The following is a 144,179-nucleotide window of genomic DNA, read 5'->3' as shown; positions in this document are numbered from 1 at the left end:
GGCAGAGAAAATAGTGTTCACCCAATATTCCATATGCTTCCCTATATTTGTCGGCTTCCTTTGTTGTCACATTAGGGCTATGTAACTAGTCCTTCCCAGGAGACTGTGAACAGAAGTGCAATGTCAGAGAAGAAGCGCTTCTCTGACATTGGATGTAGTGGGGATGGAATCACGTATTGAGATGGTGGTGTCACAAGAGATGGACCCTAGATTCCTGAATCACCAAATAAAAGAGAGCTTCACCAACCTTTGGACTTTGAGTGAGTAAAAGATAAACTATTGCTGTGTTAAGTTACTGTATTATTTTCCTAGGGCTGCCATAACAAAATACCACAGACTGAGTGGCTTAAACTATAGAAATTTATTTTTTCACAGTTCTGGAGGCTAGAAGTCTAAGCTAAAGTATCTGGCAGGTTTGGTTTTTTCTGAGGCCTCTCTCTTTGGCTTGCAGATGGCCACCTTCCTGCTGTGTCCTCATATGACCTTTTCTCTGTGGGGGCACATCTCTCTTCTTATGAAAACATCAGTTGGATTAGGGCCCCATCCTAACAGCCTCTTTTAACTTAATCACCTCTTTAAAGACTTTATCTCCAAAACGGTACACACTGAGGTACTGGGGGTTGGGACTTCAATATATGAATTTTGAGGGGACACAATTCAGCCTCTAACAGTCACTGAGATTTTGAGATTTATTTTGTCATCACAGCATAGCATAGCTTATCCTGACCAATACAGTTTTCCTGGGAACAGAAATGAAGATGTGTTTTTTTGTTTGTTTTTGGTGAGGAAGATTGGCTCTGAGCTAACATCTGTTGCCAATCCTCCTCTTTTTGCTGAGGAAGATTAGCCCTGAGCTAACATCTGTGCCCGTCTTCCTCTATTTTTTGTATGTGGGACGCCACCACTCATGGCTTGATGAGTGGTGCATATGTCTGAGCCCAGGATTCCAACTTGCGAACCCCGGGCCACCAAAGTAGAGAGTGAAAGCTTAACCACTACGCCACCGGGCCGGCCCCAGGATGTGTTTGTTTTGAACATACAAATTTATGTTTATATATGAGGATGCGTGTGTGGGTGTGTATGTGTGAGTGTGATGTGCTGAGTGTTACAGCCTGTGAATGAGTTAAAAGATACTAAGATATTGTTCCCCTCCTCCTTGGGGTAGCTGAGTAGGTCCTGGGGGGTGGGAGCCTCTAGACTGTTCAACTTAGGTCATGAGCAGCCCCCTCTGTTCACCCAGTGTACCATACCAATATTATCTTCTATATATGCAGTGGTTTTAAAAAGATTCAAAAGTACTTTTATTCACCGTGAATAATTATATATCATTTTAACATATGTATTTTATGAATTTCCCCATTTTATGGAACATAGGGAAAATTTATTGATAACTTAAGTGCCAAGCACTGTTCTAATATATAAAACTCTAAATGAGTTATATCTATTACTCATTATATTCTCAAAATAGCCCTACAAAATAGATACTATTAATATCTCATTTTACAGATGAGGAGACTGAGGCACAGATGGATTAAAGACTTGCCCAAGGTTACACAGATGGTAAGTAGTGGAGCCAGAATTCGAGCTTAGGTAGCCTGACTCTAGTCTTTCTGGAGCAGCACTTAGAGCCATTGCCAATTTGAAGCAAAAAAATGTTTAATGAATGAATTTCATGGTTGGGTTTTGTGATTTGCTTTTTTCCCCTTATGTCTGGCATGCAGTGGTTGAATCAAGTTTCCTCTTGGATGCCTCTAAAGAGTGATTGCTTTGGTTTGGAACAAAATAAAATCCTTGCCCCGAAAAATGATGTATTCCAAAACATGAGTAAACACAGTGTGAGCTGAGGATCAATTCCATAATGCCAGTCAATTCAATTCAGCAAAGTTTTTGTTGAATAACTGCTATGTGCTAGGCTCTGTGTTTTATGCTGGGAATACAGCAGAGGCTAAGATGATGCTATTCCTTGCCTAATAGGACCGAGCCACCATTACAGAAGGGTTTATGGTATTTTCCTTAAGTGTGTTAGTGAAGAAAAAATGTTAAGAACCATGGTGGATTAGATCTATACTGAGTTACTAAGGAGAAACTTAGAAATTAAAACTGAGAATTTAAAAATATTTATTCATTCACTTAATAATAAACCCATTATATGTTAACAAAAATAATATATGTTTATGAAGAATAATTATTTCAAAAAAAAATTGGTGAGAAGAGTGGTATTGGTTTACTTTTTTTTTGTTTTTGGCTTATCTCCATACTGTCATGCTTAAAAGAAAACAGATTCTCATATTTGCTTCTGCATTTAGTCTGTTGCAATATGTTGTTTGGGTTGAAACACACAAGGAAAATCTGGCCTTACAGAGGTAGTTGGAAAAGGAGGAGAATTTTAATAGTCTTTTCAGATGATTATGGATATTCTTCTTTGATATTACACCAAAACTTGACAAGGTGTAGTCTCTTAAAGGTTAGTTGCAATCTGAGAGGTGACTTTTTCATACTCTGTTATATTAAAATAAATTTATCTATCTCGCATTTTGAATGGATTTTTTACCCATATGGGATTTTATAACGTCATGCATTGCTCACTGAGATATGCAGATCTTCCAAATGTTGACATGTATCATTATACAAAACCAAAAAAATCACATTCATTAATATCACCACCCATCTCACTGGAAAGGTGTTTAAATACTGGGAAGCTGTCAAGTTCACAGTGGCAGATACAAGGTTCCTAAAATTCCAATTTTCATGTGAAAGCTCAAATTTTATCACTGGTAATAAATACTTTCAATGGTTTTCCTTGAACTGACAGGCCCACTTTGTTCATTTTTGAGAAAATGTGTCCCAAATACCCAAGTCTGAGTCACTATAATTTGTCTACCAGGCATTCTTTTAAGTCAAAATGGGGTTCCGTGAAAAAAGCAGTTAGTTCAGCTTGCAACTCAAAGAACAAGTGCTGTTCCTCAGCATAGCCCCTTATTTCAGTATGCAGCACAAAGGCTTTATGTATATTTCCCATTTCATCACACAGATTTTAAAAAGACATGAATTCAAGGGTCAAGATTGAACAAAATAAAGAATTTTTATTGTTTCACCAAGAACATTCTTAAGTGAAACTGGTATGTGAAATTTTACTTATTTATTTACTAATAGAGTTGGCAGGGAACAATATTATGGCTATTATTACAGTTTGGAGCAACTGCTTCATTTATGCTGAGGCCCCAGCAATTTTACCCATCATTGCTTCTGTAGCATCAGTGCAAATGTCAACATAATGAAAAAGGCAAATAATGTCTTAGTATTATCAGGAAAATAGTTTTGACCTCATGGACTTCCTGAAATGGTTTGAGCGACCCCCAGGGAGAAGGAGACCACACTTTGAGAAGCACTATCATAGAAAATAGCCATATTTCCTCACAAAGAATCTTTGATATCTGAAACAGAATGCTGGAGTAGATCACTGGTTATGATATATGCCCTTTTAATAAGGTAACTACTATAAAAATCACAGAATGAGAAAAACAACAGGATGTAGTACTAATTAAGCTTTTCTAATATATGTGCTTAAAAATAAACTTAGGGTCAAAAGTTTAGAGACTTTAAAGTTAGATTAGTTATTTATATTTTTGTTTTCAAGCATTAGAAGATCTATTAGTGAGATAGCTTTCTCTCTCTTGTTACTTATCATCTAAAAAATAATTACATTAATGGGAAAGGATCTGAATAGATATTTCTCCAAAGAAGATATACAAATGGCCAATAAGAATATTTTGTTTATATTAACATCATTAGTCATCAGGGATATGCAAATCAAAACCACATTGAGATACACTTTACATCCACTAGGATGGCTAGAAATCAAAAAGTCAGATAACAGGTATTGCTGAGGAGAAATCAGAACCCTCTTACAGTGCTGGTGGGAATGTAAAAACGTCCAGCTACTTTGGAAAACAGTTCCTCGTCCAAACTACTTTAGCAGTTCCTCAAACAGTTAAACAGAGTTAACATATGATCTAGCAATTCCACCCAAGAGAAATGAAAACATATGTCTACACAGAAACTTGTATATGAATGTTCATGGCAGCATTATTTCTAATAGCCAAAAGGTGAAAACAACCCAAATGTCCATCAACAGACAAAGGGAGGAAAAAATGTGGTATATCTATACAATGGAATGTTATTTGGCTGTAAAAAAGGAATGAAGTACAGATACATTCAACAACATGGAGGAACTTGAAAACATTACCTAACTGAAAGAAGCCAATCACAAAAACCCCAGAAATTATATGACTCCACTCATATGAAAGTCCAGAATAGGGAAATCTATAGAGACAGAATGTTGATTAGTGGTTACTTGGGGTGGGGGGACAGTGGGGGACTGGTGAGAAGGATGCGGTGGTAGGGGAGTAATAGCTAAAGGATAAGGAGTTTGTTCTTGAGATGATGAAAATGTTCTAAAATGACTGTGGTGATGGTTGCACATATCTGTGAATATAGTAAAAACCATTGAATTGTACACTTTAAATGGGAGAGAGAGATGTAGATTAGAGATTAGAGAGAGAATTTCAAGATGGGGAGACTGAAGCCCCAGAGAGAGAGAGATGATTGACTTAAAGTAACACAAAAGCTGGGACAAGAACCCGGGTTTCTGGTTCCTGCGGTAGAATGCATTTCATCCCCCAGAGCAGTATTACAATACCCGTTTCACTTCTGAGAAGAAAATTCCAATGATCATACCAAATGCATTCAAACTGGAGTCAGCCTAAGAGGTAAAAAGAAAGTATCTACAAGAAAAGTACTCTATCTACAATTCTTCTCTGAACAATGTCACCCTTTGTGGAAAGAAATGGGAAACTGAACAGAGTAAGAGAGGAGAAATAGAATTCACCTTCTTGCTTTAAACACTAAACCATTTATGGGCGGGCTGATAAGTAGTCACACCAGTTGCATAGGCTTTTGCCAACTCTTAAAAATAGCTATTCATAAAAATGTTAAACATGATGTAGCACATTTTGGTAGGTCCCCTGGGCTAGTAAATATCATGCCCATTCATGGTCATACCTGTTCTAGTGAACAGCTTGGTGCTTTTCTCACAAATGCTTTGCTTCCAGTGCTAGTCAGTGCTGGGCAGAACTATGGTGATACCTCTGATTTGTGTAACACTTTGAGTTTCAACCTGCTTTTACATAGTATCACTTCTGATGCTCAGAACAACCCTATGAAATCAATAGGGTAGGTATTATTAGCCCCATTTTGTGGATACGAAACTATTTTTAGTTAAGTAGGACAAGGTATTATCATTCTCATTTTATGAATGAGGAGTCTTATTTTACACAAGCAGTATGATATAAATAGGTGCAAGAGAGAACTTAAACTTGTAGCTGGTACATGAAATTTTGGGAACTATTTAGAAATGGAGAACAAGGAAACAGAGTGTGTGGTTGGAATACCCATGGAAATAATGGATTTATTGCTGCTTTATATTTATTACACTTCCATAAACTGCTTTGGAACAGATCAGACCCTGGACCTGCAAGCCCTGGTATGCTTTAGAATGATTGACAGTGCTGCCTCCTGGCACAGCTCCAGGGGATACCATTCACATGGCGGTGACACCATCCCCATAGCGTTATATATGAGTGGTGGGTGTTCTTTTGGAATTCACAAAGCAGATTCTTGGCCCTAAATTAGAGATGCTATGTAGATATCACAGACATGAATGGGGCAAATCTAAGGCCTATCACAAATCCCATCTCCTCCATGAAATCTTCCTGAATAACTTCTGTCCTAACAGTCTATTTTATGTATCGTATATTTTGGTATTTTTTTATATTCCATTTTAACTGCAATTTATCTTTTTATATTGATAATCTATGCTTCATCCTTAAGTATTTGACTCATATAAGTTTTACCTCCTTCAAAGGATTGTAACTCCTTTCCATTATTTTCCACTTCTTTATGCTCCAAATTTTCTTATGCAGTGTTAAGCATAGTAGTCAATAATTCAGTTGAATCAGTCAATTTGCCTTCAATAATTTGAGTCATTTGGTATGATAAGTGCAGTAAATCTAGAAATATATCAGTTATTCCATGAATAATAGTTCCCTTTAAATTTACTAACTATATTTCACGTATGTAGTTTTTTGATGTTGGGATTATTGTTTTTAATCTTTGTGCCTCTATTTGATGAATCATATGGACAAACAAATTTGAATTCTATTTAATAATCCTATTAAGTTTCGAGAGCCAACTGCTGGTAGAACAAATACCCAATCATTCGAACTGTTAAAAGATAAACTGACAGGGCTGGCCTGGTGGCATGGTGGTTAAGATCTCGCGCTCCGCTTAGGCGGCCTGGGGTTTCAGGTTCAGATCCCAGGTGCGGACTTACGCACTGCTCATCAAGCCATGCTGTGGTGACGTCCACATATAAAGTGGAGGAAGATGGGCACAGATGTTAGCTCAGGGCCAATCTTCCTCAGCAAAAAGAGGATGATTGGCAACGGATGTTAGCTCATGGACAATCTCCCTCACCAAAAAAATAAAAATAAAAAAATAAACTGAGGCATATCAAAAATTTTAGGAGTTTATTTGAGCAAAAATCCATTTAAATGGTAGAGGGCCAAACTGAAAAGTGTTCCACCAACAGGAGCTGGGGAGAGATTTTATAGAGAAGAGGCAGAAGCAAAGCAAGGAAATTATTTGATTGGCTGTGGTTTAAGCAGTTGCCTTATTTCAGAAAGCCTAGTTGGCTGTTTGTGATTGGTTGTCCTTAGGTTTTGATTTCTTTTTTTCAAAGATTTTTTTTATAATTAACTTGCTTAACTGCAATTTTTATTTATTTTTTTCCCTTTTTCTCCCCAAAGCCCCAGTAGATAGTTGTATGTCACAGTTGCACATCCTTCTAGTTGCTGTATGTGAGACGTGGCCTCAGCATGGCCAGACAAGGGGTGCGTCGGTGCGCGCCCGGGATCTGAACCCGGCCGCCAGTAGCAGAGCGCGTGCACTTAACTGCTAAGCCACGGGGCCGGCCCCCTTGATTTCTTAACTTTGAGGCCTTTACAGGCCTGGGTTTTGATTTGCTTACATAATGCCCCACCAAGGCATTAGAACCATCTCAGTCTAATGACCTCCTTGTTTCATTAATTTAACAATTACTGTACCTGGATTGTATTTTCTGAGAAAGAAGACATTATGTAGCTCATAATTCCAAATAATTAATCTAAAAGTCAGGGCTTTAAAGGAAAGCCTAAATTAATTTAAAACAACTATTTTTTAAAAGTGTATCAGTGGGGTTGACTCCAGCTGCTTATAATAGAAACTTGACTACAGTAGTAGCTTAAGCAAACAGGATTTTAATGTTTTCGAATAGCAAGAAGTGTAGAAGCAGGTAGGGTTGCCAGCTTTAGCAAATAGAAATACCGGGCATCCCATTAAATTTGAATTTCAGATAAACAATTTTTTACTATAAGTCTGTCCCACGCACAAATTTAACTAGGTAACCCGTATTTTATTTGGCAATCATAGAATCAGGCTGTCCAGGGCTGGCACAGCTGTTCAAGGATGTCATCAAGCTCCTTCTAGCATCCTATCCTACAATTCTTTCTTTGTGGCTTTTGTCCTTATGGTTGCAAAATGGATGCTCTACTTCGAGGCATCAAATCCATGTTCTAGGCAGGAGAAATGGGGGAAAGAAAAATGAGGAAGATGGTAGTCCTAAGCCAGCTGAATTTGACCCTTGGACTCAGGAAAGCAATAGCATCTGTGGAACTTCCATCTAATAGGCTTCACTTAGATTTTATCTGCCAGAACTGGGTTGCCTGGCCGTCCCTAGCTGCAAAGATGGCCAAGCTAGTGAATATTTTTAATTTGGCATCCTGCAACTCTAAGCAAATTGGATTTCCATTAGGAAGGAGAAAGAGCAAACTTGGGATAGGCAGCTTGCAATATCTGCAATGAAAGATAAAAGTAAGTTCCAATGTTTTTATTTTTATCATACACATATGCATTGTGAATTTGGAAGGTGAAAGAAACAAAAGATAGAATTTCCCATTGTTAGTTTTAACCATCCTTAGGGTCCTCTACCTTCCTGAGAAATTATCGCCCATAGTTTTAAGGATAGCCTTAACTCTAGAAAATCAGTGGGGAAAGCTCAAGATACTGCTGATATGTATGATCTCAAAATGGAAATGGGGGTCCCTAGAACCATACCCCAAAAGCTATCACCAAGAAAGGGTCTATCAGCCAGAAGATGCATAATGATTTTGCTAATGTACTGAAGTCTATTAAAAGAAATTCATCTAAGATATCAGTAGTGAATCCTATCTACATAGGCCAAAAATTCTTAGACCTGATAAAACTAATGTCCTCTCATCCAATACAATTTTACAGTGAGGTTTTTTCCCTGATTTGAGAGTATTATGTGCATGATTTTTTTACCAAGAGATAATTAAGTATCATCGACACTGACACCTCTCTCAACTTCTTCAAATAATTAGCATCAAATTATTTCTTTTCTTGTGGAAATTGAAAAGGAAATTACTAACAAATGGTACCCAAGTAGAAGATTTTTTTCTCTTTAGTAGTGGTTTTACAAACACTATTGGTTCTTTTTTTCTGGTTAAGCCAGCAAGAGTTTCACGATTTTGATGGGACGTTTTCAGTCAATAACAAAACCAGTTGTTCATCTAATTTGAGATTATTAAAAGCAGGATCACGTGGTGACCTTAGCCAAATTCACTTTTTCTGTACCAGTAGAGAAGTATATGTAAAATAAGAAGATAATTTTCACCATGACTAATGCATTTCCAATAATTATTACTGTAGAGATAAATTCTCAAAGAAAAATAGAAATTGCATTTTACTAAGATTTCTTTCATTTTATATTGTTTTTACAACTTGGCCGCCTGTCTGTCTTTATTAAGGTAATACTTATTTGATTTCTAGTTAAAATAAAAGATTTATGTCCAACTGAATAAGCAGCATAATTATTTTGTCAGGGAGTAATGAAAATGAACATTTCCTCAATTTTTTTGGAGTAGTATAGTTTACACAAGCTCTACAGAAGATATCATTCAGATAAGGTCACACCAAATAGAAGTTTTGCTCATTGGATTAAAAATAGATCAGCTCAGTGACTCAGCAGGTAGCTTACTGCAGTTGCCTACTGAGAACATCCTAATTCTTCCTTGTACTACATCACAGTGAGGTACTCATGTGGCTTTATGGGGATTAGCTTATTCAGCTATTAGAAATAAGATCACAGTATATCTAGGACATTCTGTGAGATACAACAGCACTGAGAGTATTATGGGTCAAATTCTGGTTAAGTATATGTAAGCACATATTCAACATAACTATTTAAATTCCTTTTACTGAAAGTATCATGGGTCAAATTCCGGTTAAGTATAAGTAAGCACACATTTGAAGATTTAAGCTCCTTTTAGTAAATTTACAGTAATGTGGTTAAATTGAAAGTGAATGGTGGAATCAGGTTACAGAGAGTACTTGACTGTGCTCTGATTTCTAGAGCAATGCCTGCTTCATTATTCCAAGAGCCTTCCTACCTGACTTTCCCTCCCCCTGCCATATGGGAAACCTCAGGGTGGCCTTTAACATGTTTCCCCCCTTTTTTTTTGTTTGAGGAAGATCGGTCCTGCGCTAACAATCTTCCTCTTTTTCTTTTTTTTTTCTTCCCCAAAGCTCTGGTAGATAGTTGTATATCATAGTTGTAGAGTTGTAGCTCTTCTATGTGGGACGCTGCAGCAGCATGGCTTGACGAGCAGTGAGTAGGTCTGCACCCAGGATCCTAACTCGAGAACCCCGGGGCTGCTGCAGTGGAACATGCAAACTTAACCACTTTGCCATGGGGCAGCCCCCTATGTGTTTCCCTCTTTTGTTATTTACATTCAGGCAGTGGCCAAATCACCTCCAGCCCCAGAACAATCAGGAATGGTCTTTCAAATGGAGATGGTAGTTCTCCTGAAGGAGACATGAGGAATACAAGGCCTACCTTCCCCCAAAATAGCTCCCTCCAAATTATTGGCTATTGATAGGAAACACTTTAAGCTAGTATCTTCCATTAATATATATTAATATATCCAGCATCTACCTGAAAGTCATCTTTGTACAGCCTCCATGTATTAGCTGCTGGAGAAACAAAGATGAATAAAACTAGATCTTGATCCTCTAAGAGCTGCATTTATCTCCTGGTTTATCAGATCCCTAAATACATAAATAGACAAGTAAGTTATGATGTGAGGAAAAAGGAAAGTAGGAAGGTGGGAAGGCGGGAGAATCGGGTCTTGCACGGCCCTGTACTGGAGAGTCAGCCAGGGTGGTAGGCCCAGGAGAAGGAGCAGCTTGAGGGCTCTTGAAGGGAGGGAAAAATCAGTGCAGAGGCTCTGAGAGCTGCAGAAAACATTTCATTCTAGTAGAAATTTGGCCTAGAGCTAACCCTGGGAACACTGCTACAGAGGTAGTTGCAATTTGTCTATTTTCCCGTACAGTGGCTATTTTTCCCTCCAGAATTGCTAGATTTACCACAGCCTCTCCACACTCCCAGTCATGCGGGGGCCTTTCTTCCCTTCTAAAGTTATTAAGTGCGCGTGCTCTGCTGCTGGCGGCCCGGGGTTCGGATCCCAGCCGCGCACCGACGCACCGCTTCTCCGGCCATGCTGAGGCCGGTGTCCCACATACAGCAACTAGAAGGATGTGCAGCTATGACACACAACTATCTACTGGGGCTTTGGGGGAAAAATAAATAAATAAATAAAATTATAAAGTTATTAATTGATAGTGAAAAGTTAAGGAAGTCTTCATAGATAAAGGCCTAACATGACATCCCTGTTCGTAATAGCTGCATTTTAACCCAGGAGTCTGGGAAGCTCTTAACATTGTGCAAATCAGACAACTAAACTCCAATCTAATGCCAACCTCTAAGGTTAACTTAAAAGGTGTTACATTAATTAAACAAGGAGGCCAGATAAGCAAACCAAAATCTAAGCCTGTAAATGCCTCAAGGTTACAAAATTGAAACCTAAGAACAACCAATCACAAACAGCCATCTAGGCTTTAAGCTAGAGCTAGAGTCAATCAATAATTTCCTTACTTTGCTTCTGCCTTTTCTCTATAAGAGTCTCTCCCCGAGCTCCTGTGGGTGGACTGCTCCTAACTACTTTCCAGTTTGGTGCTGCCCAATTCCAGTTGATTTTTCCTCAAATAAACTCTTAAAAATTTTTTAATATGCCTTAGTTTCTCTTTTAACAAAGGTGAATCTTATACACTATCTCTGTCCTAGACCTTATAGTTTTACTTATTTCATTATGTGTTAGTTACTCTTGTAAATGGCTTTCCATTCACTTGTTCAGAATGATGCTAATATTTTTTTTTGGTCAATTATAAATCCCAATCAGAGCATTAAAAAAATATTTGTACTTCCCTTAAGAGCAGAGCTGACTGTAAAAAAAAAAGTGGATTGATAATTTTCTAAGCATTATTTCAAGGTTTATCTAGCTAGCTTGCTTGGGAGCCAGTATTAAGGTAGATTTGAATATATCCTCTACTCACATATTCCTTGGAACATGATTTTTTCTGCCAAGAGGAAGAGACTCATCTACTATCTTTGGGCCCTAGCACGTGACTCAATAGCTTAACAGTTGCTCCCAAGTTCTTGAAACTGAAAGCTGTCAATCATTTCACAATATTTACTGAATCCCTTTTCTTGGCAAAGGGATTGTGAGTTTATATAAAGAGAGTTTATATCAGTTCAAGAAAAGGACTTGAAAAAATTTACAAAGCAACATACATATAAATAAATGGAGCAAAAATATAGTGTAGAAAGTCAGTCTGAGAATATTGAGAGATCTTCTTAAACTGGAACAAGTGTGAGGGCAAATAAAAAATTTTCTCCCCACTGAAAATGAGCCAAGAGACTTTCCCCTTCTTTTTCTTCCTGAATTTCTTCCTCTGTCCTTTTCAAAAGTATGTAAATCTTTTTAAGGACTAAATAAGCCTCTGTCCAGCCTCACAACTCTTGGAATGTTTCCTCAAGGGCCTGGGAGCCATCTCTTTGAAGTGTAATCATCGAGGAAGATAAAGCCCAATCTCCCAGTTTCCTGGGATGAGATGGGTCTAACTTGTCACCTGACTCCAAATTGCAAAACCTACCTAATGTATTGAAGAGGTCATATCCACTTAGCTATATAAAAGAGGGAGATTCCTTCCTGTCTTTGCAATCCCTGTAGCAGGATACTTGTGTTGCACATCACATTCTGGTTTAATGCTTATTCAGATTTCTCTTTTTTCCCTACCTTTGTGGAGAGCTTTTCTCGGTTGAGAGGAGATTTGTTTTTAATTGTATTTCTGCAACACAAGCACGGGCGGAGCTTTCTGGCTGCTAAGATATTGATGCCTGGTGGGTTTCAGTCATGACATTACTCCTCTGTTTTCTGTAAGTAATGGAGAATCAGCGCGGCATAGTGGTCAAGAATGTCGACTCTGGAGTTAAAATGCTTACCTTCAGATCCTGGCTCTGTGATTCACCAGCAGTGTGACCTTGTCCCGGTCAATTGGAAATTACACTGAACTTCCCCCAAGTCTAAATTTCCTCATCAACTTTTCTAAGCCACAGTTTCCTCATCTCTAAAATGGTGAATGATGAATCAGCCCTACCTGAACCTCATGGAAAGGGTCTCCCACAACAAAGAAAGGCTCTGTTGCTGGAACAAGTAGAGAATAATCCTAGGCAGCCCATAACAACTGATGTCCAGACCATTGTTAATCACCACTTGATGCTAAACTCCTTGAGGGATGGGGCTGTGTCTCACTTTACAGCTTCAGTGCCCAACATCATACCGAATACTTCATAGTTGCTCAATAAATCTTTGTTGAATGAGTAAACAATGAATGAATAAATCTCATAAGCAAAGTTTCAGAGGTCACAGAGCTGAAACAAGGAATATAGAGAGTAACAGTGGGAAATACAATTGAGATGGAGGGTAGGGCCCAATCGTAGGGAGGCTTAACTGCTAAATTTAGGAATTTGTGCATTACTCTGTAGGCAGTAGGGAACCACTAAAAGTTTATGGGCAGGGAAATAATATGATCAGAGCTAAACCTTAAAAAGAGTAAACCAGTAACTATGTCTAGAATGAATTGGTGGTGGGACTCCTAGTTGACGGGAAGATGTTTCTAATAGACGGCTATGGCAATCATTTAGGTTAGAGCAGTGGTTCTCAACTGGAGATGGTTTTGCCCCTCAGGGGACATTTGACAATGTCTGGAGACATATTTGATTTTCATAACTAAGGGGGTGTTACTGGCATCTAGTGGGTAGAGGCCAAGGATGCTACTAAACATCCTACGATGCACAGGACAGCCCCCACAACAAAGAATTATCCTGTCAAAATGTCCATAGTATCCTGCTTGAGAAACTCTGAGTTAGAGGTGATTAGAATAGATAACAAGAAAGGAAAGGATGGGGCAGACATGAGGGGCACTGTGGAAGCAGAATACATAAAATTTTGAAAACGACTGAATCCATAACGCAGAGGAGAAGGTGGGATTTTAAAAAAACATTCCAAGGTGTAAAGCAGATAACTGGGAAGATGACGATGTCAGGAACAGAGAAGTCAGAAGGAGGGCCAAATTTTAAGGGAGAATAATAAATTTATTTTGAGTTCGAGATGTTAACAGCACAATTTTAGAGGCCGTTGAAAATGTACTTTTGGGGCCGGCCCCGTGGCGAGGCGGTTAAGTGCGCGTGCTCCGCTGCTGGCGGCCCGGGTTCGGATCCCGGGCGTGCACCGACGCACCGCTTCTCCGGCCATGCTGAGGCCACGTCCCACATACAGCAACTAGAAGGATGTGCAGCTATGACATACAACTATCTACTGGGGCTTTGGGGGAAAAAATAAAATAAAAAAGAAAGTCTGCATCTTCAAAAAAAAAAAAAAAGAAAATGTACTTTTGCAGCCTAGCAAGAGGCTAAGACCAGAGACACGGATTTTAGGAGATATTTGCATTGAGTCATTGGTTAATGGAAGGAGAGCAGAGAAGAGTGCTGAAAAAGAGCAAAGAGAAGAGGTCTGAGAACAGAATTCTGAAAGTCTAGGAGAAAAATGCAAAGGTCTATTACCGTAAGATTCAGTGACTTGTAGAAAATCGTATTCTTTTTCAGAATATTTCTCCACTTTAACAATTAATTTTTCCCCACAAATCCCACACATTAATTAGACTACCTGGAAGTGAGTCTTGCCTAACCGTTCCTAAACTCTTGTTAAAACCATATCAAAGAGCCTCTTGTTCTCTTGTTTTTAAATAACTGTTTCATTAAATTCCTCAAATCCTCTTATAAATCCCAAACCTACTCTAAGCTTGGCTTAACAGAACAGTATTTTTCAAACATTCTTTTCCTTTCATTCTGTAACTATCTTTAGCATTTAAGAATTATTTAGAAATTATTTTCAAGATCGGCCTTCTGCAAAATTAAGTAGGTTATTTGATCTCAGAGCATAGCAAGGCTCTGGCTTTTTTGCTGTCCATAGAGAAAAAAAGCGTGAGCATGAGTTCATATCCCAGCTCTGCTACTAGCAAGCTATGTGACCTTTGGTAATTTCTTTTTCTCATTCATTTTTAAAACTTTTTATTGAAATACTACTATACCTACAAAAAGCTACATGAGATTTTGTCAGAGACTAACGTAAACATTGAAGGTGGTGGTTCCCCACAGACCCATCCCACTATAATTTATTGCCCATTCCTTCAGTGTAAATTCCTAGGCACGATTCAGAAGCATTACAGATTTTTTAAAGCTTTCCAAAGTTTTTATTTTGAAAAATGTCAAACTTACAAAAAGTTGAAAAAATTGTACAAAGAGCACCCATGTACCCTTCACCTAGAGTTACCTATCATTACCTTTTATGATATTTGCTTGCTCTGTTTGTCTGTCTGTGTCTATCTACCTACCTAACCACCTATCTTTATTTTTTGCTAAATCACTTGAAAGTAAGTTACAGACACCATGAAACTTTACCCCTAAATACTTAGCATATATCTCCTAAGAACAAGGACACTCCACTATATAACCACAATACTATTACCTCACTCCAGAAATTTAACATTGATAGGGTGTATTATCTAAGACATATTCAAAGTTTTAAAATTGTTCCCCAAATGCCCTTTAAAGCAATTTTTTTAAAGCTAGGACTTAATTAAGGTTCATGTTTTTCTAGTCTACTTTGATTTAGAAAAGTCCTTTGCATTCTTTGGCCTTTTATGACACTAATAATTTTGAAGATTACAAGTAAGTTGTCTTGTAGAATGTCCCACAGTCTGGAATTGTCTGATTGTTTCCCCGTGATTATCTTCAGGTTAAATCTTTTCACAATATATTACACAGATGATGCCGTATCCTCCATTGTATCACTTCAGGAGACATGTAACATCAATTTGTCCCATTATTAGTGATATTAAGTTAGATCACTTAGTTAAGGTGGTGTCTGCCAGATCCCTCCTTTGTAAAGTAGCTTTCCCTCTTTTTAGTTAATAAGTAATCCATGGGGTGATATTTTCGGACATGTAACTAGCTTGTGTTGTCGTCTTGGAGTGCTTGTCTGGCCTAGCTTTCTGCAGTTCTTGCCAGTTTATTGAGTATCATTCTTCAGACTTTGTTTTTTTTTTTTTTTGAGTATGCAAGCTATCCTTTATAATTTAGTTTTTTTTGTTGAGTTAGCCAGAATTGGCTTCTGTTATTTTCTACCAAGTACTCTGACCCCTACAATGTGAGAAAACATTGTGTAAAATTCCTGCTTTACTAGGGCAAAGATCAACATTATCTTCAGGGTTTCTAGAGTCAAAGTGTTGTTTTTTGAACGTGATTATGATACATCACACAAAGGCCCATCCATATGGGATCTCCAGAGTTAGTTATTGAGGTTATACGTAGAAACACATTTTTATCAGTATGTGTTAACTGGTGGGCCCTGGCCAGGCTTGCTCAGCTCAGTCCCTCCTAGGCTTCATAGATAAATGATACACACCCCCGTGGACTGATCATTGTTACCTTGTTGCAGTGAGACTATGTGTTAATAACCCTGTGGACAATGAGGCAAGGTGGAATTGGTGACAGAGTAAAGCATTATATCTAAATTCTAGTTGCTAGATCTAGATGACCTGAGTTGCTAAATGCACATTTCACAACCACATTAAATAAGTTCGCTGGAATTGCAGAGTGACTTGGGTTGTATTTATTAATATAATAGCTGTAGTAACAGAAAACTGTAAAATCCCAATGGCTTCGTACAATAGAAATTTAACTTCTCTCTCAGTCGAATTCCAATTGGTGTTTGGCAAGTGGCCTTTCATATAGCAACTCAGGCTCTCGTATTTCTTCCATTTCATGATCTGCCATCTTCTGGAGCCTTGGAGTCCTTTGCTTCCAGTGGCAGAAGAGAAAGACCACGCAGGTTTTTGGTTTTAGTTTTGGTTTTAGAATTATATGGTTTATTGAATCAATTTTAAAGACACAGAAAGAGGAAAGAAAATGAGATAGATAACCAGAGTTAGGAGAAGGTACCAGCTGAGCAGATGAACCACTTGAATTCTGTGTTATGCAATATTCATAAGTTCGCAAGTATCTCTCTTCCACATCACTCTTCCCTGCTGATGATCTGGTTGAGCGAAGAGGCTCAGCAGATGGAAAGAGGTGACACAAGCTACCTCCATCAGAGAAGCAGGGGCAAGTATGCCCGGCCAATAGCTGTAGCTCACCCATAACTATGCAGGAGGGTTCTATGGGCCAAGCTGACAGGGCTGCATGTCACTTCTGCCCGCATTCCATTGGCCAAAACACTGACCACGCCTATCTGTCAGGGAGGCTAGGACAGATGGTCTTGGAACAAAGTGATACAGCTTTGGTGAGCAGCCAATCATTCTCTCCTACAGAGGCTGTAAGAGGTTTGGTAAACCCCGACTTGGGGTTTTACCTGGAATGAATTATTGAAAAAAATATTTAAAATGTGTTGCTGACTGGCTTGTTACAAGGAAACCTACCAGGGCCTAAAATGAAGTGAAAGCAGGGATTCTAAGAGGTAACGTGAGCGCCAAAGCTGGCTTAGCCCTCAGATTTCTGAAGAACTCTGGTGACCTTGAGCTTCCACTTTGAGGGTCTGCACAGGAGATAATGCTAATGCCTAGGGCACACCCAAGTACAGAGTCTACTAGAAGATCTGCACAAAGCTAGGATCCCAAAGATCTGAAAGAGAAATAAACTCATGACTCGGAAGTAGACAGCAAGAAAACTTGCCTGTCTTGAACTTGACCCCTGTTGAGGACAATAAGATAGAAAAATCTCCCCTGAGCATTTATAACACAAGCTGGCCTCCAAGTAGATTTTCAGTCCAAAAGCATGCTCCCTGTGAGGTTTGAAAACCTCAAATGATCATGGAACTTGAAGTGGTCTCAGGTTGGTAGTTCCCCTAGGCAACAGGCAGGAGGACTGCAATTTCAACCTGGACCTCAAAGAAATTCCACAGATAAAATGCAGATGATTCAGCTCACAGTAAAAAATAAAAATCTAACAACATGGGGAAATCAGGCGCTCAAAGCAAGAACTCGCAGAAACAAAACAGAAGCGTCGGATCTGCAAAGACTTCAGAGTCTTTGCCATTGTCAGACCCAACATAAAAGTACTATGTTTAAAATATTTAAAGAAATAAAAGAGTGGCTTGAAAATAGGAGCAAGGAACAAAAGACTATAAAAATGGGTAAGCAGATATGATAAAGAGCCAAACAATTTCTGGAGGTGGAAATTTTAATCATTGAAGCTGAAAACTCAAGAGATGAATTAAGCATCAAAATAGAAACAGCTGAGGAGAGAATTTGTAGAAAAGTCCAGTCCAGGCTTATAATCACATAGCTCCAGGCTGGTCGAGGGCAATTTCAAAATTCCAAACTTGTTCAAAGCCAAACCATCCCCACTTCCCCAGCTCAGGCCTGCTTCAGGCCTCAGAGCCTGAGGTGAGGGAGTCGCCCTGTCAGCTGTTTCTCTCTTCCCCCTATGCCTCCCCCACTTCTAAGGGCTGTTTCGGATCTCTGCCCTGTGCCAAGGGAAAAGAGGATTAGGGGGAAAGGGAAACAGTCTTGTATGCCTGGTACTGTGTCATCTGGCCTCAGTGCCCTCTGGGTATGGAGACTGTCCAAAGCTGACTCTCTCCAGATTTTTTCTCAGAAGCGCCCCTTCTCCCTCCACATACCCTGACTGCAGCTCCTTGTTGCAGACAACTGCAGCTCTCTGGCTGTCAGCTTTTGATAACTCCCTCAAACCTGGGCTTCTGGTGGTTCCTTCCTCCACTGGGGAGCAAGGAGGGAAGATTCCTTTTCAGATGATCCCAGGCCGATGTTTTTCGTGGATTCCACTTTGTTCCCTGGGACATACTCCCCTCTGCTCAAGTAAGTGAAAGTCCGGTTCACACCCAACGAGGCCCTACAAGCAGGTGAAGCTTCAGCCACACCCTTCAGTCTTCACACCCAAGGCCTTCTTCCCGAAACTCCAGGGGACAAATTCTGCGAGGTCTCCTTGAGGCACCTCCCATTTGGCTTGAGGTGAAGGGGGAACACACTCCTCCCTGACCCCATGTGAAGATGAGGGGAGGAAAATGCGCTTTCTAAAGAAATGCTCATCTCCTGTTTTTTCTACCTCAATCTCCTTGTACTTTCAAGGTCAATGGTGAGTTCATGAAAGCCAGAGTGTTTACACACTCTTAGCAGGTTCAGAGTGACTGTGGTAGTACTAGTCACCCATTGTATTAGTTCCAATTTTGGGAGCCTGGCCAAAACCGAGAGAGAAGTGTCATTTGAGCATCTTTTTTCATTGGATTTTATCCAAAATAATTGAAATCATTACATTTTTAAATGAAACAGAAAAATGCAAATAAGATGCTATAATTTTTTTTTAAGAAAGTCAAATTTTTTTTAAAATTTTATTTATTTATTTTTTCCCCCAAAGCCCCAGTAGATAGTTGTATGTCATAGATGCACATCCTTCTAGCTGCTGTACGTGGGACGTGGCCTCAGCATGGCCGGAGAAGCGGTGCGTCCGTGCGGGCCTGGGATCCGAACCCGGGCCGCCAGCAGCGGAGCGCACGCACTTAACCGCTAAGCCACGGGGCTGGCCCTATGATGCTATAATTTCTTTGATGTCAAAAATTCAAGGCCGAAAATGCAAACCACTGAGAGGAGAGCTGTGGGAGAAGATATTTGCAATGCATATTACAAAAGGTAATGCATATTACTAAGAATACATAAAGAATTCTTACAAATCAGTAGAAAAATGGGAAAGGACTTGAACAAGTCCCTCACAAAAGAGGATATCCAAATGACCAGTAAACATAAAAATGTGCTTAGGCTCATTAGTTATCAGGGAAAAGCAAATTAAAACCACAATGATATATACCATTATACACTCACCAGCATGGTTAATATTAAAACAAAAAATACCAAGTGTTGATGAGAATACGGAAAAGCCAAAATTTTCCTATACCAGTGGGGTGTAAATTGATACACCCACATCGGAAAACCGCCTTGTAGTAGCTATTAAAGATTTTATTTATTTATTTTTTCCCCCCAAAGCCCCAGTAGATAGTTGTATGTCACAGCTGCACATCCTTCTAGTTGCTGTATGTGGGATGTGGCCTCAGCATAGCCGGAGAAGTGGCACGTCGGTGCGCGCCCGGGATCCGAACCCGGGCCGCCAGCAGCAGAGCGCGAGCACTTAACCGCTAAGCCACGGGGCCGGCCCTGTAGTAGCTATTAAATCTGAACTTTTGACCCAGCAATTTCATTCTTAGGTATTTACTCAATAGGACATACATGGGGTACACTAAAAGACATGCTCATGAGTGCTCGTAGCAGCATCCTTCATTGTAGCCCCAAACTGAAAACAATCCAAATATCTACAGATAATAGAATGGATACATAAATTGTGGTACATTCATAAAATGGAATACTATGCAGGAATAGAAATGAATGAACTACTGTTACACACAACAAAGTGGATGAATCGCCCATGAGTAAAAGAAGTTGAACACAAAAGTATCCATACTGCACGATTTCATTTATATAAAGTGTGAAACCAGGCACATCTATGGTGCTAAAAGTCAAGAAAGTGATTTCCTTTTGGGAAGAGGAAGGGAATAGTCATTGGGAGGGTGCAGAAAAGGGGCTCTGGGATGCTGCTCATATCCAATTGCATGCCCCATTGGTGATTACATGGTATGTTCACTTTGTGATAATTCATTGAGCTATATGCTTACGATTTGTGCACTTTTCTGTACCCATTTTATCCTTCAATAGAAAAAGGAGTTTTTAAGGGGAAAGCAAAACAAAACAAAACAATTTTTTAACCCTGCTACAAGATGACAAAGCCAAACGTGTGTCAGAAATATATGAAAAACACTGGTTTTGAGTCTGTGTTGTACCTTCTTCCTAGATTAATGACACTGAACAAATCTCTTGATCTCTTTGAGCCTCTGTTTTTTCATTTAGGAAATAGGAATGATATAATAATACTTCCTCAGAAGCTTGTTTTGAATGTCAAATGAGAGAATGTGTGTAAATGTGCTTTAAGAACTGTAACAAGCATCAGTTATAATAACAGACATATACTAAATGATAAAAAATTTCAAGGCCAATTTTCCTTCACAAATTGTTCTCTTTCAAGAAATCATATAACACCCAACTGAGAGTCAGGTAACGCAGGCCTCCCATACTATTTAATCCTCATGAGTCACCAACAGATGTACTGTATAGCCACACCGATATGTGAGTCTACAGGATAAATTTAGAAGCTTTTCAGGGCAACAAAATATTGGCATCTTAACATGACTGACTTGTCTCAATGTATAAGTGCAGGAAAGACTCTTACTTGTTAGCTGGATGCCTCAGTCACTACTATTTTGGTTGCAAATAAAAGAAACCAACTCAAGCTAATTTAAGCAAAAAAGAATGTGGAGATGTCTCACAGAACTCAAGGGCAGTAAAGTAGTTGGGCTTCTGGAATCAGAAACTGTTCAGCCTTGAAGAACCAGGCAGAGCTTGCTCCCTTGTCTCAGCCCTGCCTCTTTAAGGATGTGTGCTTCACTCTTCCCTCACAACAGACTGACTCTCTTTCCTTCCCTGGGCACAGAATGGGGAAGGATGTTCCTGAAACAGTTCTGAGTTGACAGCTTTTCCTCTCAAAAGACCAGCCTAGCCTGATGGGCAGTTTCTTGGCCTCAAATCAAATTTCCCAGGAGAAAACCAGTGTGACCTGGCTTGGGAAGGGTGATCACTCTGGTTTGGCCAGCTGGCCAGAGGTTCAGTGTCATTTAGTCCCAATGTGTCTGCTGGGGGCCTACACCACTGGGCAAGGGGTAAAATTCTCAGAGGAAAAGGGTTATGAGCTGGGAAGACACCCATAAAGCTTTTGTTGCAATTTCCTTTTGATTTTATCTGTAGTAGTTGCATCAGTCAAGTTGCCTGCCTTCTATCTTTCCCCTTCTTTGAAAGGTGTTCCCATAACCCTGCTGAGAATGGATATCAAAACATATGACCTTTGCTGTTCAGGTGACAGCTTATTTGGCCAGGGATTAATATCTGATCCGTTACAGGCCAATCATATTTTTTCTGTCAAAAATTTGGAAATGGAATGTGAAGGCTGGGTCAGTTACTCATGGGTCCTGGACTTGTGAAATTATGGAAGGTTGATGCTGGAGTAGCTTTTCTAAGACATGTACACACAAAGGAAACTGGCCTCACCTACACAGCAAGATAGAAAGAGCTGGCTGGAGAAATGGAAAAAAGAGAGACCATGCTGGCTTTTAGAAAAAGACACTGACTGATTTCTGACCTTCCACTTCCCAGGTTCAGTTCACCAATCTGCAGTTGGGTTGCATGAAATCATCCTGTCTGCTTATTATAGATACTGATCTAGCTAAGTCAACTTGAGTAGATTTATGTTCACTGTAACCAGAGGATCTGAATGAATTTGAAAACATCAGTGCCCAGTGAGTGTCCTCTCTACCTCATACAGACGCGAAGTTTTTTTGCTTTGAGCTCTGGCCACAGTTATACAAAACCAATGGTTATTTTTAGATTTTCCAACAAGGCATTACTTATTCCTACCATGTTTAGCATAAAAAGCGTTAAAGAAATATGACACATGGTCTTAGCCTCAGGGACTACAATCTAGCTGAGAAGAGAATATATATATAACACACCTAAAACAATTAGAGAGTAGCACAAAACGGTATATAATTAAGTATTAAATTGCATGGCACAAAAACATTACTACCATACAGGAAAGAGTGAGAGACAGATCTTTGAGGCTGGAAGGGGCAGAGATGAGAGAGGAGGGGGAGGGGTTCCACATTGAGCAAACCAGCAGGACTGGATAAGAGGGTTCACATTGCTAATTGGTAGGAAATTTGCTTAAAAGTAGTTCTCTTATTTCTGATTACTAGCTTCTAGTTGGTGGTGAGTTCTCTTGTGATGTTGGGAAATTATAAAAGCACACTGCTTTAATTGAAGTTGTTCTTCTCTATAATCTTACAGTATTTTCAGCGCACAGTCTACTTTCACTCATTTCAGCTTGATATAAGGAGATTAGATTTCCTGGGGCCAATCAGCTATCTGTCCTACTAGAAGTATTTTGCAACAAACATTCACAATCATGTCTAACACCTTAAGTTGGTTATTCTATGTTGTCCTGTGTAATGGTGATTAATAGCAAAGAAACCCTAATACAATCATCTAAATATGAACAAACACGTGCATATTCATGTAGCAATTGAAATTCACAAAGTGCTTTACTTTATAGTATAATCACCCTACAGTAGCAAATAGAAGTGATGCTAGGAAGTTACAGTGAAAGAAAATTGTTACAGTAGTTGTATATAATCTTCTAAAACAGAAAAAAATATAGCCTGGAGAAAGAAACAAAAATATACATACATTCTTTTATGACTTATTATTATGAAATTATTATAATTCTAGAACTGACCTATATAATTAATGAACAAGGACCATTATTTGGTGTTACTTTGTCATAGATTGCATGAACTTTGTGTTAACAAAACCACCAAAATAGTTGTCCTATGTGGGTAGATGACTAGTATGATATAGTTTAAAGATTATATTTAATTTATTGTTGATGACCAATTGTGTTCCAAAATAATACAATGAAAACTATGCTTTAAAAAGGTGGCTCATTTTTTTCCTCTATAGCTACTTACTGTGTCAAATTTAACCTTAAAGTATAGTGATGAATACAAGAAAAATTTAAGTAGAGAATTTTTCATAATCCATTCTATCCATTCTGTATCTTTTTAAAAATGGATAATTTTCTTTTAATCTTTAGTGAATTCTTTGATCTTCCCACTTCCAAGATAATTAATTAGCTTTTATTTTAATTATTTTTTTAGAAAATTATAATTTTACGTTCTATGTATCTCTTTACTATTTTTAGAATGAACACATATCAAAGATTTATTGATTTAGTAATAAGAGAACCAGCAAGATGGTAAAGCTTGTCCAAAATGTATCTGTTTAATTTTTAAAAGTAGTTCTATTGGAACTGTGTCCATAACTTCATGCAAGTTATTTGAAATTGTATTCTATTATTATTATTATTATTATTATTATTATTTTTGGTGAGGAAGATTGGCCCTGAGCTAACATCTGTTGCCAATCTTCCTCTTTTTGCTTGAGGAAGATTGTCGCTGAGATAACATCTGTGCCAGTCTTCCTCTATTTTGCATGTGGGACGCCACCACAGCACGGCTTGATGAGTGGTGTGTAGGTCCACGCCTAGGATCCGAACCCGTGAACCCTGGGCTGCCGAAGTGGAGCGTGTAAACTTAACCACTACGCCACCGGGCTGGCCCCTCTATTATTTTTTAAATGCCGTATTTTAAAGACATAATGCTGGCAGAAATATAATTTAAAGAAAACTAAAAACATATTTAGATTAAAATGTTAACTTAAAATAGTAATGATTTTGTCTTAAATTATTTTTAGAAGTACTTTTTAGAAGTCATTTTATATAATAAATTCAAAATGAAAGAGGACGGCTATTACTTTCAAAATACAACCCCAAAGCAAAGCAAGGTAAAATCTGGTATAAAACTTCAGTTTGGACTTTATGTTTTGCAATTGACTTGGCAATAAAATGTTCAAAGAAAGAAGCATACTTGGGAAGTTTATCAATCTGGAAATGCTCTATTCTTAGACAAAACATAGGGATTTAGGGGAAAGAAATCAGCATTTATTAAGCTTCTATGCTATGCTAGGCATTCACCTAATTCTCTCATAGTAATCCTTACTCTACAAAGTAGGTATAATCTCCCTCTTATGTAGCAGAAAACGAACCTCAGAGCAGCTGAACAACTTGCTCAAGGAGGCCTAGCTAATGATTGCTGGAACCCACTTATTGTCTTGTAACTTAACAGTTTTCTCTTCTCTCTTCAGTGGCTATTTTCTTTGGAACCATATCAACTGATGATTAGGTTAAATCTCAGAATCTCAAAATAGGAATTTCTTTTTTTGTAAACAAGGGAAACTGAAAAATCATTTTCCTATAGACTTATTTAACATTATTAAACTGTTTCTACAACTACCTATCTCTTTAAAAAGTCAATGTCATAAAAAAAGAAGGGGGACTGTTTTAGAGTAAAAGCGTGTAAAGAGATTGATGGGGTCTGGGACACACTACACCAAAATATGGAAAACCTTTCCTTCCCTGCAAGATATAACAACCAAACACAATGCATAAACCTTTATTGGATCTTGTTAGGGAAAAAAAAAAAGATATAAGAGGTATTCTTGGGACGATGGGGGGAAATTGAATAAGAATTAGATGACATTATTGAATTAATTATTAATTTTATTGGGTATAATGATATTATTATAGTTATATAGGAGAAGCTTCCTTTTCTTATGGATGCATACTGAAGTAGTTAAGGGTTAAGTGTTATATCTGCAACTTATTTTTAAATGATTCAACAACAATATAAAATATGTATAGATCATTGGAGAGAGATGAAATAAATATGGTAAAATGATAAGAGTTGTTGGATTTAGGTGGAGAGTATTCAGGTATTTATTGTAATTTTCTTTCAATTTCTCTCCATGTATGAATATGTACATAATAAAAAGTTTAGGGAGATAGAAATCTAGTCTGTGAACCTCTGCTTAACCTCAGTTTTGTTTTTTTTTTTAATTTTTATTTATTTATTTTTCCCCCAAAGCCCCAGTAGATAGTTGTATGTCACAGTTGCACATCCTTCCAGTTGCTGCATGTGGGACACGGCCTCAGCACGGCCGGAGAAGCGGTACATCGGTGCGCGCCCGGGATCTGAACCCGGGCCGCCGGCAGCGGAGCGCGCGCACTCAACCGCTAAGCCACAGGGCCGGCCAACCTCAGTTTTTTTTAAGGACCTTACAAATTATGTAAATTAAATAGATGAACTTCAATCAACTGTCCTACAAATTCAAATCAGTTTGATTCAAAAAGTGAGTTTCATTCATTTGTTGAGTATCTACCCAACTGAGAACATTCTATTTGTGCAATGTTGATTCAAAAGTGATGTAGAAGACAAAAATCCAGCATTTGGGATTATGATTAGCACATGTTAAGAAATTAGGATAATAAAATAATCAACAAGTGCTGGAGAATTTAAGAGTAATGGAAGATCTCTGAGGACTGTAGTAGTGGGATCTTGAGCCTATCCTTTGAAAATGGGGAGGATTTGAATAGGAAGAGGGAAAAAATTACAGTTGAATGGATCAAAATGAGCGAAGACATGGAAGTGAGGACAACTTTAGCATGTTTTATAAATCAAAGATATAAAACTGTCATTCTAAACCTCAGATCACTGGGACATAATGGGTACTTCTTCACTGAGTTGGTATAATTCCAGACTGAAAGTAACAAACGTGCCCAATGCAATCGTATTGCAAGTAAATGCATGAATTTCTTTAGGTTTTTTGAAATACTGAAAATAGCACTTAATGTTCTTTTGATTACTTTTGAGCACCATTAGAGATGCTAGCTATTAATATAGCAGCTGATAACTTTTATTGCTAGTAGGTACTAAGTTCTTTAGGTGTGAGGAGATGATGGTCTGGACTGATATGGTAGACAGTAACTAGGGACAGCTAATAAAATAGGCCTGATATAAAGGCTAATCTGGGCCCTCCATGAGAGGCTCCAACATATAAGGGAGATGAACAGATGATCTCTTTGGACATTGTACAAATTTAGGCAGGCCATGACCTCTTGGAAGTCATTCTCAAAAAAAGTGTGGTCCCTGGTTCTTATAAGCCTTATCTAAGGCAGTTCCAATAACTTTCATTTTCATATAAAACTAAGGCCTACTTCAAACGTACTGAGTTATTAAGGGTTATGAACTTCTGGTATTTGTAAACTAAAAGCAGTGATTTATTAGTGAGGACTAATTCAGTGTTCTTGGAAGACAGGATGCATGCAAAGCTGCTATAGCACATGTACATATATAGTTGGTAGAAATTCCCACAATTTTCAGGAAGGACATTTTTGTTATCAGAGCTTTACTAGTATTGTTTTAAGTTGGTTATGGTTTTTATTTTTTTTTTATTTATTTATTTTTTTTAAAGATTTTATTTATTTTATTTTTTCCCCCCAAAGCCCCAGTGGATAGCCGTGTGTCGTAGCTGCACATCCTTCTAGTTGCTGCATGTGGGACTCGGCCTCAGGATGAACGGAGAAGTGGTGCCTCGATGCGCACCCGGGATCTGAACCCAGGCCGCCAGCATCGCAGCGCGCGCACTTAACCACCAAGCCACAGGGCCGGCCCGGTTATGGTTTTTAAAAGTTGCTATTCTTACATTCCATGCTCAGTTAAGCTTCATCATTATCAGTTTACTCTGGGATTTTGATTAATTTACAACATGCAGTAGTATATATTTGCATCAATAGTGTTTTAGCATGGAATTTTCCAATATTTAGACTTTAGACATATTGAACATATTGTTCAAATAATAAATAAGCCATTCTAGTATAGCATAGGGAATATAGTCAACAATATCGCAATAACTTTGTATGATGACAAATGGTTACTGGTCTTATCAGGTTACTTGATCATTTTGTAATGTAAATAAATGTGGAATCACTATTTTGTATACCTGAAATGAATACAATATTGTATGTCAACTATACTTCAATAAAAATAACTAAATAACCAAATAACTAAATAACTAAATAACTAAATAACTAAATAGGGGCCGGCCTGTGGCGTAGTGATTAAGTTTGGCACATTCTGCTTCAGTGGCCCGGGTTTGCGGGTTTGGATCCTGGACACGGACCTACACCACTCATCAGCCATGCTGTGGTGGCAACCCACATATAAAGTAGAGGAAGATTGGCACAGATGTTAGCTCAGGGCTGATCTTCCTCAGCAATAAATAAATAAATAAATAAATAAATAAAATTCATCTCTTGGAAAATATAAATAAATAAATAATACTAGAATTGCAAAAATAGATGCATACATAATCTCCCCAAATTTTCCCATAGAGAGACACTTCATTGTTATCCCCAATTCTTTTCCCATTGGAAAATGAGAATGAGTAGATAGGAAAGCAAGTATAGGTTGTAGATTGTTCTAGAGTTTTCTCTCCTGCCTAAAGCTGTCATTGACAAAAATATTTTGAGACCAACTGCTCTATTCCAATTACCTACTATTAATAAACGCCTGAGTCTTTTCTTTTTTTGGACAAAATAGTGGTCTGAATTATACAGAGTAAATATGTCAAATACTATGATCTATTAAAATACTCATCTGTTTACATTTCTTCAGTGGAGTATAAAATTGTTTATCTGAGAAGCAAGACACTGATGGCATCCAGACAACAGAATTTTTCTAAAAGGATTATTTTAATGATCAACCATTTAAAAATATCAACCCACTGAAGTAATGTAAGAATTATTTGCTGTAGTCGTGGTTAGAAATGACAGTATGATTTACTTAGGATGCAAATGATTGCTTAATTTTTCTGAGTAACAGCTGTTTAAAGCGTTAAATTGCAATTTTATATCTGCACATATATGTTACATGAATATATAAAATATATATGAATATTAAGTATTTAATATATGCTTATCATGGATAAAATGTCTTTTTTTCTTTCATTATGCATTTTAAGATACCTAAACTCCAGAATATTCTTTGCTCTGGAACAGGTTAGGCCACAAAAATTCAGGGTGAGTGATTGCTCACTGTTCTATGTAATCTGAGTTTACAACTATTTATACAGTTATGAGGATAGACCTTAAAAGATGCTGTTGATAGGCTGATTGGTCTAAAGCTGGCAGCCTAGGGCTGTGTTTGGCCCATGCAATTTTTAAAAATTAATTGAATTAATTCTTAATATTGAAAAGCTGGGAAATTTACATAAAAATCCAGATACATTTGTCTTGAAAAAAAGAAGAAATACTTTTTGGCACACTGGGTCTGTATTCACTACTCAGCCATAGTGGTGAATCAGCTGGCACTTTAGCTGGGTACTTGTTATTCCCTGACACTGACACTGAGGATCAATTGCCATTTAATATCTTGCTAGTGCTGTATGTTTTTCATTTGTTTGTTTTTTGCTGAGGAAGATTGGCCCTGACCTAACACCTGTTGCCAATCTTCCTCTTTTTGCTTGAGGAAGATTGTCCTTGAGTTAACATCTGTGCCAGTCTTCCTCTATTTTATATGTGGGACACCTGCACAGCATGGCTTGATGTACAGTGTGTAGGTCTGCACCTGGAATCCAAAATCGCGAATCCTGGGCCGTCGAAGCAGAGCATGAGAACTTAACCACTACGCCACCGGGCGAGCTCCCTGTATGTTTTTTTATACTCACCTGCTCCATTCATTTACTTGCTGGCCTCTGTAGGCATTTGAGTGTATGACATCTGAGTTAACTTACAGAGGCCTTGGAATATTTACGGAATTTCACCTACTGTATTACCGTGAAGGCTCAGTCCCACATAAAAGTGGGAGGGGGTTCCAATGTCAGAATGCTGTCCTTATATTTTTAAGAAAATCCAACTAAGCTTGATTTCTATTCAAGTATAATTTTATTTGTTAGCTAATGCTACTGTGCTCATTAAAAAATATATTGCCTTAGCATTTCTCCAGCTATGTTCTATGGAACTCCAGAAAATTGTGATTGGAGAACAAAGGCCTCTCTGCTCAATTAAGCTAGAGTAGCACTGAATAGTAGAGTCCCCTCTTGGTTCTTTTAAAAAAATTTTTTTAATTATTTCTTTTATTGAGGTGACTGGTTTATAACATTATATAAATTTCAGGTGTACATCATTATATTTCAGCTTCTGTATAGACTAAGTCACGTTCACCACCAAAAGTCTAGTTGCCATCCATCACTGTACACATGTCCCCCTTTACCCTTTTTGCCCTCCCCCCACTCTTGATTCTTGATGCAGAGAAGCATATTGAAGGCTCTGAGGTGTCCTTTGTTTAATGGTTAATCAAATAAATAAACTTATTTGGCAGAGGAAGGTTCTTTTCTCTGAAAATTATTCTCTGAAAAATCTTCACTTGGAAAATGCTTCATCCATCCATCCCTCCATCCATTCATGCAATAAATATATTGAATGCCTACTACGTGCTACACTCTGTGAACGAGACAGAGATTGCCATGACCAATATTTTCACTTTATACGAACCCTTCACTTCTCATGAGGGCTATTGCAGGGCATTAGCTGCACTATTTTTTGTTTTGCCACTAAAGTAACTTTGTTAATGGAGAGAAAGAAAAAGTTGGAAGGAAACATTGACAAAACTGGTCAGAGATGGAGAATTATAAAGAAGACTGAATGAGGAAATTGTATTGCCTTGGCAGGGGCAATAAACTTGAGCAAGCTTTGGGGAAAAGAAATATGATTTGAGGGGCTGGCCCTGTGGCATAGTGGTTAAGTGCGCGCGCTCCACTGCCGGTGGCCTGGGTTCGGATCCCGGGCGTGCACCGATGCACACTTGTCAGGCCATGCTGTGGCGGTGTCCCATATAAAGTGGAGGAAGATGGGCACGGATGTGAGCCCAGGGCCAGTCTTCCTCAGCAAAAAGAGGAGGATTGGCATGGATGTTAGCTCAGGGCTGATCTTCCTTACAAAAAAAGAAATATGATTTGAGGCATATATATCAATTAGGATGCTTTTGGCTGCAAGTAATAGAAAATTCAACCAAAGAGACATGCATCATAAGAAAAATTACTATCTCACTTAATGAGAAATTCAGGGATAGAGTGGTTCCAAGGTTGTTTAATTCAGTAGCTTGACATCATCAAGGATTAAGATCTTTTCCACATTTCCTCTCTTTCATGCATAGTGAGTTGGTCTTTGCCCTCAAGCTTGCCCCTTCATGGTCACAAGATGGCTGCCATAGCTCCAAGCATCACATCCTCAAAAAATAATAATAGCTAAAATTTACATAGCACTTTTGATAGATGAAACACTGTTCTAAGTACTTTAGATATATTAATTCCTTTGCTCCTTAAAACCACCCTATGAGATAGTTCTATCATGCCCATTTTACAGATAAGAAAGCTGAGGTACAGGGAAGTTAAATAACTTGCCCAGCATCACCTAGCTAATCAGTGGCATCACTGAGATACAACTGCAGGCAGTCTGGCTCCAAGAAAGGAAGAGAGTACCTTTCTCATGTTCCTTTATAAAGTAAGGAAAACTCTTTAGAATCCCCTATTTGCTGCATATTTCCTCTCAGGTGTCCTTAGCCTGATTTATATCACATGTACATTTAAACCAATCACCCAAAAGGGGGATGAAATTATCATGGATAGTTTAGACTAATCAATATTAATCTCTGGGGCTGGAGAGTAGCTAAGCCTCCCTCCATACACCAACTAAGTGAGGTTCTATAGCAAGACACAAGATCGAGGTGGGGAGGCTGCTGGGAAGGAATCAACAGTGTCTGCCACAGACTGAAGAAGGGCCATGGGACATTGAAATGGACGAATCCAGGAGGTAGCTGAGTATACACCAATGGATGGGGTGGTGCTCGCCACTTCAGTCTCAGATGAATTGAGGCAGTAGTTGGAGTCATGAGAATGGGGCACCTTTCTGAGGAAGATGGTATATAGATCAGAGGGCTACGAACTGAACACTGAAAAAATTGATGAGCAGGATGGTTGAAGCAATATAGTCAAAAAGTTGAGAATTATTTAAGCTGTGTGATAGGTACATGAGGTTCATTATATAATATTACTGTTTCCATTATTGCATGTATCTGAAAATTTCCCTAATAAAAATTTTTGAAAAAAACAAACAATGAAAACCAACCACAGAGCCTTGGAAGCTCTCTCTCACTATGAAGTAGCTTCCTGTCCTTGCCTCCCAACCCTGCTGTAGCCTTGTTCCTTAACTCTTGTCTAAGGTTTAAACTCATTCCCATACTTTGAGATGAGTTCTGGTCCCAGGCAGGGAGAATTTAAGAAGCCTAGTTTGGCCCCCCACTGATGCAGTTTCCAGCCATTTCTGCTGCTAGTCTGCTCTGGCTGTTTTGCTAGGAGTCTCTGGCTTCTTCCCCCATCGCTATTTCTACTTGGCCCCAGAGCCTGAATTTCTCAACCCTGATCTCCAATCTTTCTGTGGCTAGGTCCTGATAAGGTACTTGCCTCCAGACCAGTTATCTAACTGCTGGGTCTCTGCTATTTGCCAGAAACATAAGGCCTTTATCTAAAGGACATTAAATGTGAGCCTTATTATGAAACTTTTTAAACTAATAGCACTCAAGTCCTCTATGTCTCTTTCACTATAAATTTTTCATTTGAGAGTTTTCTTACAACTATATCCCTGCATGCTGCTTCTTAGAATAATCAACCTGTGGCTTTACTCCTATGTTCATCTCCTTACTGTCTCCTTCATCCTCAAAGTCTGCTTAGATTCTTAAGGTCAGCACTCATGCGCAGCTTTAATAGCAGGAGAAAAAGAGCTTTCAGACAAGTAAACAGGAACGGAGTTGTTGCAGATGTGGAAGAAAAATAAAAGAAAAGGAGCACAGTGTTTCCTTTAGGTTTTTGAAGCATGAGCAAACCACCATATTGCATAAGCAAATGGCTATTCTACTAAGAAGCAAAAGATGAACAGTTGGCAGAAATGTATAGTTTATTGTAAAAAGAAAACAAAACATAACAAAGCGAATGAATAATATAAATGAATTTGGGCATAAATGCCAAAAGCGCTTACATAAATAGCTGATATTAGAGTTTTCCACAGCCAAGTATATTTAAACATTTTGTAGATTTGCAGCATTTATATAGTTGGGCTTCAAGTGAGAAGTGTTTCTGATACCCCACCCACTGTGTTGTAACCATAATCTCAATCATCTCATGTGCACAACACTCACTTTAAAGCACAAAGGAGCATCTGGCTCTGAGGCAGCCAGCTCTGGCCTCCATGGCTTCGGGGATTGCATGCAGGATGACGATAGCTTGATCAACTTCCTGTCTTAGGAGGAAGTGGGGTGGCGGCTGGTCCAGCCTTGGCGAAAGGGCACCGAGGAAAGGGAAAACATTCAGTGAACTACTTGAGATCCCCCAAATTCAATTCAATAAATACTTATTGAGCATCTACTGTGTTCAGTGCACAACTAGAGAAATAATGCTCTTGTTGAACTGGAGATTCCTGTCTCAGCCGGGGTTATTATTCTTATACCTCTTTTTCTTTTTTTTTTCCCAAAGGAATCCTGTGGATTCCTTCTCAGAATAATGTTTTTAAATACATAGAAAAGTTCATAAGATTTCAAAGGAAACCAATTATATGGAAATAGTCATCAAACTATTGAAAAAAACAAGCAAATTTCTGAGACAGTGATATATGTGCCTCTTTATGAGTGCTTTAAATAACAAAGTCTAGTGGTGAGTCCAATAATTCCTGTAATTTCAAAATAGTGATGAATGTAAATGGTTTCGAGAGATTGGCAACAACTCCAATGTGATGTAAAAATATCAATAATTTCTGTTGGTGATAAAGTCATGGGTACTGCTAGTGCCACTGTGGTTTGCTGTCTACATGCATAAGGAAGAAATGCTAAATTTCAGTTAAAGATTAGTAAAAATAAATGTGTAATTTTTTTCCTGTCCAAGTTCATAAACTTGTGAATTCAGTCCCCTTGGACTCTGTGGACACCAAGTTAAGAACTTCTTATCCTGTGTTGTGCACATGTATGTGCTTGTGTGTGCACACATGTGCTCAAACATACGTCCTTCAGAGACGGCAGAATGTTGGAACAATAACTTACCTAAATAATTAAAATATGAGGTAGACTAGGATACGTGCTCTAGGATTGGAGCAGCAAAGCACTATAAGGATTCAATAGGGAGAGGAAATCAGAAAAGGCTTAAAAAGAGGTAAAAGGGAAGAAAAGAGAGTGGAGATAAGAGAAGCAGGTGTTTTACCTTCTGGGTCATCCTTTTCTTCCCATCCTCCTCCCCAGCTCATTAAACTGACTAATGCTGGCCTACCTTTGGAGCCAGCCTTAGGTGGAGTATGATTTAAAGCAGTTCTCAAGAGGTTTGGTCTCAGGATCCCTTTGCACTCTTACAAATTATTGAGTACCCAAGTAACTTCTATTTGTGTGGGTTATATCTATAAACACTTATTGTACAAGAAATTAAAATTGAGAAATTGAAAAATATTTATTAATTTGTAAAAAAAAAACAGATCCCTTATGTGTTCACATAAATAGCATTTTTATATAACTATATACAGCCTTTTTTATTTATGTAGCATTTTATATAACTATAAAATAATAAATAAACATAACTATATTTTCTAAAACAACTACAAAAATATTAACGAGGAAAGAGACATTGTTTTATATTTTTTCAAATCTCTTTAATCTCTGGCTTAATAGAAGACAGTTGGAATCTGTATCTACTTTTGCATTCAGTATGTTGCAATAGCACATATTATATAACCTCTGGAACGCTCCACTGTATTCTTGTGAAAGAATGAGAGTGAAATAGGCAAACAACCTCTTAGTATCATTGTGAAAATAGTTTTGACCTTGTGGACCCTCAGGGGTCCTCAGACCATACTTTGAGAACTGGTGATTTAGGGATGTCTTCTAATATTTCTCTTTGTTTTGTGATTTGAATTTTCTCTAACTCCAGGAAAAGACTAATTTTGTAACTAGAAATAAATGGTATAAAAATTCAAATATGATAGATATGCTGGATATCTCTTGTTGTCCCTCCAAATGTCTAGCTGTCCCTCTACCTTTCTCCATCTTGTTCTGTGACCTGTGTGGATAATATCAACAGGCTCCAGTTGGGTTTGGCCAAAGGGTAGCACCAGATGGAGATCAAAAGGGGGGGAGTGTGAGATTGGGGTATTCATTCCTTAGTTGAAAGGGCTCTCTTTGTCCTTGACCAATGGTCAAAAGTTCTTGTCTCGAGACCCTCTGCACACAACCCTCTCTATCTACAGGCTTCTGTAAGCCCTTGCCACCCTCATCCCTTTAGGCATAGGGGTGATAAGGTGCCTCCCTATTACTGGCTCAAGGGGATTAGACCACATGATTTATCTCTACCCTGCCTGCACTTTTGGAAATAGTCCCTTTATTATACTCTCCTCATAATTCCTAATTTGAGTGCACCATCCGTTTCTTGGACTCTGGCTAACGTAAGCTGTGAGAGTTATGTGACCTTAAGGATAAACTTCAGTTAAAGTACTATTCATGGCATCAAATCCACTTGATTTTAATGGAAGTTAGAAAGCTGTAAAGCCCTGGTGTCTCAGAGCCCAAGGTCTTTAATAGCTTGGGAAAGAGAGGGCTGGGTGCATCGAAGACCTACTGGTGTCTGCAAAGACGTCTTGGTTTTGCCTCTGCTTGAGTTTATTTTCATCTATGCATAGATAAAACAGAAATATAGCTGTAAAAGTATTTACAAATGCTAATGGGCATTCTGGGCAGCAGTATGCCAAGGCCGGTAATGGATCATGATTAGCCTAAGTCAGTGGCTCTCAAAGTGTGGTCCCTGGACCAGCAGCAGCAGCATCACCTGGGAACTTGTTAGAAATGCAAATTCTCAGGCCCCACCTGAGACCTACTGCATCACAAACTCTGGAGGTGGGGCCTGGCAATCCATGTTTTAACAAGCCCTCCAGGGGGTTCTGATGCTTGGTAAAGTTTGAGAATCTGTACTCTAAGCAACTCATGACATCACAGTTCCCTAATTTCCTGCCCTCCCTTGCTGCTGGGGTGGTCATGTGATTTTCCTCCCACCTTACTGCCTTCAACAGGGACATCTTATCTGAAGCTGTAGTAACTATCCTGCAATCTTGGGGCAACAAGATAATTGTAGAAGCTCTGACCATGACATCACTGCTTGCCTCCAGACTTCTTGTTAGGTGAAAAAATGCCACCCCACACCCTCCAGTTATCTAAGCCAATGTTTAGATTTTCTGTTAGTCGTAGCCAAACATATTTCTAACTAATAGGATACAGTTTTTTAAAAAAGACTTTTTCCCTCATGATGATAAGAATTTTAAACAATATTTTAATATTGAAATAAGTACTAAATGTGGGGCAGAGGGCAATTCTTACGGATTTTTAAGATAATTTTTAGCATGTGTGGCCCAATTCTCGCTAAATCCCCAGACACCTTGGGATAAAAGGGCCTCAGTCCTCCTCTGGAACTATTTGAAAAAGACATTTAGGAGAAACTATATTGTGACTTCATGAAAGTAAGGGTTGAACATTTCTAAGCAAGTAGTTATGGTTAATAAAAGGGAAAAACTGTTTCCTACTCTATTCACAACATTTCTGACACCAAATGTGTGGGTTGTTTTTCTCACATTAAACAATTCTGACACTAATTACATGGAGTTAGCACAGCTCCCTCAGATTTAAGGGCTCAGTCCCAAGTCTGCCCCCCCACCACGTCAGAGGCCAATCACAAGTCCCAGGTTGTGACATGTACTCCTGACCAACCAGCTATAAATCAGGGGTTCCCACAACCCCCTCCTCAGGTTTGATAATTTGCTAGAAGAGCTCACAGAACTCAGGAAAGCACTTTGCTTGCTATTACCAGTTTATTATAAAGGATAACTCAGGAACAGCAGAATGAAAGAGATACCCGGGGCAAGCTATGGAGAGGTGTGGAGCTTCCTGTCTTCTCCAGGCTCATCACACTTCCAGCACCTCAATGTGTTCACAAACCAGGAGCTCTCCTAACCCAGTCGTTTAGGGTTCTTATGGAGGCTTCATTACGCAGGCATGATTGATTAAATCATTAGCCATTGGTGATTAAGTCCATTTCCAGCCCCTCTCCCTTCCCCAGAGGTTGCGGCTGAGGCTGAAAGTTCTAACTCTCTCATACATGGTTGACTCCTCTGGCAACCAGCCCCCGTACCTCATTAGCATAAATTCAGGTATGGCTCAAAGGGGCTTATTATGAATAACAAAAAATGCTCCTCTTACCCCTTCACTAAAGAAACCACCAAGTTTTTAGGAGGTCTGTGCCAGGAACCAGGGATGAAGACCAAATATATATTTCCTTTTTTTTTTTTTTTTTTGCGAAGAAGATCAGCCCTGAGCTAACATCCATGCTAATCCTCCTCTTTTTGCTGAGGAAGACTGGCTCTGAGCTAACATCCATTGCCAATCCTCCTCCTTCTTTTTTTTCCCCCAAAGCCCTGGTAGATAGTTGTATGTCATAGTTGCACATCCTTCTAGTTGCTGGATGTGGGACGCTGCCTCAGCATGGCCGGAGAAGTGGTGTGTCGGTGCACGCTGGGGATCCAAACCCGGGGCTGCCAGTAGCGGAGGGGCGCGCACTTAACAGCTAAGCCACGGGGCTGACCCCTATATTTCTTATTATATCATAAATCACAGTTAATTAATTTCAAAGGCAGCAATGCCTATCATCTCTCATAGTACCTGATTCACAGTAAATGCTTAATAAATATTTGTAGAGTGAAATTGGTGAATTTTTTTTTAAATGAAGAAAACAGGTTTATTAGTGGGACATTTCCAATGATTAAGTAGAGAGTAGATCAACCTACTCAAACCAAACTACTTGAAGTTTGACACTGAAGCTCTTTGTCAGAGAAAGCACAGTCATCTGCATATAACAGGCACATAAATATGCTGAATGAATAAATGAAATTTCTTCTATGTGACATGTAAAGATTCTGATTCAACTGTGACAGGCATTGTATTAGGTGCTATTATATACCGTATCCCATTTAATCCTTTGAAATAATTGTGTGAAGTAGGCAGCACTGAATTACCAGTGACCAAGTGTGGGCTTAGCGCACCAGCAAAATTGGAGCATCCAAATTTGTTTGAAGAAAATTGATATCTGATGTCTATTTAAAAAAGAACATCAGAATATTGTAGCCAACAGTGGAAAAATCAGAACTTTTTTCTGCATCACATTTAGTACTGTTTCCATTTTAAATTATATATTGGGGAGTGCTTTGCAACACTAAAAGCATCTAAAGCTCTTTATCCGGCTCTGGAAGAAGATGTTATGATTCCTATTTTACAGAAGAACAAACCAAGGCTCAGAGAGCTTACTTACTAGCTCAAGTCACACAGCTAGTTAGTAGCAGAGCCCAGTGTGATGGTACTCATTGTTTATGATAATTATATGTTTATGATGGTACACATCAATTTTCCTTTTAAAGTTGTGAATCTTGTTGGGCCTTTTAAAATGGTTTAGTGTTTTAATCGAATAAAGCATACAACAAAGTTAATCTAAATATCTGTTTTGATTCCTGTTGTATTCTCAGCACTTAGAACAGTATTTAATATATCTTTATTTTTAGTGACTGAAAGAATGAATGACGTGCAATCATCAGCCCACCTAAACGACTGTGCTTTGTGTTAGTTTTGGGGTCAACCAAGGGAAAATGAGAAGGAAATCAAGTAAACCAAGACACTTCTCAGATGCCCTTCTGAGGTTGCTTGGATTCTCAAGACAAGGGTCCCCAGATGTCTCCACTTTTATGATCTTTAGCTTCCTATTTTGGAACCTGGGGTTCCAGACTCCCTTCCTCCTATATACAGTGTCAGGCAAAGGAGTATGATTTAAGGAAATGTATTCTATAAGTCATTTAAGAAGTATTTCCTGAGAACTGTATGATCCCATACTGATAATAAAGGGGACAAGGGCAAGACAAAATCTAAATGGGCTTACTTTTTCTTCTTTATTATTTTTCCTCACAACATGCAGAAGTGAGGAAACTGAATTTTAGTTTATAGTGCTTCCATTACCTACACTAGAGGGTCTCAATCATTGGTGAGCATAAAAACCACCTGGGAAATTACTTTAAAATTCACCTAAGTCTTGTCCCCAGATTCTCTGATGTTATAGGTGTGAGTGGACCCAGGAATCTGCACCCCAAGTGATTCTGATGCTGGTGGTCTAGCCACCATGCTGTAAGAAACACTATTACTTATGAAAACTTGAGGAGTGGATGAAAAAAATCTGAATTGCAATCAAGTCTTTGTCTCTGCCATTTTCGCTATGGCCTGGGCAATTGTCCTATTACTGAATTTGCCCTTCTCCCCAAAACACCCATAGCCCCTAAGCTAAATAGCACTCTGTTGGGTTGTAGTTTAAACCGTCTGCCTTCATTACACATTAGTTGTGTTTCTTTTTTGGGGAATTAACCGGGCAGTACCTTTTAGTCTAAATCGATTGCTGAAGGAATCCTGTCCACTTCCCTCATCTGCTTATTCATTCATTCATTCTAGACTCATCCTGTGTCTTTGTGAAGCCTTCCTCCGTAAACCTATCCACACGGACGATCCTTAATATCACCATCATCCTTTGCACGTTTCAATCATAGCACCTACCGTCTTGTCCTGGGATTGCCTAATTTATTTTTTATCTCGAGCTCTATGTACAGTGCCTGGCAAAGAGCAGGCGCTGAATAACTATGAACAAACGAGTGAATGTCAAAGACTAGGCCGAGACTTTTTAAAATCAATGTTGACTGAGAAACGAAACACAGAAATGTCAAGGGCTGAATGCCAGGCAGTGAGGATCTAGAAGAAATAAAAATAACCTCTAACAGCACACAATCCTTCTGAAGGGATCACCTGTCCCGTTTTCTCGCTTTTTTGCCTCTCCTGACACCCCAATTTCCCGCTAACTCACTCATTCTCTTCCCTTCTGGGGACAGGTCAGGCAGGTATCCCAGCTCAGCAGCTCTGATTGGTCGGCGATGATTTCATTGTTAGGGAACATCCGGGCTTTTCCCCTCCCCACAACACCTCCCCCAGAGCCCTGCCTGCCGAGTTTCCCTCTCCCCCGTGCGCCCCACCCTCAGGCTGAAGCAAAACAACCGCCTCTGCCCAGACCGCTTCTTGTCCTCGCTTGCGCCATCCTTTCCTATCTCTACGCCTAAGAGAGGCGTTTATATCCTCCAATGAGGGCCTAGAAGGACTTTGTTAGCCATTCAGCAGCCAACCCCCTGCAATTCCGGGTGGGACTAGGCGTCCACACCTACAACTGGACGGCCCGTTGCCTCCTTTATGGCGCTTGTTTTACGCAAGGCTTAAAGGTCAAAAATAAAGGGTCACGGTCCTCGCAGAAAGGGAAAGATCAGCACAGACGCTCTGGGTTTGACCGTTTTCGAAGACTAGCCAATCGCTTTTCGGATACAAACTTCCCCGCCTTTTGCGCGTTCATTTAAAAAAAGCCGGTGTGACGGACTTGGAAATTGGTTCAGTGACGGACAGGTAGAGGACGCCAATGACTGAGGGTTCGGGCCACCCTTTTGACCAATAAGAAAAGAGAATCGCCAGGGTTCGGGCTTCGCGGGGCGGAGCGCAGGTGGGCGTTATTTGATTGACGGCGGTCTCTACTTATGGCTAGTACGGTGGGTTGGTCCTTGACGTCCGGGAGGTATGGCGCAGGCGGGGCTGAATGAAGTAAAGGGTAATGAAGGGTTGCGTCTTACTCAGTGGGCGGTGTTTGATGGATAGTTGACCTTGCCAATTGAAGGTGGTCACTGATGCCCAATGGGAAATTAGGAACTCAGAGGCGGGGCATTGTGGGCGGGGAAAACTACGTACGGAGGTACAGGGCCGCCGAAGTGGGCGGGAGGACGGTGATTGACGGGCTGCTCAGCAAACCGGGTACAGCGAGAGGCCGCGCGGCGTCCCAATGGGTGGGAGCTGGGGGAGGGGCTCGTCGAGGGGCGGGGAAGGACGGGGTGCGGGGAGGGGGTTGCAGAAGCCGCCGGAGCCACTGCTGCTCAATGGCGGAAAAGCCGCCGGTGCTCTGACCGCCTTGTCCCCCTAGCAGTTGCGGGGGAGTTTCCTGCCGGCGCGGCTGGAGTCTCTGTTTCTCAGGGTTCGGTGGCTGGAAGATGCTCCAGAGAGACGAGGCTGCGGCGGAGGAGGTGGCGGCGGCCGAATCGGCAGCGGCGCTAGGGTGGAGAGAAGGCGGCAGCGGCGGCGGCGGCGGCGTGCGGGGCCCGACGGTGTAAACAGCCCCGGCGGCGGCGGAGGCGGTGGCCGAGACCCCAAGGGGGAAGCGGCGGCTGAGGCAGGGTCGCGCCTCCGTTGGAAGCCTGGGCTGAGTGCAGCGGGGGGCTCTGCGGCGGGCGCGAGTGGACGCCCTAGACCTCGCCTCCCTCCCTCGCCCCAGGTAAGGCCGCTCGGCGCCCCGCCGCGGGGGAAACGGCTCGCGGGCACCGCCGAGGCCCCGGACCGCTTTGGGGTGCCGCCGAGCTGCGGCCGGGGCCTCTGCCTGCCTTATCCTCGCCTCTCCTCCTGCCGCGGAGCCCGGGGGAGCGGGACGCCGGGCCTGGCTCCTGGGTAGGCCCCTACCCCAGCCGCCGCCTGTGCGCTCGTCCGAGCCTCGGGGCAGGAATTGTAGTTGGCTCCAACGCCTGGAAGTCAACTACTTGCCTCTATTCTCTTCTTCAGTCTGCGAGCATCTCTTTCACACGAAGGCGCTGGGGTTACCCCAGGCCTTAACTCATCCCTTCCTGAACCATGCCTATTTGAAAACACTACCTTTTCCCATTTGTTTCCTCATCTGCTTCTGCCCTGTTCTGCGCTCCACTTCACTTCCTTGTTAAATCTTCTTTCTCGTTCTTCTCTCTCTGCGTCTCACCACCTCCTTCCTCCTTAGTGCCTTTAAATCGTTTCTCTTTTCTCAGCAGACTCCAGGCTTCTCTTCCCTGCTTTCCCCAGCAGTCCTTTTCAGATGTCATCGTTTTTAGCAGTGAAGTTCTTAAATGAAACTCCTATCGTCAGAACCCCAAATCTACCGGAGACCCATTAAGAGTAGACTCACCAGCTTTATGTGGCAGATGAGTTTTTTATAATTTAACCGAGCCTAACATCCTTTAAAAAGATAGATTGTATTATTAAATTTAGAGTGTGAAAGTAACTCTGAAGTAATTTTTCAATGTGTTGGAAATAGTTATTTTATTTTTTGAGTTGCATGACCTCTAATGTCAGATTTATTAGATCGAGAACATTTGTCCATCTTATTTGGCAAAGGCACTTCCTAAGCATTTGATAGCGGCCCACATTCATCAGTATTCAAGTTGGCTTAAAAACAGCTCAAAAACTTTAAAAAGAAGACATAAGAACAACTAGGAAGCTGTTTTGATGAAATCACAGTTAAAGACCTTTTAAAATAGGCTCCACATGTTTAATGTATCAAAATAAAGTTGGCAGGAGTCTTGTAAAAGGATTATTTAGGAATTTGAGTAGTCTTAGTGTTATGTAGCTATTTTGGGAAAAACATTCTTTTTCTGTTAAACGTTTACAACTCCTGTGATGTGAGAATTACTGAGGTTTATTGTGAGATTAACACAGGAACTCATTTGAGCTACTGCATGGATGTAGAAGTGGTAAATTGTTCAGGGTAGACAGTGTAAGTTGGTATGTTCTAGGAGATGGAGAAACATGCCATCGACACTGAATGTTAATAGACATTATTTCATTTACTTTCTCTGTTGTGCAATGGCAAACTTCTTATTGTTGGCCTACTTTTAAATAGAGCATTTCTAAATGAATAGTGAGGCAAGTTATTTTAATTATTATAATGGTCTTTTCCAAGTATACAGGCCTTTAAAAAAATATATTTGAAGTTATAGTATTAAAATTGTAATTTTTTAAAGAAATAATTTTTGTAGGCCTCCTGAATGGGCAATGTGTCATTTCAATAGAGCTTTTAAAATTTAGTATTTAGAACAGATTTTTTTAGTCAACAGATTTTATTTCAGGGATAATCTTGATTTTTACTGTGCTTCTTAACTTCTCTCAATGTCGTCTTTGTCTTTTTTTTTTTTTAATGGTGGTGGTTTGTGTTTTCCCCTCTTCGTTTATTTTTGCTCTCGTAAAGTCTTATTGCAGTGTCTGAGCACTGCAATATGTTATCAGCATAAAGCAGTATTTTTATTTGCTCTTTCATATGTGTTAGTTAAGATTTCCCCAGTTTCTTGTACATTATCCTTTGGATTTGTTCATGCAGTGAGTATTCCCTTAGAAGTGACCAGCAGAGCTTTCAACACCTGTTTTCTTGTACTGGGTGTCTGATTTTTATGAAGACTCCAGGAATAGGTGAAAGCCTTTTCAGTTTGTCTGATGGTCCAGTCATTAAATACTATTTTATGTCAGTAATTACATCATCTGAAGGAATGGTGGTGTGTCTAAATAGTTGTGCTTCTAAGAACACCTGATTCACAAGTTGACAAGGTCTAAAAAAGTGACTCTTGTTGAAAGTTTATTTTCCTGTAACATACGTTTTTTATGGAGTCTTTTGAATTAAAATGTGATGCTGATAGACTGTCTCTTGGCACTCTTGGAAGAGTAGAATTTGCCATGGTATAGCTTAGTGATGGTGGAGATTTATTAAAAACTGGCTGAGCCAATAGTGGAAGGATTGCAAACATGTCCTTGTAAATGGGTTGGTAAACATTTCTTTTATTGTACATGATACTGAGAGTGAATTTTTTTTTTTCCCCACACTCGTTGGTGTTAGTTACACATATTATCTACATTATATGAGTATTTGTATATGTAACTATTTTAAAGTATTTTGTGACATTACCTAGCATAGAAAGTAGTAAAATAGTATGATTGTAACTTTACAGTGATCCTTCATAAGATATTAATAAAGTGAATAAAATTAACTTATTAAAACATAACACCTTATTTTACTTTTTCTGTGAAATATGCGTGTCACTGATTTTAAGCAAAAATTATTTGGGAAACAACTGATAGTATCAGAAATATAATAGTTAAAAATTTTTTAATTCCAAAATTCCGATAGCAAAATATATTCAAGTAATACTTAGAATAAAATGTAAAATTATGATTAGTGGTAAGAGTATTTTGGGGAATATGGTTATTTCTGGATTTTCAATGATTTTTCACATGGTAATTCAATCTTCTTAATTTTTCCTTAGTGAACTAATTTCAGAATTTGCATTGAAACTGAATACTGCTATTTATATTAGCAACTTTAAAGTTTTATTGTAGAAAGTATCTTACATATTACATCAGCAGAATTGTGGATTAACAGGACTGATTAATTGGGGATATGAGATAAGATTCCTAGAAACTGGGTGAATCCGGGAAGTGTAATCTGGATTACTTCCCATCTCACTATCCTGTACTCAAACTAAATAGTGAAGGTAAAATAGGATAGATTTGGGGAATATTGGTTTTTGTAGTTTTTGCTTGACTGTCATAAAATTTATAAAATGACAGAGCTTGTCATCAGCTTGTAGCAGCTGATCTATCAAGTAGAGGTGAAGAAAAAGGTACATGGATGGGCCTCATGATCTGTCCTTATTTTATCCTTGTTTTTGTTGGTGATACTTGTTTACTTCAAAATATTGATTTAAAGTCAAATCACTTTTGGTCTTTTAGACTAATTTAAGTATTCTAATATTCGATTAGCCGTTTTGGAATCTTTTTTTCAAATGAAACATTTCTAATGTGATTTAACCTCTTTGTGTAGATTTGACTTGCATTACACTTTTCAACATTCCATCTATATTCCCCCTCTTTCCCCTAAAGAACACTGCCATTTATTTTTTATTTTTATTTTTTCTAAATGTTGCTGCTCCCCAAATTTTATTCTTTTTTTTAAGATTTTTTTTTTTTAATTTTTATTTATTTTTTTCCCCCAAAGCCCCAGTTGATAGTTGTATGTCATAGTTGCACAGCCTTCTAGTTGCTGTATGTGGGACGCGGCCTCAGCATGGCCGGAGAAGCAGTGTGTCGGTGCGCGCCCGGATCCGAACCCGGGCTGCCAGCAGTGGAGTGTGCGCACTTAACCGCTAAGCCACGGGGCCGGCCCCCCAAATTTTATTCTTAATCTATTACTTTTCTTACTTTCCACAGTTTCAATTTTATTTATTTATTTATTTATTTATTTACCCCAAAGCCCCAGTAGATAGTTGTATGTATGTCATAGCTGCACATCCTTCTAGTTGCTGTATGTGGGACGTGGCCTCAGCATGGCCAGAGAAACAGTGCGTTGGTGCGCACCTGGGATCCGAACCCGGGTCACCAGCAGCGGAGCACGCGCACTTAACCGCTAAGCCACAGGGCTGGCCCAAGACTGCCATTTAGACTAACATTTTTTTTGATCAGGTAGTTGGATCAGTGTTATGATAAAAAGAAGTCTTTACTAAATTCTTGATAGTTATGAAGTTTTCCAAAAATGTAGTCTTATATACTGTAGTTTCACTTCTCAGACTTGATAAAGATTTTGAGATTTACTTTTTAGTATAATCTAGCAACCTAGGAAACAAATACCATATGGTAGCTCATGCCTTTTTTTTAAGTTTTCATTCGAATTTCAGAGTGTTTTATTTCTCCACTTCAATTTAATGTTAATAACAGAGATAAACATTTTGCTCTGGATTATGGTAAGTCATGATACAGAGGAGTTGAGTTCTTCAAGGAAATTTTTTTCTTTTTCTTTTCCTACAGCTAACTTGTAACCACATCTACAATATCTTATTATTTCTTGGCATAACATATACCTTTTATAATGATACCCTTTGTAATAACTTATTTAACTTTAAGAATCCAGTAACTTAACAATCAATTGTAGTATTTTAACTTGTTCGTGTATTTAGACGTTTAACATGGTTTGTAACATTTAAAGCACAGTTTACTAATTTAAAGCTTTTATGACTTACTAAATAGTTTAATATTAACTTGCTAAAAATAAGTTGGATTCAGTTTTCTTTTGGAGTATGTTGCAATGTCAAGATTATATTTATTGGCTATAAATTGATTTGTTTCTTGAAAATTAACGATCTTAAGGTTTAGAAACATAAAATCCTTTTAAACAAAAGAAGATCTGCTAAACGTGTTGTGATACTTAGAGGAGAGAGAGACAGACGTTGGAAGACTCCTGTTGAATGTAAGGAACTTGTCTTACTTTCTGAGATGGGACAGATTACTGGCAGTGATACAGGGAGGATAAGACCTGGCTCTAGTATTGCTGTGCTTTTTTGTCCACATAGAATGTCCTCCACTTCAAAACAGGTTGTGAATGAAAAGTGCATTTGTATGATAAAAACGTGAAAAACCTTTACCTACATGGAAAACTGTTTTAAAACGTGGTTATGTCATCAGGGATAAACAAATTTGTAATATAAGAAAAAACCCAAGTGAATAGATTTTGTTTGTTAGGTAGTACATACCTGAGAAGCAGATTTGAAAAAGGTTATATGGAGTAATTTGTGAAGTTATGAAGGATTTCAAAGCACTTTAAAGCTTGAGAGTAATGTCACTGATTCTTAAATCTAATTGCATTTTATTTTCTTTCTGTGGATATGTATAAGTGCACTCCTAATATTGAAAAGAGATAGTTAATAGATGTTCTTATGAGTAGGAGAATCTAGGAGTGTTCATATTACTCATGAGTACTTTTTTTTTTTTAATTATTTTTATTTTTTTTGGTGAGGAAGATTGACCCTTAGCTGGCATCTGTTGCCAATCTTCCTCTTTTTGCTGAGGAAGATTGGCTCTGAGCTAACATCCGTGCCCATCTTCCTCTGTTTTGTATGTGGGACGCTGCCACAGCGTGGCTTGATGAGCGGTGCGTTGGTCTGTGCCCGGGATTCGAACCAGTGAACCCCAGGCTCCCGAAGCATAGGCCCTGAACTTAATCACCATGCCATGGCGCTGGCCCTCATGGGTGCTTAACCCCTTGTTGGCAAAGAGTTTTTCTGTTCCCCCCTTCTGATTAAAGCAGTCAACTCTGAGTTAATGAACTGGTATTATCTATTGAATACAAACAGCCCTTCTTTTTTTTTTTTTAGATTTATTTTTTATTTTATTTTTTACTGAAGTAACATTGGTTTATAATATTATATAAATTTCAGGTGTACATCATTATATTTCGATTTATGTCGGCCCTTCTTCTTAGTCCCTTACAAAGAGGAAATAATTAACTCAAAGCAACTCTAAATGATAGAATGTATGGGAGATCAAGTTTAGATATGAGAGGCTTCCTGTTACTTATACTTACTCTAGGTTACCAACCTACTGAGAAGTAAAAGAATTCAATAGAGTTTAATAGTATTTAGTTTGAAGCCCCCACGCCCCCACCCCCCATTATTGCATTCACTGAGTGCCTTCTGATATGCAAGGCACCATACCAGGCTGGAGACAGAACAAAACAGACAAAATCCCTGCCCTCATCGATCTTAGATTCTGGTAACAAACACTCTTCCTCAGTTTACATTACAACTGTGCTCCCTTTGTGGATGGCTTAAATTATGAGTGGAAAATTTGGGATGTATGGTGTTTTCTACAGTATGGTTAGAAGCTGTGATTACAGCTTTACTATTTTTAACAAGAGAGGAAAGAAACATCTTCCTGTAACTGGACAAACACTGGAATATGAAAAGAGGAAGTAGGAAGAGGGGAATATTGTTGTATCTAAGATTAAAAGGTGAGCCAAAGATAGAAAAGAGATCCCTACATTAGGTATAGGGGAAGCTAGGGGTTTCAAGTGTTTCCATTTACTGTCCCACCTTGGATAGATGAGTTCCTGGACTGGAGAATGGGAGAAAAGGTGACATAATGGGAGCAGAGTGAACAGGACTTTTTAACAAGTCTGGTTTAAATAACTTGGGATGTACCTATAAAATATATGTTGTCGTTTGTGTGTGGAAAAGACCCTGTTGCTGTTCTGGTCTTTTATGAGTACAGCTGAAAGACTAGTGATTGGCCAGTAGTGTCTGGATACGCTGTCACTGATTTGTGACTGCTACTTCTTTTCTCTGGATATTTGACAGTTCTGTTGAAGATAGCTGATGGAGCCAATCTATCTCTTGGTTTATTGTGCTCAGATTGGTGTGTGTTTGTCACTGCTTCCCTTAATTCCATAGCTGTGGTGTGTTACTTCAAGTTGTGCCTTTGTTTCCTGCATTGTAAATTTCTGCACGAGGATGTCCTATTGCTCTTAGATATGAAGCAGGTGCTGAGTTTTCTGCTTTCTGTTCTAGAGCTTTCCTAGTGATGATCCAGTTTGGTAAAGATGTCTCTTCCTAAGTTTACACAAACATTGCACACTTAAGATAAGCATGAGAGATCTTTGATCTTTGTTTTTATTTTAATGCATAATGTCTTTCGCTTTCATTTGTGAGTCATTGAGTCAGTCTCATGTGATCTTGCTTGCTGCAGTGAAATGACATTGATTTGTTTTTTATTTTAAAGCAAATGAACTTTGTTTGTTTCAGTGCCTCAGTATAAAAATGAACACTAGTGCCATTCATGACCTAAGAGACCTCATTTATAGCACCCAAATAAGCCTTCGCATGACTAGTTTCACTTTCAATATATTTTTCTAACTGTATTTATCACTTTTATCAAAATGCTGATGTGCAAAAGAGCTTGAACTTTTTGTTTTTTTTGTTTTTTGTTTTTTTTAAAGATTTTATTTATTTTATTTTTCCCCCCAAAGCCCCAGTGGATAGTTGTGTGTCGTAGCTGCACATCCTTCTAGTTGCTGTATGTGGGACTCGGCCTCAGGATGAACGGAGAAGTGGTGCCTCGATGCGCACCCGGGATCCGAACCCGGGCCACCAGCATCGCAGCGCGCGCACTTAACCACCAAGCCACAGGGCCGGCCCTGAGCTTGAACTTTTTGAATATACTAAATTTACTACTGTAATTCAGACCAGGTTCATTAAGCTGTTCATTTGGATATCTTTGAGTGCCTGTATTTTAGATTTAAAAACAAAATAAAAACAACTCTACTTAATTTCTTAAACTATCTCTTATAGTTGGTTTTGTTTATATAATTCAGAATTTTATTAAAGCTTTGGTGGTTATAGGTCCTAAATATAAGGAAACCGAGTCTAATTTCTTTCTATTCAGTTGTTCTGGGGTGTTTTGAATAAAAATGTGAAAGTGCAATGATAACTTCAGCTTCATACACAATAGTTTTCAGTTATACTTTCCTTTTTTTGGTTTTTGTTTTATAAAATCTAGCTCTGGTTTGTAGGAGAAGTACACGTTTGGAAGGGTTAGTGATGATTTAGTTTCCATTATTGCTCTTATCCTACGTCTTGAGTCTTTTTCTCAGTGATAGGTTTATATTTTAGTTCACATTATTGGCTGTTCTCTTGTGCTTTTGGTTTGTGTTGCTTTTTCTGCCTCTGTCTTTGCTTACTTGATTTTTATTTAAATATAGGGTGGCCACCAGGTCTGGAAACACAGATGCGTACACAATAAATGGTTTATTGATGTTATAGTAGAGAAATGTTAAAATAATATCTATGTTTTCAGACTTTATGACCACCCTACAGAGTAGAATTCATGTAGGTGGGTCTTTTGTTTTTGTTTGGATGTGTGTTGCATGGCCAAATCATGGAGTCAAGTATAAGGTGTATTTTAAATATAAAGGAGTAGAGATACAGAGTTAATTATAGAGAGCTGGCTGGAATAACATTGACCCTGCAGTTTTAAGAGGACTGAAAACAATCTAACAAGGTAAAAATAAGTGTGATATTTAATTGTCGTCAGATATTTTGGCTAACAAAGTTTGGGAGATGCTAGATAGCAGTCGCTTCAGGATTAGACATGAAAGATGGTCAGAGGGGTTGGCCAAATGGTGATGACTTTAAAAGAGTGTGTTTTGGGGCTTTAACTGTATTGTTTGAGAGTAATGCCTTGATAATGTTAAAATTCTTCTTAGTCACGGAAGAATGAAAACTGTTCTATGTCCACAGACTGAGGTTACTTTTTCACAAATGTGCATGAGGCATCTACTCAGCAGATTTAGATACATATTTCTGAATTTTTTCTACTCTGTGTTTTTAGGTAAAGCTATAGGTTGCTTAGCACTGTTTACTTGTGTATGTTTGTAAGTGTCTATTAAGTATAAGAAGGCTTTATACTTGCAGTGGGTAATGTTTCTGGAAAAAGTTCCAGAAGGAGGATGGTGATTGGGAATATGCACTCAAAAGTCAGACTACTTGGATTTGAACCCCTGTTCCACCACTCCATCGGTGGATAACTTAAAGCAGTTACTTAATGTTTCTAAACCTCAGTTTTCTCATTTGTAAAGTGAGGATGATAATATATTTCATAAAATTGTTGGATTGAGATAATCCATGTAAAGCCGTTACCATACATTGTAACCACTAACATTTGAGTGCTTTCTATTCTTGTTTTAACTATTATTAATACTCTTACTGCTGCTGCTACTAAGTGGTATACCATAAGTGGAAAGAGTACCTAAACTAGGAGGCAGAAGACCCTGTTTGAGGTTCCCATTGAACCTTTTTTTTTTTTTTTTGTGAGAGAGATCAGCCCCGAGCTAACATCCATGCTAATCCTCCTCTTTTTGCTGAGGACGACTTTCAAAAATTTTGGGTCCTAATAGATTTGGAAGACTGAGGCAAAGCCTAAAGAAAGTTTAGGCCCGTATAAAGAACATATCACCTGCTATCTGCACACGTCCATTAAAAGTTTAATATTATAAGGTAAAAGAGCTTTTTCCCTTGACCACAACACTAAATTTTTCAGCTAATGTCACTGAAATCAGAGGGAGTTCATGTCCTATCTGTATTTGACAACCTGGATGATGAAACAAGGGCTTGGACTTCATGATTTTATGCTTGATCGTTTTATTATAAGATTGATTTCAGACATATTGACAGAGATCACCTTTTTAACTTCAGCAAAGAAGCCCAGGAATAAAATAACAGCTCTTCCTAATCCCAATAGTTTTTCAATTAGCAGTGACATTAAAATAAGTTCAGGGCTACATGATTTTACTTCTAATTGTTCTTTGTTCTCTCTTCCCTCCCAAATAAATGGCTGCAGATTACAAAAACCAATTTAAGAAAAAAATCAGACAGTAAAGGTTTCACGAGGCTTTCAGAGGAAATTTTATTTATAGGTTTGATTGTCTAATTATTTTAGTGCTATGTTTATGAGTAGTCAGTGAAGTGGAACAGAACATGACTCTAATGTACAGTCATAGTCCTAACGCTCACAAAAGTGAATTTACTTTACCCTGGAGCATGGTCATAGTATGACCAACATATTTAGACTGTTTCATATAGACACTGTTTCTCATGATAGAATGTATATACCATATCAGTACAAAAATCACCAATATTTCTGGCAAAACAGCTCAAACGCTGATGTTTTCCTTAGTAAAATTAGCTCCTGCTTGATAGAATTAGCACACACAACAGTCTTGTCCTAAAAAAGGAGGTTTCTCAAGATAAGGTACTTTGTGGCACTTCACACTACTGATAACTCCTCCCTACCTGAAACTCTTTACCCTTCTGCCAACTTTCAAAACAGTTGCAATCAAAACACTCACAATCATTAATGTTTATTCTTTTCCTTCAGTCTCCTAAATTCAAGAGGAAAATGGGACCCCCAAAACAGTATTTAGCCTTCAACCCAAAACATATGCCCTCAGCTATCACTTTTATATTGACTTCTGAGAAGAATTTTAGTCTAGATTTTAATCAAGCTTGGCTGTTCTACATATCTTCAAACATAACATAACCAAAATCTTCATCTCTGCACCCAAACCACCTGCACATCCCAATCTAACTATTTGCATTAACTGCCTATTAATTTACATATTCATAATCCGTCTTCTAGTAACTTGGGCTAGAAACCATACATTTTTTATATAAATCCAACCACTATACACCAAGTCACTATGTTCCATCAAATTTTAAGTATCTCTCTTATCCTCCACCCTAATCTGGAGCATCACCACCTATTATCTGGATTGTCTCATTGCCTCTTAGTTGGTCCCCCTAAATTCAATCTCCCTCGATTCCTTCGATCTACCCTGTGGATTATCAACAGCTTCATTTTTCTAAAATACACCTTAACTGTCTGAAAAATATGTAGTGACTTCCCACTTCCCAACTGACATTAAGTACAAAATACCCAGTCTGGAACCTTCCTCTCTAACCTGCCCTGCCTAGGCCTTACACAGGCCAAGTACATCATGCTCATTCCGACGTCATAGTCAATTTGTTCCATTTTCTTTTAGTGAGCTAACCAAATCAAGGTGCCTATAAAATACCTCCTCTTTGACACCATCCCTAACCCTTCATCCTACCACCCTCTCACCACTCCTATACAATCATCCACATTCCTTTTAACATTTTTGCCTTTCTTATCCCCTCCTACCCTAACTTGTGACCTTGGCACCTAGCAGGTACTAAGTAAAATACACATTACATTAAAAGATACTTCTTCAAGAAAGGATATCCTATGGGGCCGGCCCAGTGGCGCAAGTGGTTAAGTGCACGTGCTCCACTGTGGCGGCCCGGGGTTCGCAGGTTCGGATCCCGGGCGCGCACCAACGCACTGCTTGACAAGCCAAGCTGTGGCAGCGTCCCATATAAAGTGGAGGAAGATGGGCACAGATGTTAGCCCAGGGCCAGTCTTCCTCAGCAAAAAAAGAGGAGGATTGGCAGATGTTGGCACAGGGCTGATCTTCCTCACCAAAAAAAAAAAAAGAAAGGATATCCTAGTTAGCATTACAAGGCGGGCCTCTGTAATTATTTTTAAAACTGCCTTTAAGTTAAAATGTTTAATGTGTCATTTTATAGACACATCATCTAATTAATCCCTAAAAACTCTTAAACACAATTAACAAAAACACCAGCATCCTAATGGCAAAGTAAATCCATATTTCTGCCTATAAGATTTTGTCATTAAGAAAAACACAAATAGGAAAATAGAAAATAGGGCAAATGAAAATAGAAAATACACAAAAGAGGAAATTCAAATGGCCAATAAACATATGAGAATGTTCACTCTCACTAGTAATAGGAAAATGCAAAATTAAAGTCACAATGAAACAGCATTTCTCTCTCATCAGATTGAAGGAAGAACAAGATTCTCAATACCAAATATAGACAGGGATATAGGGCTATGCTGTATGATACAGTAGCTGCTAGCCATGTGTGACTAGTAAGAATTTGAAATGTGGCTAATCGAAATTGAGATTTGCTGTTGAGTATAAAATACCATATTTTAAAGATTTAATAGAAAAAAAGAAAATGCAAAAAAATCTCATTTTTATTGTTTACATATTGAAATATTTTTGATATACTAGATTAAATAAAATATATCGTTAAAATTAACTTCACCTGGGGGCCGGCCCGGTGGCGCAAGCGGTTAAGTGCGCGCGCTCCGCTGCGGCGGCCCGGGGTTCGCTGGTTCGGATCCCGGGCGCGCACCGATGCATTGCTTGGCAAGCCATGCTGTGCCGGCGTCCCATATAAAGTGGAGGAAGATGGGCACAGATGTTAGCCCAGGGTCGTCTTCCTCAGCAAAAAAAAGAGGAGGATTGGCGGATGTTAGCTCAGGGCTGATCTCCTCACAAAAAAAAAAAAAAAAAAATTAACTTCACCTGTTCCTTTTTTGTTAATGTGACTAATAGAAAATTTTAAGTTACATGTATCGCCGACATTATATTTATATAGGACAGCACTGATACTGATACACAGCAACAGAAACTTCTATATAGCACTGGTGGGAGTATAAATTGGTACAACCACTTTGGAGGAATTTTGGAAGTATCTAGGTAGGTTGTAAGATGAGAACAGCCTACAATTCAGCAATTATGAACACTCCTAAGTATGTGCGAGAAACTCTCACCTATACATTACACAAAAGACGTGTATATTATGTTTTAGCACCACTTTTTACAATTACAAAAATAATCCAAATGTTCATCCAAAAAGATCAGACAAAATGTGTTATAATCATAAAATGGAATACTATGCAATACATATTCAATACTACAAAAAAAAAGAGCAACAAGGAATAACTTTGCAAAAATGTTAAGTGAAAAAAATATTGTATAAAAAGAATTCCATATATGATCATGTACTAAAACTATAAAATCTCTTAAAACAGTACTATATGGTATTTAGACATAGATACATAGAGATCATATATGTGAGGGTAGGCACAAAATTCAGGATAGTGGGAAAGAAAGGATGGAATCCGAGAAGATTACAGAAGGGCTTCAGCTATATTGGCAATGTTCTATATCCTAAACTAAGCTGGGTAGTGAATACTGTGGTGTTCATTATTCTCTAAAACTCTTTTTACATCTGAAATATTTCCATGTTTTTAACATATGATTTTGTATACCATGTATAGCATTCATTGGGTATAATTTATGGTTTTGGAGACATAAGCAAAACCTCACAATTTTAACCATGTTAAAAGCAGTTATATCTTGAATAACATCAGGGTGCAGAAGCTACATCTAAACACCACTTATGTAAACACCAATTTTATACCACTACCACTACTACAATGAAAAAAAGGGAACAATACATCCTAGATCAGGGGTCAGCAAACTCTTTCTTTAAAGAACCAAAGAATAACTATTTGGGACTTTGCAGGGCCATATGGTTTCTGTCACCACTACTCTACCCCGCCATAGTAGTGGGAAAGCAGTCACAGACAATATGTAAACAAAGGAGCATGTCTGTGTTCCAATAAAACTTTATTCACAAAAACAGGCAGCAGACCAAATTCGGCCTAGGAGCCATAGTTTGGTGACCCCTGCTTACATCCATCCTTAAAAAAGCAATCAGCAAATCCATTAAGTGAAAATCTGAAGGAGAAATGGATTTGCATAGTAACAAAATATATGCCATGAATTACTTGGTAATCACAAAAGAGAAAACGTTCCTTGTCCACGGAGACCTCTACCAACCACCACCTTAACCCAGTGATCAAACTTAGCACCAATAATAGTGTGACAATCAGGCATTTTGTGCCTGCTGGTGTGATGTAATATGAAGCAGCATCACCTATGCAGTATCCTGACCAAAATGTTTCACCTGTTTAACGCAGTCTTTAGCTCTAACTTAGCTTACAGAAGACAAAGGAGGAAATTTTAAACAAGACCTCAAAGAAACAATCAGATGAATTCTGAATGTGGGATATTTTACAAGATAATTGGTCTCTTAAAAAGAGAGTCATTGGGCTAGCCCTGTGGCTTAGTGGTTAAGTGCGCGCCCCTCCGATACTGGCGGCCCCGGTTCAGATCGGGGCGCGCACTGAAGCACGGCTTCTCCGGCCATGCTGAGGCCGCGTCCCACATACAGCAACTAGAAGGATGTTCAACTATGACATACAACTATCTACTGGGGCTTTGGGGGAAAAAATAAAATAAAATAAAATAAAAACCAGAGAGCAAAATAAAGATACTTCCCACAAAGGCTCTGAATATTTTTAAAAAAAGTCATTTTCTTAAGTGAGTGTTTAAATTTAAAAGAGAATCGAGACACAATAGCAAATGCAGTGTAATGCACAATCCTTCACTGGATGCTGGTGTGGAAGGGGAAAAGCTATACAAGACATTGTTGACCCAACTGGGAAAATATGCATATGGACTGGGGATTAGATGATTTCTGGAGATTAGATCATTGTGTTATGTATGATAACAACATTGTAGGCATAGAAGAAAAGGTCCTTTATTGGAGATTCATACTTAAGTATTTCGGTGTGAAGTGACATGATGTCTAAAACTTATTTTTAAATGGTTCAGCAAATATGGCAAAAATACAAAACACTGTTGCATTTAGGTGGTGGGTATATAGGTACTCACATACTGCTACAATGTTCTGTAGGATTAAAAATTTTCATAATACAAAGGCAAAAATGCAATATGAGATTATTTATTTAAATTTATTAAAATTTATTATTAAATTTTATTCATCACTCTCCTCCACAAATATTAAATTAGTCCTAAGTCTCCCCAAAAGCTCTCAAGGTTACTTATCAAAATGAACCCAAAAGAAACTCTCCTCAAGTCCACGATGACCCTGATATTTTTCCTAAGCATCTGATTTCTACAAGTGGGAACAAGGCAAAAATTACAAGTATACTGCCATTTGATTTTTATACATTTTAGAAAGATTCTTAACATATAAAATATACCTATAATTCGTTTACAGCATTTTTACTTTTTACCTTGTATAATTATTCATATAGATGTTTTACTCCCTTCCTCACCTCCCAACTGGCAGACTCAAATAATCTTTGTTCCCCAAATTGCCTAATGCTAGCAGACAATATTATTTACTAAATAAAAATTGAACAGCAGGAAATTTGTGTTCATATCTTTAACAAGTTCAGCATTAAGTCTTTTTTTTTTTAATTTTATTTATTTGTTTTTCCCCCAAAGCCCCAGTAGATAGTTGTGTGTCATAGTTGCACAGCCTTCTAGTTGCTGTATGTGGGACGCGGCCTCAGCATGGCTGGAGAAGCAGTGCGTCGGTGCGCGCCCGGGATCCGAACCCGGGCTGCCAGCAGCGGAGCGCGCACACTTAACCGCCAAGCCACGGGGCCGGCCCAGCATTAAGTCTTTCAGAAGGAATGTAAAGCTCTCTCTCTCCCCTCTTCCTACCCCCTACTGTCCTCTCCCTAAAAGATAGTGTTTCTATGGAAAAATTTATTCAGCAAATATTTATAGCATACAATACAGATGCATGGATAAACTAGCATACAAAACTAACACAGCTGTTGCCCTTATGTAGCTTACACTCTGGTAGAAAATGAGAAACTTAGAAGAGAACTCTTGATTTTAGAGTCAAAAGGACCTCAAGATAGCATTTGGTCCAGCCCTCTGCCTTAACTCAGGCAAAAAATATTACATTACAGATTAAGGCGACTAAATCCTAGAAAGAACAAGTAACTCACAAAGTCACAGAATCATTAAAAGGTTCAATGGGGGGCCGGCCGTTGGCTTAGCAGTTAAGTGCGCGCGCTCTGCTACTGGTGGCCCGGGTTCGGATCCGGGTGCACACCCACGCACCGCTTCTTGGGCCATGCTGAGGCCGCGTTCTACGTACAGCAACTAGAAGGATGTGCAACTATGACATACAACTATCTACTGGGGATTTGGGGAAGAAAAAAAGGAGGAGGATTTGCAATAGATGTTAGCTCAGGGCCGGTCTTCCTCAGCAAAAAGAGGAGGATTGGCATGGATATTAGCTCAGGGCTGATCTTCCTCACACACACAAAAAAGGAGTAAAATCAGAATTTGGGTCTTTTTTCCTACAAAATGAATAAGTTATTTTACGTACAGATCATTTTTGTGAGCGTTAGGACTATGACTGTACATTAGAGTCATGTTCTGTTCCACTTCACTGACTACTCATAGACATAGCACTAAAATAATTAGACAATCAAGGCTTAGCACTAAAATAATTAGACAATCAAACCTATAAATAAAATTTCCTCTGAAGATTTTATTTATTTATTTATTTATTTTCCCCCCAAAGCCCCAATAGATTGTTGTATGTCATAGCTGCACATCCTTCTAGTTGCTGTATGTGGGACGCAGCCTCAGCATGGCCGGAGAAGCGGTCTGTTGGTGCGCGCCCGGGATCCGAACCCGGGCCACCAGCAGCGGAGTGTGCGCACTTAACCGCTAAGCCACGGGGCCGGCCCTAAAATTTCCTCTGAAAGCCTCGTGAAACCTTTACTGTCTGATTTTTTTCTTAAATTGGTTTTTATAATCTGCAGCCATTTATTTGGGAGGGAAGAGAGAACAAAGAACAATTAGAAGTAAAATCATGTAGCCCTGAACTTATTTTAATGTCACTGCTAATTGAAAAACTATTGGGATTAGGAAGAGCTGTTATTTTATTCCTGGGCTTCTTTGCTGAAGTTAAAAAGGTGATCTCTGTCAATATGTCTGAAATCAATCTTATAATAAAACGATCAAGCATAAAATCATGAAGTCCAAGCCCTTGTTTCATCATCCAGGTTGTCAAATACAGATAGGACATGAACTCCCTCTGATTTCAGTGACATTGGCTGAAAAATTTAGTGTTGTGGTCAAGGGAAAAAGCTCTTTTACCTTATAATATTAAACTTTTAATGGAAGTGTGCAGATAGCAGGTGATATGTTCTTTGTACGGGCCTAAACTTTCTTTAGGCTTTGCCTCAGTCTTCCAAATCTATTAGGACCCAAAATTTTTGAAAGTCATAGAAACAATGAAAAGGAACAAACTGATGATAAACACAACATGGATGGATCTCAGAAACATGCTGAGTAAAAGAAGCCAGACACAAAGGAGTACATGTACTGTATGATTCCATTTTCATGAAATTCTAGAAGAGGCAGAACTGCTCTACTGACACCACATTAGTGGTTGCCTAAGTCTGGAGGGGATGGGGAATTGACTTCAGAGGGGCGTGAAGGAACTTTTCGGAGTGATAGAAATGTTCTATATCTTTTGTTGTGGTGGTGGATACACAAGTGTACACATTTCTCAGAACTCGTAAAACTGTACACATAAAATGGGCACATTTTATTATATGTAAAACAACAACAACAACCAGGGGTCTTCAACAGAACAAGTTGGACCATGGAATGAAACTTTATGGATTGGATGCAAATCGGAGGTTTTTATGCTGAATTGACCTTTTTTGACAGTAAAGCTGTCTGACGCTGGTAATACCCCTTGATGTGTCTGACACGCAGTTATATATAAGAGAAGGTAATTCAGATAAATGCAGTGATTTTACTACATTTGAAATATGACCAAATGTATATAATCAACTAAAATGTTCTGATAATATCTGGTTAAATAAGTTTTTTTTTCCTGGTTTGCTGGTTTCAGAAGTCATTGAAAGGATTTCAGAAGTAAAAATCTTTTAAAAAATATAAACCTAGTTGGAAAAACTTGAGAGTTCAAAGTATTATCTGTAGGATAATCATTCTCTAAACATCACATATTTTCTTTTTTTTTTTTTTTTTTTTTAAAGATTTTATTTATTTTATTTTTTGCCCCCAAAGCCCCAGTAGATAGTTGTATGTCATAGCTGCACACCCTTCTAGTTGCTGTATGTGGGACTCGGCCTCAGGATGGACAGAGAAGTGGTGCCTCGAGGCGCACCCGGGATCCGAACCCGGGCCGCCAGCATCGCAGCGCGCGCACTTAACCACCAAGCCACAGGGCCGGCCACCATCACATATTTTCTTGTCTGTCAGTTTGTATATTGATAGTTGATCTGGGACATAGACTATAGTTGTTTTTTTTTTTTTTTTTGACATGAATATGTCTGGTTTTATTTATGTATTAGGTTGGTTATGATAGACTAAGGTTTGATTTATGGATTATAATGGTAATGATAGCTAATACTTCGAAAGCACTTAGTTTAAGCCAGGCACTGACCTATGCAGTTAACCTGCTCTATCTCATTCAGTTACTACAAGAACTCTGTGATGTAGGTGCTTTTATTACTCTTATCTTTTAGATGAATACATCCTGGCTTTGAGAAATTAAATAATTAGGTTAAGGTCACACAATAAGTGGTTGAGCTGGCATTTGAATGAATGGCACATTGAAATGGCAAATTGAATGGCACAATGGCAATTGAAATATGCTAAAGCTTGGGCCGGCCCCGTGGCTTAGTGGTTAAGTGCACGCACTTGGCTGCTGGCGGCCCGGGTTCGGATCCCGGGCGTGCACCGACGCACCGCTTCTCCGGCCATGCTGAGGCCGCATCCCACATACAGCAACTAGAAGGATGTGCAACTGTGACATACAACTGTCTACTGGGGCTTTGGGGGAAAAATAAATAAATAAATAAAATTATAAAAAAAAAATATCCTAAAGCCCATACCTTTTTTTTTTTTTTAATGTAAAAAAGAAGTCTTGAGAGGGAGAGTGGTGATTGAAAGAGGACATGATTTGGGATTTCTGCAGATCCTGTAACCCATAGTAAGTGGATCTTTGTTAGTAAAGACTCTGGTATTTCTAGCTTTTTTTTTTTTTTTTTTGCAGGGGAAGATTTGCCCCATGCTAATGTCTGTTGCCAATCTTCCTCTTGTTTCTTCCTTTCCCCGCCCCCAGAGCCCCAGTACATAGTTGTGTATAGTTCTGAGTTCTTCTGGTTCTTCTATGTGAGCCGCTGCCACAGCATGGCTACTGACAGATGAGTGGTTTGGTTCCACATCTGGGAACTGAACCCGGGCTGCCAAAGGGGAGCGTGCAGAACTTTAACTGCTAGACCATCAGGACTGGCTCTGGCATTTCTAGCTTTTGGCAGCCTGTGATGGCAGGCAGTGCTTCACGAATCTGAGCTAATGGCCATGACGACCATTGGAAATGAGGTTTCTGCCATTCCCAAGGTCGTTCATCCAACAGTCTGGCTCTTTGCCGTCAGGAGACTCTTTCTCTTCCTCATCCTAACTCCCAACATCCTTATGTCATTGTCTCAAGTCAGGTTCCTCTGGAAGATCTCATGGGATCATTTTCTCTGAGTTCTTGCATGTTCATAAGAGTTTGTTTACACTCTTTTATACTTGAAAATCAGTTTTGCTGGATGTAAAATATGTGACAAATATTTTCTTCCCTGCATATCTTAAATAACATTGTTTTCTGGCATAGAGTATTGTTGTCAAAGTTTGATGACAATCTGATATAGCCTGAATGCATGTTCTTCACAGTTCAGATATGCATGTAGTCTAATTTTTAGAACACACTTTACATATCCAAACAGTAATTGGTTTTTACTTTCTCATTGAATTTGCAGCTTAAGCAGAATACCACTATCATCAAAGCTATTTATGACCAACCTTTTCCTTATCGAAGGGCTAGAGGAGGGATTAAGAAGTGGTACTATTGCCCCAAATTTGAAATTTATACTATGCTTTTGAGTTAGAACAAGAAAATCTAAATTATTCTCCTATCTGGTGAACCTCAGTTGTCATAAATTAGTTTCACAAAATCTATGACTTACTGAATTGATTTGTTTTCATAATCTAATCTAGAGCTGTAGTTTCCAATCTTTGAGGGATTCTTAAAACTGCCCAGTATATTCCCATCAGTAACATCTCTTTTTTACTGGAGCTGGGTATGGTGAGTGCCTGGTTATCCAACTGTTATAATAAAAACTGTCGAAAGTATCAATTCAATGATTTTTCATACCTTTTTGAACTTATTCCATATCTATTACTATTTCAAAAACCTTAAGTAAATACCACTGATAGTGCAATTCACCAGAGTTGATTTGGAAGAAGAGAGAACTTTTCATTTAATTCTGAAAGCATTAAGACTTGGAAGGAAGGATGAGAGCCAAATGTTCTGTTTTTGTGAGTTTAGTGAAGGGGGAAAGTATTCTTCCTTTGCTTCTCAGTCAAGCAGAGACTAGTGTTTAGGATTTGATGCAGATATTTGTGAAAGAATATGCTCTTTAAGGCTCTGGACTGGTATTAGAAATATGTGACTTTTCAAGTATCATTTCAAGTATGAGCTAATTATGAATCCTATTACTAGTATCATTAATTTTAGCCATGTATCATACTAGTAAAAGCTGTTAATCTGGGCCTCGCGTCTAGCAACAGGCTGGTACTGAAGAGTACTTGGCTATATCATAGGAACATTTTTTGATAACCCTTTGGAGAATATGTGGCCTCAGGTGAAAGTTGAAAATAGAAAGAGGCACTGTTCTAAGCATTTCATGTGTATTAGCTTTTTAAATTCTCATAATTCTTCTCTGAGGGTAAGTATTATTCCTGTCATTTTATAGAAACTGAGTCCCAGGAAAGGTTAAGTAACTTGACCAAGATCACCTCACATGTAGGAAATAAATGTAAATCCAGACAGCTTGACTCTAGAGTCCTTGCTTTTAACTGCAAGTAGACAGAATAGAGTGCATTGCGGAAATACATTATATTAAGAGATAATAGCTGAGAATTTTCCAGACTTGATGAAACCTGGATTATCTGACTCAGAAAGGTCAGTGATTCTCAACCTCAAGGTAAAGTGTTGAAAAGTTTAGGGTACTCAGCCAGGGATCTAGGGCTACAGTCCACAACATAAAATTAATCAAAATGTATGCTGTTTTTGCTAATTTTTTTCCGGCTATTATAAATTTTTAGTATTCTGGCTAGTTTGAACGTAACATAGCAGTACTGCTATTACGAATGCTGATAATTACTATTTATTATCAGCAAGTAGGTTCGCTTTAAATTTGATTTGCTTTAGATTTCTTCATTCTAAATGACGTTTTATTACCTTTACAACTGACTTCTTTTAAATTCAGAGAAACATGCTTCATATTTTATCATGGAAAACAAGGTTAATTTAACTTTATTTTGGTGATCTATTGAGTGAGTAGTCTGTACAGCTCAGTAAAGATACTTTTATATTTAACAGTTTAAGCAAATCATGTGCAAAGTTTAAAATAAAAACCAAGTTGTGTAGAAGGCTTATAATGCGGCAAATAAATATTGCTCATCAGAAACAACGGTTTTTGATAATATCTGTGGGCTCTTCTGGTAATTATTTCCATTATCTTTAACTAAAATATTTATACAACTATTTAATGATTTTTTAGTTAGACATTATCATTTGATTTTCTGCTGAGGAACTTCATAGGAATTTTCTGTCATCTAGTTTTGCTTGTGAGAAATCCCATGCCATTTCGATTCTTGTTTTTGTGCAGATGACTTTCCAGCCCTGTTCTTACCCCTAAAAGCCTGTTTTATTAAAAAAAAATTTAATTGTGTTTAAAAAACACAAAAAATTTACCATCTTAACCATTTTTAAATGTACAGTATTGTTAAGTATATTCACATTGTTGTGCAACAGATCTGCAGAACTTTTTCATATTGCAAAACTGAAATTCTGTACTTATTAAACAACTCCCCTTTATCTCCTCCCCACAGCCCCTGGGAACCACCATTCTACTTTCTATGAATTTGACTACTTTAGATATCTCATATAAGTGGAACCATGTAGTATTTGTCTTTTTGTGATTACTTATTTCACTTAGCTTAATATCCTCAAGGTTCATTGATGAATTTCCTTTCTTTTTAAAGCTGAATAATAATTCATTGTATGTATATGCCACATTTTGTTTATCCATTCATCCATCATTGGACACTTGGGTTGCTTCCTCTTCTTGGCTATTGTGAATAATACTGCTATGAACATGGGTGTGCCAATATCTCTTTGAGATTCTGCTTTCAATTCTTTTGGATGTGTACTCAGAACTGGGATTATTGGATCATATGGTAGTTCTATTTTTAATTTTTTGAGGAACCACCATATTGTCCCCAAAAGCTTTTAAGAGATTCTCTTCATTTTTGGTCATCTGAAAGTTCACAGTGATCTGTCTAAACATGGGTCTCTCCCCTATTCCACTTCTTCCCCAAGCAGTGGGCTTTGAGTTTGAGTATTTGTATCTTCCTTCAGCTCTGAGAAATTGTTTTTCTTCTGTTATTTCTTTGATAACTAATTCTCTTGTTCTCTGTTTCTGGAATACTTATTTGATCCATTGGTGCACTCCCTAGATTGAACCTCTATGATGTTCACCTTTTTTTTGTATTTATTATACAATCTAGGAGATTGCTTTGACTTATTTAAACTTCCAAAAACCATCTAGCAAGGTTTTTGGGGGGAGGAGGGAAAAGGGAGTGGTAGGGAGTCATATATTTAAATCTGAAGAGCTGTTTCTCATCTTGTGTTCCATTTTCATAGCATCCTATTCTTGTTTTATGGAGGCAAGATTCGGTATCTTTTCGAATCTCTGAGGATTCAGATTTCTGATTTTTTTAAAAAAAATTCTCTTTCATTGTTGAAATTCCCTTTACAGTGTTATCTTTGCCCCCCACTGTTTGCCTTTCATGCTGCTGGGTTTCCTTACATGTCTGATTATCCTTGGCTGTCTGTTCATACTTACTCTTAAATATGAGTAGAAAATTCATCTTAAATTTCTCAAGAAAAGAACACTTCTGTGTTTTGTTTGGGGGTAAAAGTCTGGCACAAGCTTTTCTGGATATGGACTAGGTAAGAGAAGAGAGTGGGGTTGATGGTTCTCTGTAACTTTCAGTAGCTCCCCATATTTTCATTTGCTTGTGCTCTGCCATTTTACTGTGTCCAAGCACATGCTGTGTCTGAGTTCTGAACTGTTTAGGAGTCTCTCCCCACTTCTGATTTGCTACTTGCATATTCTAAACTGCTGATCCTTCCACTCTGTTTTGTTAATCAAATCACCGTGTTTCATCTGCTTTACACTTTCCAAAGATTTTTGATTATCTCTACCCCCTGATGGTGTACCTCTTACTTCCCTCTTCTCCCTCCTGTTTTCATTGTTTGTTTTATACTTAAAAAAAAAAAATTCCTTTACCAACATTTTGATGGTGTATTGGGAAGGATTAGAGATAAATGGCTGTGTTCTATCTGTCTGGAACTGGAAAATCCTCTATCACATGGGTTAATATATCAATGGGAATGATTATTTTCATTATAAAAATATTTCATTAAAGATTAAGCTGCTATAGGGCATTGGTTTGTGTACCGGTTGTTACTTGATAAAATATTGAAACTTTGTTTCATGTCTTGTTTCTTGTAGCACTTTTGAAGCTTTTCTCCCCTTTGCTTGTTTCCAGTTTTTAAAGCTTGTCTTTTCTTTTGAAAATAATTTTAAAGTCTCAAAATTAGTAGGCAGATAAATTTAAATGAGTTGATCTTTTATTTCTAAGTGTTAGACCAGGCGTCTGTTAAAACAGAAGTGACATTTATTTTGGCTAAACAGTTTCTCTTCTACATATGTGTTTACATAGCATTTTCACGCTCCATAAATTGAACAGAGCAAGTACTCATATTTTTGGGTTGACTAAATTTTACTATAATATTTGCCAAGGAAATGGGTATTAATGACCGTTTAATAGTAGGAGAAATTGGTGCAGAATTATTGTGTTGAAATTAAATTTTCCTGAGACATGAATTTTTATATCAGAGCATGTTGCTTTTGAAACAGCATGAAAATTTTTTTGCAGCATGAAAATTTAACTTGGTGCTTGACATAAGGATCCATGTGCCTATGGTCAAGGTTTAACGGACGTTAATGTTTTGCTGTGTTTGTTTCAACCTCTCTCAAAAAGAAAGAAAATGTTATCAACTTTACCAAATATTATCACTCCATCTCTTCTGTCTCTGCTTCCCTAGAAGTAACTGTTATCAAGTGGGTCTTGAGAGTAGTTTTAATACACTCAAGCATGTTTTTAATACTTTTGCTACATATTGACGCATCTAAACTAATCTGTTTATTGTTTTGTAAATTTTATAATTTTACATAAATAGCATGGCACTGTTTGTATCCTTTCCCAGCTAGCTTTGTTTTTGAGATTTATTTGTGGTGCTACATGTAGATGTAACCCATACTTTTAACTTCTGTAGAGTGTTAAATTGCATCAGCATCATTGTGTGTGCTACTTGTGTATAGATGAGAATTTCTGTAGGGTGGATACTCTCTGTTAACCCAGCAGTTCACAGGAAGTTCTGAGCATCTTTTCTTTACCAGATACTACTCTGAGATTTCTGATGACGTTCTGGTTGCTGATTCTCTCTGTGTGACTTGTTTTTTTCCCTCTGGGAATTTTCAGGGTTTTTATCTTACCAGTGTTTTGAAATTTCAGTTACCTTTTTGTTGTTGTTGTGGTTCAACTTGCATCAGTTTTGCTAGGCACTTTCAGTCTTGACACTTAGCCTGTTTAATGCTGGGAAACTTTTCTGAATCATTTCTGTGATAAATTTTTTCTCTTTGCTCTCTTGTTCTTTCTGAAATATCTGTTAGTTGGATGTTGGACCCTGGTCTGATCCTGAAACTTTCTTAGTTTTATTCTGTCCTATTTTGAGTCTCCTTATTTGTTTTTTGGGGGGAGTGGGGGAAGGAGTTGGGGATAATCCTACTTTTTGGGGTTTTTTCCAACTTGGATTTGTAACCTTTTATTGAAAAACATCTGTCCTCAGTTTACTTCCTAAGAGCACTTTCTTTTTCTCTGAATATTCTTTTTTTATAACATCTCATTCTTGTTTCATGAATATAATACTCTTTATTTCTCTTGGATTTTTTTTCCCTACTCTCTGCACTGGTTTTTTTTCTTTTCTGATTCCTTTTTGTTTCTTTCCTTGATTTAGTCTGTTTTTCATGTTGTTATGTTTTCCTTCAGTGCCTGGTAATCTTTGGACGTCTATTCGTGTTTAAGTTTGGAAGCTTTGTGTGAATGGACAGGGACTGTTATCTGGACAGGGTGACCTGACCATTTTCTTGAGTGTTCCTGTGTGTAAGTAATCTCTAAGTACTTTCTCTGAGACTACTAAATTTCCTCAGGAAGCAGTGGAACTGTTGCCTGCCTGAAGTTTATGAGATTTCTGGGAGTTGAGTTGGGAAAGAAGGCTAAAGGTTTCAGGCATTCATTATGCAAATTTATAGCTTCAATCTGTGTTTTCAGTAAGGCTTTTTACACTGGCTCTCGAACTAAATCTTCTGTCTTTAAATCCAGAGCCTTTGTAGTTCAACCTTTTAAAAATAAACCTCCAGTCTTTTGCCATGTGTGGTAGTTTTAATACACATCTGCGAATTCTTTTTTAATCTTCCTCTGTGAGAGGTGGAGTCTGTGTCCCCTCCCCTTGAATCTGAACTGGCCTTAGTGACTTGCATGTAACCAACAGAATGCAGCACTGGTGGTACTTTGTGACTTCTGAGGCTAGGTCAGAAAAGGCCGTGTAGCTTCTGCCTGGTTCTCTTGGGACATTCCCTCTGGGGAAAGCCAGGAGCCATGTATGAAGTCTGACTACTCTGAGATAGTCAAACTGGAGAGCCCACATTAAGGTGCTCCTGGGGACAGTCCCAGATGAATTCCTAGCCAACAACTCCCATCAACTGCCAGTCATTCATTGAGTTTTCCAGTGACTGTCTCCACAGCCAAAATCTGTGTGAAATAATATGAGAAACCCCAAGTGGGAACTGCCCAGTTGAGCTCTTACAATTAATGAGCCAATATTGATACCTTATTATTAACTTTACTTATAAAGCCCTTACTTACTCAGATTTCCTTAGTTTTTACGTAATGTCTTTTTTCTGTTCCAGGATCCCATTTAGGGATATACTACATTTAATCATCATGTCTCTTTAGGCCCCTCTTGGCTGTAGGAGTTGCTCAGACTTTCCTTGTGTTTTATGACCTTGACAATTTTGAGGAGTACTGGTCAAGTATTTTGTATAATGTCTCTATTGGGATTTGTCTAATGCTTTTCTCATGATTAGACTGGAGTTATGGGGTTTTGAGAAGACCACAGAGATAAAGTGCTCTTTTCATCACATTATATCGAGAGTACATACCGTCAACATGATTTATGACTGTTGATGTTGACCTTGATTAGCTGGCTGAGATAGTGTGTGTCAGGTTTCTTCCCTCTTTTCGTTTTGTGCTCTTTGAAAAGGAAGTCACTTTGTCTAGTCCACATTTAAGGGGTGGGAAGTTATGGTTCACCTATTTGAGTGTGGAGTATCTGCATAAATTATTTGGAATTCTTCTACATTGGAGATTTGTCTGTTCTCTCCCATTTATTCATTTAGTCAACTATTTTTATCTGTATGGACTTGTGGGTATTTATTTTATGCTTTGGGTTATAAGCCGGTATTACTTTATTTATTATGTTGTTCAGATTATTCCAGTTGTGTTCATAAAAAAAAAAAAAGTTTGATCTACCAGAACAAGAGTGACAAATTAATTCTACTATTCTGTTGTTTCTGGTTCTTTCTCCTTGTATTACCTGTAGTTTTTACATATGTATTGTGGTATTGTGTTTGGTTTATCACTACAGTTGAATTTTCTTTGTGGACTATATTTGTTATCTTTTAAACTGGATTTTTTTTTTTTTTTTGCCTGAATTTGATCTAAATTGCTGTTAATTTCTTGGCCATGCTTTCTCTTTGATTGCTTTTGTTACCCTTGTCTTTTGATCTTTTATGTTCAACCTTTTTGGGTCTCTTTCTTGGGGGTGTTTTTTTTTTTTTTTTTTTTGGTGGGGAAGATCAGCCCTGAGCTAACATCCATGCCAATCTTCCTCGTTTTGCTGAGGAAGACCGGCTCTGAGCTAACATCTATTGCCAATCCTCCTCCTTTTTTTTTCCCTCTTTTTCTCCCCGAAGCCCCAGTAGACAGTTGCATGTCATAGTTGCACATCCCTCTAGTTGCTGTATGTGGGACGCTGCCTCAGCATGGCCGGAGAAGCGGAGTGTTGGTGCACGACCGGGATCCGAACCCCGGGCCGCCAGTAGCAGAGCGCACGCACTTAATGCTAAGCCACGAGGCCAGCCCCAGGGTGGGTTTTTTAAATGTAGCATGTAGGTAGATGGGTTTTGTTTTGTGTTCCAGTTTGAGAATTCTTTTTTTAAATGGGTGAGTGTATATTTATAATAGGACAGTGTCTTTGTTCTAAGTTGTCTTATTTTGTTTGCTTTCTGTTTTTAATGTTTGAAAATTTTAAATATTTTACTTCTTTCTTTTGGCATGTTTTTCTTTCTATGAGTTAGACATTTTGTAATCTCTGTATTTTGTCTATCTTAATGATATCTGAAAGATGTGGAAATTAGTTTACTTCTAATAGTTCCTATTTATCTTCTACCACCTGCTTTTGGTTATTTAATTACTTCTCTTTAGTTAATTTACCTCTGTCACTTTTATTAATAGCTCTAAACAAATGTGACCCTCTTCTCCCTTGAAAGAAGAAATTCACACGTATATGCTACCTTTTACTTTCTCTTCTTTCCTGTACCTTCCAGCAGTGTTATTTATTTTATTATTTCTCCTTGATTATGATATGTTTATCACCAGTCCTCTAGTCATTTCTTGTTTGCTAAATTTGCTCTCTTAATATTTTTTTCAAGAAAGGGCTAGGAGAATGGAATTGCATTCTTTGTTTTGTTTTGTTTTGTTTTGTGAGGAAGATCAGCCCTGAGCTAACATCCATGCTAATCCTCCTCTTTTTGCTGAGGAAGACCGGCTCTGAGCTAACATCTGTTGCCAATCCTCCTCCTTTTTTTTCCCCCAAAGCCCCAGTAGATAGTTGTATGTCATAGTTGCACATCCTTCTAGTTGCTGTATGTGGGACACGGCCTCAGCATGGCCAGAGAAGCGGTGCGTCGGTGCACGCCCGGGATCTGAACCTGGGCCGCCAGTAGCAGAGTGGGCACACTTAACCACTAAGCCACAGGGCCGGCCCCGGAATTGCATTCTTGCATGCATGGAGAGGAAGACTTTTTATGTTCAAGAGTTAGAGGCTTGTGAATTAAACTGACAAAATACAGAGTAATTAGAGGAAAGACAAAGTTTATTTGTGTATGTATGGGGGAGCTCAAACAAGTGGTTAGAATTTAGAGTTGATATAGCATCCTAATAGGGGAAGGGAAAAGGACACTTTTGGAAAATGCATCCCTTCACATGTTTGAAAGAACAGCAGTTTAGTTAGAGATGAAGCACTTATGTCATGCTTTGCTTCCTTGAAGTCTTTGACACTGTGCTCCACTTTCCTCTGCATTGCACTTTGGAAGACTAAAACTAGCCTGATTTATCCACTCCTCTCCTGCTTTAAGTGGCTGTATTTAGAAGAGTGTGAGATTGAATTCCCATGGGATTCTTTATTTGCCTTTAAAATCGAATAGCTTGAATATATTGTGCTACTTTTTCCTTAAATTGTAAATCTATTTCCTTCAAACTCTTAGTAGATGTGGCTGTATAATATTTCATTGTGTAGATGAAGGTTTATTAGCCTCAGCTCTGTTGACATTTGAACAATTAATTCTTTACTGCAGGGCTGTCTGTGCATTGTAGGATATTTTACAGCCTTCCTGGCCTCTACTAACTAAAAGCCAGTAGTACTCCCTCCCCACGCCAGATGTGACAATCAAAAATGTCTCTAGACATTGCCAAATGTCCTCTGGGGACCAGAATCTCTCCTGGTTGAGAACCACTGCTATGGATTTACTCCATTCCTCTATTGTTAGAAATGCAAGTTATTTTTATTTTTAGTATAAATAACACTGTAATGAGCATCATTATACACAAAGATTTTTCTCTTTTGATCTGTTATTATGGTGAATTACATTACTGATTTCCTAATATATAACTATTTTTCTATTGTTATGGAGGGTTATTTTTAATATGCTAATAGATTCTATTTAGTAGTATTTTTTAATCTTTTAAAATAATAATACAATATTTATGTATAATTTGGGTTATTTCTTTACAATACCTTCTCAGAAATAGAATCACTGGGTCAGAGTTTCCAATTATTATATAATCTTGGTATTTTTAGGATACATTTCTAAGCCACCCTAGCATGATTGGCAGAATCACAGGTGGAGAGATTTTCCATAGCCAGTTTATAATCCTTGATTTATCCAACACTTTGGTTTGTATGAGGTGTTCTGCTTAAGTGAGGTTTACCTATTACTCTAATTTTTTTTTTTTTCTTTTTGGTGAGGAAGATCAGCCCTGAGCTAACATCCAATGCCGATCCTCCTCTTTTTTGCTAAGGCAGACTGGTCCTGGGCTAACATCTGTGCCCATCTTCCTCCACTTTACATGGGACGCCGCCACAGCATGGCTTGACAAGCGGTTCATCGGTGCGCACCCGGGATCCGAACCTGCGAACCCAGGGCTGCTGCAGTGGAGCGCCTGCACTTAACTGCTGTGCCACCAGACTGGCCCCCACTTTAATTTTTTTAATTAAACTTTTAATTTTGAAATAATTTTAGATTTACAGAAAAGTTACAAAGATAGTGTAGGAGTTCCCATGTACCCTTAACCGGTTTCCTCTAATGGTGACTTCTTACATTACTATGGAGCATTTGTCTAAACTAAGAAATCAGCATTGGTACTCTTCTATTAACTAAACTCCAGACTTTATTTGGATTTCACCAATTTTTCTAGTAATTCTCTTTTTCTGTGCCGGGATCCAATCTGGGTACCGCCTTACATTTAGTACCCTAGCCTTTTGAGTCTCCAAACATTTATATAACTATTTTCAATTTTTAAAAATGAAGAAAAAAGTTTTTAATGCATTACCTACTTAAGCCTCAAGTTTAAGAATGCTAGTCTGCTTTGGTTTGAATCCTGACTTGCCACTTAAGTTGTGTTGTCTGGGTGCACTAGGTATCTCAGTTTTCTCAATTGTAAATAAAGTAAGAATATTAATAGGACTAACTTCACTAAATTGTTATTTGATTTAAGTGAGATAGTGCACGCCAATCTCAATATAAAGTGTGGCATATAGAACTCACAAAAAAGTTTTAAGCATTATTATTATTGTTATTTATATTACTTTTTTAGTCAAAAGAACAACACGCTAGTCTTCAGGAACCCTTGGGAAAAACCTTGGGAAAAATCAGGGCCTGAGGCGTCCTTGATACCACCTCATCCTTTTGATAGGAACCAGATGGGATGGACAGATTGTGCTGTTCTTAAGCAAGGCTTGCCAGTGTCCAGGTGCCCCCTCTGAGAAATAGTGTGCCAACTGTAGAAAGGAGAGGGGGAATTTTGCAGTATCTGAATGTCCTTTGTTGAAAATTTATGATTTGCTTTGTCTAAAGAGTTTTGGTTAAAGGTATCTGAGAATTGTATGCTTTTTTGATATTTGTTTTTCTAAAGGGTAGAATTTAAATGAGTTAATGTTTGTGAAGCATTTAAAACAGTGCCTGCCCCAGAGTGAGCGCTATGGAAGTATTTGCTTATTCCTCAGTGCCTCAAATAAGATAAAAGCATATTATGATTACTTGCTATAATGAGCCTCTGGAGCAAAAATTAATTGAAATAATAAGAGGTGGGAGGACTGTTAACTCTCTCTTAGTCACCTGGTTGTCCCTGAAGGGGTTTGGTTTCTGACCTAACCTCTCTGTAGTCTGCCCCATCATGCTGTTGAAACAGCTAAAGATTCTTACTTTTGGCCATAGGGCTGGTAAAAGTGTGAGTAGTATCTGGCATTTGTAATTATGAGAGAATAAAGGGAGAATGAAATTGTTTGGGCAGTTTTTTCTCTACATGTCCTGCAATTTAAATTTCATTACAATCAAAAGTATCCAGGGCCGGCTCCGTGGCTTAGCGGTTAAGGGCGTGCGCTCTGATGCTGGCGGCCCGGGTTCGGATCCCGGGCGCGCCCCAAGGCACCACTTCTCCGTCCAACGCGAGGCCGAGTCCCACGTACAGCAACTAGAAGGATGTGAACCTACGACATACAACTGTCTACTGGGGCTTTGGGGGGAAAAAATGAATAAATAAAATCTTTAAAAAAAAAAAAAAAAAAAAAAAAAAGTATCCAAAGTGTGGTTGCTTAGGAAGAAGTAGTCCTAATTTTGGTAGAACCTAGAGAGATAGCTTTAAATTAGTTTTAAAAAATTCTGGTTATAGAAAATTTCAGACTTACATAAAGGTAGAAGTAATAGTATATATTGAGCCCCCATATACCTATCACCCTACTTCAACAATTATTGGCATAGAGCCAGTTAAAGATAGTGTTTTTAAATTGCTGTGAACTCCCATAACATCATCAGTCTAACAACAACCATTTTCATTTTTTCTTTTCATTTCATTTCATTCATTTTCTCATATTTTCTTTTATATATACAAATTTTACATTATTAAATGAGTACACATATTTTTGTTTTTTTGTGTTATCATTTATGTTTTTTTGTAAGTAGTGTTAGCAATAATCAATCATTTTAGTAGGGATCACAATTTCTGTTTTCTGCCCCTCAGCTGCTCCTCCTCTTTTATTTGCTCCTCTTTCCATGTTCTATTCTGACTTGAGATTGGAGAGGGTACTGTTATTTTTATGTTGCAGTAGACACCAAGATGATGATGCATCTTGGTTTCCATGTATTTATAAACAATAGATATCTTCTAATATAGATGTCTTTTTTTTTTAATTGTTGGTGGGGGTGGGTGAGGAGTACATGTAAAATATGTTAGGTGCTTGAAGGACATTTGAACTCCACTTTTTAACTTGATTGCATCCTTTCTTTCAGCATCCCTAATAAGTAACATAATCTTTAAAAAAATGTCTTAATGTTAACCAGATACCTTCCTTTCATGCATTGGTCCTGGATCTGCCCTCTAGAACAAATGAATAAGCCTTTTCTTCTTTTTACGAGGATTCAGTATTCATCATCAGTCCCGTGAGGATTTAACATATCCTCTCTAGTCTAAGCAGCCTCAGCTTCTTCAGATGTTCTTCATATAGTATGTTTTTTGAGCTGCCTGCTATTCTCACTCTTCTGCTTATGATATATTTTAGTTTTGTCAATGTGGTTCTTTTTTTTTTTTTTTTTTAATTTATTTTTCCCCCAAAGCCCCAGTAGGTAGTTGTATGTCATGGTTGCACATCCTTCTAGTTGCTGTATGTGGGACACGGCCTCAGCATGGCCAGAGAAGCCGTTCCTCAGTGTGCGCCGGGGATCCGAACCCGGGCCGCCAGCAGCGGAGTGCGCACACTTAACCGCTAAGCCACGAGGCTGGCCCATCAATGTGGTTCTTAAAACTGAATGCAGTGCTTTATATGTTTGGCAAATCAGAGTATTGAACCTTATATTAATCTAGACTGTTGTATTTATATTTTCTAGCTTTAATGAGCTTGCGTTGGGAACCATGATGCAGCCATTTTCAGTTGCAGTAGGCCTCCCATAACGTGAGCATTATCAAATGCATATAATTTATAGCAAGCCATCTACTTCATTTGGTGCTCACTCGCTCATTCATTTCACAAAATTTATGGAGTATTTACTATGTGCCATGCATAGTTTTAGTCATTTTGGCAGTGAACAAGACAGAGGTTTCTCTTCTCAAGGAGCTTACATTCTGGTTGGGGTAAAAAAAAATAAAGAATTTAATGAAAAACAATTTCAGCAAGCTATAAATAAAATAAAACAGGAAAATGAACTGTGATGGTGTTTGGAGAATACTTTAGATTAGGTAGTTGGGAAAGGTCTGTCTGAGTTGACAGTTGGGCTGAGATCTAAATGTCAGGAAGGAGCCAGTCATGCAGCTATGGGAGTGGAGAGGTAAGGGTGATTCCAAGAAGACAAAAAGTAAAAACAAAAGTCCAGAGATGGGGAACAAGCTTGACATATTGAGGGAATAGAAAAGGCCACTGTGGCTAGAGAGCAGTAAGTGATGATGGAAGAGTTACAGAAGTAAGGTTGAAGAACGAAACGGGGTCAGATCATAGAGGGTGTAGTATGAAGTTTGGATTTTCTTCTAAGTGCAGTGGGAAGTCAAGAGTGACGTGATTCCATTACATTTAAAGAAAGATCACTCTGGAGAATGAATTATAGAGAGCAAAAGTGGAATCGGGGCCACAAGTTAGGAGGTTATTGTAGTAGTCAAGGCAAGAGATGATAACTTTGACTAGGATGGTGCAGCAACAGGTGGAGAAATGTGGACTGATTTGGGCTATATTTGGAGATAGAATTGATAGGATTTCCTAATGAAATAAATAGTGTGTGTGAGAGGAAGCAGAATCAAGGCTCTGACATGCAGATGTTTTTGTTCATGTGAAGAAATGGAGAATTGTTTCAACTCTGGAGAAAAAAGCTGGCATACTTTGAATATTTACTATATTGTATGTTGGTGGCAGTTAAGAGAATGGACTCTGGAGCCAGACAGCATGGGTTACAACAGCTCTGCTACCTATCTTGGACAAGTTACTTAGCCATTCTGTGACTGAGTGCCCTCATTTATAAAATGAGGACAATCATATCTACCTTATAAGGCTGTTGCAAAGATCAAATGAGTTGATTGATATAGGTGAAGTTAATATAGGCTCCAGTACCTGGTCGTATTAAAGAGCCTATATAAATATTAGCTTTTATTATTTTAAGGGTTTTGCAAGGGTAATTTCGAGTCTACATAATGTTAGCCATATGTTGACTTTATACACTAACCCCTATATAGGATGCAATTCTACTCCTTAATTGCAACTTAGGTCTTTTTTGTTTTCCTCAGGGTTATCTGTAATTTTTTTGTTTTCTGCCTTTGTGAAAATATGGAAAAATTGTTTTGTGTTTTCCTGTAGCTGTATGTTGCTAGCTAAAATCTAGCATTTTTGACAAGTCTCTTTCAGAGTATGCTTATATTGTAGTGTCTTAGACTGAAGAAATATCTTGCAAGAGTTATTAGAAATATTGGATTTTTGCTAACATGCCTAATAATACAGCTTTTATATTCATGTCTAGGGAAGTATCTAGTTGAAACAACATTCATTAAGTGGTATTAAATTTGAGTAATTTTATTTTTATTACATTTGCATGGTTTAAAATGGAAAAGGTACAACATGGTATATAGTGGAGAGCATTTCTTTCACTCCTGTCTTCCAGACTCTTGATTTCTCTTCTCCAAAGTCTCCAGTTCTGTGTACACTTCCAGAAAATGAATGTATCTATCTATCTATCTATCTATCTATCTGTCTGTCTGTCTGTCTGTCTGTCTAGGTGGGCGCACGCACACAGACATGTGTATATATTCTTCTTTAAAAAAATTGTAGGGTATTATGTTTTATCAGTTAAATATGTATTATGATTCATCCTATTAAATAAAATAATCAGTTCCCAAATGAGTGATATTAAGATTGTTTCATGTATTTTACTTTGCTATCAGTGCTGCAGTGAATAGTCATTTGTATGTGTAGGAGTAAACCTGTAGGTAAATTCTTAGAATTTGATTGAAGAGTATGTGCAACTGTAATTTTTGATAGACTTTATTAAATTGCCTTCCACAATGGGGCCGGCCCTGTGGCGTAGCAGTTAAGTTTGCACGTTCTGCTTCGGCGACCCCGGGTTTCGTGGTTTAGATCCTGGGCGTGGACCTACTCACCGCTCATCCAGCCATGCTGAGGCGGCATCCCGCATAGAACTAGAACGACCTGGGGCTTAGGGGAGGAAAAAGGGAAAAAAAAAAAAAAGAGGAAGATTGGCAACAGATGTTAGCTCAGGGCCAATCTTCCTCAAAAAAAAAAAAAAAAGCCTTCCACTGAGATTGTACCAGTCTATTGGTACCAGCAATGTGAGTATGTCTACATAATCTTGTCAAGAAAATGGTTACCAAATCTTTGATCTTTGCCAGTCTGATACATAAAAAATGATATCTCAGTATAGTCTTAATTTTCATTTCTCTTATGAATGTGAGGTGGGACATAGTTTAAGATCCATTTGTGGATTTTTTTAGTCCCTGTTTCTGTCATATTGGTGGTCATTTTCTTACTGATTTATAAAATCTTTTTATATATTAGGGAAATTAGCTCATGATATGACATGTAATTCCTTATTTCTTATCATGTAATGTGCTATTATTTTACTTTATGCCTCTTTAATTTAGTTTTTTTTAATTAAAATATGCATTTACATAGTTTAATTTTTTTTTATTTTATTTTTTTTTCCCCCAAAGCCCCAGTAGATAGTTGTATGTCATAGTTGCACATCCTTCTAGTTGCTGTATGTGGGACGCGGCCTCAGCGTGGCTGGAGAAGCGGTGTGTCCTGCGCACCTGGCATCCGAACCCGGGCCGCCAGCAGCGGAGCACGTGCACTTAACCGCTAAGCCACGGGGCCGGCCCCATTTACATAGTTTAAAGAACCAAATAATTCTACAAGCTCCTCTTCTTGGAGAAGATTCTCCAGAACCAGCCATTTCAAACTCTTAGAGCTGATTTTTTTTTTTTTCCTGTTGGAATTTATCTTCAGATCTCTAAATAATGTGCTTCTTGATTTTTTTTCAGTTCTAGGAATTATCTGTGTCATTACGGAAGGTGAGACTTAACTCTTTAACTCCACTACCCCAAGCACATACACACACACACGCACACACACACGTTCACTCTCTCTTCTTGTTCTTCCTCATCTTTTCAAGATAGGATTACTTTTTATTTCCTACACAATTACTTGTTTTCCTTGGAGTTAATATGTTTTGTTTAGTGTTTGATATACTAATCATTAATTCACCCCCAAATTTTCCCCCAGCTGAGACCAGTGCATTCTTTCTTTTTTTTTTTGTGAGGAGATCAGCCCTGTGCTAACATCTGCCAATCCTCCTCTTTTTTTGCTGAGGAAGACTGGCCCTGGGCTAACATCCTTGCCCATCTTCCTCCACTTTATATGGGACACTGCCACAGCATGGCTTGCCAAGCAGTGCGTCAGTGCGCGCCCGGGATCCGAACTGGCGAACCCTGGGCTGCCGCATTGGAGCGCGCGCACTTAACTGCTTGCACCACCTGGCTGGCCCCAGTGCATTCTTTTTGTTTGCTTGTTTGTTTGTTTTTTGTGAGGGAGGTCAGCCCTGAGCTAACATCCAATGCTGATCCTCCTCTTTTTTGCTGAGGAAGATTGGCCCTGGGCTAGCGTCTGTGCCCATCTTCCTCTACTTTATATGGGACGCTGCCACAGCATGGCTTGACAAGCGGTGTGACGGTGTGCGCCTGGGATCCGAACCTCCGAACCTCAGGCCGCCAAAGTGGAGCACGTGCACAGGGCCAGCCCCCAGTGCATTCTGATTCTTGAGTTTTTGTATGAAACCTGTTTCTCCCTCTCTCTGAAAGCTTATAGGCTCTTATCCCTATCTCCACTGTTCTGAAATTTTTGATATTATGCCTTTGTAAATATCTTATTCTTATCTGTTGTGCTTGGCACAGGGTGGGCCCTTTCAATGTTGAAATTCATGCCTCTCAGTTTGGAAATTTTCTTAGATTATTTAAAAAAATTATTTCTTCAAGTTTCTGTGTTCTCTTCACGGTTTGTAAGATTTCATGTAAGAGGACATGCTAGACTTGAGTATTTTTTTTTTTTTTTAAGTTGGAAAATAGGATATTTTCTCAAACTTTCTTTTGGAAATCAAGAAATCTAGTTAAAATCCTTAAATGCTTTTTTTTTACACTAATCAGGTATTGCATATGAAATACAAACCTGTCCAGTGGTACTCTTCTGTCTATTGTGAGTTGTATTTTGATCTTATAATGTCATATATAATCTTATCACTGTTTAGCAGTTGGTAATTTACTAATCAGACTCTAAAAATGCAGAATTTCAGAACAGGAAGAAATGTTCAATATCGTTTTGTATAGCTTTTTTTCTAGGAAAACAGTTAACTTGGTAGAGCCCGGAGTCAAACCCAATGTTTAGGCGTTCTCCTTCTTGTTTCTTACAGTTCATTGTCTTAAGGTGATATGTTTATTGCATGTATTTGTATTTTGGGTGCGAGTTAGTATGCTTTCATTTATTATCAGAAAATATTTATTTTTCTAGGCACTATATATATAGATTTCTTGGTTCTTTGGGGACCATTTTGTTTAATCTTTTGAAGTCTAGATCTATATAGTTTGTTTTCTGGACTTTCTGTTGCATGAAACTCTCTCAGATCATTTCAATAAAATATGTCACTTGGTCTTAATCTTCTCCTCTAATGGATGTTTTTGTAATTCATTGAGAAAATTTTCATGGCCAAACCTTATAGGTGATCCTATGAAATGAAGTGTTAAAATGCCTTTATGACTGTTATGTGTGAGTAAACTATTCTTTAAAAAAATCCAGGTCCAAGTAGGTGGGAGTGGCCAGTTCTCTCATTCCCAGCTCTTTTGCTTAAGCCAAAATTTCTCTTCCCTTTGGGAGACTATCCTTAATTACTACTCCCCCTAACTACTGACCTAAGGAAGGCAGAGAGCATTCAGTTTATGCCCTCTCTAGAACATGGGCATGAGACTTTTCCTCCTTAATTTGATGTGAGATATTTGAGATAAGCTAAGAACTTTTAAACTTTATTAAAGGTAGAGGAAATTCAAAGGGAAATAAACATAGAGAAGAACAACTAAATACATAATCTGGTCTGTGCCTTGTCTTCTGGGATGCACAGCTTCATTCACATAGTATAACTCCTGGATTGCCTTCATGTGATGGACACCATTTTAGCATCCATTACCCCAGATCCCATTCCTGGATGCTGTCCTCCCTAGGAGTCTTTCTCTGAGAGAATGAGGCTCTTCTGTGACACTGGAGTAATGAGGTCAGTTTTTTGCCTGAAGCTTTTCTCTTTTCAGTGTAATGCAAGTATAATACAAGGAATGTCTATTCCTTTGATGGAATCTACTCCAGTTCTAGAGGGGTATGGCTTTGTGGTAAAGACCACATAGCAAATTTATCACATATTGGGGATGGAGGTGTTGCTTTGTTAAACCACTTCTCTCAAATTAATTTTTTTTTAAAAATCTTCTAACATTTATTCAGTAGTACTGGTTTTGGCAGGGAACTAAAGAAACATAAATTACTATTTTGGGAAATAGGAGGTATACACAGAAGGGCTATTAATTATGCAAAGTAACATGTGCTAAGTGCTAAATGGATGGTAAAGAAGTTAAGTGTTAATGAAGTTTAATAGAGCACCATGGGGAAAGGATTTCTGGAAAAGGTAAGACCCAAATCTGTCTTTTCAGGAAGGTGTAACTTGGCAGAGGTTGGGGGTAGTTAAAGAAGGAGGGCACGATTTTAAAATAATTAAATGTCCAAATTATGGTAGACAGAATAGTCCTGCTTTTGATTTTAGGCTATATTAGAATCAGTTACTACAAATGTTTAGTACAGGAAAAGTTTTTTTCTTCACTTTTACATTTATAAATCACTTGTTATTTGAAAAAATGAAGCCATATTCTTTGATGACCTCTTATTAAGTGTTGCCTACTGTGCTGTCGGTTTTGTTTATGAATGTGAAGTAGAGTTGGGCTTGATTGTAAACTGAGGGCGGCTTTGAAGTATGTCCCTCTTGCAGTGTCATTGATGAGAACAAATCAGCCACAGTCTGCCAGCAAAGGCAAGGCACCTAGAACTTTCAATTCAAAGAATTTTTAAAAAACTGTGCATCAGATAATTTTTCTTGTTCTTTGTCAGAGAGTTTATTGTCAAAATAAATTATTAACTAAGTGCACTATATTTAATGTTTTTAGGAATAGTAGAGAATTTTATCCATTGAATCTTGGGTGTTTTGTAGTTGGAGATTAGCCTTTTTTCTTCTCCAGCAACTATAAATCCAGTTCTTTAGACAAAGGTATGTTTAGGGGGAAAGAGAGAAAAAAACCTCTGTAAAATGGATCCATTTGATCTAAGAAGTAGAGATGATTTTGAGTGAACTAAAGGGGGATTTAGGAAAAACAGGAACCTGAAATTCAGTTTTGCAAGTGTTTTAATTATCTAGTGATGAGTAGTGTTATTACCTTTGGAATATGCACATTTGCATGTATTTGACCTTATTTTGAACATTGTAGTAATATTTCAATTTGACTATTGGAACAACCCTTAAGTTTCTTTTAACTGAATTTTGGCTTGTTATATGTAAAGGTTGCCCACCCTCCACCCTCACCCCCTTTCAGAGTTGGTATGTAAGCAAACTCAAAGGTATCAGAGTTTTTTGTGTGGAGGCTTATTCTAGAGAAGAATGTAAACTGTAAATACTTGTCTAAATTTTAGGGCCTCTAGAACTTTTTTTCCAAATTTGTTCTTCCAAGTGAAAAGCACAGTTGTTCACAGTTGGGTTTGCTACTTGCTCAGGCAAGAAGGGGATGACATATCTTTGTGTTCCCAGATCCATGATTCTGAGATGAGTAGATAATGGACATCTCAGTAGGAAATAATGTTATTAGGATTTCATTGCTTCTGCTTTGCCCCTTGAAATGCTTGTGTATACACACACACACACACACCCACCCACACACCACCCTTACCAAATTAATTGTGCTCTTACTCTTTTGTTCTTTCTATATGCTGGCTAACTCCTTCTCCCACTTCCATCTTTTAGGTCTCAGCTTAGACTTCTTCCTTTGGAAAAATTTTAACCACATAAAGCTATATTTGACACCTCTTCTTGGCATACCTGTACTTATCCCATTGTACTGCATATCACAGTGTGCCTTCATAACTTGTGTACTGGTCTTTATCTTCCACCAGACTTTAGGGAAGGGGCATCTTATTCTGAGTACCTAATATGGTGCCTGGCATGTAGTAGGCACTGAGAAAATGCTTGAATGAGTAACTGTATAATTTATTGCTGTATTTTATGCAGTGATTATAAATTAAAAATTTTAGAATCATTCCAGAATCAAATGCTTATATGTAATATAGAAACACATGTGAAACATTTTAAGAGATTTTTAAAATGTAATCACTTAAAGTAATTTAAGCAGATTACTTAAGGTAAATAAAAAAGACATCTAGTAGTCCCCAGTCTTTCCAGGTATGAGAACACCTTTTAAAATACCATTTCTCAGATTCTTACTTCATAGTACAATGAGTATGTAAAGTTGGTTGAGAAAGTAAATAACATTACGCTGCTATGGGTTTAGTAATGTATTTTTCTCAAAGAAGGCAATGGAAAAAGACAGATATGTAGAGAACATTGTTTATTCAGTCTTTAGACAATGCTTGCTATGCATATATTCTCAGCCTTTTAAAAACTCCAAGGCCCACAGAGTTGTATAGACCAGTGGTCTCTAAAGTGGGTATGCAGGATGATCTATTAGTATTAATCTTTTAAAAATTATAATAAATTCTATTATCTTTCATCTTGAAAAAGGCAAATTATATTTAATAGATTGACACTGGCTTCCCCACACTGTTAGTATGTCAGATGGGCCAGTGAGAGATCCTGAGGAAGGGTGGAACTTTCACTGCTTAATTTGTCTTCATCGTTATATTACATTGAAGTTTACACATAATTACATTGATTTCCATATGATCTAGTTTTAACTAAACTGTCTTAAAAAATGATCAAGTGACTATAAAAGATTCCTATCAAAAAATCAGATTGATTATAATTATAATAAAGCACACACAGGTACAGAACATAAAAAATGTTAGAACTCCTAATCCCAGTATGAGCTCTTATGGGGTAAGAACTATGATGTAATCAGATCTAAAATATCAGCCTCTCAGAAAAATTTGAGACTGTCAAAGAAGTTTGTTTGAAATAGGGATCTATATTTACTATTGTTGAAACTGTACCTTACCTAAGTGTACAGTGTGGCTTGACCTGTAGCTAAATAATAGCATGAAATCGTAACAAATTAGCAAGGCATTTTAAAAAACTTATGCATTCTGAGGATAAAAACTAACCTTTATGAGTTTTTTTTCAGAGATATTTGATAAAGCCATACAACATTCAATATAGTACTTTACAGATGTTCACTAAATTTAATTATAAATGTTCACAGGGCCCTTTGAGGTTTCTTGTTGCATAGTAAAAGACAGAAAGCCATACCACCGGGGAAACACTTGTTTTTCCTGCCTTGGTCAAAATGATTGAAATAATACTTAGAATATATGGCAAAAAATTAAAATGTATTCCTTTGTCATCAGATGCCTTTGAAACGTGTAGTAAACGTTGCTCATTTGAAGAAACTAGTATCAGAATAATTACACATTGTGGAAGATTTGCTTTAAGTACAATTGTTTGTAACATACCTTCTCCTTAGTATTTGCTAAGTTGTGTTTCAGTAATAAAGACTTTGTTTTGGGAGTGAATAATAATAGCAAAGAGATGCTAGACAAATGTATATTCCCAACAGTAAATGGCTTCTTTAATCAAGACAACCTTTTATGGAAGAAAAATCGTAGTTGCTTCAGGTGAAAATCACTCACTGCATCATTCAGTGGCAAATGGCTGCAGCAAGAAATTGAACCAGGAGTTTACAAAGAGCTGTTAGGGTGTCATCAAGTTAGTTAATTTTATAAAAACAAGACCTGAGTTACTGACCATACTTATAAATGAAATGAGAAGTGACCAAGAAAGTACATTTTTTTTTTTATTGATGTTTTAATGGTTTCTAACATTGTGAAATTTTGGGTTGTACATTTTTGTTTGTCCATCACCACATATATGACTCCCTTCACCCCTTGTGCCCACCCCCCACCCCCACTACCCTGGTAACCACAGTCCAGTTTTCTCTGTCCATGTGTTGGTTTATATTCCACATATGAGTGAGATCATACAGTGTTTGTCTTTCTCTTTCTGGCTTATTTCACTTAACATAATACGCTCCAGGCCCATCCATGTTGTTGCAAATGGGACAAGAAAGTACATTTTACCATGTAGAGGTTTGCTGGTTATCTCATAGCAAAGTTCTTTGCTTTTGAAGAGTTATGGAACTTAAAATAGGTGTTGCTGGTTCCTCAACAGTATGCAGATATTTTTGGATAAACACACACACACTTTTAATCTTCCCATTCAAGATAAAGTAATTACTTTAAAGAAAGTAATGTTAGCAAAAGAGCTTTTGGGAAATAAATGTTTGGAAATGGTTTGTTTTGTGATTTTTGTTGGAAAAGAAGATCATCTGTATTAACTGTCTAATTTGCATACTTTAAGCACTTGAGAATTTAGGTATATGTTCTAGGAAAATTCATACATGTGCACCAAGATTGTTCAAAACAGCACTGTTTTAAAGATTTTATTTATTTATTTTTTCCCCCCAAAGCCCCAGTAGATAGTTGTATGTCACAGCTGCACATCCTTCTAGTTGCTGTATGTGGGACGCGGCCTCAGCATAGCCAGAGAAGTGGTGTGTCGGTGCGCGCCCAGGATCCGAACCCGGGCCGCCAGCAGCGGAGCACGAGCACTTAACCGCTAAGCCACGGGGCCGGCCCAAGCACTGTTTTATATTTAAAAAAAAGTACTAGAGTAATGCATATTGTAGTTTACATCAATGTAAAGTATCAAACATAAAAAACTAAGCAACCATACCTGAATATGGCAAAACTGCAAGGGATACTAATTATAAAATTCAGGGTAATAGGAGACCTCAGTGGTCTTGATGATGATCTGTTTCTTAAACTGTATGGTGGGTAGGTGGGTGTTCGTTTTATTACTCTTTAGCTGTATGTATATATTATATAAACTGTTGTGTATATGTTATTTCATGATGCTTAAAAATTAAATCGGGGCCTGTTATTTCATGATGCTTAAAAATTAAATCGGGGCCAGCCCGGTGGCATAGTGTTTAAGTTTGTGTGCTCTGCTTCGGCGGTCTGGGGTTCGAGGGTTCGGATCCTGGGCACGGACCTGTGCACTGCTTATCAAGCCATGCTGTGGTGGCGTCCCATATACAAAAATAAAGAAGATGGGCACAGATGTTAGCTCAGGGCCGATCTTCCTCACCAAAAAAAGAAAAAAAAATTAAATCATTGTGAGACAACCCCAACTTTAAAATAAGATTAATTTAGAACTTTTAAAAAAAATTACCAATTTGTGAAAGAATGCAGTCCCTGATACAGCCAATAGGTGTGCTGGTGACCTAAGCTCAGTCAATTAGATACTCATTTCCCAGTACTTTGAATCTTGATCAGGTGCCTTTCAGAGGGGGAAGAGACGGCAGGTAGGAATGATTGCAGTGATGAGCAGCAGCAGGCAAGAAGGGCTGTTCTTGGTGTAACGTTCACAGTGTTTGGGGCTCAGCTTCAGGGTCTCCTTTGTTTCCTGATGGTTTTCCAAGCTGGCCTTGCAGGCTGCTTTGGATTCTTAGGGTCCCCTACAGCTTTCTGTTGAAGACACCTCCTTTCTTCCCTCTTTTATTCCTAAAGTAAAAACAAATTTGGAAACAGAAATTTCTAAACTATTTTTAAAAATCTTCTAAATGAAGAGTTCTTGTGAATTTCGAACCTGTTTGTTGAAATAAATAATAATTAAGGTGAGCAGCACCTTAATTGCAAGAACATCAAGATGATGGAAACGACAACAAATTTTTCTTTTTTTCATAATTGGTAGATGGGATTGAAAAGTGGTTTGATAAATACAGTCGACAATTCAGTTTCATTTTCATTTAGGTATCTTTACAAGTTGTCTTTTTATTTCAAGTGAAATAGCTATTAAAAACAAGAATCTAGGGCCGCCGGTGGCTTAGTGGTTACCTGCGCGCGCTCCGCTGCTGGTGCCCCGGGTTTGGATCCTGGGCGCGCACCGATGCACCGCATCTCCGGCTGTGCTGAGGCCATGTCCCACATAACAGCAACTAGAAGGATGTGCAACTGTGACATACAACTATCTACTGGGGCATTGGGGGAAAAAAAAGGAGTAGGATTCGCAATAGATGTTAGCTCAGAGCTGGTCTTCCTCAGCAAAAAGAGGAGGATTAGCATGGATGTTAGCTCAGGGCTGATCTTCCTCACAAAAAAACAAAAAACAAAACAAAAACAAGAATCTAGGGGCCAGCCTGGCGGTGTAGTGGTTAAGTTCACACGCTCCACTTCGGCGGCCCGGGGTTCTCGAGTTTGGATCCCAGGTGCCGACCTCTGCACTGCTTGTCAAGCCATGCTGTGGCGGCGTCCCATATAAAGTAGAGGAAGATGGGCACGAATGTGAGTCAAGGGCCAGTCTTCCTCAGCAAAAAGAGAAGGATCAGCAACGGATGTTAGCTCAGAGCTAATCTTCCTCACAAAAAGAAAAAAAAAGAATCTAAATTAAAATATACTTAAAAGTAGACTTTCAAATCATTGTATCATAGTATTAAACTAATGTGTTCAAAAATAAGCATATATTATTACATTGCTTTCCATACAAAATATAATTTTGTATTATATGTGAAAGAAAAATAATTTTTATGTATTTTTAAAATCTTATCCTTTCAAAATTCCTTGTTATAAATATTTGTATATGTAATTTATTAGTACAGCATTATATATAACTCATGAAAAATTATAAAATTGCTATAATGTATAAATATTATGTATATTTGGTGGCTTATTGGGTTTTTACACATAGGGATATATAATTTTATTGTGAAGTTGGGTGCTGAAAAAGATATCTCACAAAGATGACTAGATCCAAGTCAAAGTCAATTGATCTAGACTAGTGTCTCTTAAAATGTGATTCTTCAGTTGCTGGCGTGCTTTTTTTGAAGGTCCCATCCAGGATGTACTGAAAACAAATCTTTGGGTGTGGGAATGGGGCTCTGAATTTTGAGCAAATAATAACAGCAAACATTTTATAGTATTTACTGTGTTTCAAGTACTGTTCTAAGCACTATGCATTAACTCATTCTTCACTGCAACCCTGTGAAGTGTGGCTACTATTGTTATTATTCCCATTTGACAGAGGAGGAATTTGAGGTACAGGTGACTAAGAAACTTACTCATGGTCATACAGCTAGCAAGTATTAGGGCCAGGATTGTATGTAGGAGACATACCAAGACATTCTCATGCTTTCTGTGGAGGACCACTACTCTAAGTCTAAGTCATTTCACATTGGAAAAGCTTTCGTCTAAAATAATAGTAAAGTTGGGAGGGAGGGTGTTGCACAGTGGTACTTTACAGTTCTATCTTTGGGCTTGAAGTCTTTGTCAGCCAGCACTGAGTAAAGGTTGTCCTCATGCTACTTCATAGAGTACAAAACTCAGCAATATTAATGATGTCCTTAGCATGTCATTGAAGTTATATTTGTTTTTAACAGAATCCAAGTACTAGATTTCAGTCAATCCAAGTAAAGTTTCCAATTTGATACACAGTAAAACCTTGATAAAAGCAAATGTTTGTAGAATGAAGGTTTGTTTTAGTTGAATTCTGGAGTTGTCTTCAGGATCACTGAGGGGAAGAAATCTTGATTATTATACTTGCTTTTGAAAGTCTTTCTAAAATATGGTAGCATACTCTTCTACCTTAGTATATTGAACAAGATGTTGCACCATTCTGAATATTCTCATTGTTCAGTCTTATATATTGAACCCTGGAGCTATCTTATAAATTGAATTCTTAAAAAAACGTAACCAGGTATTTATTTTCCTTTCTTCTAGAACAGTGGTTCTCTACTTGCTGCACATACAAATCAACAGAGAGGCTTTTAAAAAAAATGCTGATATCTGGGTACCACCCGCAGAGATTCTGATTTAGTTGGTCTGATGATTCTAACGTGCTAGGATTGGCAAAACACCGTTCTAGAAGGATGTGGGGGAGATTTTCTTGGTTTCTTTTTTGTTGTTCCAGTAAATTCGGATAATACTGAAAAATATTCTTGAGATAGAAGTTACTAGAGAATAGATAAATTATCAAATTTAAATGTATAACACCCACAATTTTTTTTCTTTCAGATTCATTGCTAAACATGGGTGCATTTTTGGATAAACCCAAAACTGAGAAACATAATGCTCATGGTGCTGGGAATGGTTTACGTTATGGCCTGAGCAGCATGCAAGGATGGAGAGTGGAAATGGAAGACGCACACACAGCGGTTGTAGGTATTCCTCACGGCTTGGAAGACTGGTCATTTTTTGCAGTTTATGATGGTCATGCCGGATCCCGAGTAGCAAATTATTGCTCAACACATTTATTAGAACACATCACTAATAATGAAGACTTCAGGGGAGCTGGAAAATCAGGATCTGCTCTTGAGCCTTCAGTGGAAAATGTCAAGAATGGTATCAGAACGGGCTTTTTGAAAATTGATGAATACATGCGTAACTTTTCAGACCTCAGAAATGGAATGGACAGGAGCGGTTCAACTGCAGTGGGAGTTATGATTTCACCTAAGCATATCTACTTTATCAACTGTGGTGATTCACGTGCTGTTCTGTATAGGAATGGACAAGTCTGCTTTTCTACCCAGGATCACAAACCTTGCAATCCAAGGGAGAAGGAGCGAATCCAAAATGCAGGAGGCAGCGTAATGATACAGCGTGTTAATGGTTCATTAGCAGTGTCTCGTGCTCTGGGGGACTATGATTACAAGTGTGTTGATGGCAAGGGCCCAACAGAACAACTTGTTTCTCCAGAGCCTGAGGTTTATGAAATTTTAAGAGCAGAAGAGGATGAATTTATCATCTTGGCTTGTGATGGGATCTGGGATGTTATGAGTAATGAGGAGCTCTGTGAATTTGTTAAATCTAGGCTTGAGGTATCTGATGATCTGGAAAATGTGTGCAATTGGGTAGTGGACACTTGTTTACATAAGGTATGTAAGTCTTTTTGTTATAATTAAAATACCCTATTAATTTTGAAAAGGCATGGTAAGTAAGACTAAGCAAACTTACATTTTTTTAAACTTTTATTATTTTCCTTAGGAAAGATCTGTATATTTTAAAATTCTTTTCTTCACCAGAAATGAAACCATATTTTTTTGCCATCCTCATTTGCCTCAACCTTCTAATTTGAAAATTGTTTAATAAATTTGTGGCATTTGTTGTCCTTCAAGTACTTCATGGCTTGTTGCTGTAGCAGAGGCATCTGTACAGAATTGTAACTTTTGATTAATATTCTCAATATTGGCAATAGCTGTCGTATGTCTGATTGTGAAGGAGTTTGATAAAATATGTATATAGTATAATTTTGTACTAAATATACAAAAGATCAAGAGGCACATGAAATATTGGAAGATATACCAGAAATCTAGGCTAAGTAAAGTTTTATAATTTAGTTCTGAGCCTCCTAGCAGCTAAGACTAAAACTGAAGTAAAAGTATGAGTTGTGTCTTTCTTATTGTCTAGTAAAAGAAGCTTTTTCCTAGCAATAAAATCTAAAAGGAATTTACCTGTGACTATGTAAGTAATATATGACATGGTAGATAATATCTTACTTTTGTAGGAGATATCAAAATTATTTTCATAATAGATGTTTTATCATCACTGATTAAAAACCAAAGGCTGATATAAAATGTAATCCTGTGAATAGTTCCTGTGGAACACTAAAGTTTAATTTAGATTTGTGATATTCTATGAATCTTTTTTTTTTTTTTTTGTGAGGAAGATCAGCCCTGAGCTGACATCCATGCCAATCCTCTTTTTGCTGAGGAAGACCGGCCCTGAGCTAACATCTATTGCCAGTCCTCCTCCTTTTTTCTTCTCAAAGCCCCAGTAGATAGTTGTATGTCATAGTTGCACATCCTTCTAGTTGCTGTATGTGGGACGCCACCTCAGCATGGCCGGACAAGCGGTGCATCAGTGTGTGCCTGGGATCTGAACCCCGGGCTGCCAGTAGCAGAGTGCGTGCACTTAACCGCTAAGCCACGGGGCTGGCCCCTCTATGAATCTTAACTTGGTACAGTAATAGGAAAAAAAATCCGGAGTAACATAATTAGCAATTCCCTTGGATGTCTTTAAAATATTCGGTAGTTTCAGGTGGGTTTTTGACAGCGTCTATATAGTTATCAATTAAAATTTGTGTTATCTGGCCAGTACCTAGAATATGCAGGTATTCTATGACTCTGACTGAAAAGATAATCAAGGCAAAACTAACCTTTGCTTATGTGAAATAAAGGTTTTGATTTGCTTATTCTGTGTAGATTAGAACCATTCTATCTCCCCACCATGTAAGTTGCTGTGAAAGGTACAGGCATAGCTAAAAAGTGTCTCAAGAAGGATCTCTGAGTCTATGGAAATGCCCAGGTTTTGGTGAGGTATCTACTTCTTTTCTATAGAATGGGAAGAGACAGCTTCAAGAAGAGAAAATCTTCTTGGTGGGCTGGTGTTTCCAGTTGGCAGCTTTTTTCTGAAAGGATTTTAATGGTGGTACCACTAGCTCTTCTGTGTTTTGTTTTGTTTGTTTTTTAAGTACCCTGTATCCTTTTTACTTTTCTGGATGAGTTACGTACAGAAGTATTGATGGTTGTTGGTGATCGAATAGTTGTGAGTGGCTCTAAAAATGTCTTTCTCCTGGACTCTAAATGGAGTGATTCTGACCTGCAGCTTTTTGAGACAAAAGCAAGCATATGTTTTTTGCCTGACTAGCAAATGAAAACAGCATTTTCCCTGATTATTAAAATAGTATATGTTTGTTACTAAAAAAAAAAATCCAGATAATACAGAATATACAAAGAAACACTCAAAAATTTTGCCACCCACCTAAATCAACTATTTCCATTGTTATGGTATGTTTCTTTCCAGTCTTTTTTGCCTACCTGTGAGTGTGTATATTTTTATAAAAATCAGATCATTATACATATTATTTTAGAATCTTCTTTTTCGGGCCAGCCCCATGGCTTAGCGGTTACGTGCGCGCGCTCCGCTACCGGCGGCCCGGGTTCGGATCCCGCGTGCACCGACGCACCGCTTCTCCAGCCATGCTGAGGCTGCGTCCCACATACAGCAACTAGAAGGATATGCAACTATAACATACAACTATCTACTGGGGCTTTGGGGGGCAAAAAAAAAGGAGGAGGATTGGCAATAGATGGTAGCTCAGAGCCGGTCTTCCTCAGCAAAAAGAGGAGGATTAGCATGGATGGTAGCTCAGGGCTGATCTTCCTCACAAAAAAAAAAATAGAATCTTCTTTTTCATTCAACAATATATTATAGAGAGATCTCCATGTCTATAAGTGTTGATCTAAGTCATTTTTTCATGGTTGCATAGCATTCTGTTGAATGAATGACATGTAGTTTTTAGGGAACAGCCAAAAATCTATTAGGTCTGTAAATTGGAGTAAAGAAAGAAGTTTGTATTGTGGATAAACTACACTCTCCCTTTCCATTGAAAGGATGTGAGTTTTCAGCAGTTTTGACCTCACCCTTCTGAATGGGGTTTAAATGATTCTGGTGGCATCACCAGATCATCACTTGATAGCTTATATCAGTTTAAAGTGATTAAATATTCCTGTTGATGGTGTTAAAAGATTCTAGGCAGAGTCCTCGAATCTCAGAAGTGATCAATGATAGTAATAGGGACAAGAGGTTGGAACACATGATTGATTCAATTTTAGTGGAAGTTGACCATCATAGTTCCTTTGAATGAAGCTGCATTCAAATTGAAATCAGTTTTGAGAAGCTTAGTTAGCTGTTTTGTGTTGAACCGTAACAGACTTAAGAATTTTTTGAATTGCTATATGTTACTTACGGAATTGAATAAACCTCTTATCATTCTTGTTTTCCTAACCCCATAATTTTGTCATTCCACTTGTTTGTATTGTAAAATCAAGGGTTAGCAATATTATAAAACAATATGATTAAAATAGAATATGATTGCTTTGAATTTAGTCTGAAAGACTGAATATAAATTTTAAAAGCTTTCATAGAGTGGATCCAATGTTTAAATATATGTTTCCCTGATAATAGGTTTAAATGAAGTGTTAATATTTTCTAACACTTCTAATACTTATCATGCCTTAATGGTTTACAAGCAGTTTTATATGTTAACTTATGAAATCTGGGGAGATGATGATAATTATTATAACACAATAGTATCAGTAAATTATTGCTTTCTATGAGCCAAATGCTATTCTAAGCACTTCACACATATTTTAACTCATTTAATTTTCACAAGAACCGTAAAAGGTAGTCAGCATTATTATTGTTGATGATGATTATTTTTCAGGGTTGCCATTTAATGATACGAAGCTGTAAGTGTTGGATGACTCTGGTCAGGTATTATCCTATTGAGATATTTAACTCTAAGGGAGAATGGTCCCTAAGAAAGCAGCCTTCCCCGTTCATGGCCACTGCTAGCATTCATGGTGTTTACACTAATTTCAGGTTGCATAGAGTAACTGCTATTTGCATAGCCTTTCATAACTTATAAATCACACTCATTTTATTTATCCTCATAGTAGCCTTCTGAGGTGAACAAAATTAAAATTTTTATTTCCAATTTGGAGGTAAGGAAATGGAGAGTTGACATTAAAAGACAGCTAGCTGTAAGTCATATAGTTGATGATTGTTGAAGCAGAGACTAGAATCCAAGTTTTCTTATTCAAGTATAGAATGCTTGTTACCAGTGTTTCCTGGAGGGTTTGATGAAAAATTTTTCCCCAAGGGCAATATTAAGACTTTCCTTTTCTTTTTTCAATAATTATAAGGTTAATATAAAAAAATTTTTAAACAAATACAAAGATGCTTGCAGTAAAGTTATTAATCTTTATGTCCCTCTTTTCCAGTTTCATCCCCTTTAGGTAACCACTGTTTACAATTTGCTATATATCATTCCAAATAATTCTCTGTGTTTATTCATACAAATGTATAGAAGTATAAAAATAGGGTTTTTTCCCCCTTTTTTTGTTTTTGCTGTTTACAGAAATGAATCATGTTGCTTTGCCACCTGCTTTGTTTTTCTTAAATATAAAAGTCAATATTCCTTTATATTGTTCTTTAAAATACTATTTTATCCCTAAATTCAGCTTACATACCACCTATCAGAAGTTAATTTATTTTATTTTATTTCTTTATAATTTTATTTATTTATTTTTTTCCCCCTAAGCCCCAGTAGATAGTTGTATGTCATAGCTGCACATCCTTCTAGTTGCTGTATGTGGGACTCGGCCTCAGCATGGCCTGAGAAGCGGTGTGTCGGTGCACGCCCGGGATCCGAACCCGGGCCGCCAGCAGCGGAGCGTGCACACTTAACTGCTAAGCCACGGGGCCGGCCCTAATTTATTTTAAAACACGAGTTATTATCTGATAGTTGGATAAAATTGAGGGAAATTAATGACTTATTTTCAAAGGCAATATCATTCTAGATTATTGATACAACTTGGAGAATGCACTTGTATACCCCCCAAAATAATTGTTTAGCTCTAAACTCAGGAGTTTTTCCATTATAGTTTTCAGAAAATGTAATCATGAATAATGCAAAAGTAGACATCAGTAGTATTAGAGTGGAGTGTGGTTGGGTATTTTGAGGCATGGAAGAGAAGGACTGATTGTAAAAGTACAGTGTATGTAGTGTAGAGATTCCCATACTTTCTTGGTTCATGGTGCCCAAATATCTCACTAATCTTTTCACAGTGCTACTTAGCTGTATTAATACCTAACAGTTACAAGTATTAAGTAGTTAGATCCAAATTTAATGAGTATATATGTCTTAACAAAATAATTCACATACATTGAAAAAGTATATTTTATTTCATTCTTTAAAAAACTACAGTTACATACTAATGAGATGTGGCAACTGTTGGACTCTGTACAACTTCCCAAACCTTGGAATCATCGGGCACTGCCACCCTCATTTCCTGTATCACATTGATTTTTATGGGGACTTGCTTTATATCACAGCAACCCCTAAAACCCCAGCTTTGAAAAGATAGGGTGTCATTGAGAGGAATATACTGTTATCTAATGTTAAAACTGTGAATTACCTCAAGCTAATTTGTGGGGTATCCACAGATATTGAGTATCACTGTGTTTCCCCCTCATTTAAAATATCTCTGTGAGCACACCATGGCACCCTGGGGCTTCTAGGTGCACTGTTTGAGAACCATGGAATTAGTGTTAGAACATAGGCTTTGGAGCCAGACAGCTGGGTTTTAAGTTATGCTATGTCACTTAGTGTGAATTTGGGGAAAGCCTCAGTTTCTTCATCTTTATAAAATAGAGATAATATCTTCTTCATGGAGTTGTTGAGAGTAAAGCTTTTGGCAAGTGCCTGGACGATATCTGGTTTATAGACCTCAACAAATTTTAGTTCTGTTGATGATAGTTATGAAACAAAGAGGTGAATTTGTATGTAGGAAATATAGGTTCAAGCAATAAGGTAATGGTGAGAGAAGTGAGTAGTCTTGAAAGGGAGTAATCATAGGCATCATCTTTCATGGATAGGTGAAAATTTGGTCTGTTCATTAAACTTCGCTGTCTTTTGAACTATATGTAGATGAGATAACTGGAGTGAGTGCCAGGTTAGAAAATATTGATTTAAAAATGAGGAATATTGATGGTTCACTTATCAGATACTCATTTACTAACCTTGGCAGTGATAGAGATTCTGTTCACAACCTGTTTCATATGCTGTGTTAAGACTTGATCCGGGACACTTCTTTACAACCATGTAGCATTCAACTTTAAAACTATAACAGCATCAAATTATTTTCTGCTTAAATTTAGATACCCTTACTTATGGCAGGGGCACTGGCTACTTTGACCTATAACTGTCTATTAATGATCTAATTCCTTATAGTTATACTTGCTGTGCTATTGTCAAAATTAAAAAGGAAAAGGAAAAGGTACTGAAATAATCAGTTGTAAATATCTGGCTAATTGCTTTAGTTGTCCAAGCTGGGTTTTCTTCTTCTTCTTTTTTTTTATCATCTTTCATTTCTGGACTTAATGAAAAATTTATACTGATTATGCAAGGATGATTTATCTCTAGAAAACTGAAGAGGCATAAAGGGAAGGATCTTTTTTAATTGCTGTGTAAAAATTACTGAAACACACTCATACTTTGTGTTTAGAGGAAAGTCATCTTTATGTAGAAATAGAAGCAGCATCGTTGAAATCACACATGCTGAGGTGTAAATGTAAATTATTTCCTTTAAATATCTTTGGATATTTAAACTTCTTGAAACTATCTTTCAGTTAATTTTCCAACTGATAGAATGTATGTTTTATAACTTATAAAAATCTAATGAAAGTTATATAAATATTGATTAGGAATGGCTAAACAACTCTCATGCTGTTGTTACCAAAACAGGAAATGATTAGAAGAAACTGGATTTCTAAAAATCTAAGGTGTTAGTTCTCTTTATTCATAAAATTCCTTTAAAAAAATCGTTAGTATTCAAGTGGTGCTTGATTCTTGAATATCTGTGGTATAAAATTTTTGCCTGACCTGAATTTATATGGTAAATCCTGATTCCTGTGGAATGTATCAACTCCTCTTTTCGCTATTTGGAACCATAGTGTATATATGTATGTGTGTGTGTGTCTGTGTGTATTCATATAGCCAACGCAATATTATTAAGTCATTATGAAAGTTTTGTGTGGGTTTCATTAAGGAATGAAATTAGTTTGGGCCAATTTGGAAATCCTGATTTTTTTTTCCAGATATTGAGAATCTGATTATATACTCGTGATGGTTCTTCTCACTAAAGCATGAGTGAGAGTCTGTGGAGAGAATTATTACTCTTTATTTTTTTGTGTGTGTGAGGAAGATCGGCCCTGAGCTAATATCTGCCGATCCTCCTCTTTTTGCTGAGGAAGACTGGCCCTGGGCAAACATCCATGCCCATCTTCCTCTACTTTATATGGGACGCCGCCACAGCATGGCTTGACAAGCGGTGCGCGCCTGGGATCCCAACTGGCAAACCCCATGCCGCTGAAGCAGAGCGCGCACACTTAACCGCTTGCGCCACCGGGCCGGTCCCGAATTATTACTCTTTATGAAGCCTTCTTAAAACCTGACCTTCATTGCCTTCAAACTTTGCTCCACTGAGTTTTAGGAGGTGATAGCAGAAGTTCTTCAAGGCCTGACTGTCTTTTTGGCTGCGTCATGTGGGTTCTGAAAAGGTGGCAAGTCAAAACCAAACAATGCCTGCCTAGATTCTGGCCATAATGACTGAAAAGACTAGAATGGGTGTGGCCTTGGGTTTTTTTACTTGGGTTGGCAAACCCCGCTATCAAACAAAATAGTTTACCACCTCCATGGACTTAGTTTTTTAGAGTGGTGAATAGAAAAGAAACAAAACAAAGGTTGAAAAAAATCGCTATTCCAAGAACAGTTTCATTCTGTTCTAAGAAACTCAGTTAAAGTAATATACCTATAGGAAAAATAATGAGAAAATGTTTTAAATTTATTGCTCATAATCTCATGGTAATAGAGTAGTATATATTCTGTGCTTCCTTTCATATATCATTTATCTGTGGTGGTGTGATTTAAAAGGCAGCAGTAAAATTTGTCCTTAAATTAGCAGTTTTAGCTGCTCTCTGCAGACCCCAACAGTATTTGTGATTCTAGACAACAATCTGATGTCTTTTCTTCAAAAGTTATTAGATCTGACTACAGTGTATCTCAGCCATCCAGTTATATTCCATTGTTTGATTCTGTACGCTCAGAACAGTTTCCAATTTAACTTTTTCTTCTTTGCTTGTAGTTCAGTTTAGTGTCTCGGATATCCTAATGATTAACAGTTTTAAGCTCTGTCAAATTCGGTAGAGTTTAGTAGAATTGCTCTGATGCAGGTTAATTAGCTGGGAAAAAATAGCACATTTATTTGGGAGGATGCATTTTGGACCTAAGTAACTTCGGGAAAATACAGTCTTGAGAGGGAAACAGTTTAGAAAAATTAATATATATGAAGATATCTTCATTTCTCAGGTTGTGGAATGGTGGTGGGTAAGAATAGGTACACAGAATCAAAAGTCATAAAATAATAACAGATCTACACATACCTAGACACCTTGTTTCTTCAGGGAGTGCTTCAAATAGTTCTTTGGAATGAAAATGAATGAATTGAATGTGTACTGGATGATTAAATAAACTATAGTTGCTTACTGTAATTAACTCTTTTGAAGTAAATAATAGAAAGTTGGTAGACTATAGAAATATAATTCTTTCTTTTTCTTTCTTTAATATACAGGGAAGTCGAGATAACATGAGTATTGTACTAGTTTGCTTTTCAAATGCCCCTAAAGTCTCAGAAGAAGCAGTGAGAAAAGATTCAGAGTTGGATAAGTACTTGGAATCACGGGTTGAAGGTAAGAAAGATGCTCTTTTAATTTAGAAGGAAGGAAAAGTATTCTTCCTTGTTTATCAGATAGTTATTTTAAAATTTCCTTAGGAAAAACAATTAAGTATTTCAAAACAAGGCCTTAAAAAACAAACATCTATCTGCTTAAAATTTGCTGTCACATCTTGGACCAACGCGTGGCAATTTATTGGCAGGGAGAAGACGAATTTGTCTATTATACTGCTAAAGAGAAATATAATTTGAAAATAGTCTGTTAAAGCTTGCTTTTTTCTTCCCCTCGATTACATTTTTGGTAGTAAGTGAAGAATCCAGTGCAGTTTGCCTCAGGTTATCATGAACACCGAGTGCTATAATTCCATTAACACTAATTCTCATTTCCCAAGTTAATCATAGGAATTTATTACCATATGTTTTTCATCTTTTTTTTTTTTTTTTTTTTGGTGAGGAAGATTAGCCCTGAGCTAATATCCGATGCCAATGCTCCTCTTCTTTGCTGAGGAAGATTGGCCCTGGGCTAACATCCATGCCCATCTGCCTCTACTTTATGTGGGACGCCACCACAGCTTGGCTTGACGAGCGGTGCGACGGTGCGGGCCTGGGATCCAAACTTGTGAACCCTGGGCCGCCGAAGTGGAGCGCACGCACTTCACCACTACACCAGCACGCCAGCCCCTTATATGGTTTTCATCTACTGATACAGTTAGCATTGATGATGTGAAAGATTATTGGTTTTACTTATTTTTTTTAACTTTTAAATTTTGCAATAATTTTAAACTTACAGAAGTTGCAAAAATATCATAGAGAGCTCCCATGTACGTGAGTACCTTTTACCTAGATTCCCCATTTGTTTGCATTATACTTCATTTGACTCCTCTCTCTATATACTTTCTATAACATACATTCTCATTTTCTCTGTCTCCCGCTCCCTCTCCCGCCTCCATATTACTAAATTTTTTTCTGAACCAATGGAGGGTAAGTTGCAGATAGGACATCCCAGTCCCCCTTAATACAAAGAGGATAGTCTCTACATAGCTGTAGTACATCTTTCAAAATTAGGAAGTTGAGTGACGTCAACATCATGGCAGAGTGAGTTGTATCCTGTGTCTCTCCCCTCTAAGTTACAATGAAACAGACTATATTGACCAACAGAGGATTCCCTACACAGCACAACAGGACACCTAAGAGATCCATGCAGCTCTACAACTGGAGGTGAGTGGACTGGACCCCTGGGAAGCAGTGGAACTAGAGGAGCAGCCTCTTCTACCTCCCCTGGTGGCAGTGATCCAGGGTGAGGATCCTCATGCAGCAGCCCGCGCAACTCTGAGTGGAGGCGAGGGTGGCCCAGGCTCGTGTATGCAAATGCCCATGGAGCAGTTGTGGCCCCGCGCGTGTGAACACCTGTGGAGTAGTGGCAGCTGGCAGTGGCCCCACCCACACAACTGTGAGCAGACGGAATGGGAGCAGAAAAAACAGCACCCCCCCCCAGTGGTGGCAGGTGGAACCTGCAACCAGAAGCATCAGGAACAATAGCAGAACTGGTGACCCAGCCCCCAGCAGCACCCCCAACACCAGCTCCACCAGCAGCGGGGGCTGCATATAAGTCTCTGGGCCCCCGCCAATGACAGCGATACTTGTGAACCCAGCACTCTGACAGCAGTGCAACCAGCACCCCCAGACAACTCGGGAAGAGCAGCACAGGTGGTGCACAGGACAGCAGCATCTGAGCCCACGGAGAGCTAGTGGAGGAACATGAGACCCAGACAACCCCAGAAGGAGCAGAAGTGCTCACAACATCTAATCTGCAAAGCACCAGCCACCCCAGAGGCACAAGCGGCACAAGGACAGCACTGATGACGCTTCTGCAGAGGCAGTGGAAGGTGGAAAGTGCAGGCTCTTAGATGCAATCAGAAGCAGCTGAGAACCAAAGTAAGAAAAGCCATACCCAAATAACAAAAGGTAATTACTACCACAAATGTGCCAGCAGACAATCAGTTCATCAAACACCATGAAGAACTACACTAACAGGGCAGAACAAAAAGAAAATGACAACTCTCCAGAAACTAAACCTGATGTCACAGATTACAGTCTAACTGACAGAGAATTCAAAATAGCTGTCATAAAGAAACTCAGTGAGGGCTAGCCCCGTGGCTTATCAGTTAAGTGCGCGCGCTCCGTTGCTGGCGGCCCGGGTTTGGATCCCGGGCGCGCACCGTCACACCACTTCTCCGGCCATGCTGAGGCCGTGTCCCACATACAGCAGCTAGAAGGATGTGCAGCTATGACATACAACTATCTACTGGGGCTTTGGGGAAAAATAAATAAATAAATAAAATTAAAAAAAAGAAAAGAAACTCAGTGAGTTATAAGAAAACTCAGAAAAACAGTTAAATGAGCTCAGGAATAAAATTAATGAACAGAAGGAATACTTCACCAAAGAGATTGAAGCTATAAAAAAAAGCCAAAGAAATTCTGGATATGAAGAACACAGTGAAATTAAAAAAACAATGTGGAAAGCGTTAAAAATAGAGTAAACATTATGGAAGAGAATTAGTGAGCTCGAAGATAGAAACCTAGAAATGATTTGGGTGGAGGAGGAGAGAGAACTAAGATTTTTAAAAAATGAAAAAATTCTTCAGGAAATATCAAGTCAATTAGGAAAAGTAACAAGCGTTATAGATATCCCAGAAGGAGAAGAGAGGGAGAAAGGAGCAGAGAGCTTATTCAAAGAAATAATAGCCGTGAACTTCCCAAACCTGTGGATGGAACTGGACATGAAGCTTAGAGAACTCCTAATTACATCAATTGAAAAAGACCTTCTCCAAGGCGTGTAATATTAAAGCTGTCAAGAGTCAATGACAAAAATTTAAACCATAATGAGATATCACCTCACACCCATGAGAATGGCTATAATTAGCAAGACAAGAAATAACAAATGTTGAAGAGGATGTGGAGAAAAGGGAACCCTCATACAGTGCTAGTGGGAATGCAAACTGGTGCAGCCACAATGGAAAACAGTATGGAGATTTCTCAAAAAATTAAAAATAGAAATAGCATATGATCCAGCTATCCCACTGATGGGTATTTATCCAAAGAACATGAAATTAACAATTCAAAGAGGTTTATGCATCCCTATGTTCATCACAGTGTTATTCACAGTAGCCAAGACATGAAAGCAACCCAGGTGCCCATCAACAGATGAATGGATAAAGAAGACGTGGTATATATATACAATGGAATACTACTCAACCATAAAAAAGACAAAATTGTGCCATTTGCGACAATGTGGATGTACCTTGAGGGTATTATGCTAGGTGAAATAAGTCTGACAGAGAAAGACAATTACCATATGACTTCATTCATATGTGGAAGATAAACACATAGATGATGAGAACAGATTAGTGGTTACCAGAGAGAAAGGGAGTAGGGGGAGGGTGAAAGGGGTCAAGTGACACTTATGTATGGTGATGGATAAAAACTAGACTATTGGTGGTGAACACAATGCAATCTGTACAGAAACTGAAATATAATAATGTACACCTGAAATTTACACAATGTTATAAGCTAATATGAACTCAATAAAAAATATGAAAAAAATTAGGAAGTTAACATTAGTATAATAGTCTAATCCACAGATTTCTTTCAAATTTCCACAGTTGTCGCAGTAATACTTTTTATTGATCCAGGATCTAGTCCAGAGCATGTGCTGCATTTAGCTGTCATGCCTCTTTAGTCTCCTTCAATGTGAAAAAGTTGCATAGTCTTTTTCTTGTTTTTACTGGCCTTGATATTTTTCAACAGTACAGGTTAGTTGAGTAGAATGTCCCTCAATTTGGGTTGGCTGATGTTTCCTCTTGATAAGATTTAGGTTATACATTGGCAGGAATACTACAGAAGTGATGCTTGGTTCTTCTCAGTGCATCATATCAGGAGGCACATGATGTTAATTTGTCCCATTAGTGGTAATCTTAACTTTTATCACTTGCTTGAGATGTTGTCTTTCAGGTTCCTCCATTGAAAAGTTAATAAGTATGTTATACTTATTATTCAATAGGGAGATACTTTGAGATTATGTTAATAACCTATTTCTTCTCATATTTTTCACCTACCAGTTTCAGTTTCCATTGATTATTCTTGCCTAAATCAGTTGCCACTGGGGTCATAGCCAAATGGTGATTTTCTAATTGTCATTCCTTCTATATGTGTTAGTTAGCATTTTACTGTAAAGAAAAGTTTTCTCTTCTACCCATTTGTTTGTTTGATTTATATAAGCATGGACTCAGATCCCTATGGTATTCATATTGTTATAATCTATTGGTTTTATTCTCATTTTGATGCTTATATTGTCCTAGATTTGGTCAGTGAAAACCTCTTCAAGCTTGCTGCAGTGTCTTTTTGACCTGTCTCCATAACTTTTTGAGTAGTGCCTTATTTTCTGGCATAATGAGATATTCCAGGCTCATCTTGCTTTATTTTCCCTGCTCTAACCCTAAAATTGGCCACTTTTCCAATAATTGCTCTTTTCCTTTATTTAGGGGAGATTGGGATTTAGGAATTGGGATTTGGGCATTAGATGTGCCATTGGGGTATTTCTGTCCCCATACCCTCTCAAAGGATAGACAGACACGCACACGCATTTATGTCTCTATCCCTCCCTCCTTTCCTTCTATCTGTCTTATCTATGTACCTATCTGTCTGTCTGTATGTCCATCCCACCACTAACTCTAACCCTTGTCCAATGCTATAGAGTTCATTCTAGTTTCTGCCCTTTTCATATTTGTTACTGCCTTCTACAGTGAGAGACCTGGCTCCTGATCAATCAAACAAATCTTCTGTCCCTGCTAGCCCTTGTGTGGATGCCTTCCTCACTCCATACTGGCTTTGAACCCCATATCAGGTGGCACCCCCACGCATGCTAAAGCTCTGCTTACTGTTCTCAGGCTTGGATACCCCATGCTAGACCCTGCTGCTGCCACCATTGTCCCCTCCATCCTGAAAGACTTAACTTGCTTGGCCTTATCTGAAGTTTTTTGCTAAAAATCCATTATTATTCACGAATGAGGGAGGGGAGAAGCCAGTCTCTTTATCTTTAATATAGTTGCTGGTATGTTTGGGTTTAAATCTATGATCTTATTTGTTTCCATATCTGCCATCTATACTTTTTCCTTTTTTCTCCTTTCTTGCCTTCTTTTGGATCAATCACTGTTTTCTATTCCAGTTTATCCCTGCATTTGCTTATTAGTTATGCATTCTTTTAAAAATTTATTTAGTTCACCCTGATAAATTGAGAATGCATGTTGAGAGATTATGACAGGATCCCCAACTTAATACTAGGTTTTGATTTTATATGTCCTGTTTTTTAGATATAAAATTAGTTTTTATGAAGTTATATTATGTCAATCTTATTTACTTTTTGCCTTGATGTCATTCTTATAAAGTTCTTTCCTCCATTCAAGCTTACATATTGACCTATATTTTCTGCTAACAGTTTTATGGCTTGATTTTTTTTTTTAATAGTAAATACATTCGAATGATATAATTAATGATTAAGGTGTGATAGGATGGTTGAATTTGGCCTATTATGAGTCAAAGTTTGAATATAGTAGCGATAGTAGTTGGTGAGAGTTTTGAAATACGAAGATTGCAATTTCAAATGTGTAATTACCATAGGACTACATTCTTTTGCATATTTGGGGGTGGGAGCAGATTAATCTTTCTTGGTATACAGCTATCTAGCTACACACTATAAACAAGTGCCTAATGGTTCTGTTTTTGTTTTTGGTCTGCAGTTTCTTCAGTTCTGAATTGTCAATAAGTTCTGCTTTTAGGGTAGTGGAAAGATAAGAAAAGTGTGGGAACACTTTGAAGACTGTGTCAGAGGCACTCTATTCCTGTTGATGCTATCATAATTATTAAGAGAAGCTGTTTATAGGAGTTGTTAATAATACACATTTTCTGATAAACTATAGTGTATTTGGGTGGGAGATTGCTGCCTAAAGTTTATCGGAAGGCAAGAAGAATTTTCTTATTGTCCTGTTTCCTCATTCATAAAAAAGAAACTGCATAGTTTTCATTTTGGGACGAACTCTCCAGTTTGGTCAGCTCCTTACTATAATCTCAGCCAACTTGCCTAACCTCTAACGGCTCTCACGGTATTTTTATTTAAAGATAAAATACCAACCATATAGGTTGTTTTAATAAATAGATATTAAGTACTAGTATGGTGCCTGACGCGTAAGTCCTCAGCAAGCTGTAGCTTTTATTAACTCTTCTGTACAGCTAAATTTTAATTTCTTAAACGTGTGGCCAGTTCAGTTCAGTATGGGTAGTTAACATTTAATATTAATTTTCTCTTGTATAGTTTTTAACTTTCCAAAGTGTATGTTATATGGCAGAGATGGCAAATATGTAACATTATGATCTCTGGGGCCTGTGGCAAATACTTGCTTAAAATCATTCAATCAAAAGACTTTAAAATCCTTGACAAAGCAGCCACTACAAATCAATTTGCATTATGTAACTTCTTTTTGTAAGGCAGTGTTCTTCAAGAGCTTCGTATTTCTATTAGGGTTTTAAATCATGTGATTGGACATTAAATTTTGAGGTAAAAGCATTCTGGTGTATTGGGCAGGTCTGTGTATGTGTTTGTAGTAGGAGTGGGCAAGTTGGGGAGGTGTGGTGTTAAATAAACGGGGAATAGTATTTAACCTAAACTGATTAAATAGATATTTAGTAAGTACCTTCTCCATGTGTTCATTTATTCAGCTTTTCTTGAGTACGTGTGTCACTGGAGATATAGCAGAAAACAAAGCAAATAAGTTCTTGATCTCATGGAGTTTATATTCTAGAAGAGACCAATAAATTTGTTTTTAATATAGAGGAAAAATAAAACAATAAGCAGAGAGTAAAAAGGAATATTGGTTAGGAAGGTCTTTGTAAGGAAAGACATTTGAGTAGATAGCTCACTGTACAGTATATAGGAGAGAGTGGCTCACTGTGGGAAGAGCATTCCAGGCAAAGGGAGCAGCCAAGGCTGAGGAGGGAATGTGTTTAGAGAGTGTGGCTGGATTAGAATGGGCTGGTAGAAAAGTGGAAGACTAAGAGAGGTTGTTAAGAAGCAGATTATGTAGGGTTCTGTAGAACAAAATGAGGACTTTGAACTTTATTCAAATGGTTTTGGGCAGTCATTGGGAGATTTTGAGCACAAAAGGGACTTGTTCTAACTGTTTTCTAAGGATCGTTCTCAGTTGCTGTATGGAGAAGAGATTGTAAAGAGGGAACAAGAGAGGAAGCCAAGAGACCAATCAGGAGGCATGCATTAATGTAGATGGCAGATGATGGTGGTGGCTTGAACGGCAATGGCCTCAGGGGAGGGGTATGAAAATGGTTATAAAGCACCAGTCTGCAGTGGTTCTCAGTGGGGGGAGATTTTGTCCCCCATGGGACATGTGGCAATATCTGAAGACCTTTTTGTTGGGGTCATAAATGAGGAGGTGCCACTGGCATCTAGTTAGTAGAGGCCAAGGATGTTGCTTAACATTCTGCAATGCACAAGACAGCCTCCACACAAAAAATTGTCTGGTCCAAAATGTCAGTAGTGCCAAGGTTGAGAAACCCTGTGCTATAGAGATACAAGTGTAAGGTAGAAAAATTATGGTCTTGAGGGCTGGCCCTGTCGCCTAGTGTTAAGTTTGGCGTGCTCTGCTTCGGTGGCCTGGGTTCAGTTCCCAGGTTGCGGCCCAAACCACTCATCAGCGGCCATGCTTTGGCAACCACCCACATACAAAATAGAGGAAGATTGGCACCGACGTTAGCTCAGGGCGAATCTTCCTCAGCAAAAAAATTACTGTCTTGCCTTCATGAAGGTTGCAGTCTGTGATATAGTAAACATCATGTACAATGGGAGAATGTTGCAGTGCACCTACTCCAGGCTTGGGTCAGAGAAGAATGTGAGAAAGTGACATACAAAGTTGAAAGCTGAAGAATGAATACAAGTTAACCATACAAAGAGGTTGGTTGGATTGGCATAAAAAGTGTTCCAAACCAAGGGAAAAGTAAATGTGAAGATCTAGAAGGAGGAGAAGGCTTCTTTGAATAGAGTCTTTGGAGATACAGGAGTCAGGAGCAGAGTTGAGTGAGAGTGTTGAAAGTTAAGGTCACAGTGAGGGTCTTGTGAAGCATGGTGTAAATGGTTTGCATTTTGCATCTTGAGGGCTGCTTAGGACACTGCTGTGTTTGGTTGTCTTGAAAGTAAGTTGCCATTGTCTGATTTTTGAGGAGTTTATGTCTTGATACTGGCCAAATAATCATGCTGTAAAAATCTGTTTTTCATAAATGGTAAATATAAGTGGAATGTGTAAATGTTTTATTTTGTTCTATGCTATAGCAAAGTTCTGTGATTTTTCTTTTAAATAAATTGTGGAATGTAACTATTTAGGATCAAAAAATCTATAAAACTATTTTTAATTTTTCCCCTTCTCCTTAGAATCCTTATCCCTTCATTGCTTTTGTTTTCCTCTAATTATGGTATTAATAATTTTTATATTATTTTTACATAAAATTAGACCAAAAATGTTTTTCCGTACAGCTGTACTATGTTCATAGGGATCATTTTTAGTGATTATAAACCATTTCACTCAGTGGCTATACCAAAATTTTCTTAACTGTCTCTTTATTGTTGGACATTTAATTTGTTCCAGTTTTTGCTTTTATGAATAATGCTGGAATGAGCATATATATGCAAATAACTTTTTATATTACTTTTTTTGTTCCTTGTGTGATAGTAAGGTACTGTTTGCTTTTTATATTTTAAATTAGGAACTACCAAATAGTGCCTCTTGTTTCACTTCTTTGTGAATACTGAGTTATCACATTAATTTAGGAACTCTTTTTAAAAACCTACAGAAATTATGGAGAAGTCTGGTGAGGAAGGAATGCCTGATCTTGCCCACGTCATGCGCATCTTGTCTGCAGAAAATATCCCAAATTTGCCTCCTGGGGGAGGACTTGCTAGCAAGTAAGTAGAACAAAAAGAACTAATTTTGAGTTCATTTATAATTAGTAATTAAATAATTTCAGTTAAGAAGTAGATCAGTTATCTAAAGATTAAATGGGTTGATGGTTCTTATACTAGAGAAGAGCTCTAAAATGTCATCCAAAAGAGATTTAAAAAAAAAAAATTACTCATCATACTATTTGAGGATGAAGGTCCTTCTTTCCTTGGTACATGAAAACAAATGGATTGTGCAGGATCAAATTCTGAGGGAAATGTGATACCTATGTTCTTGGCAAGTATTTAGTGTGGCAATTAATTTTTGAGTGTAGTCAAGATGAAGTATTATTTTAAATACTCAGAAGCTTAATAATTGTATGTAATTTAATAAAACTAAAGCATAATTTTTTTTAGGCGCAATGTTATTGAAGCTGTTTATAGTAGGCTGAATCCACATAGAGAAAGTGATGGGGTAAGTTTTCTTTTATTTCTTAAGCATTGTAAATAATTTTATAATATAAATACTAGGTATGAATACGTTCACATAATGAAATCTATAATAAATTATTACTGCTTTTCCTTTTTAAGGAATCAGTTAAAGTTTAAGGAAAATGTGTTGAAATGGAGATAGAGATTAAGTTCTGTTTAATAGATAGGTTTGTAGACTCTTAATGGGCATCAAATACCTTTTTGTTTGGGCTATACTTAATTTCCTCCCTGTATGTCTGCTTTTCCTTCTCCTTCTCCCTTAAATCTCAATTTCGAGGCAAAGAATGTGCTTTTAAATATTTCAGTTTCTCCTCCAGCAGGCTGCTGCCATCACTGCAAGTTAGTGTTAGTGAATGAGTTGTTATTTTAAAGACCAGACCTTTCAGTGCCCCTGTGTGCCCAGTTGAAAATCTAAGGATAATTTGTTTCTAATCTTATTGTTGTGCTGTGGATATATGTGTTGAACTAAGATAACCATTTTTGTTATACCCTGCTGTGCTTCATCAGAACAAAACTCTTTATCCCTTTACCTTCCTTAGAAATACTGATGAGCTCTCAGCTGCTCCTCTGTAGTTTTTTTGTTTTATTTTAATTCTAGTACCAAGAGACAAAAGTGTCTTTTTTTTTTTTTTAATTGCCCTGAATTTCAAAGTCAGTAATTCAAATAAGTATTTTCTCATAGGGTTTTCAAGTTTTCGGACATCTAAAAATGAATACCTTAATTTTTAACATATATACTTCAAAGATTTAAGGGAGCAAAGCTTAGTAATGAAACTTGTTGAGAAGAAATAGACTCATCCTCCAAGTCTCCTGCCCTCTCTTGGCAGGTCTTGAGAGAGACATCAGCCACTGGGAGAAATTTTGTATCATCTCAATTGCATTGTTTTCCAGGAGTCGTTATTGCACAGCAATATCAAATAATTTCTTTTTTTCTTAACAATAAGAGTATCGTGGCAAAAAGGAAAATTTTACAATTAATACATTTTAGTGAGTTAAATAAAGGTGATACTATATGTTGCTAATAATAGAATTTATATCTTGATCTAGAGCAGTGATTCTGAGTCTTTCTTTTGTGGCAGGTACCCCAAAGTATTTAGAATTGTATCCAAAGCTGTGAAAATTAATTTAAAAATAAAGATATGTCATGTGATACATTTAGAGAACCCTAAATGAAACAAATGTGGATAGGATACTGATGAAACTAAAAAGATGATGGTAATGGGGAGGTGGAGTGAAGAGAGTCGTACCTCTTCAGCTAGATTATAGGTTCCATACAACATTCACCACCACGGTTAGAGGAAATAAGCCCTCAAAAGATAGTTATTGATTCATTGTTGCCGTATAAGTACCCCCGTTCCTCATGTGTTTGAAAATGCAACCCCTGTGTGTAATCTTAAAAAATTATTTCATTATACCTTCCTGAATTCCTTGGTCCCTGAAGAAAGTTGGCTTCTTTTACTTCAAACAAGGTCTAAAACATGTTTTATAACCCTAAATTTCTGTTGAACATATATCAAGGATGACTTTTAAACATTTTTAAAAATAGAAAATACTTATACATAGTAGCCATATAAACAGTGAATAAATAGGCAGCAGAACCAGGACACTGAAGGGAAATGCTCAGGATATAAAACTTGCTTTAAATATGGTTTATTATATGACTATATAAATTAAGGAGATGTATACTTAATTACATTTATATATAGCTTTCTATTATCAGCAGCAGATTAAATATTGGCAATCTGCCATGTAGTGAATTGATGTCAGGAGGAGACTATGAACACAAGGTGCGGTCCCATACGCTTAACGCAGCTCACAATGTAGATATAAACACAAGTTAAATAATAAAAATGTTTCACATGGTTTAATAAAGAATAAAAAGAAATGACAAAATATAGAATGTGATTAATTGCCATGTGAATTGTATAATGATTGCTGGGAAAGTCAGATTTTCAGAGAAAAGATGAGATTTGAAGAATGATTAGAATGGCAAAAATGAAATGAGGATGATAGTTCAAGAGGATGGGAGAGGCAAGAACAGAGTCTAAGCTGTCTTTGAAAGAAAGGACATCATTTTGACTAGAGCAGAGAACTGCTGTGGTGAAAAATAAGAATTTAGGATGCCAGAAGTAAAATTTGAAGAGACTGGAGAAGCCTTTTGAACTTTTTATTTTAGAGTGAGGAACCACTGTGTGTTTGGAGCATAAGAATGATAGGCGCAAAGGAATATGTGTGGTATTTTAGTCTGTTAGAAACATCCTGCAGTATTAGATTGAAGAGATACTGGAAGTCAAGTAGTTGTGAAATAATTGCAGAGATAGATGACCAAGTGTATACTCAGTAGATAGATAGATGGATTAGAGAAGCTTCTTTTTTACTATAAACACTAACTTTTGGGGCCAGTCCGGTTGCACAAGCGGTTAAGTGTGCACCCTCCGTTGCTGCGGCCCGGGGTTCGCTGGTTCGGATCCCGGGTGCACACCGACGCACTGCTTGGCGAGCCATGCTGTGGCGGTGTCCCATATAAAGTGGAGGAAGATGGGCATGGATGTTAGCCCAGGGCCAGTTTTCCTCAACAAAAAAGAGGAGGATTGGCAGATGTTAGCTCAGGGCAGATCTTCCTCTCACACACACACGAAAAACTAACTTTTGCAGCCTAGAATCCTATTTTGGAAAACATTTTACCTTTCAGAATAATCACGACCTTAGAAAAATGTTGAACCATCATCACAAGTAGCAGAAATGTCCTAAAAAATACAAAAGAAGCAGAGAAAATGAAGAAATTGTAGATGTTTAATTAAATTCTTAGCTCTTAACTTGACCTACTATAGCAGCAAGTTAGGCACAGCCATGCTCCATAAATGCTTCTCGACTTAGTTAGATCTGTGCCACGTGGAAGATGTTGCCAGGAAGTACAGTGGCAGAAGCTGATACTTAACTTGCAGAATGGGAAAGACGAAAGTGTGGTAGAAATACAGAAGAGGAGACGGTTGGAGGTATTATAAAAATTAATTATTTTTAATAATAAAAATCATTATTCAGATATTTTTTAAAAAGGGAGTGCTACCGCTCATCAAGCTGTGCTGTGGTGGCGTCCCATATACAAAATAGAGGAAGATTGGCACGGTTGTTAGCTCAGGGACAATCTTCCTCAAGCAAAAAGAGGAAAGATTGGCAACAGATGTTAGCTCAGGGCCAATCTTCTTCACCAAAAAAAAGAGAGAGTCCTCGTCAGTCAATCAGAGATTTATTTAGATTCCTAAAACATCTACTCTATATCAGAGACAGAATTGTTCTGCTGTAAATTCCTATAAGTAGTACCATTAGAAATAGGGATTTATTCATTTTTCTTGAAAAAAATCTTTTGGTTAGTAAATGTATTTCAAAAAGCTGAGTTGAATATAAGTCAGAAATTAAATGATTTAAAATATATTTAGAAAGTTCACCTTTAGGGAAATCTTAAATTGTTTACTAAATCTGTTTTTTAGACTATGTTCAGTCTTCTTAATGGAAGCAATATTCATATTTTCCCAACTTTTGAAATCAAAATCTGTGGAAAAGAATCTAGCAGAAATTCTTGGTCAAGGGGTTCGTGAATCCCCAAAACGTTTTTGCAAATATATTTGTGTGTGTACATAGACTTTCTTTAATGATAAGTATGTATGTGATGTTCATCAGTTCCTCAAAGGAGTCTGTGACCCCAAAAGAATAATTGCCTAGAGGACCAGAAAAAGTAAAAATACATTTTGCTCTAAGTTGTTCTTATATCAGGCAGGGCTCTGAGATCACCTCCCTTTCCTTCTTCTAAAATGCTAGTTTGTGTTTTATAACTAGAATATAAATTCTGTGAGATCTGGGACTTCATCTGATTTATTTATGGCTATAGTCCCAGCACCTACAGTAGTGCCTGACATATGGTGAGAGCTGAAAAAACACTTGCTAAATAAGAAATATTCCTATTTGTTCATTTCTAATAGTTTGCTAAGACTATCCTTAAGTCATATATTTAAAGAAATAATTTGAGGTTGCTGATTGGTATGAAAGTATATTTTTAGAGCTTTATATTTTCCATGCAAAAATGTTAAGTTCTTCCCTTAAAGAAGACTTACAACGCTTTTGAATTAGTATACCACTGATCAAGTACCTATATAAGTTGATGGTTTTCCAAGGATAAAGGGGAAACTTATATTTACCCACCTCCACTTGTGCCAAGCCATATATATATATAAAATCATAGGTAATCTCCTCCACACTCTTCTTCTACAGACAAGAGTCAGTGAGATGAAGTAGCTTGCTTAGGTCGAAAAGCTAAATATATTGTGCAGCCTAAATTTGAATGAGTCAGAGTGACTTCAAAAACTATTCTCTTTACACCTTTCCACGCTGCCGAAGATATTTAGAGATAACATATGTGTCTGTACCCTCACATCTGTTTACCATCCAAGAAAAATCATTTCCCATTTTTTGTGAATCTCAGGTTTGTCTTAAGATGGATTGTTTGTCTAAAGTTGTTGAAACTAAGCAGTAAGCCCAGTTTCTTATCAGTTATTTTTCATTTAAATACACATTTTATTTATCCTAATCCAAACACTTTTTAAGGTGGTTGGATTTTTGAGAAGGAGAGGAAAAACAGGACAAAAACCCAAAAGAATCTCCATATTCTGTTTTCACATTAAATTTTATATACAATCTCCTCTATTATTTTATTTCAGTAGATTAATTGCAATAAACATAGCTGCCTTTACATTTTTATATCAGTTTTAGGACTATATGAATACTAGTTTTTTATAAATTGTTTCTTGTTTACTTTTTCACTTGTCAAAGCATTTTTATGGAGAAGACCTACACTGTTTGAAAATGCAGTAACTTGAGTCACTGTTTTTTAAGGTACAATTTGACATACCACTTCTTTTAGCTATGTGGTCTTGATCATTTAAATGACTGAAATTATTTCAAATTCATTAAATTTTACATGATCCTTTCAAATAACATCTAATTTATTAGATTCTCCATTAGTTATTGTTAATTGTATCTCATGAAGTCAAATTTGAGAATTTTTAATTCTAGAAATTATTTTTAGCTGACAGGCAGGGCATAGGACTCCACAAAAAACACAGTAAATATTTATACTAGCATTCTTTTCTTTTTCTCCACTGTTTTAACAAGCTAGTCATTTGAAGAATTTTGCTTATGACAACTGCCTTTTTAAAAAATTGCTGCAAATAAATGCTAGCTAGTTAAATTTTATTTTTTAAATGTGCTTATATTTTTTCCCCCTTCTGTTGGCTGTCTGCTTGATTTATCTGTATTCCTATGTCATATTTGGTATAAGGCAGTATTTTCATGATGAGAGATTTGATTCTTAAGCTGTGTTAGTCTAGATGACAGTCAGCCTTAAAAACAAAAACTGAGGGCCGGCCCTGTGGCTTGGTGGTTAAGTGCGCGCGCTGCGATGCTGGCAGCCCGGGTTCGGATCCCGGGTGTGCATTGAGGCACCACTTCTCTGTCCATCCTGGGGCCGAGTCCCACATACAGCAACTAGAAGGGTGTGCAGCTATGACATACAACTATCTACTGGGGCTTTGGGGGCAAAAAATAAAATAAATAAAATAAAATAAATAAAATTTAAACAAAGGAAGCATCGAACAAATACAAAATAAAGAATATTCTATTTAAAAAAAAAAAAAAAAACAAAAACTGAGGGATAAGTCCTAAATTCTCATCTCTGTAATTGTCTTAAATTTATTTGCAGAATAATTTTAATCATCCCAATAATGTGATTTTTTTGTCCTATAATTTCATTAATCTTTCTGTATCAAGGAAATACATTATAGATTTCAATATGAAATAATTTGTGATCAGGTTTTATAACAGTTTTAACCAATATTTCTTTAGTAAGTGTCTGTTTATATGGGGCACTTATCTATGCAAAAACTGTTATTTACCATAATGTATTCAAAAGAACATTCAAAGGGACATGGTTATTAATTACACCTGTACACAAATCTGAGCGCTGTCACTTTTACTAGCATTATCACCTTGACAAATAACTGAAATCTCTCTGACCCTTAGTTTCTTCACTTATAAAAATTAAGGTTGCAATACCTATTACATAGGGTACCTGATAGGATTAAATGAGATTATGTATTAAAATTCTCAGCACAAACATTAATTTTCCTTCCCTAGGTGGTAGGCAGATTCAGAAAGGAATAGGAAATTATGTTTACCTCAAAGAGTTTACAGTGTAATTGAAGAGACTTGTGAACAGTTGCAAGGTAGAATTAATTGCTATAATAGATGTATAAACATGATGTACTATATGTATGAGTTCAGGTAAAGAAAGTGCAGCTAAACAATAGGTTCTTTTTCTGATATTAGTGAAAATTCGTGAGAAAGTTGTGTAACAGTATTGTAAAGAATCAAATGAAGTGGCTCTGGAAGAGGTTTCGCCCATCCATTGTCTGTCCAGCACAATGGGAAAATGTAATTTGATATAAGATAAAATGACTTTTAAATGTGGTCATTAGTTCAAGTTCTTTTCAGTTCAATGTCTCTATGATGCCAGCCATTGTAAATCCTTACTTGATTTACAGGTTTGGTTTTGGTATGTTTTTTAAAAAGCAGCTAACTACTTCTCCCCACCTGCCACTACTACAGCAGTTCCCAGAAACATAGATGATTACTGTAACAATTAAGGTGTCAGATGGAGAGTGAGAGGTGCTTTATCTGTTGGACCCACCAAAATTGACTCAAATACAACCAATGTAACAACCTTCAATCCAACTTATCAACAAGTTCAAGTTAAGTCGAGTTATGTTGGTTAGTCCATATCAGTGGTTCCCAAACTTGGCTGTATTTCAGAATCACCTGTCAGGCTTTCAAAAAATAATCTTGACCCACTGAATCTGTCTATCTTGGGATGGAACTTTGGCATCTATATAATTTTAAAAGCTCCATGGGTGATTCTGATGTGAAATCAGGGTTGATAATCACTTCTCTCTCTGTGTAAGTCACCTGCCCACTTGAAACAGATTTTGTTTCAATGTCCTAGAAGTTTGGTTTTTTGTTTTGTTTTTTTTAATAAAAAGGGAGTTGTTGGGTTTGGGTTTTTTGGGGAGGAGTAGAGTCTTATGCCCTCCATTAAAAGCTCTTTGCGATACACTATCAAGTAGAAATTTCCTTTTGGAAGACTTGATTACAAAGACTGATAAGGTTTGTGATGAGCAAGCACTTACCTTATTGTTCCCTCTTAACCTTTCCTGAATTGATTCAAATGAGAATCCTTATTTAGGGAAACATGTTTATTTAGTACAGAAGGAAAGGAAAGGAGGAAAAAAACTAAGAAAAATCTTAACATAGAGCACATTTTATCATGTTCTCTGCACACAATAAATTTTGTGAATTAAAAAAAAAGTTATTTGACAATTAATATGCTTATTTGTAGAAAATAGGAGAATTCAAAGAAAATAAAGCATCTGTAACTTCACTACACATTATCACTATTAATATATTGCTGTATTTCCTTTCCTTCTAGGCATTTTACATATAATATCCTAAAATGAGCAGGTACACAGACATGTAACACATACACATAAAATATATGCTATACACAGTATTATCTCTTACTTTTTGCCATGAAGGCACTTTTCTTTTTTAAAGCATTCAAGTGTTCTCATTTTTCTAATAAATATTGCTGTTTATTTTGTGATTATATTAGTGTTATCTTTGTTGCAGAATTGTAGAGTAACAGTCTCCCAAGATGGTTAAGAGTTTGTGTCACATCATCTATGTTAGTAACTTTTTTTGTATTTTCTTTTCCCAACACTTTATGATGAAAACTTCAAAACATATAGAAAAGTTGAAATGATCTTAGTAAACACCTCTATACCTTCTACTTAGATTCAACAATTGTTAACATTTTACCATATTTGCTTTATCTCTCTTTATATGTGTATATGTATATACACTTTTTTTTTTTCTTTTTCTTGACTGAACCTTTGACAGCGAATTGCAGACATCATATTTTACCTCTAAATCTTTTGGCATGTGGCTCTTAAGAATGAGGACATTTTTCTACATAACCATAATACTGTTATCATACTTAAGAAAATTAATAATAAATTTAATAATATTATCTAATATGGAGTCCAAATTTTCCCAGTTGTCCCTAGAATAACTATTATAATTGTTATTTTGAACTGTGATCTACTCAGGTTACCCATCAGGCAAATTAAGCAACTCTTTAATCAAGCCTCTGCTGTTTTTCCCCCCTTGACACTGAATATGAAGAGTCTGAGCCAGCTTTTTATGGCGTATCCTACAATCTGGATCCTATGATTATTTCCTCGTGGTGTCCTTTAACTTGCTTCTCTATTCCCTGTTTTCCTGTAAATTGGGAATTAGCTTATTAGATTTATATTAAACATTTTTGGCAAGAACACAGGACACGGCTCACTCCTCCCTAAGGCATCACATCAGGAGGCACATAATGTGAGGTTGTCTTGCTTTTGGTCTGTCAACGTGACTGTGGTCAGCTTGGATGTTAGACCTTGTTCTGCTAACAGTGTTAAGTAGCTACTATTATAGAAACTTGCAGGTTTTTCAAAATTTAATAAAATATCAAAGGATTGAGTAGTTTACTATTCATATCTTATTATAATGTTTAAAATAATTTGTTTTTATCTAGAGATATTTTAATTAAAATAAAGACAAAAAGTAAAAGAAATTTCTATCCATGAAAGCTTTAAAATTTCCCCCAAAATCCAGTTTAAATTTATATAGTTTTATATTTTGTATCTCCTCTCCTACCTATCATTCAGGAGAAATGATGAAGAAACTAATGATGTGATGGCCTGCTTTTCTGTTCTTTCCTATTGCTTTAAAAACTAATTTTCTTTTGTACTAAATCATTATAACCAATTATTGTTTTTATAAGTTAGCTTTAGGAAATGCTTGTGTTGCTGTTGAATTCTAATAGCAGAGTAAATTTCAGATTAAACTTCAAGTGACAATGTGAAATAAGACGTAAACTAGTTAATGGTAATTTGCTAAAAATAACGAGATATTTCAATTGGAAGTTTTTATTAATTGACACAAGTAAGACTTGATACTTATTAATGAAATGTTCTCATGCTTAGACTATATTCCTCATGGTAGAGAAATGAGTGTTTTGCTGTGATATGTTTTGAAATACGTGTGATATCCTAGTTTGTCTACTGACACTGGGGTCTTGAATCTTAAAAAAAGGCCTCCGATGAAGCAGAGGAAAGTGGATCACAGGGGAAATTGGTGGAAGCTCTCAGGCAAATGAGAATTAATCATAGGGGAAACTACCGACAACTTCTGGAGGAGATGCTGACTAGTTACAGGCTAGCTAAAGTAGAGGGAGAAGAAAGCCCTGCTGAACCAGCTGCCACAGCTACTTCTTCGAACAGTGATGCTGGAAACCCAGTGACAATGCAGGAAAGCCATACTGAATCAAAAAGTGATCTTGCTGAATTAGACAGCTCTAATGAAGATGCAGGGACAAAGATGAGTGGTGAAAAGATATGACTTGACTTTGTGGTGATATTTTTGTGATCTTTGATTTGATGGTTTTTACTTAGGAAGTATAATGTATGCATTTATATAACCGTTTTGTTATTTGAATCTTGGTAAACTAGTTTTACTATATTCATATAGCCTTGTTTTTTAAGAAGGCCTTTGCATACACCTTTATCAGATAGCTTAAAATTGATTATTTATAGTACTTTGAATTTAATAAAATTATGTCATTTCATATTGTATGCCAGAAATGAGGCTACTAGTTATTAAAGTCAGTAAATTCATACTAGATAGGATTAGAGATTATTGATTAGTGAAATTATATTATATTGTGGAAAAACTTGTTAATGTAGAATTATACTGCTTCACATTATTTTACATATTAGCACACTCATAGTTAGTTTTGTAATAAATTTGTGTCTTCTTTAGTTCTTCAAAGAATGGCAGATGCTGGCCTGTATTTTTTTCAAGGATGATAATTTGTGTGTTCTTTGACTTGTTTATATTTTACATCTCTGTAGCTTTATTTTTAGAAAGTTCTGAGATATTGGATGTGTGGTTATTTTTCCTTTCTCTGTATTCTTTATGAAACATAATTTTTGAAAAACCTATGTACTATTCATACAGCTTTGGTTTGTATCTTCTGTATAGCCTAACTACATACATCAAAATGTATGTCAACCAAGTGTTTAGAATGAAATTATAAGTGTTTAAGTCCAAATAAAGCATGTGATGTGGAATAATCTATGCATGTTGTACTTATTTTTAAGTTAATTTTTTTTAAACTATCAGGTTTGGTATTTTGGAAACATACCCATTAGAAATTCATTTGTATTTATATAAAATTTAGAAAACTTTTGGGTTGGCTTTTTTTATTAACTAAAAGGAAAAATTTTTGAGAAGTCTTGCTTACTCAGAGTAAGTCTATTTCTTCTCCCCTTTTTGTGATACAAAATATTGGACACAGGTAGACATGTCTGAATTGCCATGATAAGCATATTAAAGATTGCAAGACTGTCAACTTTACCATAAGTATTCATCAGATATTAATAAATGCAAGAATTATAGGATGTTTTAAATAGTGGCAGATGTGAGTTTTGTTTTTGTTAAAATGGAGTTTTTAAATGCAGATGACTATTAGTCAAATGGGAAAATATTTTTTAAAACAATTATTTTGTGAATATAGAACATTAACTTTTCTTCTTCATGTTTACCTTTATCATATATATAAAGTTACTTAAGGTACTGTAAGTTCAAACTTTGGAATCTTCGGATGTAGCTGATGTTTTGATCTATTTTTCCAATGCCAGAATATTTTTAAGTGGTTTGAGAAAGAGGAAGGCATTTGGTGGAGAGGGGAGAAAAAAAAACCCAACCAGTTATCTATCTATATTATAGATAGATCCATGTGTGTACACACAGTATACAATACACACACTTCTCTATAAAAGTACCTTTTCAGACAAAGAAAGGAAGGTAATTTGTTCATTTAATTTTGTTTTCTTTTGAAATTCAATCCAACCCGGAAGTGGTGTAGGTAAATAATAATTATATTCTTCCTTTTCTCTTCCTGTAGGGTGCTGGAGATCTAGAAGACCCATGGTAGCCTTATAAACCTTCTAAAATGCTTTTGATTCTGAAAATTGGGGGAAAAAACTTTTAATCACAATTTTCTTCAATACAAGGGAAAAATATTCTTGTGGATTCCCAACGTTTTGTGATATGAGCAGAAAATCATTAGCATTTCCCATCATTTGTTCATATTTGTGTTTTCTGATAATTGCCACTTGTAGCATTGCCTGTACTACAGTATTTTTCGCCAACCTCAGGCATACTGGTTACATCTCTATTGAACTTTTGGCCCTAGAAACCGATGGAGTTATTTCACCACAAATAACAAATGTGCCTGAGGTGCCTGGGAATATAGTTAGCTGTACTCTGAAGATACATTATGGGTTTTTTGTTTTGTTTTGTTTTGTTTTTTGAACAAGACACACAACATATAAGCATGTAAGAGTAAAGAATTGTATGAGATGTTCCTTTTTTCAGTTCACCAAGTTGGAAGCCTTTTGCAGCTCTATGGCTTGAAATTTCATTTGAGCAATTTACTATAGGATATATATTTATTATTAATTGTTATTTAATTTTTTTCCCATTTTACCTGTATTACCAAACTGGGTTCTCCAATAATGTCCAAATTGTAATGTTGCCTGCTTCAAGATAAAGTGTATTTGGCAATTATATTATAAACCCTTACAGATTTTATGCATGTATCTACTACATCCGTCAACTCACACTAGAAAATCTTTTGAAACCAAATGGATTAATTTATGGCTATTTATAATTTGCTTTGACATCTCACTGCTGCAAATTTTTTTAAATGATGAGACTTGCCTTTATAATGTAAATTGTGATTTTTCTTTTACATGTGGGTTTCTATAGTTTTAATTTTTCAGCTTTTAAGATACAACAAGTTTTGTGTAATTTGGTAAAATTTTTAATTGTTTATGTTATTTTAAAAAGCTCAGAATATCACATTGAAATGACTATAAATATGTTAAAAATTATCTATTTTAGATCTAAGGAAATATTACAGAGATATTTTCATGGGTTCAGTAACCTTTCATTTTATAACATTGGGCACGGTACAGAGTGGCTGTCACATAAGGTACTTGAAGATTATTAGTTTAATTCTATTTTTACAATAACCTTGAGTTCTTGAGTTCTTTTGAGTTTTGCATGTATCTGATTAATGCTGAACATGAAGAGTAAAATATTTATCTAAAGGAAGCTATGGGGTAGGAGAAGGCAATGAATGTATCCATTTGTACATGGTTTACATGTTGTGGATGCTTTGTAAACATTTTCCTATGCCTTTAAATTGTGTTTCAGCAGGATGTAATTGCCCTTGTGTGTAGTTAAAATGAGTCATCATCTGGTCCTGTGTGAAATGGAATTCATGGTATTTTCTGTAACATTTTCCTGAAGCTGTTTCTGGAGAGCCACACATTTGGATACAGACAGCTTTCTGATCATTTGATTTATTGTGCACCTGATTTTCGGTCTAAAAGGAATTATTGCCACAATATATTTTATTTATTCTTTAGATTTTAGCCTTGTAAGTTAAAGTGCTTTACATGATGATGTTAAAAGCTATTTGTCCCTTTACTGGGTTTGAGGGTTGTTAAAAGATAGGGAATGAAGAATGCAAAATGGTTTATTGTTCAAACTGTCCACTCTGATCCAACCCTGTACTGACAGTACCTTTCCAGTATGATGTTGTGATGTTTCATACAATGCAGTGAACATAACCAACTTGTTACCTAAATAAAGAATTGATAAAAACAGTGTGACATATTACTATTTGGTATGATTTTTACAAATAAAAGTCCAGTTTTGAATGTTATTTTAAACATTTTATTTAGTTAGAATATTTATTTATCATACAGAACCATGCAGATGAATTATAATTCCAAGGAGGAATTAGCCAAACTGTACAAGACAATACTAATTAACCCCTTCTGCACTCCAAAAACATTTTTTATACTACTTTAAAAAGTCTTTTTCAAGAGGTTTAGCCATCTTTGAAATACAAATAATGTGTGAGTTAGCAAAAGAAAAACCTATATTCAAAGTTTACTAATCTGAATTCCCTAGTCCAGCTGTTCTCAAATAATTTGGTATCGGCATCCATTTATATTCTTAAAAATTGAAGATCCCAAAGAACTTTTGCTTTCGTGGATTATATCTATTGATATTTATTGTATTAGAAATTAAAACCAAGAAATTTTACATACTAATTCATTAAAAGAATAAAACCATTACCTGTTAACATAAATAGCATTGTTTTATGAAAAATAATTATTTTCCAAATCTAAAAAATTTTATGTGACAGGTAGCACTGGTTTTCATTTTTGTAAATCCTTTAACGTTGGGCTGGATTCTTGTATCTGCTTCTGCATTTGATCTTGTTGCAGTGTGGCACTTGGACGTGTACGAAGAAATCTGGCCTCACACAGATATGTATTTGGAAAAGAATATTTTAAAAGCTTCAGATAATTGTGGATATAGCTCTTTGATACATTATCAGAACTTCAGAACTGGTAGTTTCTTGAAGGTTATTTAGTGTGGAATCTGAAACTTTTATCAATCAACTTTGCAGTCTGTTACATTACAATCCATTTGATCTACCTTGCAGTTTGAATGGATCTACTTTTGCATGATTTTGTAACATCATGCATTGGTCATTTGGAAAATACTGGCTCACTGAATTATATAATTCTTTAGAATATAGTTATGTTATTATGCAATGTTTAAAAATTTTTTTGATATAGCTGATCTCATCAGAAAAGTCTTAAGTATTGGGAAGCTGTCAAGCTGACCGTGATGGATACACATTTTTCAAAATTGTAATTTTCACTTGAAAGGTGAAATTTTACCATTGGCAACAAATATTGTCAGTTGTTTTCCTTAAGTGACAGGGTTACTTCATTTATTTCAGAGAAAATGTCTGCTGAATAACCATAGTCTGTCAGTCATTCTTTCAAGTAAAAATGGTGTTGCATGAAAAGTGGCTAGTTCATTGAGTGGCACATCTCAAATAATAGCATAAGAGACAGCCATAACACTTCACGTGCTATGGAACCAGTACTTCCCATTTCACCATATAGGATATCAAAAAGATGTGTACTCGAGGATAGAGGTGTAATAAAATTAATTTTTTATTGCCTAATGAAGGACGTTGTTAACTGAAACTGGCTTTTTTTTCCTTGTTTTTTTAATTTAGTTTGGCGCTACTGTCTTGATTCATGCTAAGGTGCCTGCAGTTTTATTCACATTTTCTTTTGCACAACCAGTGCAAATGTCAATACGTTGAAAAAGACTTAACTATTAGTAATGTTAAGAAAATAGTTTTCAGGCCGGCCCCGTGGCTTAGCGGTTAAGTGCGTGCGCTCCGCTACTGGCGGCCCGGGTTTGGATCCCGGGCGCGCACCGACGCACCGCTTCGCCGGCCATGCTGAGGCCGCGTCCCACATACAGCAACTAGAAGGATGTGCAACTATGACATACAACTATCTACTGGGGCTCTGGGGGGAAAAAAATAAATAAATAAAAAATAATTAAAAAAAAAAGAAAATAGTTTTCATTTCGTGGGCCTCCTTGAAAGGCTTTCTGGGACCCCCAGACTTTCAGAATTGCTGCCCCTGTCCTTTTGGACAGCTTCATAGTGTGCATTTATTCCAAATATCACAGTATAATAGTTAATGGATCTGAACACATACACATCTGACATAAAATTTACTTGAGGGGAGAGGTGGTGGCTACATGGTCACTGTTACTGAAACTTAGAAAGCAAGAGGAACAAGGTGGAATCTTTAATATTGTACTTTTTTCTCCCAGAATATTTCTGTGATGGGTTTCAGCTTGGGAAACTCATGATTTAAGGTTAAACATAACAATAGAGTTTGATTTTCATATGGCATATATTCAGATCATTTTAATTTTTTAAGATGTCCTCAATTACTGTAGATTTATGTTATTTCTTTGAAAAGGTCTCACACTTCTACACTGAATTTTTAAATTCATATTTTAAGTAAAATAATTTTACCACAACTGAGATATCACATCAGGTTGGTCAGATAGACAGGACTTTTCTTTTTTAATGACAATTAACTGGATCAGGGCTTTATGCTGAAGTTTTTTTGTTAGGTTTTTCAATTTTCTGAACATTGAACAGGCTTGGGGGAAGTTACCATGGAGGTGTTAGAAAAAATAAAAGGCACTCATAATTTCTGTCACATGTTTCTTGCCCAATTATGAGGCTTGTTAATTATAATATTTACTTAAGATTACTTGAGTTTGGGGGTTTAAATGTGTTTGGATAGCCAAAAGTGACAGCAACTGATTTCTCCTTAAGTCCTTTCTTAAGTCAGCTTTATTTTCAGATGTGCGGGATTCAGATGAGTTTTGATGTCTTTTCACAGTGCTATCAGGCACTCTCCAACCACCTAACTAGACACTTGAGTCCTCATAAGAAACCATAGCAAAATTAAAAACATGTAAGATGAAGGTTGCCAGTATACAAAACATTAACATACCTATCTAAAAGCTTAGTTTATTTGGGCTCCTTTATTAATGTAGCAGATAGAGAAACATTAAGTTGCATATTTTCTGAGATTTATTTTTAAAGATCTCATTTTGAAGAAGAAACAATCTAAGCAACAAATGCTTTCCAGCTTCTGCACCATTAGTTTATTAACCTGAGTACAGCTTAAGACCAAGAGTCATTTCTTCGTTGCTAAATGCAGTAATACTTGGGGAGTTGCACTGTCATTGATAAAAGTTATAATGAATTGGTCTTCCTATATGAAAATGATGGTGCTGCCAGGCCCCTTGAGGTCCTTCTTTTCTAGCCAGGCTTCAAAATGGCTTGTAGTAACAAGGGAAGTAGTATCAGTCGGGGCGAAATGTTTCTGTAATAATATTAGCCCAACATTTGAGCCAGAAATTAGAAAGAGCCTCTCTAGTTTATATTCCAAACAGCTACCTGAAATATTTGATGGCATGAGACCATGCGTAAATAAGTATTCTGACATTATAAACCAAGTTTTTGTTTCCAAACAACAAATTAGTCACGCAGAAAACAAATTGTGTGTTTTTTAAAACCTTGCATAGTGCACAATTGAAGCAGACCGTCAATATATGTGGCTTGAGTTAAACTGAGTTTTTATTCGGCCCCAGTCATTGAAATTAACCTGAAGGTGTCCATTAAATTTCTTTTGCTAGCCAAATTTTATTCATCTTGAATTCAGATTGCATTTTTAAATGTCATGTCAAATTCACATTTCCAACTTTTGAAATTAATCTGGTTTAGTAAGGGAAAGCATTTGATAAAGATCTTAGAACATGTTTTGGGTAGCTAAATAGTATTTAGTGAAAAATAGCGTATTGTGATTTTTTTTCCCATATTAAACAATGGAACATACAATGTGCAGAAAATGCATTGTATTTGTAAGACAGTCAAATGCTAATATAGTAATTGTGAAGACCAGAATTTAAGTTAACGATTTCATTTCAAGGTAATTCTGAGAGTTACTTGCTTTTGCAGATAAATTCTTAGTGGGCATTACAACAATTTGCATTGTCATTTTTTATGCTCAATTGCTTTAAGATTTTTTTCTGTTCGACTTGGGGAATTATTCTGTGAGCCTTAATGAAAGTGCTATAAGCAAGTGTTTATTTTTGCCCATTGTCTTGGTGATTTACGTATGTTATGTTGTGGTCTAGAAGTAAGACTGTAGCTACTGATACAGAATAAGTTGCTTCTCAGGTAGCATCACCACCAATTCTCACTTGTTAGCTTTCCTGGCTAAGGTGTCTTCTCTCCCTTATTTTCTGTTTCAGTTTTATTCTACCTGGCAAACACTTCTATTAGCTATGTACATTGTTTCCCACTCACATGTGGCCGGTAGCCATGCTTTTCTAATTCAGGAGTGAGGGGTCCAAAATCTTGGTTTTAGGAGGTTAGTTATTATTTCTTCCATCTCTTAGAATCCACAACTCTAGTGGGGCAATAAAGAACCGTAACTTTTATATAGGGGTAGAGTCAAAGGTTTGGGTTTTTTTCCTAACTCTTGAAGACATGAAGCTTATTTTCATGAGATTTTGCCTATGAATATGCTTTTTATAAGTTCATACAGTATAAAGCTTATTTTAAATATTTATATTTAATATTTGCTATTAAAATTGATCTTAGGGGGCTGGCCTGGTGGCGTAGTGGTTAAGTTCGCGCACTGCACTTCAGCGGCTCAGGGTTCGCAGGTTCGAATCCTGGGTGCAGACATAGGCACTGCTTATCAAGCTATGTGTGGTGGTTTCCCACATATAAAACAGGAAGATAATCTGTTTTATATGTGGGATTATATAATCCCACATTATCTAATCTTCCTCACAAAAAGAAAATTGATCTTAGGTAAGACTGGTTATAATTATTATAGCACTTTGATGCTATTGAAGCATACTCCTGAATTGAAAGTTACTGAATTTAATTGTTATAGGTTCTTTAGGAACCTGCAAAGCTTTTCATGAAGACTTCACATTTTAAAATTATGTAGGGGCCGGCCCAGTAGTGTAGCAGTTAAGTTTGAGCATTTTGCTTCGGTGGCGTCCCACATAGAGGAACTAGAAGGACCTGCAACTAGGATATGCAACTATGTTCTGGGGCTCTGGGGAGAAAAAAGAAAAAGAGGAAGATTGGCAACAGATGTTAGCTCACGGCCAATCTTCCTCAAAAAAATAAAAATAAATAAAATTACGTATACTCGAAAACAAACTAATAGTCTTAAGAATTCTCATGTAGTTAAAACTCTCTAAAATGTTATAATTACCAGAGGAGGTTACCAGGGTACCAACTGTCAACCTCCAGAGCAGTTCTGCTTTTTTCTGTTACTTGTTGGGATTCCATCTAAGATTTCATTTGAATAAAGATTTTTTGACTTTGTAAAAGTTTGAAAATCACTAGGCTCAGAGTATATATGTGACTAGGCAAATGAAACTAGAAACTTTTTTACAAGAAGGGAAACTCAATAAGTTAACAGTGTTTGGCTGAGTTATGCACCATATTTACAGGTTTTGATTTAGTGATCTTCCCAAGTATTGTGATTTAGTTATACTTAGAAGGTGGGGAAGGGGAAGTGGGCTTGGAACAAGAGTCACATATCACCTACCATAAGAGGTGAGTCACCTCATTATCCCTCCCCCACACATCCCCCTGCCATGTTTGGTTATTTTTGATTTTGCAGGGGGTATTGTGGGGAGGAAAGAATGTTATCCTAATGGTTAGGATGTAGAAGTAATACATCCTATAAAACAAGCTAATGGTTGAACCAAATAAATAAACTGGCATAGTATTCCTTTGTGTGACTACACCATACTGTATGTATCCATTTCCCTATTAAGTGATATTTAGATTATTTGCAACTTTTTACTATTAAAAAACTGATGAAATGGGCATCCAGGCGTGTGTCCCTTAAGCACGTGTACTGTTTCTCTAGCATTTGCCTAGAAATAAAATTGCTGGGTTATAGGGTACACATATCTCCAAGTTAATACTGTAAATGCGTTATACTAAAGGTGTACTGAGTTACACTTGCACTAAAACTACAAAAATTCATGTTCCTTTGTCCCTCCCCATCCTGAATAACCTTGATATTGTCAGACTTTAAATTTAGCAGTCAGATAAATGTGAAATAGCATCTCATTTAATTTGCATTTCTGATTACATGTGAGATGACCATCTTTTCCTATATGTGTTGGCCGTTTGAGTTTCCTCTTCTCTGAATTGAATGCTCATATTCCCTTGCCCATTTTCCTTTTGGGTTTGTCTTTTTCTCATTTATTCGTAATTTTTTTTTTTTAAAGATTTTATTTATTTTATTTTTTTTCCCCCCAAAGCCCCAGTGGATAGTTGTATGTCGTAGCTGCACATCCTTCTAGTTGCTGTATGTGGGACTCGGCCTCAGGATGAACGGAGAAGCGGTGCCTCGATGCGCACCCGGGATCCGAACCGGGGCCACCAGCATCGCAGCGCGCGCACTTAACCACCAAGCCACAGGGCCGGCCCTATTCGTAATTTTTTATATAGTCTAGATACTAATCCTTTGTTATAACCTGGTCTTTTTTTTTTTTTTTTTTTACTCTGTGTATGGAGTGTTTTGTTATTTATAAATCTTTTTCTTTATGGTTTGTGCTATTGTCTTGTTTAAGAAATCATCACCATCTCAAGTTCATATATTCTTTGCTTTCTTTCAGTGGTTTTAAAGGCTTCTTCCCTTCTCCCAAGCACACATATTTAGGGTTTTAATCCATCTTGAATTGAGTGTTATATATAGTATGAAATAAGGAATCTAATTTTTTTCCATACAGCTAGCTAATTGTGTCAGTACCATGCTAATCCTGTCAAATACCAATTTCCTCTGTATATATGACCCATTTCTAGTTTCTAAATTCAGTTCTATTGTCTGATCCTATGCAACTATCACACCATTTTAATTACTGGAGCCGCATAAATGCTGATACCTGGCAGGCGTGCATTGTCTTCATCTTATATAAACCTAGTTCCTTTTAATAAAAATACAATTAATAACCCACATTGTCTAATTCTTAGCAGCCTGCATCCATTTTGGGGTCTAATATTGAAAATTGTTCACCCTACCTATGAAAATTACCTTGTGTGTTCCTCTTGTACATTTACATTTTAAACTGTAGTGAGGTACCCCGTTGATCACGCTGACTGCTCTCCTTCCCCTGTAAGGTGGGACCAGTAACAGTGCCCTGCCACATTTTGTTGGAGCCTGAGGCAAAAGGAAAATTCAATAATCATGATTCTGTCTTTATTTAAAATTTTGATATTTTGTTCATCATGGTTTTTGCGTTAGTTTTGATTCTTTTAAATGTTGCATTAAAGTGTTTATCCTGATGACTGAATTTTTTGAAACCCCTTAAATTTTGTCACCAAGGCAAGTGTGCCTCACTTGCATCACCCTAGTCCCAGATGATAAGTATGTAAATTCCTGGGCCTTTGAAGTGACTGTCTCTAGACTCTTCCTGATTTAAGGCAGATGTTACCACAGAGGAATAACGCTACCTACCAGTACCCTTTAGCATAAACACAATTTTTATGTGGGGCACTTAGTGAGATGGAGGAGAGGCTGGACTGAGAAGAAAGTCCTGTGCTCCAGCAGTCACTAGTTGCTCCTGGCTTTGCTTCCTTAGACAGTGAGCCATCTTTAAATAATTTGAAAACATAATGCTGAGAGAATCAGCAGGGTCCAAAAGGATATCATTTTGTAGAAGCTTAAATCGCCAAAATTTATTCCAAAATGCACTTTTCATATTTTAATATCTTTGAAATTGAGAAGCATCTTAGGTCAGTGGCATCTTACAGTTGCCATTGGCTAGGCAGCTGTCATGGCATAGTTGCACCAGTGTGGTCATAGCTATGCATATTTCAATTGCATACTTTGGGTTTTGTACACTGTTGGGACTACATGGGTTAAGTTTAAATGCTGTTTAAAATGTCTTCAAAGGGGGCCGGCCCAGTGGTGCAGCGGTTAAGTGCGCATGTTCCGCTTCGGTGGCCCAGGGTTCACAGGTTCGGATCCCAGGTGCGCACTGATGAACTGCTTGTCAAGCCATGCTGTGGCAGCGTCCCATATAAAGTAGAAGAGGGTGGGCACGGATGGTAGCCCAGGGCCGGTCTCCCTCAGCAAAAAAGGAGGAGGATTGGTTAGCACAGCGCTGATATTCCTCACAAAAAAAAAAAAAAGACTTCAAAATGATTACACTGATTTAACGTAAAAGCAAAGTTACCGTAAGCAAAACAGAAACAACAAGATTTTTTAAAAGTCTATCTTAAAAACCTATTACAGGGGGCCAGCCCAGTGGCGCAAGGGGTTAAGTGCGCACACTGCGCTGCCACAGCCCGGGGTTCGCCGGTTCGGATCCCGGGGGCACACTGATGAACCGCTTGTCAGGCCATGCTGTGGTGGCGTCCCATATAAAGTGGAGGAGGATGGACACGGATGTTAGCCCAGGGCCAGTCTTCCTCAGTGAAAAAAGAGGAGGATTGGCAGATGTTAGCACAGGGCTGATCTCCTCACAAAAAAAAAAAAAAACCTATTACAAAAGGTATAAATAATCCTGTGTTATTAAAGAATTGCTTAATAGTTTAGTTGGCATTTTTTCTTAATTATACATAATTATGACATATACTTTATATGTCATATGACGTAATTTATAGATACATAGTATGTATAAAACATGCATAGAAATAATAAACGTTAATTTAGGACAGTGGTTACTTTTTCAGAAGCTTTGGGAAGTGAGATATTTATTTTCTCCCCCACCACAAAAAAATAAAGATATCAAAATGTTAACATCTGTTATATCTGGGTAGTAGGTAAAGGTGTCTTATGTCTTTTCTGTGATTTTCTTATGTTTGAATTTTTTATAAAAATTTTGGATTAAAGAATAAAACACAGAAACTAAATGAAGTGGTCCTGAATTGCCTTCCAAGAAGAGGGTGCCAATTTATAATCCCAACAGTATGCAAAAATGCCCTTGTTTTCTGCTTTCTCGCCAGTGTTGCACACTGCCAATCTGGTGGGTAAAATACTGTAATTTATGATATTTTCTTAATTCTCAATTATTTGATTATAAGTGAGGTTAAACATTTTTTTCTCATATTTTGGCTAAATTATATGTCTTTTCTTAAAGCCTGTTCACGTATGTTGCTTATTTTCTATTAACGCACTTATCATTTTTCTTATTGGTTTGTGAGAGCTCTTTATATATTTAGGAAATTAACCATTATTTTGTTACATGTCATGAATTCCCCAGTTCACCACTTGCCTTTCAGTGCTATTTGTTTGTTTAAATAAAGATGTTGAGGGATGGGACTAAGAACAAAGCACATCTAACAATAATGAAATGACCTAATTCCTGAAAAACTACAAGCTCAATTGCATAGGTTTTTTTCCCCCCAAATCTTATGTCATGCTACTCTGTTTCTGTGCTTTTTCTTACACAATAACATTTTGTTTCTATGCCAGCTTTTCCTACAGACAGAATAAAGACTTTCTACTCACTATGGTTGGAGAGGCACTAGAGAGAGCTGAGATGCTCTGATCTGAACAGTATTGGATGGCTCTTCTTGGTCAAAAACACTCGCTTTTACCCTTCATATACTGTTGTTTTTTTTTTTTTTTTTTTTTTTTAAGATTTTATTTATTCAGTTTTTCCCCCCAAAGCCCCAGTAGATAGTTGTATGTCATAGGTTCACATCCTTCTAGTTGCTGTACGTGGGACTCGGCCTCACGTTGGACGGAGAAGTGGTGCCTCGGGGCGCTCCCGGGATCCGAACCCGGGCCGCCAGCATCAGAGCGCGCACACTTAACCGCTAAGCCACGGAGCCGGCCCTATACTGTTGTTTTAAGTCAAATATAGTGGAATTTATTTTTTGTTTTACTTTTTAAAAAAATATTGAAGTAAAATTTATATACAGTAAACTGCAAAGATTTTAGGTGCTTAATTTGCTGAGTTTTGAGAAGTGTCTTAGTTTTTTACATTCAAAAGTTTTAGAATTTTGTCATTTTCTTTAACAGTTTCCACCTTCAGTTGTGTACATAGACAGTCTTTTCACATTCTGAGTAAGTAAATATTTACATATATTTTCTTTTATGACTTGGGCCTTTTTTATTATAAATATATAATACAAGTGGAACTTATTTGGGGAATTACTACGGGCAAAGATCTAATATTTTCCATTATCTCTCACACCAGCTAATACATCAGCCAGTCTTTTCTCATTTATTTGAAAATGTCCTTTTATGATATATTCGTGTATATGCTTGTATTTTTATGGGCATTCTATTTCATTGCTTTATATTGTGTATTAGTATGTCATCTTAATCATCATAGTTTTATTATACATTTTATTATCTGGTAGGGAAAGTGCTCCCTTATTAGTCTGTGTTAACAAAAATTGAATATTTATTCTTCCAGATGAACTTTTGAATAACTTGGCCAAGATTTCCCTGCCAAATAAAAATCCTGTTAATGTTGAGTTATATGTGTAGATTAATTTGGGGGTCATTGATCTCTTTAGCAGAGATGAGTTTCCATTCCAGGAAAATGCTACATCTTTCTATTTATATAAACGTGTTTTTAAATGCCCCCAGTAAAATTTTGTAGTTTTCTCCATATGTTCTGCATATTTCTTAAGTTTATTCCTTGTTATTTTATATTTATTGTTGCTGTTAACGAATAAACTGTTTTCCTCTAATATGTTTTTAATTCATATCTTTTTAGTAGATAACTGACTTAATCACTTACAAAAATCATTTCAATTTCTAGCATTTCCACCAGATGGCAGTCTTGGGCACGTCCGTTTGGAAACCTGTGAGAGCTCTGGTAACAAGAAAGGCAGTGGCTGGCAGACCTTCCAAGCCCCTAAAAGTACAAGGACAAAAAGGTTTTTTCGTAAACCTGAAAGAAAAATGAGCCCAACATTATGTAATTATAGTATTCATGCTGCTATTAACCTTTAATCTTACCCCATCTATTTAAGGAGGCAGAGAAGAACTGTCACAGCACCCTGCAAGGTCATACTTTTCTCTGTCCGTGTAATAAACACCTGTGGCTTCTTGGCAGTACTTTTGGTTTTATTCCAGGGACTCATGGTTAAAGGCAGGCTTTAATCTGTCATTATTGTTTCCTTCTCCTGAAAGCACCATTTAAATCAGAAGTTACTGAATTTCCAAATGTTGTATAAGAGCATCTTGTGGTTCTGGTTTTTATGATGCCCAGATCTCTTCTGAAATGAGCTATGGTGTTTATAGTTAATATATAGAGAAGTAGATTTGTAACTGGCTTGTTCTACATGAATACATATCTGAATAACGCTCTTAAATTAGACACTTCTTCACTTAATTTAGATGACTTCAAAGACCTATGTTTAGGAATATAAAAAGTAGTGAATTTCTTGCAAGTGTTTTCTCATAGATATGTTTCCCAGTGGCCAAAAAATAGTGCTTTGGGACAACGTCACATCACCTAGGTAGCTCCCCTCTTGTACCTGTTGTTATAATTCCGTTTGTTAATTTGCTTTTAAATACTCGGAGTAGTGAATGGCTGTAACTGTGCACATTCCTTCTGAGAGGTTATATTTCCACTCTGAGATTGAAAGGTGCAAGAAAGTATGGTAAGAAAAAAGGAACACATATTTGGTCCTTGAGCACAAAGGTATGCCAAGGTTAATTCTCGCTTTTCCAAAGAAAATTGATGTAAATATTCTAGGAGGTAGTATAGCAAAAATTTTGACAGTAAGTAATTTCCTTTAGGGAAAACTTTCCTTTCATTTTTTGATCTCTGGATAATTCCATGATGTAGTTACATGGAATAGCATGTTTCTTTAGTGTGTGGCGTGGGTTCATGTTTTGTATAATCTCTGAGAATGAATGTTGAAATGGACTTATGGGGATCTCAGCTATGTGGTAATTATGCCCGGAGCTGGCTTGTAATGCATTGAGACATACCTTTAGCTAAGACAAAATTGGGCTTGGTTAGAGTTAGGTTCATGCCACACATTTCTAGGTAGTTAGGGAAAACCTAAATTATACAAATAAAACCATAAGTTAAATGCACCTGGAAGACTGGCTGTGTAAAATTGTCTTTGAAAAGGAAGGAATTCCTTTATAATAACCCATGTTTATATTGGGTATGTGTATACGTATATATACACACACACACACATATAAATACACGTATATATACAATTTTATATAGAATTTTTTTAGGGCTTTGGGCTTTTTCAAGGTGGGACATGCATGAGTCTGGCAGGTCAGATGGAATGTCCCCTATTATAGTATAATGGTGTACTACACTATACTAGTGAAATGTCTTTCACCACCAGAAATTTGCACATCAGTGCTGATTGCTTTAACACTGGGAAAAAAAAGCCAAAGTAAACTACATTTTCTTGACTGATTTCACATCAAAAAACAACACACACATTTCAATTATATCAAAAATCCGGAGAGGTGGGGGGGGTACAACACAAATGTTTGTCCATTTGAGAGACGAAAGAGTGGCCAATAAGGCAAACTCTGAATGATTTGTAGTTTTACATCCTCCTAAGTTTCAACATAGTAGTTCTGAAGAATTGTCAGTTGTGTGTTCTTCAAAGATAGTGTAATAAATTTTATAGCTGGACAGATCTTTATATTTATGGAATCTCAAAGTTGGAGTAAACCTGAATACCAGGTGGTCTAGCAACCTCCAGTCTCACTCTCCAGGGGCCAGAATCTACTTCCATCTTGGGGCAGCTCTGCCGTCCTAGTTGGTTCTCTGTTTCTTCCCTTCCTTTGTCTTACTAACTCTTGGGGCCAAACATTTAACCACAGCTATTGTGATGACTCCCAGCATCTCCTCTTTCCTATCCCCAGCCATTTCACTCATCATATATCATGGCTTCAATTGTCTACCATCCAAGACCCTTTTCTCCAAATGCTCTAGTTTTCTCTTTCTTAAAGTATACAACCCAGAACTGAACATTTATAGGTGTCAAAACTGTCATGTCCTTTGTTCTAGTTAATACTCTTCTTCTATTTAACAGCCAGATATTGGACTAGCTTTTTTTGACACCCACATGATACTGTTTGAGTCCTCTGAGGTTAGCTTTTTCTGCTGTTAAGCATTCTTTCCCCATCCAGCACTTGTGCAGTTGGTGTTTTGTTTAACCTACTTTGCAGGACCTTTATATATTCTTATTAAGTTTTCTTGTGTAAGATTCATTAACTTTTCAGATGTTTTTGGATTCATCTAAGATATATTTGCCATCTTTTTCTTTCTGATCACTCCAAAGTTTGATATGTAAACTTTCTATATTGAATGAAACAAGTCTGAGGACAACGGCTTGTAGAAGGCCTCAGAAACTTCATTGTGGTACAGATTGACCGTATTAGTCAACACTTAGGTAAGAATTTCAGCAATTTACTGATCCCTCTCTCCGCCCATTTCTCTCCAGGGTTATCTGTAAGGATATCATAGGATCTTACATTCCTTGCTGAAGTCCTGCGTTTCCCAAATGTTAGTCAAGTAACTGCCCCCAAATATTCATGAAATTAAGTCAAATCTGCTGATTCACAGTGAACTATGTTCTTTCCTAAAGGCTTAAAAAACATTATCATTATAATAAGGATCTATTTTAGGGCCTTTCCGGGATCAGTATCAAGTTGTCACCATCTTTTACCTCTTCCAAAAATTGGAATGGCATTCATCCTTTCTGATGTTGTAGCCGGCACCCCACTCCACACTTGTGTATAACTTACAGTGGGCCACCCAGAAATAGTCTTAGATTTTCAGTATCATTTTCTTTTCCATCAGCATAAAATAGGAAGCAAAGTTCTTATTGGCCCTATCTCTTGTGTATAACTCAACTTATTTGGAATTTTCACTTTGACACTATTCCTATAGGTACATGCAAATTTCAGGTGTGTGTTTATGTTTATGGTTTTTTTGCATCATTTATGTGTTTTTGAAATTCTGAACATTCTTACATTTCTTCCTGTGCAAACTGATAGTTTATTCTTGTTTTTGTTATTCTTCTTAGGTACATCTCCCTTTTTTTATCCTGTATGTATGTGATTCTTCAATAAAAAAGTATTTTAAAAAATAACCCCAATGCATTAAAAAAATATCAAAACTACAACTTGGCCAACAGCCTGAGGCCAAGTGCAGCATGTAGACTGGACAGAGCAGAACAGTGCCACATGCAAAAGGATGCTATTCACATCACAGGAAATGGGGACTTATCACCAGTTTCCAGCAAGTGGCAGGAAAGTGTTCTTACTAATAAAGTTAGTGTAGTTATATTGCAACAAATATCTGACAAGTGGAAGTAAAATGATTTGAGGAAGGAGTCCTTTTGGGGGAGTTTTTTAAAATTACCAAAGATGCCATATGGGCTAGCGGCAGCCCTGGAGTCTTGCGTTTGCTCTGGGAAAGGAGACGATGTAGCTTCTGTCTTTACATTCTTCCCTACGTGTATTATATCCTCTTTCCCTTAAAAAATGGGAGAAGGTGGCACTGGAGGAGTGTGGCAGAAGAATTGAGCTGCATGTCAGCGATCATGAAGGACCAGCTTTGGCTTTCTAGCCTTGAGTTCAACCTTCTTGGAAGCGCCTCTCTGTGACACATTCTGGGTGCCCTTTTATCTCTTGTTTTCTTGACTTCCTCAGTTACTAGGGCTCCAAAAATAGCAAGTAAGAAAGAAAGAATGGAAAGGAAGAGAATGCCCCAGACGTAGACAGCTTTGTAAATTTCTGCAGACATATGTATTATATATAATGTATATATAGATAGATATTTTGCACATTTGTGTATGTATGCTATACTTCAATAAAAATGTATTTTACAAAAAGAACCTTGGTTGATGTAATAAACTTCATATGTGTTTCTTTATATTCATATGAAGTTTTTGTCTGTTAATAGAACACGTGAAAATAGTTGAATAGATGTGCTGGGTATGCTTTGCATAGTATGAACTAAAATAGAGATTACATGTTTTATGAAAACTCACTTTCAGGGTAGTGGAGGGGAAAAGGGAGCCTTAAAGAGAGAAGTGGCGTTTTAATCAGGATAAGCTAAACTGCTCTAACAAACAGAACCAAACCTGCAATGGTTCAAACAACAGAAGTTTTTTCTTGCTCATGTATAGACCAGGATGGGTGTTCCAGGTAAGTGTGCTTCTCTCTTCTGTGTGGTGATTCAAGTCTGGGACTTTTCCCATCTTGTAGCTACATCATCACCCAAGGCCTTATTTTCATCTGTATCCAACAAGCAGAAGGGGAAAGTGAGCAAAGAAAAGGTACCCCTGCTTCTTAAAAGTCTCACTAAATTTAAGGGGAATTGAAATCATACAAGGGATATTCTCTGACCACAGCAGAATTAACCTAGAAATCAGTAACAGAAAGGTAAGAACAACACATTTCTCAATAACCCATGTGCCAAAGAATAAATTACAAGAGAAATTAGAAAATATCTTGAACGGAATGAAAATGAAAATCACAACATACCAAAATGTGTGGGCTGCAGCTAAGGCAGTACTTAGAAGGAAATTTATAGTTTTAAACACTTATATTAGAAAGAAGGAAAGGTCAAATTAACTTTCCAATTTAAGAAGTAGTTGCAAGTGCAAGAAAGGAAGGAAACAATAAGGATGAGAATAGAAATCAATGAAATAGAAAACTGAAAATAGAAAAATCAATCAAATCAAAAGCTGGTTCTTAGAAAATATGAATAAAATTGATAAACTTTAACCAGACTTATCAGAAAAAAAACAAACATGGAAATTATCAATATCAGAAATGAAAGGGGAGATATCACCACAGATCCTACAGACATTTAAAAAAAAAAGGAATCTTAGGAAAAATTTTATGCCAATGAAATTGATACCTTAGAGGAAACATTTGAAAATCAATCAATGTAATTCAACACTAGGAGTAAAAAAAAAAAAAACCATTTTATCTCATTATATTCAGAAAAAGCATTTGAGAAAATTCAGGACACATTCATGATAGAAATTCTCAGCAAACTACAAATAAAAGGGACTTGCTCAACCTGATAAAGGATAATTAACAGCATACTTAATGGTAAAAGACTGAATACTTCCCCTCTAATAACACCGAACAAAGTGAGAATGTCTCTTCTTACCACCTGTATTCAATATTGACTGGAGATTTTAGCCAATGCAACAAGACAAAAAAGGAAACAAAAAACAAGAAATAAAACAGGACATTTTAAAAAATGGAAAGAAAGACACATAAAACTTTATTTGCAGATGACATGCATGTGTAAGTAGAAAATGATAAGGAATCTATAAATAAGATACTACAATTAACAAGCTTAGCAAGGTTATAGGATACAAGGTCAATGTAGCAAAATATTTGTATTTCTATATACTAGGAACAAACAACTGAAAATTGAAGAAATCAATAACATTTACAATAGCATCAAAAACCATGAAACACTTGGAGATAAATTTAATGAAATATGTGCAAGACCTGAACACAGAAAACTACAAACCATGTTGAGAGAAATTAAAGATCTAAATAAATGAAGAGAGATACCATGTTCTTGGATGAAAGATTCAATATGGTTAAGATGTCAGTTATCCCTAAATTGATTTATAGATAAAATGAAACCCTATCAAAGTGCTTAGCAGCCATTTTTTTGTAGAATTTGATAAGCTGATTCTAAAATTTATATAGAAATTCAAATAGACCTAGAATAGTCAAAACAACTTTGATAAGGAGGATTAAGTTGGAGGATTCATACTACCTGATTACAAGAATTACTGTAAAGCTACAGTAACTAAGCTAATGTGCTTTTGGTGTCAGGCTATATATATATATGTATATCAGTGGAACACAATAGAGAGTCCAGAAATAGACTATGTAACTATGTTAATACCTATATGGTCACTTGATTTTTCACAAAGCTGACAGTAAATTCAATGGGGAAAGGAAAGTCTTTTCAACAAATGGTTCTGGAACAAATGCATAGCTATATGCAAAAAAAAAACCAAAATAGCTACCTTGACTCCCTTATCTCATGCCACACAAAGATTAACTCGAAATGAATCACAGACTTAACTGTAAGAGCTAAAACTAAAATTTCTAGATGAAAACATTGGAGTGACCTTGGGTTAGGCAAAGCTCAGATAAGAGTTAAAAACTTCTGCTCTTCAAGAGACACTGTTAAGAAAATGAAAAGTCAAGCCTTGTGCAAAACGTATCTGATAAAAGACTTGTGTTTATAATAGACACATTTTAAAAATGGATAAAATATTGAAAAACTGAATGAGCATTTCACCAAGGAAGATATACAAATGACAAGTAAGCACCAATGCTGAAAGTTATCAGTCGTTGAGGAAATGCAGATTGTAATACTGCTACAACTCACTAGTATGACAAGCTACAAAGACTGGCATTCCAATTGTCAGCAATAATGTGGAGCAAATGAAACACTCACACATTGCTCATGGGAAGGTAAAAAGGTCCAGCTGCTGTAGAAAACAGTTTGGCAGTTTCTTAAATACCTAAATATTATACTAACTTTATGACCCAGCAATTCTGCTCCTCAATATTTACTCAAGAGAAATGAAAACAAATGTCCACACAAAAGTCTGTACATGAATGTGTATAAGAGCTTTAATTATGATAGTCCAAAATTGGAAACGCCCCAAAAGTCCATCAACTGGTGAAAAGATAAACCACATCCATACGATGAATGCTATTTAGCAATAAAAAGGAACAAACTAATAATTCATGCAACAACATGGGTGAATCTCAAAAGCATTATGCTAAATGAAAAAAGACAGATACAGGGGCCGGCCCAGTGGCCTAGTGGTTAAGCTCGTGTGCTCTGCTTCACTGGCCCGGAGTTCGAAGGTTCGGATCCTGGGAGCAAACCTATACACTGCTCCTAAGCCATGCTGTGGCAGCGTCCCACATACAAAATAGAGGAAGATTGGTACAGATATTAGCTCAGGGCCAATCCTCCTCACCAAAATAAAGACACACAAGACTACATACTATATGATTCCATTTATCTGAAATTTGAGAAAAGGCAAAATTATAGTGACAGCAGATCAGTTGTTGCCAGGGGTGGGTCTGGGTAGGGGGGATTGACTACAAAAGGGCATGAGGGAACTTTGGGGAGTGATGGAACTGTTGTCATGATTGTGGTGGTGGTTACATAACTGTGTACATTTGTCAAAATTTATCAAGTTATACACCTAAAAGTGGTTCAGTGTGTATTTTATATCTCATTAATCTAAAAGAAAAAAAGAATAAAAATGTGTTAATGTAGCTTTGGGTTTATTTTTTCTTTCAAATCTGTTTTATGTTTAATAATTTTCATTTTAACATATTTCAAAAGATATGAACTTGAGATGAAATTCACAAGAGAAGAATACTCCCAATTTTCTGCCCTGAGTTACTTTTCACATGGGCCCCTCTATGCCACCTGCTTAGGGTAAGTAGCACCAGGGATTTACTATTTACGTATTTATTTAGTAGTTATGTGTATAAATGAATGTATTTATTATCTGATTAATTAATAGTTTTCTTGAGCAGCTGCTGGGATCTGCTGGGATGTTGGTGTGGCTGGAGTGAGGAGGAAGCTTTGCTAAGTACTCCATTTATATGGGCTGAATTATATGATATCGATGGATATAAATTGATCAAGGCCACTTTATTATATAATCCCATCTGCTACCCTCCCATAACAATCGGGAAGACTTATTAATAGAACATAACTTTAAAACGTTGTAAGTAATTAAAATTTTATCAAAATCCAGCTACAGAAAAATGCCCATAGTTGATTTTCTCTTTTCAAGAGCCACAGTTTTATAACCTTGTAGAACAGTCCCTTTTGTATGGCATCCTCACTAATGCAACATGGCCAAAGCCGAAAACGGTTTTATTTATTGCTTATAAGGAGTAGAGTGCCTCCATTTTAATTATGACTTTCATTTTGATGGCTCCTTAAACTTAGGAAAGTGGAACTCTACCTTTTTAGCAAAGACAATTGCCTTTCTGGTAAAAAGGTGTATAGATTTAGAGTAGCATCCTTTAAAGCTTTTGGAGTGATAACTTTTTTGGTAATGATCCGTTAACATATTTAGCTATTGCTCTTTATTCTGTAGATCAAGTGTTGACACCCTTTATCTGTAAAGGGCCAGAGAGTAAATATTTTAGGCTTTGAGGGCCATGTGGTCTCTGTCTCTCAACTCTTCTGTTGTGGCAAGCAGCCACATAAACAAATGAAAGTGGCTGTGTTTCAATAGAACTTTATTTACAGAAACATGTATTGGGCTGGATTTGACCTGGGACAAAGTTTGCTGATCCTGGCTGTAGATTATAAACACCCCCCAAAACAAGTATGCTGCTTGTTGTGACAAAGGATTTGTATAGTCAAATAACATAGGTACTTCTGTGAAGAGAACTAATACTGCATGATAATGATGGGGTTTGGGACACGCTACCCCAAAATATGCCATCTTGGCATATTGAATATTTCAAGCTGAAGGAACTTGAGAAATGTCATGGGCAGAAAGAACTTGCTGACCTTCCCCTGAAGCAGGTCATAAAACTCTCTTGTGAGAGTTTATGCCCTCCCTGTACCAGAAGGAAAGGAGCATCCTTACCTCCGAGTACCAAGGGACACGGAGAGGAATCTAAATGAATTTTAGCTTTGCTGAGTTTCCCCAGTTTACTAATTACCTTGTACCCTGTGTCCTATTATATCTTTTCACGACTTTCCACTCTTCATCAAACCTAGCATAAAAACACTCAGGCTTAACCGTTTCTTTGGTCTTCATTTCCTTACGAAGGTTCCCATGTCACATAAAACTTACATTAAATAAATTTGTATGCTAGTCTCATGTTAAATCTGTCTTTTGTTACAGGAGACTCAGTCAAGAACATAAAAGAGCAGAGGGAAAAGATATTTTTCCTCCCTTACAATAATAAAGTGTGCCTTGGAAAGGCTCCGTATCAGAAAGTCAGCATATGCATATTCTGGGACTCTGCATGATTAACTGGCATACAAAGATCTCCAATTTCTAGAAAATATGAAGATAATTTTCGAGATAGCTTACAAAATATTTCACATATTGGACTATGACTTTGCTTAATAAAGTGTACTTTCAAGTGTGAAATTCAGAGAGTAGGTTTGTTTACTTTGTTTCCTCTTCTATAAGATTATAGAATCTTTTTTATATTTAGCAAATAACCAAAGATGACCACTATTCTTGTTAAAACATTCCAACAAACCAAAGTCACTTCTCTTGAAGATTTAGTTCCATCATTTCTCATTCTTGGTCATAAAGGGTAGATAAGGACATGACTAACATCTATGACTAGAATGTATACAATCTGTGGTTCTCCCCATATTTAGATCATTTTCCCCAATTTAAAGCAGTTAGGAATTAAGGACTTCCCAGTGATCAATTATGATTCAAGTACGGGTACTATCATTAAATAGAACCTAGAAGAGCTAAGAGTCTTTGTCCTCATGATCCTATCATTCAAATTAAACAAATATATTTTAAAAAGTTGAACTAGAGGAAATAGAAACAAAAAGGATATCATGGTAGATATTATTATACTCTGCTGCTTCTGCTCTCTTCCTACTCAGTGTTTACTGTCAAAGAGAACTAAGGGGGCCAGCCCGGTGCTGTAGCGGTTAAGTTCACGTGCTCTGCTTGGTGGCCCAGGGTTCACCTGTTCCGATCCTGGGTGCAGACCTACTCACCACCCATCAAGCCATGCTGAGGCGGCATCCCACAAAGAGCAAGTAGAAGGATGTACAACTATGACACACAACTATCTACTGGGGCTTTGGGGAGAAAAAAAGAAGGAAAAAAGGAGGAAGATTGGCAATAGATGTTAGCTCGGGGCCAATCTTCCTCAAAAAGAAAAAGCCACTTTAAAAAAATAAAAGATGGGACTACATCAAATTAAAAAGCTTCTGCACAACAAAGGGAACCATTAACAAAACAAAAAGACAACCTAACAATTGGGAGAAGATATTTGCAAACCATACATCTCATAAGGGGTTAATCTCCAAAATATATAAAGAACTCATGCATCTCAACATCAAAAAAACTAACAACCCAATTAAAAAATGGGCAAAAGACTTGAACAGACATTTCTCCAGAGAAGATATACAGATGGCCAACAGGCACATGAGAAGATGTTCAGCATCATTAACTATCAGGGAAATGCAAATCAAAACTACAATGAGATATCACCTCACGCCTGTCAGAATGGCTATAATTAACAAGACAGGAAACAACATGTGTTGGAGAGGATGTGGAGAGAAGGGAACTCGCATACACTGCTGGTGGGAGTGCAAACTGGTGCAGCCACTATGGAAAACAGTATGGAGATTCCTCAGAAAATTAAGGATAGAACTACCATACGATCCAGCTATTCCACTGTTGGGTATCTATTCAAAGAACGTGAAAACACCAATGCGTAAAGATACACGCACCCCTGTGTTCATTGCAGCCTTATTCACAATAGCCAAGACTTGGAAGCAACTTAAGTGCCCATCAAGGGATGAATGGATAAAGAAGATGTGGTATAGATACGCGATGGAACACTACTCAGCCATAAGAAACGATGAAATCCAGCCATTTGTGACAACATGGATGGACCTTGAGGGTATTATGCAAAGTGAAATAAGTCAGAGGGAGAAAGTCAAATACCATATGATCTCACTCATTAAGTAGTAGATAACAACAACAACAAACAAACATACAGAGACAGATTGGACTGGTGGTTACCAGAGGGGAAGAGGGGAGGGAGGGGGGCGAAAGGGATAATTAGGCTCGTGTGAGTGGTGATGGATGGTAATTAGTATTTGGGTGGTGAACATGAGAACATGATGTAATCCATGCAGAAACAGAAGTATAATGATGTACACCTGAAATTTATACAATGTTATAAACCAATGTTACTGCAATAAACAAACAAAAAAAAGAACTAATATTTCTTTCTTGGGCCAGCCCCGTGGCTTAGCGGTTAAGTGCGTGCGCTCCGCTGCTGGCGGCCCAGGTTTGGATCCCAGGCGTGCACCGACGCACCGCTTCTCCAGCCATGCTGAGGCCACGTCCCACATACAGCAACTAGAGGGATGTGCAGCTATGACATACAACTATCTACTGGGGCTTTGGGGGGAAAAATAAATAAATAAAATCTTTAAAAATAATAATAATAATAATATTTATTTCTTATTTAGTGAGAGAAGTTTCTAGCTGCCTCTTGGGATAACTGAGAATAGAAAAATTACCTCTAAGCAGATCATTCTTGTTTTGTAAAGAATAATTTGAGAAGTTCCCTTTAGTTCTGTAAAAGTAGAGAGTAAACCCCATTGTCCTGATACTTAATAGTAATTGTTATTATAATAATGATAATGTTAACAATACCAACTTTTATCAATGACATAGGACTCACTATGCAAAGCTCTTTGCTGGGGAGGAAGCTGACCAATCTTTACAAGAGGAGCCTGTTACCACTGGTAGGTGGTTTGTATATTGCTATTTAATTTAATTTTTTGAATTTATATTTAATTAAATTTTATTTAAATTTAAGTAAAATAAATTAGAATTTTAAAATGTATTTTATTTAATCTTCATAAAAACTCTGTGAAGTAAGTGTAACAGATGAAAAAGGTGAGATCCATCGAAAGAGGTTGAATAATTTACCCAAGACTGTGAAGCTTAGAAGTTGCTGATCTGGGGTTCAAACCCATGTCTATTGGCCCAAGACTTTCCCATCACACTATGCTGAGTGAAGATGAATTACAAGAAATTGTAACTCCACCAGCAAGAACTATGGAGAGCACTGGCTATGTCACTAAAGCATGAGGCAATGAGCGAGTCATACAGTCTGTCTGCATCTTAATTTCTTCACCTGTAAATAGAAGGGATTAGATAATCAATGGTTCCCCAACACCAGAACTTGAATCAAAGTTTGCACTTGTCCATCACAAAATAAGAAAAACAAGGACAACATAGTTTTTCCATAAGCTACAATTTATTCTACTTAAACAATTATTCTTTTGAGGCAGGAACCAGCCTAACGAGATAGGGTCATTGGTAAGGCCCCTGGCCTAACAAGATAAGGCCCCTAACCAATCGGCAAGCTAGGAGAATCAGATAGAGGCCACCAAGATCCACATTCCGCAGCCTTGGGCCGTTCCTGGGCTTACACATACCCCCTAGCACCCAGCAGTCGTCTGAAGTTGACCCTAGCCCCATTACCATAGTGAAAATCACACCCAGGGGTGGAGAGCTAGCATGCTAATGATACATGCAACGCATGTGGTGGCATGTCGAACAACACCGCAAGCGCAAGAAAAACCCCACCTCTACATGCCATGACAAGGCAGCCCTCCCCAGCCTTTTCGTAATAAAAAGCCCCACAATCCCGCTCCCTAATGAGCTGGTCACCTGCCCCTTTCCGCAGCAGCTCCCTTGTGCCTCCTTTGTGCACAAGGTAGTAAACTTTTACTTTTCTACTCCCGTTTGTTGTCTCTCTTGATTTCTATCCTGGGGGACGACAAGAACCCAAAGTGCCGGTAACATTTCTGCCAACCCAGATGGGATGGGACTTCCTTGAGTCTCAGTTGAAGATTGGACAGGCCAGGCGCCGGACTGGCCTGGCTGCCTGGATGTGTACATAAGCCGCCACAGCCAAACCTTTGTTTCGGACTGCAGTGCTCGGGAAGTCAGGTGGAGGCCTGGAAGCCAACGCCCTCCAGTCTGACCAACTTTCTTAAAGCTTCCCTCTTTTCCTTCTCTGTCTCTCTCTTTTTCATCCTCTTTAGCAGAATTTTTCTCTCCTCTGGTTTCAGGGGCACTGTGAGCCCCTGGGTCAGTCATTAGCCTAACAGTCTTGTTTTTCTGGTTTTGGAGAGTCCACATTCCACCCCTGGGAGCTCTCCTCTGGTTTCCAGGCCTGATCACCCTGGCAACCCCAAGTGAGGTGCCTTCTCTTGGCCGTCCTGGTTTCTGGTTTCTGTTAATCTGTTTGGGCACCTGGAGTGATTCCAGGCTGGCCCCAAATCAGTCATTTGACTGACAATCTGGAACCCTGTTTTGTCTCCTGTCAAGAACCTGTTGAATATTTTGAGCGCCTAGTGAGTCAGTTATGGGGACAGGAGACCTGTAATTTATTCTGTAAACTGTCCTGCTGGGGTTGTGTGCCCCAGCACTGGGACTGTTGTTCGTGTGACCCTTATCTTGATAACCCTTGGGAAGAGGCCATAAGGGAGAGGCCTGATCACCTCTTTCCCTTCTTTGTCTCAGTTGTCATCTCCTCTGTTGTTATCAAGTCGAAGTTAAGTTCAGGCTGGACCTGAGCAGAACCTGGGCCTTCTGTAAAATTGAAAACTTGAAAACCTTTTGCCAGGAACTTAGCTTTCAACCCCGGCGTTGGGAGCTGAGGCCCCCAGCCAGCTCCAGGCTTTTGCCTCTTGCCTCCCTGGCTTGCCTTATGCTGGCCCAGGCTGAGTGGGACTTGACTAAATCTTATAACTATGTTGACGCCTGCAGTTGGGCTCTGCACTCTTCTCCAATCTGCTGTCAGTGGGACACCGGCTTCACCGCCATGGGGAATGCCCCAAGCATCCCTGGAGACTCGCCCCTCGCGTGCGTTTTAACTAATTGGAAACACTTTCAATTGGACCGATTATGCCCCAGAAACTCCATCGTGTAGAAAAATTGAGTGGTTTCTCTGTGCCTTTGTGATATAGTTGGACAGGTAGATCAACCTATAATGTCATTTCAGTTACAACCCAATTTCTGAGAAATCAAGAGCAATTGTCCTTAAAAAATCCTTGCAAGACTGGAAATGCAGCTCTAGAGCAGTTCAGGTTCCACCCATTTCTCTTATCTCAAAGAGCTGGCAAACCCTCCAGGCACTATCTAGGCCATCACTAATTCCTAGAACTGAAGGAAAAAAAAAAGGAAAAAGGCCAGAAAAATGGCCATAAGAGCCCGTTTGCCAAAAATCGAGCATCTTGAGTGTCTTCTCCATGAGTGTCTTCTCCATGAATATTAGTAAAAAGGGCTTAAAAGAAAAGTTGGATTCATAACTAGGGAGCCTTTGTATTACCGTACCTGATTCATGGCAGTAGTTTTAAAACAATAGGTGTGGAGACTCTGTGTATGTATGTTTATATATATGTTATATATGTGTGATATTTTATCTCCAGATGGTGTAATTTCTTTTCTTTTCTTTTTTTTTTTTTGAGGAAGATCAGCCCTGAGCTAACATCTATGCTAATCCTCCTCTTTTTGCTAAGGAAGACCAGCTCTGAGCTAACATCTATTGCCGATCCTCCTCCTTTTCTCTCCCCAAAGCCCCAGTAGATAGTTGTATGTCATAGTTGCACATCCTTCTAGTTGCCGTTTGTGGGATGCGGCCTCAGCATGGCCCGAGAAGCGGTGCGTCGGTGCATGCCCGGATCCAAACCTGGGCCACCAGTAGTGGAGTGCGAGCACTTAACCACTAAGCCACGGGGCTGGCCCCAGATGGTGTAATTTCTAAAGAGCCCTATTTAATTGGCTTAAAGTAAGTGCTTACGTAAATTATTTCCTTTTTTTTTTTTTTTTGTGAGGAAGATCAGCCCTGAGCTAACATCTGCCAATCCTCCTCTTTTTGCTGAGGAAGACTGGCCCTGGGCTAACATTCATGCCCATCTTCCTCTACTTTATATGTGATGCCACCACAGCATGGCTTGACAAGTGGTGCATCGGTGCGCGCCCAGGATCCGAACCCGCGAACCCTGGGCCGCCGCAGCGGAGAGTGTGCACTTAACTGCTTGTGCCACCGGGCCAGCCCCTTACGTAAATTATTTCTAAATGCAACTAACCCAAATGTCTTTCAACTTAATGTGATAAAATTAATCTTTGGTAACTGAAAGCTTATTTAAGATTGTTGGTTTGATTAAAATGAACATGTGCTCAGAGTTATCAACATTGGATATGATGCAGACACGCAGCCGTATTCTACATTTATTGGTCAAATGAGCTGATGTTATCTCTATTACAAAACTGGTTAACAAAAATAATAACTTAAAATGATGGCTAATTTTGCCAAGTGTCTCATGAAGTTTTGTAGGCAATCTAAATAATTATTGGGAATGAGTAAACTAAATATATATGGAAAAGATAAAAGTGTTGGGTGAACTTTTTAAAATAATGATGTGTTATGGCATGTATATTTAAGATAACTTCCAAAATCTCTCTGGT

The 144,179-nt window shown here is 37.5% G+C and overlaps 1 protein-coding gene across 3 annotated transcripts; it reads left to right on the top strand.

Annotated features, from left to right (window-relative positions):
- Window positions 1-40,304: 40,304 nt before the first annotated feature.
- PPM1B (protein phosphatase, Mg2+/Mn2+ dependent 1B) lies at window positions 40,305-118,143 on the top strand. 3 transcript variants are annotated; one of them, XM_014792318.2, is made up of 6 exons: window positions 40,305-40,713; window positions 86,480-86,622; window positions 95,659-95,776; window positions 104,671-104,782; window positions 105,173-105,230; window positions 114,494-115,537. In XM_014792318.2, exons 2-6 carry the CDS (start codon window positions 86,494-86,496, stop codon window positions 114,797-114,799), a joined length of 723 nt encoding a protein of 240 aa, XP_014647804.1. In that variant the 5' UTR covers window positions 40,305-40,713; window positions 86,480-86,493; the 3' UTR covers window positions 114,800-115,537. The 3 variants fall into 3 exon arrangements, with proteins under 3 accessions (XP_014647804.1, XP_004436758.1, XP_004436759.1); XM_004436701.3 differs by having other exon boundaries at window positions 40,306-40,713; window positions 86,480-87,339; XM_004436702.3 differs by lacking the exon at window positions 114,494-115,537 and adding an exon at window positions 116,367-118,143 and having other exon boundaries at window positions 40,308-40,713; window positions 86,480-87,339.
- The last annotated feature ends 26,036 nt before the right edge of the window (window positions 118,144-144,179 follow it).

This window comes from Ceratotherium simum, chromosome 11 (assembly GCF_057802395.1).
Source record: "Ceratotherium simum simum isolate JZ-2026a chromosome 11, ASM5780239v1, whole genome shotgun sequence".
Classification (NCBI taxonomy): domain Eukaryota; kingdom Metazoa; phylum Chordata; class Mammalia; order Perissodactyla; family Rhinocerotidae; genus Ceratotherium; species Ceratotherium simum.
Note: the sequence above shows the minus strand (reverse complement) of the source record. Positions and strands in the feature narration are given on the sequence as shown.

Bases quoted from the DNA above. Each gene is read 5' to 3' on its own strand.
- PPM1B (XM_004436701.3), top strand. From the start codon at position 86,494: ATGGGTGCATTTTTGGATAAACCCAAAACTGAGAAACATAATGCTCAT. The intron at 95,777-104,670 runs GTAAGAAAGATG...AAAAACCTACAG, and splicing joins CTTGGAATCACGGGTTGAAG to AAATTATGGAGAAGTCTGGT. The intron at 105,231-114,493 runs GTAAGTTTTCTT...TCTTAAAAAAAG, and splicing joins CACATAGAGAAAGTGATGGG to GCCTCCGATGAAGCAGAGGA.